General features: G+C 54.0%; 1 protein-coding gene and 1 long non-coding RNA gene across 2 annotated transcripts in view; one reads left to right on the forward strand and one right to left on the reverse strand.

Moving 5' to 3' along the window:
• Positions 1–6222, reverse strand: part of LOC306650548 — a 7143-nt gene extending 921 nt beyond the window's left edge. The window contains exon 1 of the long non-coding RNA XR_013760957.1: positions 4682–6222. This is a non-coding gene — a long non-coding RNA (uncharacterized lncRNA). The remainder of the gene's footprint in view (positions 1–4681) is intronic.
• A 25048-nt stretch (positions 6223–31270) lies between these two features.
• Positions 31271–101997, forward strand: RYBP (RING1 and YY1 binding protein). Its single transcript, XM_079122584.1, has 5 exons — positions 31271–31426; positions 31919–32044; positions 97535–97711; positions 97793–97891; positions 98164–101997. Exons 1-5 carry the CDS (start codon positions 31401–31403, stop codon positions 98414–98416), a joined length of 681 nt encoding a protein of 226 aa, XP_078978710.1. The 5' UTR covers positions 31271–31400; the 3' UTR covers positions 98417–101997.
• Positions 101998–140211: the final 38214 nt, after the last annotated feature.

Raw genomic sequence — 140211 nt, forward strand, 5'->3', positions numbered from 1 at the left:
GCGAAGGCGTCCCGTGGCCGGGCAGCACCCAGTTCTGGGTTACCTGCCCCTCTGTGGTCTCCCGGCCTGGGTAGCCCGTGAGTCCTGACCACAGGCCGCAGCTCTTTTGGCATCTCCCTGGTCCTGCGTCAGCCCCATAGGAGTTCTGGGTACCTCACAAGCTGTGCAGAGGCCGGGGAGGGCTGGGCATCTCCCTCAGACTCCCTGTGCCCGCCTCCCACCACCCACGCGCCACTGGACGGCAACCAAGGAGACACCCGCCTGCCAGCCACGAGGGCCCCTGGGCTGGAGGACTCCCCCAGATTGCCTGGGGAGGTGATTCCGAGTCTCTCCCACCCGACCTGGCCTGGAGAGGTTCTGATTTCCAGTTCCCGACCCGCAGGAGAGTGCCTGGGCCATCCCTGCAGATGCCGAGACCCACCACCTGCACGGGCACTTTTACGCCTTTTTCATGGGAGAGCCGCTACAGAAAATGCCACCTGTAAGACAGCTGTCTGGCCTGGAGGGATCTGGAATCCAGAGGAGGGGCCCCTGCTGCTTGGCCTTGCCAGGCCACCCCGAGGGCACGGGGGACAGACTCTTGGTGTCGGGAGGGGGTCACTAGAAACACCTTTTCTGCCTCACAAAGCCTGCTTTCAAGGTCCTTGTCCCTCTGCAGAGGTCAAGAGCTGCAGTGTGGCTGCTCAATGGCCTCTTTATTCTCTGCTCTTTCTCCTTCCGGGGACAATAAGCCTCCTGGCTCAGCCAGGAGCTGGAGAGAGCAGGACAGTCTGAAGTGGGAAGGGAGGCCCACAGGCACGGCCTGGTGCAAGGGACAATCCTGCAATTGCGAAGAGGAGGAGCCTGCCCCCAGGGTGGGCTTGCAGGATTGCCCCAGGACCAGCACACGAGGCCCAACCGCCCTCCACAAACGCAGGCTCCCGTTACCTCCAGGCTTTGTGTTGCTGAGTGGCTTATGCAAATGTGGGGCCAGCCCAGTGGCTCTGGGCAGGAAGGGGCGAGGGCACCGCCCACCCCTCCAACTACCCCAGAAGGCTCCCCGCTAATCTCCAGGGATTACCTCTGCCTGTTCTTGAACTGGATGTAAATACACTAATGCAGCGTGTACCTTACCAGCATCAGGTCCCTGGCGCTCACCTGTGGTGTCACAGGTAGCAAAATGCCTGTGACTGATGGGCACTCATTTTCGGTCCTGGGGATTGAGTCCAAGGCCTTGTGCAAGACAGGCCAGCGCTCTGAGCCACTGAGCCGAATCCACAGTCCTTTTTCTCTTCTTTTTTGCTGTGGTGCTGGGGATCAAATGGTGACACCCCCAGTCCTTTTCTTTCCTTCCTTTCTTTTTAATTTTTTTTGTAGATGGACAGCATGTCTTTATTTGTTTACTTAATTTTTTTATGTAGTGCAAAGGATGGAACCCAGTGCCTCCCGTGTGCTAGGCCAGCACTCTGCCACCGAGCTACAGGCCCAGCCCTTTGGATTTTTTATTTCAAGGTGGGGTCTCCCTAAATTGCCCAGGCTGGCTTTGAACTTCTGGGATGCGGGTGTGCTCCCCGATCCGGGTTCACCTGAACCTTCTGTAGCCCAACCAGGCTCACCTGGATCATTTCCATTGCAGCTGTTGGTACACAAGGAAGCTGCTCTAAGCTCTCTACCCAAGCCTGTTTGCAGACATCCTTCCTGTCCCTTGCCATGCGGGGATTTTTCTCTTTTGGTCTCCTGTGTTTAAGTATCATTTGCTTCTGATGGACGGTGTACGTGTTCACTTGGAAAATGGGAAGTCTAAAGGTGCAGTTTCTAGAGACCCGTCGTGATGGACACCCAGTTTTGCACTTGGCTCTTTCTCTTGGAACATCACAAGCATTTTTTTCTCTGAGTCACCTGGAGGGGGTCTCAGCCTCCTGTTCGCTGTTGGCCTCCCTCCTTGTCTGGGCTCATGGTTAGGAGAGACCTGGAGGCCGCTGGCCCCCTGTCCCCTCTGCCACCCCACGCAGATGCAGCCTGCCTTGTGTGAGGAAGTGTCGTTGGCCAGACATCACAAATGGACCTAGCAGGGTGATGGACCACTGCAAATTGAGTAGTACGGGGGTGAAACTAGAAGGCAGAGACAGGGAGGGGAAGGAAGCGGCATGGCGGAAAGCAGCCTCACGACAGCCTGCGAATGCAGGGCCTCCGCGGTGCCACTGCACAGGACGCACAGACCAGGCTGCCCCAACGCAGGAGAAAGAGAAAGCCAGTCCTTCCCTTCCTGTTCTACCTTCAGTACAAACACGGGCCTGCTCATGCTCATTTTGGCTGAGGACGTTTGATCATGAACCTAGGGGCTTGCTCACCGCTCTGAACTTCGGGTTCCTCGTCTGTGAAGTGGGGTGGTAGCGATCCCTATCTCCAAGAGCAGGGTCTCTCAGGCCGCGCACTGATGACAGCTCGATCAATCTTGGCTTGTCCTGAGCATCTCAGAAAATTCAGTAGAATCCCAGCTTCCACCCACCGGAAGCCAGCGCATCCGCCACCCCAGCTGGGACAGAAATATCACCATACATTACCAAACGTCCCCAGGAAGGGGCAAAATAACCCCCAGTTAAAAATCACAGCTCTAGCGCTCTAGCCTGGCATGTGGCACACACCTGTAATCCCACCAGCTCGGGAGGCTGACACAGGAGGATCGTGAGTTCAAAGACAGGCTCGCGATGTAGCGAGGGCCTTAAGCAACTTAGTAAGGCCTGTGTTTACTAAATAAAATATAAAAAGGACTGAGGAGGTGGCTCAGGGGTTATGCACTCCTGGGTTCAGTAGCTAGTACCCCCCCAAAAAACAAACAGTGGTCTGGAGGCACTAGGGTGTCCCATGAGATGACATAGGCAAGGTGCTTCAAAGTGTACCTGACACAGAGTAAGTGCTCAGTAAACCTCTGCCATCCGAGTTTAGAGGCGGTCCCCATGAAGGAAATGGGGACTTACAAACCCTCAGGGAAAAGGGAGTCATGACTCACCTGTTGCCACTCCCTCTCTGCCAAAGCCCCTGCCCACCGAAAGCCAGTCCGCCCAAAGTCTCTGACCAACTCCTCCCACGACCTGGCCCTGCTGCAGCCCACCGCCGTTTCCATTCTTGAAAATGTGCCCCTCCACCACCTCACAGAGCTTCTCTGCTCTGTCTTCATTTCTTTCTTTCTTTTTTAAATTTACTTTCACCCAGACGCTGTGGACTAGTGGCCAGGGCTCCTTCATACACCCGTTTGCTAGTTTATTATTTCATCATTATTTCCTTTGCACCTTATGCTCACCTTTCAAAGTGCCTAGTTGAAAAAGGCTTGGGCTGGGGAAGTAGCTCAGCTGGTGGAGTGCTTGCCTCGCAAGCACAAGGCCCTGAGTTCGATCCCCAGTAAAAAAAAAAAAAAGGCTTTGAGCATGTCAGAGATGTGTAAATCATACTCTCCCGCTGGTCTTTCTAAAGCTCTTGCAACCAGAGCTCACTGGCTGCTGACCAAGTGTTCCAGCAGCGCCCAGACCCAGTTCCGACTTTTGCTGTTTGCAGAAAGGCTAGATTGGTGAGCCCAGGCAGTTGGGATGCAGGGGTGTTACCGTTTGGATATGTGGTGTCCCCCAAAAGCTCATGTGTGGGACCATGTAACAATGCTCAGAGGTGAGATGTTAGATTATGAGAGTTGAAGTTTAGTCAGTGGATTAATCCACTGATATGGATTAACTGCGTGGTAACTGTAGTCAGGTGGGGAGTGGCGTGAGGAGGTGGGTCACTGGGGTTTATATTTTGTCCCTGACTAGTGGAGAGCTCTCTGCTTCCTGGTAGCCGTGTCCTGAGCTGCTTTCCTCTGCCACGCCCTTCTGCCATGATGCTCTGCCCCATCTTGGGCCCAGAGCTACAGAATTGGCTGACCACGGACTGAACCTCTGAAACCATAAGCAGAAACAAACTTTTCTTCCTCTTCTTGCTCTTGTCAGGTCCGCCGGTCACAGCAAGGCAAAAGCGGACCAAAACAGCGGTGTTTTGCTCCTTTCTGGTTGATGGAAGGAAGGAGACTATTCTGAACAGGCAGCCTGCTGGGGGCGGCGGGACGTCACTTTGCAAGAGGGCCCTGCTGCAAGGCCAGGGGAGCTGAGGGGCGCTCCTCACGTCCCCTCCTGTCCTCTGCAGACACAGGCAGCTGGCTCCCTGAGCCCAGGTCTCTGCTAGACAAAAGGGTGCAGGCGGTTTCAGGTCCCCCTCATGCCAGAGCCCCCCAGCCACCAGAGCCACAGAAAACACCAGTGTGTGTGACCGGGACCTCTCCCTGATTTCTGGGCCCAGGTAGGTGCTGTGGCTGTCTTTGGCTCATTCTGCCCTGACTCTACCTGAAGGTCTACCCGTGCTGGGGAACAGGGACCACAGTCTGAGTGCTGTCCTGTGGTCGCTGAGATGAAGCCAGTCACAGTTCATCCTGGGGTTAGCACTGCAGAGGTGAGGCTCGCGGCCACGCCCACCACTCTTAACCACGCCCACACGCCTGGCCACAGCCGCGCCCATTCTTAGCCACGCCCACAGTCCTAGAGGCAGCCGCTCCCTCCACGCCGCCAAGGCCACTGTCTGCAGGGCCACACCCCTTGCTGCTGCCACCAGGCAGGGACATTCCTTCTCACAGCTGCCCTCCGCCAAGGGGCTGCCACCACGTTCCTGAGAAGTGACTCACCGAGGCGGCTCACTTTGGGGGAAATCGACCGCTCGTTTGTTTGGATGTCCCCAAGGCCGGTGTGGCGAGAGGCCAGCAGATAGGTACCTGGACTCCCGAGCTCTCCAAACTACCTTCAAGCCGGGCAGGGCGGCCACTGCCTGTCATCCCAGCCACGTGGGGAGCAGGCCTGGGGCAGGAGGATCACAAGTCCCAGAGGCCAGCCTCAGCAACCTGAGACCCTGTCTCAAGATGGAAAGGGCTGGGGAGGCAGGTAGCCCAGGGGCAAAGCAGCCCTGGGTTCAATTCGGGTACCGCCACAAGGAAAAGGGAAAAGAAAGGCTGCACTCGAAACTGCACCCTCCTGGACTCGGAGGGCCCACTGCACGATCCTCTGGGCCTGGCCCCGTCACTGGCCTGAGGAGGGAGAACCAGCTGAGCCGCCTGGCACCGCGTCCCACCTCAGCAGGGCATCTGGAGTGGCACGCAAAGTTCCCGGCCCTCCACCTTTCTCTGTGCAGCCTAATAGAGCGTCATTTCTCTTGCGCTCCCCGGGTTCTTCACTCAGGCTCACTGTGCTGGGCCAGTGAGCCCTGAGGACCGCGCGCCATGCCCCTCGGATGCCTTCAGTGTCCATTTGGACTGCCCGTCCGGCTCCTCCCTCTAACATGGGCTGGCCGAGGTCACAGCCTGCGTCTGCCCCTTCCCTGTTTACAGGACAAACATCCTTAGTCTGGCAATGGCCTCATTTCTTCTCTCTGGCCCCACCAGTCAGCCTGGTAATTGACAGCCGGCCCTCCCTCCGGCTGCAGGGAGAAGAGGTGGGTCTGTGTAAGGAAGAGGTGGAGGAGGGGGAGCGAGGGAACTGGATCGAGTGAGTCTTCAACTTCAAGTGCATGGAACCACCTGGGATCTCTTTGAAATGTAGATTGATTGGGTGGGTCCGGGCCGAAGCCTGAGGCCCTGCATTTCTAAGGAGTTCCGCGGTGATGCTGGCACCGCAGGTCCTCCTGGTCCTCCACGTTTTGCTCAGCAGGGGTGTAAAGGACTTACGGGGAGCCCGGAGATCAGTTCCGTGGAGCAGCTGCAGCCTGTTGGAAGAACAGAAGCGGGAAAGTGGCATTTTGGATCAGCGTTGTCACAGTCTTGGTATTTGAGTCTCCTCCTCCAGAACGTGAGTGAGGCGGCCGCCGGTCAGCCCCAACCGCCAGTCTTCTGCTACCTGCGCTCCACTCTTTGGGAGAATGTGAGCGGAGTCCCCGGCATGTGACTACTGCAAGGCCAGGGGTAGCGTCCTCCCTGAGAGCTAGGTCATGCACTCCGTCCACCACGGAGCAGCTGGGGCCTCCTCCTTCCAGCCCAGCAGCCCGGGGAGACTGTTCACCATGTTCTGCTGCCAAGAACCTTCTGGAGATTCTGGGTGCCTCGTTGCTTCCAGCCTGACTGTCCAGCCTTGTCTTTGCTCTGCTGTGCTCTCCAGGAGCCTTCCAGGAATTCCCTTCTTGCCTAGATGGGCCAGAGTCAATTTCTGATGCTTGTAATCAAATCAACCATCGGAGCATCTTGACCTATTTTGCAACAATGTTTCATTTCCAGATTGTGTGTGTGTTTGTGTGTGTGTGTGTGTGTGTGTGTGGGATAGAGAGAGAGAGAGAGAATGAGAGAGAATCCTGTCACACTCCCACACTACTCTGAAGATGGGACTGGCTGAGAGATTGCACTTGGAGTCACTGCCGAGCACTGTGCCTGAGAGACAGATAGTAGGTGCTCAATTAATGGCCACAGAAAGAACGAGCAGTCAGAGCATCTATATTTGACCGCTAGCATCTGTCAGCTGCCCCTGTGCCTAGGGACATATTAGTTGGCCTATAGCAACAGCTTACAGGCAAATGGAGACAGGCTTGGAGTAGGCTGCCTACTCACACAATTTTCACCTTTTCTTCTGGCTTCCTTTATACACACATGGACACACACACACACAGAATTGAACTCAGAGACTCTACCACTGACTTGCATCCCCCGCCCTTTTTATTTTGAGACAAAGTCTCACGAAGTTGTGTCGGGCCTCATTAAGTGTGGAGACTGGCCTCAAGCTTGCAGTCTTCCTGCCTCAGCCTCCTGAGTCTCTGGCTCTCTCCCTATATTTCTAAAGTGCGAATGTTGCACAAGGGTCAGAATGGAGCAGAACGAAGTTTGTTCCGTGAGAATATTCTAGTTCAATTACTATGCCCACGCAGCCTACGGGGCCACTCATGCCTGTAGTGCCAGCTGTTTAGAAGGCTGAGAAGGACAATCACGTGAACCTAGAAGTTCAGGATCAGCCTGGGCAATGTAGCAAGACCCAGCTTTAAAATAAATCCCATGTAAGCATTGTTGCTTTTCCAGATGAGGCACTAGCCCTAAGCGAAAGCAAATTCTGTGTATACTACAGAGATTAATACCCCAAACTGTGGAGGCAAGAAGATCTTAGTTCAAATCCCTCTTAGCGGCCCTGTGAGCTCACTGTCCTTGGCCATGTCATGTAACTCCTCAGAGCCTTGGTTTCCACATCTGTAAAATAGGCGTGCTATCAATACCTCCCTCAATAGGCTGTGTGCAGTTTCAATAAGACAGTGCAAATGAACGGCTCATCCCACCCCGGCACTTACCAGTGTGCCTAGGACTTTTCCAGCAGCTGACAAAGCCAGAACATATCAGTTCTTCCTCCTACCCTCAAACCGAAGATGTTTAGAAAGCATCTGCTCTAATGGTGATGAAAAATAGATATACACGGGAAAAAGAAACATACTACCGTCTTTGACGTTGGTCTACTTGGGGCTCTCTTTGTTTTCCGGACTCTTTTGCAGTGACATTGTATCTCACTTTTAGTCCAGAAGATAGCCCTGACAAGTGCTATCTTTAAAGAGATGGGAGACTGGACGTGGTGGTGCATGCCTATAATCCCAGCGGCTCGGGAGGCTGAGGCAGGAGGATTGCAAATTCAAAACCAGCCTCAGCGACTTAGCCTGGCCCTGTCTCGAAACAAAATATAAAAAGGGCCGAGGATGTGGCTCAGTGGTTTAGTACCCTGGGTTCAATTCCTTATACCCAAAAAAAAAAAAAAAAAAAAATTAAAAATATCAAAACAAACTACAAAACTGCAGCATAATTTTATAGTAACTGAATGAAAAAAAATCCCAGTGAGATGCAGAAGTAGATGTTTTCTGGTCAAGAGCGTGTGGGGAGGGAAATGACATCAATCAGGGTTCGCATCAGCTCGGGTGACGAATCATAATGAGAAACGAAAGTCTACTGGGGTGGGTGGGGCTGACCCCATGCTGGCATTTGCCTGGTGAATCACCAAGTTGGAAAGAACCTCAGGAGGGCATGTGCCTGCTCAGGACAGTCGCCCTGCGACTTTGCAGGATGGATGAGCACCGGCTATTTCCCAGCCCTCTAGGAACTTGGTCACCAGCGTGGCCTTCCTCCCAGGCTCCTGGAATCCCTGAACCTCTGCAGATGCCCTCTGCTGACCACCTTCTGCCTAGAGGAGCTGGGAGTTGTCCCCGATGGTGCCCTCTCACCCTGGGTCCTTGGACAAAACCGGATGTATCTGGACAAAACCGGATGTATCTGGAAGTCAGTTTTGTCAATTGCAAAATACGGGTGGAAAGGACTGAGAGAGCCTGGGAGGGCTGGGACTTAACAGGGGGCCGTCCAGCCCAGCGGCAGGGCCAAGGGCCACCCTGCACATAGCACCCCGGTGTGAAAGCAAGGAACAGACAGAGGGGGCCTCTCTATTTGGAGTTAGAGGAGCCTGGGAATGGGAGGCAGGGAGGCGGCCTCATAGCAAACCCAGGAGCCAGGACCCGGGAGCCTTGGAGCCACACCGAGTTTCCATTTACCTGCTCTGTAGGACTGGCTGGTCCTTCAGGGGACAAGCCTGGTGCTCGCATGCTGCGGGGCACGGAAGCAAGGGCGGGGAGGACAGCAGCAAAGAGCCACCAGGGCCTCAGCCCCCGCTGACCGGGAGAAGGGGCCGCTTTCTGGAAATCAGTGCAGGCTTCGAAGCTGCTGTGTTCTCTTTGTTTATTAAAGGAAGGCTGCTGACTGAATTCTGGAGGACTCGGGGCTCCCCGAGGCCGCTGCCGAGATGTGCGAGGTGGTGTCAGGAGCCACGTTGCTCCTGCAGTTACACTGGTTGGTGCAACACCGGTGGTGGCGTTTGGTGGTGCATTTGTGTGGCTGTGGCATCTACGGGGGACTCGTAATTAAGAGAGCTTCATTTCTCACACTCCTCAATTCTGAGCAGCCCGACATGCAGGTGCCCACAGGGTCCGTGTCTGCTGAAGACCAGGTCTCTGCTTCCAACATGGCAGAAGCCCGTTTCCACTGGCGGAAGGGACAGAAGGGCCAGAGTGACAGCTCCCTCCGTCCCAGGGCAGAGCCTTCCCCACCTACACAGCTGCCAGAAAGCTCCCCGCCCCACGCCTGTGCACTGGGGATCGCATGTCCAACAGGATGTTGGGGGACGTGGTCAGAGCCCTGGGTGTCCTACTCCTGCCCCTGGCTCAGGTCCTGGCTGAGCGCCTGCAGCCGCCTGGGGGCCGATCCAGGCTCCAGGCTCGGCCCCGCCTCCCCTCCCGGAGTGGCATGTGGTATCAAATTAAAAGCCCTCCCGGGGCGTGGAGACTCTTATTGCTTCCTCACCCGCATGCCAGGCCACTTCATCACGAGAGGAAATTAAACTGGCTCAGAGAGAATTGTTCCCTCCGACGCCTGCGGTCCCTAAGCCTTCCTAGGTGGCTGCAAAGCCCAGGGGCTCATTCCGCCCGCGTGACAGTCTGCCTTGCATGGAGCAGCAGCACGGTTTCTGCAGGTGGGGCCCCGGAGTTGCCCTGAGGTCACCGTCAGGTGCCACGGGAGCCGCTGTGCCCTGGAGGTTTGGAGCCCGGAGAGTTGGCCTCCAGGTGGCTCGCTCACACGGCTGGCACGCTGGCAGGAAGCCTGGTTCCTGGCTCCAAGGACCGCTCTGCAAGGCCACTGGAGTGTCCCCTGACATGGTAGCTGGCTTCCCCGAGTGATTGGAGAGGCAGAGGGTGCGCCATGACCCGCCTCAGGGGACACGCTGTCCCTTCTGTAATGCCTGCTGGTCACACAGGCCAGCCTCGCTCGCTGTGGAGAGGGCCTCCCAAGGGCATGAACACCTTGGAGGTGACGATTTCCTGGGGCCCCCTGAGGATGGCCATAGGGACCAAACCGAGACCGGCTATGTTTTTTCAGTCCCTTCTTCTTTCTACCTGAGTCTGAAATTGACCCGTTTTCGGTCATCTCGAGAGCTGCAGCTGCCCAGGCCGCCGATGAGAGAACGGAGATGCAGAGACATCAACCGATTTGCCCTGTGTCCCCAAACGAGAAGGCTCTGCATGGCTGGGAACAGATCCCATGAGCCTGGGTGCTTCCTGGATCGGGGCCCCTTCCATCCAACCACCCAGCCGCCACCAAGCCTCCAGGACGTCCTGTGCCCCTCGCTGAGCGGATCTGTATTCGGAAGCCGCCCTGGGGAAATCTCTGTTTTTACCATCTTTAAATTTTTTTGTTCCACAGGTGGCCCATGCTCATTAAAGAAAAGCTACAAAGTAGAAATAATTCAGAGGCAGGAAAAAAAGGACGCAGAGGAGCGTTCCTTCTCAAGCCTCCCACCTCGGTCTGCACAGTGTCCTCCCCTGGGTGCCAGGGAAATGGACTCAGGGAACCTGCAGGGCGGGCTCTCCTGCAGGGAGGGAGGGTGCCAAGGGGGTCTCGGGAGTGCAGGCGTGTGCAGGTGAGCGCAGGGCACGCTGGACGCCTCTGGTGCTTCTCTGCCCAGATGCAGAGTCCGGCAGGCCAGCCGTCGGCCATGTTGGCAGGGAATTTATTCCAAGCTGGGTGGATGATTCCCCAGGTCAGAGGCTGCTCTAGCTCCAGGTGACAGAAATGGCCGCCCTCTGGTTTGGCTCCAGTTCTTTGCCGGCCGGGGAAGGCTGAGCGAGTTTGATTCCGTCCATCTGGCATCCTGAGTGCCGGCAGGCCCCGAGTGCTCCAGCGCACCCCAGGGTCCCCTGTCTTCGTGTCCTGACCCGTGAAATGTCGTACCTGGGACTGTCTCCCACGCTGCCCACTCTTGACCAGAAGCTCAGCCCCAGAGACGGGCTCCCCTGCTCGCTCACCTGAGCCAGCTTCTTAGACTGGTCCCTGTGTCTGGAAGGCTGTTTGTCAAAACGTATTTCAAACGAACTAACTGCAGGTTCACAAAAGGTGTTCTGATCTGGAAGGGACCAGACCCCCACCGAAGCAGGCAAGTCAGAGTCCCAGGCACCTTTGCCCATAGCTACCTGGGTCAGGGTGCCGCACCCAGAGACCTAACAGCCACGTTTGTGCTTTCTTCCAAGAACTGCAAACCTCTTCTACGGGGTGGGCACCCTCTGTCCTGAACTAGAGAGAGTGAAGTTCACCGTTTCCCCGTTCTCAGCTTCGGCTTGTTCCAAGGGCAGCGTCTGAGGGGCAGAGAGTCACCACCCTCAGACTTGGAGTCAGACGAAATGAGAGTCATGCGCCAGGTCTTCTGCGGCCCAGCTGTGTGCGCTGGAGCCTCTGAGCCTCAGTTTCCTCATCTGCAAAATGGGAATAAGGACAGGACCCTTGCAGAATGGTGGTGTTTAAGTGAGACCAGAGTGTCTTCGCACATCACCTGAGCATCTACGTCCTTCCCCCTGTGAAGAGCATCTCGTTTCCCCTTGGAAATCAGAAAGCAGTGCCCCAAGGTCTTTGTATGGAGGGCTTGATCAGTTCTGCCTAGGAACAGCTCTCGCAGACCCGCCTCCCTATTCAGAGACCCGCGACACACCTAGAGACACACCTCCAGGCGCTGGGCCCCCTGCCAGAGAGACGTCCACACTCCGCCCATCAGGGTCTCCTTTCTTCTTTGGTTGGGTGGGGCAGGGGTCCTTCCATGGTTGGGGCCCATGTCTGGGGCCGAGCTGGCGCTTCGGGAAAGCGGAGGCTTACTGAGGACCGGGCTGCATGTGTGCCTTGGCTGGCGGCTCCTGCCCCGGGTGGTTTCTTCCTCGTGCAAGAGGCTCGCGGTGCTTGGGGCTGTCCTGACCAGGGACTTCTTTCCTGCCATGCTTTGGCCTCTGACTGCCGGAGCCCTAGTTGTTTGGACAGTCAGACCCACGTGAATCCTTACTGGACACCCCATGCAACACGCAACAGCTGACGGCCATTTGGGGTGCTTTCTGAAGGCACCACCTGCGTTTTCTTGGCTGAAGGACTAGGAACCGTTCCCATCCCCGCTCTGGGACCTTGTGTCCTCCTGCAGAACACTCGCGAGGGGTCAGGAGACACCGCCTCTGATCTGCACCCATCTCCCGGGGGCCCCTTTAATGGGTGAGAAATCTAAAGCTCTAAGGGGAGAAGCAACTTGTTCAAGGTCTTATGGCGACTAGGAGGCAGAACCTGTCAGTGGGGAGAAAAAACTGATACTCTGTCCTCCTTCCTATTGCCTGACCCTGATTCCAGAAGCTCGGGAGGCTGAGGCAGGAGGATCCCGAGTTCAAAGCCAGCCTCAGCAACTCGGCGAGACCCTGTCTCTAAATAAAATACGAGAGGGCTGGGGATGGGGCTCCGTGGTTCAGTGACCCTGGGTTCAATCCCGGGTATCAAAAAATAAATGAATGAATAAATAAACAACCCGCGGAGCCCGTGGGACTTGGAGCTGAGCTGTCTTCAGGCGCGGAGTTTGGGGCGACCTGTGATGGCAGCAATAGCGACCCCTCCAGGGTCTGCTGCCCTCAGACCCTCCTCGCTCGACCACGGCCTCGCCGTCTTTCGCAGGCCCATCGCCTTGGCGGGCTGAGGCCTCCGGGCGCTGCTCCCAGCACTGTGGGACAGGCAGGCAGCCCTCCCGGGAGCCTGGCCTCTGGTGGAGGCCTGAGCCTCAGCCGTGGGGACACATGGCTAAGCTCCGCGCCCAGCTGGCCTGGACCCGGGGCCCCGCAGGAGCCCCCAGACGCCGGCGACGCACAGGCAGCGTGCGGACTCCGCGCACGCAGTCCCCCTTCCGTGGACTCCCCAGCTGAGGCGCAGAGGCCTTGGCCACAGCCGCACGGTGCTGCTCAGGCGCCTGGGAAGGCCACCCGGCCATGCTGCCCCCGAAGGTGGAGTGGACGTCCCTGCTGCCTTCGCGCTGACGCAGGGTCCCTTAAGCCACCCTGAAGTAAGCACCTGGCTGTGGGGCCCCCGAAGCAAGCAGGTGGGCTGTGGGACCGCATCCCCTCGGAGGGGGGACTCTCAGGGAGCCCCGTCCTCCTGGTCCAGCTTCACGTGACAGGGCGGCACTCCCAGGAAAAGGGGATGATGCGCCTGTTGTCCAGGACGGGATCACATGGGATCCAGCGCCAAACTACCATCTGCACCAAACCCAAATGGGTGATCCAGCCAGGCTTTGGAGAGGCGGTCATTTTGATTCAAGGGGCCTCATCTAAATGGCCTTTGGTGGTTTCTTAGATCCAATCAGAGTGGCCCACACTCTGGGCCTTGGTGGATCAGGGGCTATTGATGGTTCAGGGAAGAAGGGGTTTAGCAGAAGAGAAGATGCATGAAACCCACTGAAGAAAGAACTGAATAGCCACTGGGTAGGCAGGCACGGTGGGACGTGCCTGTGGGCCCAGCTGCTTGGGAGGCTGAGGCAGGAGGACTGCAAGTTGAGGCCAGCCTCAGCAACTTAGTGAGACCCAGACTCAAATAAAAAATAAAAAGGTCTGGGACATAGCTCAGTGGTGAAGGTGAAGCACTCCTGGCTTCTATCCCAGGACCCAGAAGAAAAAGAAATCTAAGCAGGCAGAGTGAGCAGCCATTCGGACTCAAAGATGCATTTCCCTCGGTCTCCGTGGCCTCTCAGCTGGAACCGTCCGCTTACTAATTATCGGCAGGTCCAGGGCTGCAAACTCTGTCACCTGGAGTCCACATAGCTGTGGGACCGGCTCCTCCACCAGACTCCATCCTGAACGCCAATCCAGGCAGCTTTAAGTTTGCAGGAGAGAGTCCGATTGGCTTGGTGTGATCCTGTGTCTGCCTCTGGTCCCGTCAGCTGTATGGAGGCCGGGTCAGGTCACATGATACGGCCGCCGGCTCTTCCAGGTGACAGATGGAGCCGGAAGGCCATGATAGAAACCTCCAGAACAGAGCGCTGGTGACAGCAGATGTCTCAGCAGCTCCTCTCCTTAGCAGTCTGCAGACTCGTTAAGGGTGGAGGACATCTTTCATCTTCAGCATCATGCATGGAAGCCACTCGATGTAGTGTGTGTGTGCGTGTGCGTGTGCACGAGTGAGTGTGCACCGTGTCCACTTCTACCCATTCCCGAGGGGTGGAGCCAGGACCTCGCACGTGCCAGGCAAGTGCTCTGCCACTGAGCCACTTCCCGGCCCCTCTTCATTTTAATCGAGACAGGGTCTCACCAAGTTGTCCAGGCTGGCCTCAAACTCGGGATCCTCTTGCGTCAGCCTCCTGAAGGGCTGGGATGACAGGCGTGTGCCACCACACCTGGCAATCATAGGACTTTGGGCATTGTTGACCACAACCCATCTGGGCGGGTGCTGAGGCAATAGAAACGGGCTCAGAGAGGCTAGCCACTCTTGAGTTATTTATTCCAGCACTGCGGGGGTTAATAATAGCTCTCATTTATTGCACACTTTCCACTCAGCAGGCATTGTGCAAAGTGATTTATGCATTATTAACCCATGTCTCCATTACACTGATCCTGTGAGGAAACGAGTTCAGAGAGGTAAAGGAACACGCCCAAGGACACACAGCTCCGAAGCACTGCGGCCAGTCCTACAGCAGCTTTGTGAAGCCGTCTGCTGTCCTCTCCCTGGTACCACGAGGAGCTGTGAGCAAGCCTAAGAGGGAAGGCGCGGCTGGGTCGGGGCCAGTGTTGTGGAACTAAACGAAATGGTTCTGTGCAAACCGTTTCTGAACGCGTTCGAACGTGGCCTTGGGCCTGCCTGGCTCTGAGGCCCGCCCCTTGATCACGTCCTTCCAGCTGAGCTGCAGGACTTAGCCACGCACCCCAGAGCTCCCAGAGTGGCCCTTCCCCTGTTCACCAGGCGAGCGTGTCCCGGCTTTCTGGGGAGGGGGCTGAAACCTGGCCAGGCCAGTGGCCTCTGTGCCTTTGCAGCGGGGGAGGCCAGCTGCCTCCAACAGGGCCACGCGCCCGCCCAGGCAGGGGGCCTGCTCCCATGCGCACCTGGCTTCCCCGTGTGGATGGCTGGCAGTCATCCCTCTCTGGATCACAGCTGCGAGCTCTGGAAGTCGCCGTCCGGGTCGTGGATCCCAGGACGGGGCCTCCCTGTGCCACCTCCCAGCTGGCGCCCACCCCAGCCCAGGCCTCAGTCCCCCTGCAGGCGCCATCTTGGAAATGGGCAGGCGAGTCCCGGGGTGCTGGTGGTGCTAGCGCCTCTGGGGTGACGAAGCAAGGCCCCCGCCCGGGCCAGCTGTATTCATGGCCCCCTTCCCATGACTTCGCAGCATGCTACCATGGTTTTAAGGATGGACGTGTGAAATGCACTTGCGACGTATTTGGAATTAGGATTTTAAAGAGAGAGAGGGATTGTGAGTTTCCGAATCTCCTCCCTCCTGCTTCTCCAGGGACTGGGTGAACACGGGGGCTCATTTGATCCCTGGAGAAACTGGCGGGTGTTGGCACCTAGTGGCACCTGGGTGGTAGAGGGTCCTGTTCAGAAGCGATCTTTCTGGAGGGACTGCTCTGGGTGGGCTCAGGTCTCACCTTGCCCCTCACCGACGGTGACCTGAAGCAAACTGCTTAAACACTCCTGAGCCTCCTTTTCCCTTCTTCCTGGTACTGGGAGCTGAGTCCAGAAGCACTTAACCACTGGGCCACATCTCCAGCGCTTTTTATTTTTTATTTTGAGACAGGGTCTTGCTCAGTTGCTGACGCTGGCCTTCAACTCACAATCCTCCTGCCTCAGCCTCCTGGGTTTCTGCGATCACAGGTGTGGCCACTGTGCCCGGCTTAAGGCCTGTCTTTTCTCATCTGTGAAACAGAAATTACATTTCTTTGTCATTTCCGTGTGAGGGTCCGTGAGCTGATGCACCCGGATCTCAGCACAGAGGCCAGAACATAGTCAGCACCCAGGAAAGCAGCTCCCGTCAGGACGTGGACCTGAACTCCTGCTGGGAGCTGACACGCAGGTGATTTGGGGCATCTTGGTTGGAGCCCTGCTCTTTCCTCTGAGTGAGTCTCACCGTCCAGGCCCCCATCCACGTTGCCGCCCAGCCAGGGAGGGCTGGTTGCCACAGCCCACGATACGCGTGGCAGGCCCAGCGATCCCTCCTCCAGGTCCTGGGACACAGAGTTCGAGTCGCCGGGCGGTGAACAGGGTGCAGAGCCGCGAGGAAGGGGCTTTACAGGCCCGCTTGTGTGGGAGCTGGGACGCTGGGAGGCGGGTTGGGACCTCCAGCCGGAGAGGAATGCAGCCGCCAGGTCCACGGACGCCGGGGTAGCCACCGGGCTGGGCGCTGCCCAGGAGGCCAGGCTCGGCCCTGAACCTCCGCACCTTGATCTCCTACGTGGAGTGGGAACGTCCTCCTCGTGTTCTGAGGGTGAGACGAGGAGGGCGAAGCGCCTGGCACGCTGTAAGCCGTGCCAGCCTCCTGTTGACTCCTGGGCGTGAGACAGAAGGCCTGCAGCCAGCTGCTGCTGGGCGCTGCGGGGCTTCGCGCCACTCCACTCTGGACGCCGGTCCTTCTCTTCCCAGACCCCCTGTGGTCTCCTGTTCCGTGAGGCCTCTGCTTTCCCACAGAGGCCGCTACTCACAGGTTTGGTTCTGACAGCACTGTGCCTAGCCCCAGGGCAGGCGGTGTGATTGGTGCCAGCCACTAAGGTCTGTCTCACTTTCCTCTTCCTGAATGGGTCTTGCGGAAGGCAAGTGGACTAGTCATGCCCAGGGCGGCAGAGGGAAAGTGCCATGATGAAAGAAGGGAGGAGCCTGAGCCTCATTTCAGTGGTTTCCCTCTTCCTTCTGGCTTTAGGTACTGTTGTGTGAGGACGTGATGCATGGAGCTGTGGCTGCTGTTTTGTGATCATGAGGATGTACGTTTGAGGACAGACTCCCACATATTTAAGATGGCCAAACAGAGAAATAAGAACAAGTCCGGGTTCTTAAAGATACTGCTAAGCTACCAAACCAGCCCCGAGGCTGCTTGTGTCCAGACTTTTCGTTTTAGTACGCCACGACTATTCTCTGGCTTTGAACTATTGTTCATCAGTTTTTCTGCTACTTAATTGGCACTCTTTTTCTTTTTGCCAAGCTTGGAAAATGAAGGCTACTCAGATTCTGCCTCGTTATAAAGACATCCCTTTCCCATTTTCTCCCTCTACATTTGGGTAATCAAGTGTCTTTGAATAAATTCCACCCTCACCATTACAGTGAAACTGCTCTTGAAAAGGTCACCGACCACCTCTTGACCGACGTGTCCAGCAGCTTCGTCTACTTTCCCATCCTGCTGAACCTCTGCTCCAAGGGCAGCTTGACCACCTTCTTGTGCTCCCTCCGCAAGAATGCCGGCTTCCTTCCTGTGTCCCTGGCCCCTGCCCTGCGTTCCCTCCTCCTCCTGTGCCCTGTGCCTTCCCGTCTCTGGCTGGATGCTTCCTGTGACGGCTGCCTGCACGTCCAAGCCAGGCCACCCTCCTGGGCCCCCGTGACCTCCCGTCCTCGACCTTGTTCCCAAGGCAGACCTCAGCAGGACGCAGGTTCCGTGAGGCTCCTCCCGGCCAGGGGCACCGCGGCCGTGGCTCCCCCGCGCCCTCTCTCCACCCTTCCCCAGGCCCCGCCCAGCTAGAGCCTCTCATGCCCACGATCCTTCTCCCAAAGTGCCATCCATCCCGAGGGCGACACTCCATTCTCAGGACGGGCCGCGGCCTCCCGGGTCCCGACGCCTCACTCTGGCTTGCGAAGGCCCAACCTGGTCCAGCTCCACGCTCGCCGTGGCCGGCTCTGCTAACGCGCCTGGATGTTTATCCAAGGGCAGGAGCGGGCCGAGGGGGAGACGTGTGGGGACAGGTGCCCTCAAACCCTCCACGTGAAGCCCCCCGCTTGCTGGCACAGCGTCGAGACCCTCCCCTCTGCCTCCTCCCTGCTCACGGTCCATCCCTGCGTTCGGCTCAGGGGCCTGAGCACCCAGCTCCTCCTGAAGTGGCACTGGGGGCCACCGACTCGGATCCGATGGCGCGTCTTTCCCAATGCGCTCTGACCCTCTGACCGGCCTGAGTTTCTTGACCTGGACCCCGTCGGCCTCTAGGTCGGGGAGACTGTGAGGCTGACCCGCGCCCTGCAGAGGCCAGCAGCTCCTGCCTCCCCGAGCCGTGGCAGGCACAGTGTCCCCACTGCCACGTCCCCTGGGAGCAGAGCTGGCCCAGCTGAGAACCTCGGGACTAGACCAAGCCCTCCTCTTCCCCCCTTGTAGCTCCCTGTCTGTTTCAGAAGCGTCATGGTTTAGGTGTGAGGCGTCCCCAGAAGCTCATGTGTGACAATTCAAGAAGTCTGAGGAGACGGGATTGGGTGAGGACAGCCTCAGGCTGATCAGTGTGTGGATTACCCGGGTGGCACCGTAGGCAGGCAGGGTGGGTGGAGGTGCCAGGGCCCTGGGGGTGTCTTTGGGGTGCTCTGCTTCCTGGTGGCCGTGTCCTGAGCGGCCTTCCTCCTCCAGGCCCTGCCGCCATGAGGTTCTGCTCCTCCAGGGCCCTCTGCACAGAGACCTCTGAAACTGAGAGCCAAAATGAGCTCTCCTCCTCTGGTTGCTTCTGTCAGGTCTTCTGGTCACAGAAAGGAAAGAACCGATGACCCAAGAAGTGGCCGGCGGGGTGGCCCCTCCCACCACGACAACCTGTTATCTCTAGGAGGGACTCTCCGGCCCGGCTGCCGGGGGCACGCGGCACAGCTCCATCGAGTGGGCTCCGGGGTGGCGGCACCTCGTCCGTCATCTCTGCTGTCTTCTCAGGACCCAGCGCGGTGCTGGGACAGAACCTGAGCGGGGAGGAGACGTCGGATGAAGGAACGGGCGAACGTTCCACCTGGACACCGCTTTCTCCATGACACTTTGGTTACGCGTCTAGTCTTGGGTCCTGTGTCCTCTTTAGCCCCCGATACTGTGCACAGGACCCCGTCCCCCAGCACCTGGCACATCGTCCATCAACGGCCATGGAGAGGACGTGTTAACAGGCCTCTGTGCCATCAAATCACGCTCCCCCTGAGGCCTCCTTCCGGAAGCAGAGGAGTCAGGGTCAGTGCCGTGCGCAGGAATCTCAGGGTCTGACTGTCCCTGTGCCACCACACCTGCTGTGTCCTGGCTGCTGCATGCTGCACCCACCACGCTCACCCCAAGAGCAGGGGTCGCCCTGAGCTGAGGAGCTGAGGGGCCGCGTCTGCTCCAAGGCCCGGCTCTCCCGACTGCCCTGGCCCAGCATGGGATCCTGAGAGGTGCCGACGACAGGGCACTTTGTCACAAGCCTGTCCTGGTGACAGATATGCCACCACCAGATGACCAAAAGTGCAAGAGGCCACACACCCTGAGCCTGGTGGGTGGAAAGGAGACCGGCCTGCCTGGGAAGAGCCGCCAGTGCGCGGGAGGGCGGGCAGCGTCCTCTGCACAGGTGGTTAATGTGCACCCTTTAGCCACAGAGGGGCGGAGACACTGAGGTTAATGTTTACATCTGGCAGCGGACCCTCTGCATAAGTAAGAGCAGAGGCTCTGGTGTTCGGTTTGAGGTCAGCTCCGTTTAAATAGCTAGCCAGGTGCGGACGCACGCTGTGGACCTCTGAACTCTGTGTGTTGCAATCCAGATGTTGGGCAAAGGGGACGCGCTCGGGTCTTTGCGGGTGAGAGTGTGCGCTGCTGTCTTCTAGCATCTTCCATGGGGAGTCCTGGACGGGAGGGCTGGCCCCGAGCCCACTGTCCTTGCCAGAGTCAAGCCGCAGTAGCAGCTGCGTGGTCGTTGCTAGGGGTGAGGGATAATCCACTGGGAGCTGGGAGCCTCAGGAGGGGGAGGCGGGAGGGGAAGGAGGTGGCAGAACTGACCGGGCTGAGCGGCCGCCCACGCGGGGATTACCAGGAGACATTCCCCACGGAGAAATATCAGGCTTTTAATGACAGTCCTGACCAAGCCGACCCGTGGGGCCGACTCAATCTCAAGTCAGCTGCGCTCATCTGCTAAGGGAGGGTCTGCCAAACCGCACGGGCCTTCTAGAGTCTTCCTAGCCCACAGGTTTCCTGCAACCCGCACGCGGGGTGAGGGGTTCCGATACTTTTTTTTGCATTGAGTGCCAAATGCATATGTTGTTTGGGTTTTGTTTTGTTGGTTTGTTTTGCATCTTTGCAAAATATGTTAAAAATATGGAAAAAGAACCACACAGCCATGAAATGGTACCGTAAGCAGAAAGCCGACCAGGAAAAGGGGCGACGCTTTCTGACCCAGAAACAGCCACCTTGGCTTCAAGCGCAGGAAAGTGAGAGCCGACGAGGGGCCTTCCGTGCTCCGGGCGGGGTCCTCCTCGGCCGGCTGCAGATGAGCGTCTGGGGCACGCCTGGGGGAGCCTGGTGGAGAGGACTCGGCTGGAGCTGGCGGCCGGGCCGCTTGGCCCGCGTCCTGACTGCTGACCCTGCTGCTGCTGAGGGCGCCAGTGACCTCCCAACGCAGAGGGCGTCCTCCAGTCCCACCCGCCCACCTCCCTCGCGAGACGACGCTTGCCCACTCTTCCTCCCGACTCTCCCCCCGGCTGTGAGTGCGCCACCATGCAGGCCACCTCCAGCATTCCCGCGGCTCCTCCTGGGCCCTCTGGGGCTGTCCTTTGTCCTTCCAGAGCTCTGCGGCCACCGTCAGGCTGTGTGGCCGGTCCTCACGCCTTCTCTGGTCAGGTCTGCACAGCGACGCGGAGGTTGGGCTGACTGGGTGCATCTGACAGAGCAGGACTCTGAGTGAGGGGCAGATGCTCAGGCCAGGACCTGCGGCCATGCATGGCCGACCTGGAACCTGTGGGCAGGCAGAGTCACGTTCTCAGCCACTCCTCTCAGACCTCACCTCTCAGGAGGCAGCTGCCAGGAACAGAGGCGTCCTCCGGGGTTCCCTGTGGTCCCTCTCCCTTCCCGGTGGTGGTCCCCGTAGGAGCTTATCCACGCTGCTCGTCATCCTCCAACCCAAATCTGCCCTTGGGTCCTTCTGTCCAGCTGTTCTCAAGATCTTTCCACTTACTGGGGGTGGTGGCCGCGCCCTGTCATTCCAGCAGCTCTGGAGGCTGAGGCAGGAGGACCGCAGGTTTGAGGCCAGCCTCGGCAAATTAGCAAGGCCCTAAACAACTGTCTCAGAAGGAAAAAGAAAAAAGGGCTGGGGTTATGACCCAGTGCCCCGGGTTCAATCCTCTGTACCAAATAAATACACAGAAAAGTCCTCTCCGTTGGCCTGGGCCAGTGGCCTTGTAGGGGTGGGGTGGGGGTGTCCCCACGGCCGTTCCTGTTCCCGGGGACGGGCCAACCCGTCATTATTTAAGGAGTGGTGTGGGACCCAATTCTGCAGGAGGGCTAGTCACAGTCCTCTCCCCGCTGAAGAGACAGGGGAGCAGTCTTCCCATCAGATTTGGCCTGGGCGGGCGAGAGGACGGAGGTGGGGTCCTGACCATCGCCCTCGCGGGGAGGGGCTCTCAAGCCTGCTAAGCACCTTGCCTGCCACCCCTGCGGTTACTCGGCTCCGTCGCTTGCAGCCACAAGCATCCTAAGCCACGCGTGCAGGGTGGGAATCGGGGCTCGTCCTGACTCCTTCCTCCGCCCGCCCTAGCCCAGCCTGAGCCAGTCCAGGAGCGTCTGCTGCTGACCGTCCCTGCCCTTTCCACCCACCCTCTCCACGTCCCTCTCGCATTCTTTTCTAAGCTGGCCTCTGTCCCCTTTCCTACCCAGACCCCGAGTCACTGCCACCGCGTTAGTCCCAGAGAGCTCCAGAGTCCATCGCGAGGCCCCTTGCCCCATGGTCTGTGCCGGGCCCGCCACTGTCTTCCAGATGCCACCCTCGCGGCCCGCCTGCTTTGGGCGATCACGGAGGGCTGGGTGCCCACACGCTGCCTGGCATGCCCCCAAGCGCCGTCCCCTGCCCTGGGAAGGCCTCTGGCAGGTCTGCAAGTTCTCGCGCGCTGGCTTTGCCCCTTCATGACCCAACAGGCCCGGATCTCAGGCACCCAGGAGTCTCTCCCCGGCCTCTTACTGATTTCATTTTGACCCTGATCCCAACTCACTCTCAGCGTCAGGCGGGCGTCGACCTGGTGCCAGGGCATCTGCTCCCCACCAGTTGCCATGGAGACGTGCCTGGCTTTCCTCTTGGCCCCCCTGCGTCCCACAGTGGCTCTGGCAGTGCCCACACCAGGCCAGAGCCCCTGGGGTGGCCTTCGGCATTGCCTGCACGGGTGCCAGGCTGGTGCTGGGCAGCCGCTCTCTGGCCTGCAGCCGTCCTCCTCCCCTGCTCCTGGGAATCCCTTCCTGGCCTGGGAGAGCCCGGCCCGCCCCTTCCTCTGCCGTCCCCCTCCTGGCCCTTCGCCTGGGGACCTGGGGTTCAGCTCCAGCTTAGGAGAGAGCCAGGCCGACAGGTGGTTTGCCGGTCACACTATCTGCTCCACAGTCTGCCGGGAGGGAAGCACCGGGGTCAGAGGGGCCGAGCGCAGGGGAGCACTCACCCGGCCGCCCTGCTCGCCTCAGCTGCTCACGTGCCTGCTTCTCCCGCAGCCAGGCCCGCAGCGTCCTTTACCCCAGTACTGTCGGCACCTGGCCTCTGGCACACAGTAGGGACCTCACGCATGCCTGTCGAAACAGAAAATGGAAGTTGGAAGGGAACGGGCTCTGGGGTCAGGACACTGAAGGAATCCTGCCATTGCCCCAGGCTGTGTGACTGCGGGCAGAGTCTTGCCCTCTCTGTGAGCAGCGGGTGGAGAGGGCCCTGAAGAGGGGGTGAGGGCCAGGATGCTCTTCAGGCTCCGGAATCGCACTTTCTCCTCCGTCTTCCCAGTCCAGGCCCTGTCTGACCAGGCCCTCTCACCCTTCAGTGGCCCAAGCTTCCCCGGCAGGGCAGGGACTTCTGCTCCTGCAAACCCAATGTGGACGATAGGTTTTGGCTCTGGTTTCTCCAGGTGGGTTCCTTCCCTTCCTCCCGCACAGCAGGAGCCTCAGGTTCCAGGGATTTGGTTTGTGAAGTTCAGAGAACCTGAAATTCTGGTTCTGCTACACCTGGCTGTGGATATGGGGCAGGCTGTGGGTCCTCCTTTCCCGTCTGGACGCTGGACATGGTGATATGCACTGAGCTCACTTCGACCCTTGGGACATGGCTACAGGGCCCACGCTGCCAGGTTCAAGTCCTGGCCCAGCGGCTTTCCAAATGCGTGACTCGGGGCAAGTGACTTACCTTTCTTTTTGTCTTAATTTTTTAATTTATACTACGTGCACCCGAGTAGAATCTACCTCACAAGGTAATTCACTCAGTTGAAACCCTCAGGTGCTCAGCACCTGGCCTGAGCAAACAGACCTGGGGGTCATTATTACCCCGGGCAGCCTCCCTTTAGCTCCGACAGACTCATGACACTGTGTTGGTCTGCTAGGGCTGCTTTAACCAAATGCCAGCCGGGGAAGCTTAAAGAGCAGAAGTGTCTTTCCCCACCCTGGGGCTGAACACCCAAGGCCGCGGCGTGGGCAGGCTGGGTTTCTCCTCAGCCTCTGCTCGGCCGCCGAAGGCTGCCTCTTGCCGTGTACCTTGGCGCATTCGATGTCTCTGTGTAGGGGCGAATTTCTTCTTAAAGGGACACTGACATTGGGAGGGTCTGGCCCCCAGGGGCTGATTTCACGTGAGTCGTCTCTTGACATTTGCTTGTTATTTGGCACTGGCATTGAACCCAGGGGCACTTAACCACTGAGCCATTTAGAGACGGGGTCTCGCTGAGTTGTTTCAGGCCTTGCTGAGGCTGGCTTTGAACTTTTGACCCTCCTGCCTCAGCCTCCCGAGCTGCTGGGACATTGATCACCTCTTTAAAGACCACCGTCTCCAAACACAGTCACTTGTTGAAGTAGCAGGGACTCTGTCTTCAGCAGATGGATCTGGGGGGACACCATTCAGCCCATGATCTGTCAACAGACCCCAACATTAGATGTCCCTGTGGGTGAGTCTCAGCAGGTAGGCCGCCACCAGGAGGGGTCAGACCTGGCAGGAAACAGCAGGGGCCACGTGCTAGAGCTGAGTTGGGGGCCAAGAAGCCGGAAGTGGGTGAAGTCGGGGGCCCTGGGGGCCAGGGTCGTGATTCCAGCTTGCCCTGTACGTATCCTGAGAAGCGTGGAGAACTGTGAGAGGAGAGTGAGCTGGTCTAGGCATTCAGAAAGGATCCCTCTGACCACTGTTTGCAAAAGAGACTTTGAAGAATCCTGGTCATCACAGGCTAAGGGCCGACTATTTCCCGCTCTGCACCTTGGGGTGGGTGAGCTACCCATCAGTCAGTCGTTGACCGTGACTGAGCCGCGCACTGCCCCACTGAGGCCCTCCTGAGCGCCTTCTCACTGCGGTGGACGCAGCTCGCGCGCCCCATGAAACCTCCGAAGAACAGAACTTGGTCTCTCATGGTCCAGGAGGCTGGGAAGCCCAGGGTCCGGGCGCCGGCGTCTGGGGAGGGCTGCTCTCTGCATCCTCCCAGGGCAGAGGCTGGGAGGTGAGAGGACCGTGTCCTCCACTGAGGAGGGTGGAGCCTGACGGACAGCTCCCTCCAGCTCCCACCTCCCAGCACAGCTGGCTGGCAGCTTGCAGCGGGGGACACACTCCCACCAAGCACTCGGAGTTCCAGGGTGAGGAGATTAGGGGCAGAGCCACAGCACCCTGCAGCGTGTCTGCTCAGACAGAGGGCAAGCAGAAAGTTCTGGAAGCTGTTACCATGGTATATCCTAACTGGCAAGAAGGGATGGAGGGCGGCCACTCTGGGGTCTGCGAGGTGAGCCCAGTGCGGGAAGGAGGGACCGCAGCGGAGGTCAGGAAAGGGGCCAGGTTCAGGATGCGCATTGAGGGTCCAGTGCAGGAGATGTGCTGGTGGACTGGGCAGGGTGTGGAGGAGGGAGTGGCCTGGATAATGGCCTGCATGGCCCTTGGGACAGCACAGGGCAGCACAGGGCCAGGCACTCAGCAAGACCAGGGAATGCTAGTTCTTGGGGTCCCAGCTGAAGAGGGAAAGTGATACGGAATGCACAGGTTTGGGGAACTTTTCGACCCAGATCGATCAGAATTAGGTTTCCTGAGGTATGATTTGCATCCTTTAGAACTTATCCTTCTTAGCACACGGGATTCCATTCTGACTGACACATTTCCTTTTGTAAGAAATTCCACAATCAAGTCTGGCACACACGTCTGTGATCCCAGAGGCTCTGGAGGCTGAGGCAGGAGGATCGCGAGTTCAAGGCCGGCCTCAGCAACTCAGTGAGGACTTAAGCAACTCAGCGAGACCCTGTCTCTAAATAAAATATAAAAAAAGGGCTGGGGAGGTGGCTCAGTGGTTCAGCGCCCCTGGGCTCCATCCCCAGTACCACAGACCCACGAAAGCTCCCAACCCTCCTTCCACACCCTGCCCTGGAAAGCACTGACCTGTGCACCATCTCCCTCGCTTTGCCTATTCCAGAAAGTCCCGACAACGGGATCCCTGAGTTCATAGTCTTCTGAGTCTGGCTTCCTTCATTTCGAAGGACGCATTTGGGATTTGTCCATGTCTCCCGGGGCCAGTAGCCGGTTCCTTTTAATTGCTCAGTAGTATTCCACGGCATGGATGTACCACGATGTGTTGTCGTTCACCAGCTGAAGGGCATCTGGGTTGCTTCCAGATTTCGGCGCCCACGAGTATAGCTGCTGGAAGCGCCTGCGGCGGGGTTCTGCGTGAGCATATGCCTGTGCTTCTCTTGGTAAATCCCTAGGAGTGGGATTGCTGGCTCATATGGTTAGTGTATGTTTAACTTGATAAGAAACTGCCAAAGTGCTCTTCCAGAGGAAGCGTGCCATATTGCACTCCCACTGGTACCGTGGGACAGGCGTCCCACTGCCTCCCCAGCACTTGGCACAGGCAGACTTCTTGATTTCAGCCACTCTAATGCGCACAGACACCTCGCCCTGGGTTGACGTGCTGTTCCTTGAACAGGGCGCCGAGCATCTTTCCACGGGACCGGGAGCCAGACCTCTATCTTCGGGGGAAATGTCCGGGCACATCCTGGGCCCGTTTCCCGGGGCTGCTGGTCTTCCTGTCCAGTACCAGTTCTTCTGCACCTTGGGCACAAGTCCTCGATGGGGTACGTGATGTGTGAACACTCTGCCCCTCCCCTCAGTCTCCGACCGAGCTCTTCATTTTCCTAACGTTTGTCTTTTGAAGAGAAGCAGCTTTCAGTTTTGATGAAAACTCAACTTTTTCTTTCATGGGGTTTGTTATGTCATCCCTAAGAAACCTTTTTTTTTTCTTGTTTGGCCCTGGATATTGAACCCAGGGGCGCTTAACCACTGAGCCCTTTTTAAGTTTTATTTTGAGACAGGGTCTCACTGAGTTGCTTCAGGCCTTGCTAAGTTGCTGAGGCTGACTTTGAACTCACTGATCCTCCTGCCTCAGCCTCCTGGGCTGCTGGGATGACAGGTGTGTGTCGCCATGTCTGCTCCACAGAAACCTTTGCCCACCCAGGCCCATGAAGATTTTCCCTCCCGTTTTCTTCTGGAAATTTTAAGTTCTACACTTAGGTCTACGGTGTGGTTTAATTTTTGTAATTCTTGTAAATGGTCCGATGCTTCCTGCTGTGGAGAGGCGGGCGACGCTGTGACTGCTTCCCTGACATCCCGGTCAGGGACGCGCCTCTGCTCCCCGAGGAATCCGCCCTGCCTGCAGGATCCTCCTCCAGAGGTCCACGGCGGGCAGCAGTGCCCGAGGGAAGCCAGTGGGACTCTCCGGGGCAGGCGGTGGCTCTAGGAAGCAATTTTCTCTCTTAAACCACCAAAGCAACGTTCACGCCAGGTAGTTGGGGTGGAACGCCTAGCTTTCCCAGCCTCTGCCCTTCCCGGGTGGCCTCTCCGGTCAGTCTGCGACCTGGCGTCCTCTTCAGTCACCCTAGGTCTGAGAGTCCCATTGATCTGGGTCCCTGGAAACATGGAGGAAGGAATCAGTGAGGGAAGAGGGCTGGGAAACCCGGCAGCACTGTCGACTGGTGATGTGGCTGATGGAGGACATTTGACGTAAGGCACGTGGACTGTGGGGGACACATTCGGACCACAGCAGTGAGTAAGGCCACGCTCCATAAAGACAGGATACTGAAAATTGGAAGAAGGTGACCTTAGAAGGAAAAACACTCTTTCCCTTGGTCACTTCCTCGGACAAAGCAGATTCCTATGTTTACCCCTGGTTTTCCTCATTTCACCACAAGTTAGTGACCGCCTCGGCCTTGACCATGGCTGGGGGCTCAGACCGTCTGGGTAGCGGGTGGGGAAGGGGTGAGCCCTCAAGTGCTGGAAGAAAGGCTCCTTTCTCTCCCTTGTCGATGACGTCTTCGGTGGGTGTTCCTGAGGACAAAGTCCCAGGCTTGGTGGGTCACCGGGGGTCCCACCTGGGGGTGGCATTGTTGATTTTGAGGCGGCTGACTTGGACACTTCCCAAACCCTTCCTTTGGCAAGCACAGGGCTCTCTCTTGAGCCAAAGGAAGGAAGGAAACACGAACGCTGCCCACGCTGCCCACCTGCTAGCCCAGCCATTTCAAAGGACCGGCCCCTCCCTCCCCTTCCCCCGGGGGTCCCCCTCCGCAGCTCTGCAGGCAATCCAGGTGGATGAGACTCTTGGTAAATTCTCCAGGGCACTCAGGGTACAGTCCTCACGCCCAGCTCAGCCTCCCTGCCAGGGCCCAGCCTGCTCCTCCCGAGCCTCAGCTCCCAGGCTGCCTTCCCTCTCCAGGGAACGGACCCAGCACCATCCTCCCGTCCTCAGCAGCCTCTCACCTGGCATCTCGTTGGCCTTTGCAGCCATTATTGCACCTGCAGTCCATCGCTTTTATAATGTCTGTCTTTCCACCAGCAGTGAATGCTGCAAGAGGAACCAAGCCTCTCGTCCATCTTGTCCTCCCGCCCCAGGCAGGGCCACGACATTCTCTCCAACTCACGTCGACTGGGACTGTGCTGCACGTGAGCAGGGGGGACCCACGGCCGCAAATCCCTCCATCACGGAGGTTGGGGTCTGGGCGGCCATCTGCCCAATGAGGCAAGTGCACTTCCAGGCTCACGGATGGCGAGGGGCGCCAAGGAGAAAAGGGGGCCACCGGAGGCCTCGGCCGCGGAGCGCTGGTGTGCATCCTTCAGCTTAGGTGCCAGGGAAGACCCACAGAGAACATGACCCAGAGGAGGCCAGGCAGCCGATGTGGCTCTCTGGGGAAAGGGCACTCCGGGCGGAGGGACGGTGGGTGCAAGGCCCTGAGGCCCTGAAGGTGAGAAGCTGATACGCCCTTCCAGGATTCGCGAGGGGGCCAGCGGCAGGGTGAGTGGAGTCACTTAGGGGAGGGTGACCAAAGTGTGTCTGTCCACCTGGCCTAGATGCCGGCGGGATCGTTCACAGCAGACCTTTCTTGGGGTGTGCTTCTAACCATCGCCTCCTCTGAAATCATGGGTTTCACACCATTTTTAAAGCAGGAGATCTGTTCCTTCAAATGAAACATGAAATGAGCCAGTGTGGTGGTGCCTGCCTGCCTGTAATCTCAGCAACTCGGGAGGCTGAGGCAGGAGGATTGCAGGTTTGAGGCCAGCCTTGGCAAATTAGCAAGGCCCTAAGCAACTTACTGAGACTCTGTCCCAGAATTTAAAAAAATAAATAAATAAATAAAATAAATAAAATAAAGGGCTGGGACCTGGCTTAGTGGTTAAGTGCCCCTGGGTTCGATCCCCAGAGTGCCCTCTCCACCAAATAGCCTGAAGCAAGTGAAAGGTGACATGTGGCAAGATAGGAGCCAGGAGGGGCCATCGCCTGTCACTTCTCACTTGTCCCCCCCACCCCCCCAGCTCAGCGTGACGTTATCCACTGTGGCGCCACAGGGCACTCTGCCTAGGGCCGTCCCTGGTGGCACCAAACTGCAGAAGAGTTCATGGGCCCTTAAGGAGAAGGAGACCATCGATATTCACCTCCAAACCCTGAACCAAATTATGGCCTCTGCAGTTCCAACTGGTAAGTTCCTAGTGATGACAGTGATGAGCTCTTGATTCTGGAAACCCCCTTTCCTTAAGTAGATATGTATACATTTTTAAAGATGATTTCTGTTTTGGAAAGGTAACACAAAGGAGGGGCACTGAAAAAAGTCAGGGTCCCATGGACAAGTTATGGCGTAAGTGCAAAGGGTTTCTACGCACTTAACTAAGCAATCAAAGAAGAAAGAACACTGATGCAGGCAGCAACCAGGACGGATACCAAGCCGCCGCACCAGCCAGATTGGGGAGTGGGGCCGCGCGGCAGGTAGGGGCTGGAGCAGTGGCCTCCTGGGGTGGGGCGGCTCCCCGAGATGAAAACGGCCCGTCTTCACCTGGACGGTGGGTTCAGGGGTCTCTACTCACTCAGCCACAACATGATTCGTGCATTTTACTTTTTTTGGTAGTGGCACTTTACCCCAGTCCTTTTTATTTTTCATTTTGAAACACGCTAAGTGGCTGAATCTATCCTGGAACCTGCCATTTTCCAGGCTCAGCCTCCTGATTTGCTGGGATCATGGGCCTGCACCTGGCTTGTGTATTTTACTTTACAAATGATAAAAAAGGTCAGTTTTCTTTCCACAAAGGGATGACTCCCAGCTACCCTACCCTCTTCTCCGAGCCACTTCTCCAGTGCCCTCATGCCTCCTGGGTAAGCCTCTGCCCAATGAACTGCCTCCCCTCCTCCAGTGGGGTTTCTTAATGCCTAGTACCTTCACACCAGGGGCAGAGTCCTGGGAGCCTGCCAGGCAGCGGCCAGGGCCAAGGCTGCAGGCACTGGGCCACGACTAGGTTCCTTGGCTCCTCTGGCCCCTCTGCCCCAAGGGATCCAGCCTCCCTCTTCCTCCTCTCCTCCTGAGGAGGCATCTGAGCGGGAGGCCTGGGAGGCTGCTGACCCTTGTTGAACAGGCTGCTCCTCCTGGCCCTCCTGGGTGTGCCTGCCTGGAGAGCACATCGAGTGCTGATCAAGCTTATCGTTGTCACACTGCCTCCCTCTTATTCTCTCGCTCCTGATCCCTGGACCGATCCTAGGACTTCCTGCTCCAGGGTTCTCGGCCTGAGGGAGCTTCCGCCGTCCCACGGCGTACCTTCCAGGGGCCAGTCCTGATAGCAACCTACTTCGCGTTCGTGCGTTACCCTAGGCCGCCTTATCTTCCCTCCACACCGCACCCACCCCACCCCCAGCACATCCTGTGGTCCTTCCCTCCCCCACCTGGGGCTTCAGCGCAGCCTGCACGTGCCTTTTTAATCTGGGGTCTTTCCCCTACCGGCTCACCAGTGCCCGAGGGCAGAGCGTCCAGAGTCACGTTCAAGTCAATCAGGCTAGCGCCATCCTGAGCGGCGCCAAAGTGAGGGGCGCTGCTCGTTCCCCACCTTCGGGCTCCCTAAGGCGGGGGACATGGTGCACCAGCCAGGCCTAGGCGCTTCCTAAGTGCCAGGCACGGGTCTGCGTGTTTTCCATCCATTGTGTCTCTGAATTTTGAAAACAACCGGAGGAGGAGGGTTATCAGCCTCATTTTGGAGATGAGGAGCTGCGGCACAAGGTTAGAATGCTGGCATGTGGTCGCCAGGATCTGAATAGCAACTTCTCCAGGGAAACGCCCTATTTAGGCTCCCGGGGAGTCCGGAGGAGTCGCGGCAGCAGCCCGGGGTCTGGCCTCCGGGGCAGCAGTTACACCACACCCTTTCTGCGAGTTCCCCCCGCCACGGCCTGGGCGGGGGCTCTGGGCCGGCGTCTCCGCCCGGGGCAGGGACTTTGGGGGCGGCGGCCACGGAGCTCCGCGTGGCAGAGGGCACAAGTGCGCCGGGGCACGCGGGCCGCAGGAGGCCCCGCCGGCTCCCGGCGCGCTGCAAGCCTCGAGGCGCTGCGAGCGGCGCGGCTGTTGCGAGCCCTCGCGGCGCGCGCAAACTGCGCGGAACTACTTCTCCCGCGCCGCGGTGGGGCCGGGCGCCGGGCGGCAGCCCCGCGGGACGGCCGTGCCGGACCCCGCCGCCGGTTGCCCGCCCCCGGGCGCGGCCACGTGCGCCCCGCCGGGCTCGCACGCTCCACCGCGCCGGGCCGCTGGGGCCCCCGGCAGGCACGCGCGCCCCCCGCGCGCACACGCTCCCGGGCACGCACGCCGCCGGCCGGCCCACGTCCGCCACGCCCCGCCTCCCCCGCGCCCCGCCCCCGCCCCCGCGGCGCCGGCCGCCGCGCTCCCATTGGCCGCCCGGCGCGTGACGCGCGGCGCCGGCCCCGCCCCTCGTCAGTCACTCGGCGGAGGCGGCGCTGGCGGGGACTAGTCTCGTCCGGAGACTGGCGGCGGCGGCGGCGGCGGCCGAGCTCGAGCCCCGGCGGCTGAGGGCGGGCGGGCGGGCGCGGGGGAGGGAGGGGGGCCGGTCCGCGACGACTCCCGGGCGGCGTTTCTCCTGCGGGCGGCGGCGGCGGCGGGGGGGCTGGGCGCAGCCCGTCCGTGACCATGGGCGACAAGAAGAGCCCGACCAGGTACCTGCTCGGCGCCGCGGGCGGAAGGGAGGCCGGGGCGGCGGGGCCGGCGGCGACTAGGCCCGAGCGGCGCGCGCGGGGAGGCGCGGCTAAGATGGAGACCGGCGGGCGGCGGCGGCGGGCGGCGGCGCTCCGCGCGGGCCGGGGCCGTGCGCGCCGCAGCCATGGCGGCTCCTCCTCAGCCGCCCTCCGCCGCCGCCGCTCCTCCCAGACAAAGGAGATTTGCCCAGGTGGGGAGGAGGCGGCGCGGGCGGGCGGGCGGCGGCGGCGGCCCGCGCCCCGCCGCGCAGCCCCGCGCCCCCCGGACGCGCCGCCCGCCCGCCGCGGCCTCCGGCTGGGCCGCGGGTGCGCGGGGCCCCCGGCCGGGCGGGCGGGCGGGCGGCCGCGCGGGGTGGGCGGGGGGCGCCGGCGAAGTTTGCGGCGCCGGATTCCTGCGGAATCGCGAGGCTCACGCGCGCTGTTTGCTGTGCCCCTCTCCCCGCTCCCGCGAAGGCCGAAGAGGCAAGCCAAGCCCGCCGCGGACGAGGGCTTTTGGGATTGCAGCGTGTGCACCTTCAGGAACAGCGCCGAAGCCTTCAAATGCAGCATCTGCGACGTGCGGAAAGGCACCTCCACCAGGTACCGCGGCGCCGGCCCTTGGTCGGGGGCTCTTCCCCGGGTGGGGGAGAGGGCGGCCGGCCGCACTTTCTGCCCCGGCTCCAACTTGTTGATCGCGGCTTCTGCTGCGCCCGGGGGTGGGCGACGGGCTCGGGGTCGCGTGTCTCTGGCGTTGGGTGCAGCGCCTCGTGTTCCCGGGAAGATTTATGGGGAGGAATTTCCCCAGGTTTTCGTCTTATTTCATGCAGACGCTGGGTTTGACACTTGTATCCTTTGGCTTATTGGTGTTGGCTGGGAAAGAGAGGAAGCAGGGCTCTTGCTATGGATTGTAGGACATGAGACCTTTTTATTTCTGCCATGTGCAGAATGGTTTTAATTTGCCTGTCCTGAGTTATTTTTCTCTTCTCTGGGAAATTTAATGGTGGTAGTGCAGAAAGGCTGGTTGTGCTTTTCTGTTTCGAGCTGCAAATGTCTGTTATTTTCCTGCACTTGAAAATAGATGTTGGGGGTTTGATAAAGTGCATATTTTGGAAGGCTGAGTTGTCAGGGTTTTTTTGTTTTTTTGTTTTTTTTTTTTCTTTTTTTTTTTTCTCCCTTCTTTATTTGCTTTTGCAGAGTGGTGATGGAGGACGATTTTGCAAAATGGTGAAGTCAGTGGAGTGACTATTTTGAAGTTTGTGTTTTAAGCTACATTATGATGAAAAGAATGTTGAAAGAATTCCTTTTCATTTAAATGGAGGTGGTAAATGTGTGGTGTGGGAGCGAGTTGAACTACTCCAGATTTCACATACAGTGGGATGAAATGTCAGGACTGACGTTGTGGTCTGCCGGTCATCTCTAAACTTTTACCTGGAATGTCAGTAGTGTTCGAAATGAAGCTGTTGTTGGTATCATTTAATGGACAGGCATTGGGGTGAGTTCTTGACAGTTGATGGCCAAAAGTCTCATTTCATCAGGTACTTGTTTTTGAACTGGTGGCGTCCCGTGTGACTGTAGTCGCGCTCCAGTGCTCCAGCTGGATGTGCTTCTCTGGATGTATCCTGTTAGGGCTTCCTTGCTGTTTATACCTGGGATTAAATAGGATACTGGACACCCTAAAAGCGTATAACCGGGATTGTTTGGCCTAATTACTGGTAGAACTATTCTGTGAATTCCACCAACTAATGAGACCTCTGAATAAAAATACTTTAGAACTTGAGGAAGATATTTTCCCATAAGTAATTCATGTCACCTTTTAGTGTCATCATAGATTTACTTAAAATTAGAGAAAAAACACACATAGGTGGTTTCATAGAATTTGTTTTGCCATCTAAAATAGGGGCTTCCATGAGATGGCGTGAAAGTTTAGAAATATGTTACTTAAAGCAATAGTGATTGTGTATTTATGAGTGATGTTTTTTACATGTAGAATCCCTCAGAGGCCACACCTCTTTATTGTGGTTTTGCTTTGAGTGTTACTGTAGATGGTGTTCAAGTAAATGACTAGGAAACTCCTGAGAACTTGAACCTCACTGGTGAAGAGACTTGAGCCAGACTCAAAAGTTTATATCTGATTATTGCTGGGAATAATTATCTCATAATGAAATGCATTTCGGTTTCTATAAGTATTTTTAAAAACCTGACTCATCAACTTTTTGGAAGCACGGGGAAGGTTTTGACTTTAAAGAATAAAGTTTTTTTTCAAGACCAGAGATGACGACAGAGTAATTCAGCTTTTAAACAAATGAAATATTTCAGAGTAAGTTTAGGGAAACTTGCTTACAAGTATCTTTGTGGGTCATCATGCAGGTTTTTTGATGTCTTGTCATTGAGTAGAATTTGAACGTACATTTCACATGTCTGAGAACTTAAACTCTCACCAAGTCGTGATACTCTCACTTGGCTGAGATTTCTTTGATTTTGGTTAGATCTTTGCAGAAGTTGTTATTAATCGGAATTCAGTTAACACCTTGCCTTTCCTCAATTACAGATGGGCGTCATGTGGGCAGTGAGCTTTTGACAGGTTTCATCCTGTTCTCTAGTGCCTTAGCTTGGTTAATTGCTCCGTGATACTTGCCACTGTAGTGTTTTTTCTTGAGTCTTTTTCATGCGGTTTTTGTATCTCAAAGGTTTGATATGAACTTGATATTTTCTGTCTTGCCTGGTATGAATCAGGCTTGGTATTGATGGCAGTACAAAACTTGTTATTTTTTTGGCTTTTGTTTTCCCAGTTCTGGGGGGATTGAAGCCAGGACCTTGCACAGACTAGACAAGTACCCTGCCACTGAGCTACAACCCAGCCCTGTTTTTGGGTTTTGGAAGCTGGGTAATTGGCAAAATTTGGGGCTTTTAGAACAATTCGTTGACTGACATAGAGATTGTTTGGTCTGTTTTTGTATTTTAACAGCCTAGTTACCTAGCCTATGGTTATTTTTAAGTTTTTGATTATTCTTGTCTTTATTGTTATTGTCATGTACCAGTCAGTCCAGGAGTACAGCTTTGAATTAGTGGTAGCCCAGTGGGGCACAGAACTATATTTGCCCTGTGAGGACAGAGTTGGTATTCCTAAATATGATTAGGAAAATATTGCCACTCATCCAAAGAAAACTTACTAAATTCCTAGGATGGTGTGGAAGATATTCCTGAAGGCATTGGGGAGGAAAGGGAAATGTTTAAAATATGGTAAGATGTGTATCCAGATGACTATAATTCAAGTTGTAAAGACTCTGAGAGGCAATAAAAAATGGGATTGGAGCAGTCTGGCTTGGGGAATCAATTACATGGTTTCCCTCCCCCCATTTCTTTTGGAAAACTAGAATTGATTTCTCCAAATTCACCTGCCATATTACACTATTATTGTCATGTCATGTTATTTTTAATTCTGCAGGTATAATCATGAAGGTGATTCAGAGTGAGGATTTACTTCTTTTCTTGAGCAGCATAGAGCAGAATGAAAGGGAGATCAGAGGGTCCTAAGGAATATGCTAAGGTTCTAAGGAATTTGTGATAGTCTACTTGGAAGGCTTGGGGCAATGGAGATCTATATTTTAGATGTATTATTAAGTGTGTGTTGAATCTCTGGTTCTTTTCTGCAGTTCTTTTTCAAGCACACTATCCTACTCTCTAGCCCTTGGTCATTATTTGTTTTAAAATCTTTTTTGAGGTCCTGCAAGGTGGTGCACACCTATCATCCTAGTAACTCAGAAGGCTGAGGCAGATGGAACCCAAGTTTGAGGCCAACCTCAGCAGCTTAGCTGGGTGCTGTCTCATAATAAAAATGGGCGGGGATGTAGCTCAGTGGTAAAGCACTCCTCAGTCCCCAGTACAAAACAACAATCCTGACTTTTGTTGAGGTATAATTTACATATAAGATTCATCCATTCTTAATGCTGCAATTACTTTTTTTTTTTTTGGTCTTTTTAAAGAGTTGCGATGCCATCACTACAGTATGGTTTAGAATATTTCCATCTTCTAAGAGGACACCTTCTGCCTGTTCTTTGATACAAAGCCTCTGACCCAGGAGCACGGAGGAGTCATGGGCACCTGAGAGGGTTGCTTCCTACCACCTACTGGTGTACTCTAAGCCTTGCCACCTTGCAAGATGGAGAATAAAGGGGGAGTGCAGGGTTAGAGAGAGATGGCAGGTGGGCAGGAAAAAGTCCTGTCCCTTCCTGTGTGGTCGCTGCAGTATGTTTCCTCCTGCTTTGACAGACACAAAAAGGAAGACGCCTCTTTAAGAGAGGAAGGAATGCAAAGCCCAGAGTGGGGGACTCACCTGACTGTTGTCTTAAGTTCCAAGTGTCTGGCAGTCGCTTCCTAGACCAGGGAAGAAGCTGCATTGCTTCTGGGGTCTTGTGTCTGTGACTGCAGTGTGTGTCTGAAGTAAGCATTGCCAGTGCTGCATGCTCTTGCTAATGGATGTTTCTTTGCTAGGAGGGCTGCATTTTTACCTTCAGCGACTGTTTACATTGCATTACTTGAAAAATGAGAAAAGTTCTGCTTTGGATAATTGCCACAGATTTAGAACTTTCCTCTTATGATGTTGAGTTGAAGTCATGCTTTACTTAATCCCTGATGATTTGACTACTGCACCTCTGAAAAGTTTACTGTTTTTGGAGCTTTTCTAGACAAGTAGAAGTGAGGAAGTTAACTTTGGCTAATGCTATTGTGTGGAAACAACTTGATTTTAAAAAAGTTGGTACTCAGGATATTGGAGTTCAGGGAGAAGCAGCAACTGTTTTGTGGTAAGTTTTCCTTATTCAAGACTCCCTGATTCTTTGCAGTTGTAACTTTGGAATCTTTCCCCTTAAAGGCGGATACCGTGTCACCTCAGAATGCTCTAGGAACTATTGTAGACATTTTGCGGGGAAACACAACTTAGTTATGGCCTTTGCTGGAAGCTCCATATGGGTGCCTGGTGATTCTTTTCAGAAAGGAAAACCCCCACAAGAAGGAAAAGGTACCTGCATTGGGGCAGAGGCAGGTTGTGGGACAGTGCTTCCTGAGAGTCCTCAACAGTGGCTTTACGCCTTAGGGTACTTGGCTTTGTTGTGTTTGTCTTTTACAGAAATAACTCGATAAAGTACATCGAAAAATTGCCCCTGTCTTCCAAATCGTCAAACCTTATCAAACCTTTCAACCTCAGAGCTGGTACAGAAGCTGGTACAGTTTCAAAGATTACTCCTAACCCAGGAGTGGAGTAATAATTTATTTCGTGTTTGCTGTTGCATTGGACTTAACTGATTTATTGGCACTGACTTGATCCTATGTGTACTTGACGACCTTAAAGTAAATTACCTGGGTAGTTGTGGTCATTTGACATTTTTTTATTGAGCATGCAGCCATCTGGGCTCTGGGTATACAATGGTGTAAAGACAGACAAGTCCCTATTCTCATGGGATTTGAAATACTGTGGAGAGGAATAGAAGAGAAACAAGTGAACAGAAAAATGAGGTAACTTCTGCTAACCACAAGAGCCGGGAAGAAATTGGTAGGGTAAGAAACTGTAGCCTGATGAGGACCAAGCAGAAGCTTCCTTTGGGTAGTGTTGAGGTGTGCATTTGCCCTGTTAGAAGTGGGCTGCTTGTTTTTGATGCTAGGGGACAGTTAAGGCGTGACTTTACCTGTGCAGGCTAGCTCTTTGGGTAGAGCTGGAGCGTTGGTGCAGAAGCTGCTGAACTCAGTTGTGAGTTTAGGCTGACCTCGGGCTCACCAGCTTCCCAGTGTAATCTGTTAGTCCTTGAGATGGGAGGGCTTGAGTGGTTCACTTACGTGTTGTTTATGTGGCATACGTTAATTGTGTGCTTCAGTAGGTGTGAAGAAACTCCAAGGTTTAGAAAATTGTCAAGCAGCTGTAGTTTACCAGGTTAGTTGTCAGGACTAACTCAGTTTCTTAGTACCCGACACTTGGAAGCCTTCTCATGACCTGAGCTGGTATGTTCCCTAGTCCTTGTGGCTCTGGTTTTCGCTTTTCCCTGTCACCAGTGCCTTTTCTCTTTGTGGTAGTCCCTTTTAGATTCACCAAAAGTAGTGACCCTTTGTCTGCGTGTTGGTTTTTAAAGAGTTACTGAACTGAAGGTGCATGGATCATGAGTTTAAAGATGTGTTGTGCTTTCACAAGGCGAATATGTGTTCGTAACTGGTACCCAGATTGTGCCTCAGACTTTTAAAGAGAACGTTCCCAGGAGCCCTTCCTTGTACACCGCCCCCTGTGCCTGCTGTCCTGACTTCTAGCACAGAAGGTTAGTTCTGGCTTGCTTTTGAATTGTTTGAATGGAGTCTTAGAGTATATGCACTGTGGCTCTGGCTTCTTCCAGGCATAGTCGTGTTTGCAAGACTGATCTGTGTTGTGTGCAGTGCTGATTTTACCAGTTTTTTTGGTCCCTAGTAATGTCTTAGAGCTCAGTTCTTTGTCCGCAGACCCTTCCTTAAACATTCTAGAGAGAGGACCCTTCTCCACCCTCTTTGCTTACGTACCTGAGCTGCTGCAGCACACCATGAGTGTAAGACTTTATAGTGGTCATAAAGGAGTCAGTTTCAGCCTCTCATCAGTAGTATGCTCATCAGTCATTTTGTTTCAAGGTATTGGTTAAATAAGTGGAGAACTCCTGCTTTCAAGGACCTTAACAAATTTGTTGAAAACTTAGAGAATAAGAAGATAGCCAGTGATGGAAAGCAGCCCTTGATGTGAACGGCCGTGGGTGTGGAATGAGTTGAATCCAAGGTAGAAGACAGTAAGTGCTTTTTAAAAGAGGTTAGAGAGAAACTGATTCTTGGATGTCAGATTTATTCTGTAGGCAGATAGAGGTTATTCTGTTAATTCTTTGCCCCACCCCCCATCCTGTACCTTCATCTGTTTGGATGATATCATCCACACTTTTTGTTTTCCTCCCGCCTCTTATTTCCCAGGTAATATTTACTCTCCACCCATCACTACCCTTGGCCTGCATACACAGGGCAAGCAAAGCCAACTGCGTCCTGGGTTTCTTCCTCGGGCTGTTGGGACAGTTCATACTCCACAGGTTGAAGGTGGAATTAATGTAATATACAAGTATTTTCTCAAATGCCAATGAGATCATTCCAGTTCCCGGTTAGCATTTCATCCTGGTTCTCATTGCCTTTAGTATAGAATCCAAATCATGAGTATCACAGAAAGCTTTGAGGTTTGGGTCCTTTCCTTTGTCTCTCTTTAGATTTTCTGGGAGCAGCCCACGCGCCCTCCCATCTGTCCCCCGTGCTTCGTGTGGTGTTTCCTGAGCGTGGACTGTGGAGTCTCACTTGTGTGTCTCCACACGCTCTTCTGTTTCCTTTGAAATGCTTTTCCTCTCTCTATCCTGACTGGCTACTCGTGTCCTCTCTCGGTCTCAGGAAGCCTTTCTCTCCCTGCAGCCATGCACACCTCTGTCATGACACTCACTCTACTTTATGTGGTTTCTCAGGCCGCCTGTGCTATGGAGTCTCCTCTTAAGGGCGAGGCCTTTCTTCCATAGCTTTATTTTCCTGTGTCTCTTACAGTGCCTGGCGTTTGGTAGCGGTTCAGTAAATGTTTACTGCACAGAATAAATGAAGACTAGAAGAAAAGAGTTCCAGAAAGAATTCTGTTGCTGTGGGGGCCTGAACCTCTAATCCTAGCTGTTGGGGAGGTTGGAGTGAGACCTTGTCTCCCCCTGCCCAACAGAGTTCTAGTAAATGTTCTTCTGTATGTTATGTATTAGGGCTCTCATCTTGTGTGTCTAATGTGACTGGGTTAGAAGTTTGCCTTTATGAAGTCTGGGTAGTATTCCTGTTTTTCTGGTTTTGTTTTCTAAATAGGTACTTGAACTTAAAACAGGATTGCAGCCTTGGGGGCTGTAGACAGTACATTCAACTTACTTCCTGGAGTGGTTGTTTTGAACTTAGGATCTTTGGTATGCTTACCTAAGTAATATTTGTTGTGATAATCCTTCTTTCTGGTTGTCCAGTCTGTGGTGTCAGTAGCCAGAAGTCATGTTAGAAGTCTGATTGGTGATAATAAAGGAGGGCATTGATCATGTGGTATAAAACCTATTGGGGGGTGTTAAGAACTGAAGTTTTATGTAGGCTGACACCTTAAGAGTGCTTAAAAATGGTTACAAAACATACTGAACAGTGTTGGAAATGTTTTGCTCTTGTTCTGTCCTCTGAAGATAACTCGACTTGATAGCCGGACTGCTTGTGCTTGATAGGTGGACCTTGGACGCTGTGCACACTACCATCCTGTTGAGTAATTTGGATTATTTCTGTTAAATTGAAGTCTTGACTCATGCACTTCATTCATTTATTTAGCTATATTTTCATTTCCATGCAGTTATTGACAAAAAACACTAAATGGTGCTAAAAACGAATTCTGAGTAAAGGCAGCGCAGAAGTACTACTGAATTACTCAGAAACGAGGAATGGTTGAAGTCTCAAGATTACCAGATGAAAATTTATTTTTAAGCAGGGGTGGATACTACTGTCTCCCTCTTCCCCTCCCTCTGTTTAAATTATCCTGTGGTTGGGGAGAGAAACTAGCAGAAGGGATATGTTAAAAAAAAAAAATAGTAAAACTTTTCAAAGTATTTTTCTCTGAAGTTCAAGAGTACTAGCAGTACAAATGATAGAAACTTTACAGATCTTAGGAAGGGCGAGAAACGAAGGGTGAGGTGGTGCTGCCAGGGCCGTCAGCACGTTGGGTCTTTTCACGGCGAGGTGGTCAGTCACTGGTCTAAAACAGACTGGTGGCTGCTTTCTAAGAACAGATGAGATGTCACATGTGAGTGTTTATAGTTACTCTGTCCATTCTTCTACAAAAGTAAACTTCATTTAATATCATAAATGCGGCAATAATGGTCAAAGTTGTAAGAAGTAGGAATCCACCTCAAGCTCCTTTAATCAAAAAACAAAAGAAAACCATTTACTGGTGTACATAGCCAGTCATGAGGAGGATACACTTCGTTTGGACTCGGAATCAAAGGAAGAGTTAAAAGAATCAGGTCTCCTGCCACTTGCCCAATCCGTGGATCATCCTTTGTTGCCTGGAGGTGGGGATTCTGTGACTGGACCAGCTTAACTCATCTTCAAGGGTCTGTTACTTGGAAGGGGAACCGGGACACTTGCTAGGTGGATAGAAAGTTTCCACCACAACTTGGCGCCCCACATTTGCTACTGTGGGAATACTTATTGATAGGTTCCTTCCTGATTGTCAAGATAATAAGCTCTTCGAAGATGGGAGCTGAATTTCATTTATTTGTTATCAATCCAGCATCTCATAAATTATTTATGTATTTTTGTATGGGTAAAAGAAGAAAGAATATCAGTGAAGGTTGTTAAAACCTAAGAGTAATGTTCTTCTGTAGGTTATTTTATAGTTATATTTGGTAAATGATTCCTCATCCTTTATTTTGGTTATGAAAGTAATTCATATTTATTATAGGAAATATGGGGACAAAACAAAAAAATAAACATCACTCAATCCTGCCATCAAGGATTATTTTTGTTTATTGAGCAATTTATTTATTCACTGGACCACAAATAACTGAATGGGTGAATGAGACTCTGTGTGATGTGAAACACATTAAGTCTGATTTAAAGAGATCTGATATAGTTCATTTTGGATTCTCTGAGGGAGAAGTTTTGTGAACATTTCATGATTTTAGAATTTCTTATTTGTAGAGAGCAAAGCAGAAACTGTTTTTTTCTGGATTGTTTTCATTTGGGGGAAGAACTACATATTGAATTCTTAACATCAAAGGCTTAACTAACTTTGCCCAAACCCTTCTTTAAAGAACAGTTTCGTATACAAGGGTACGCTGCCTTAATGTTTTCTAAATTTGTTTAGAGTGGTAATTCTCAGACCGTAGTGTGCTCCACGGTCACCTGAAAGCCTTTGGCGCGTTATGATAGTGGGATTCGTTGTTAGGTATTTGTACGTGCCCGGTGCCCGCCAGCGTCAGTCCCTGGAACCTCTCCTTCCCTTCCCTCCGCTCCCCCTCCTTCCCCTGCTCCTTTCTTCTTCTGGTCCTCCCTTCTGTTTCAGAAGGACATTCCCCTCCCCTTCCTTGTTTCTCTAGCTTCCACATATGAGAGAAAACATCCACAGCCCTTGACCTTCCAAGTTTGGCTTATTTTGCTTAGTGTAATGCTTTCTGATTTCCATCCATTTCCTTGTGAGTGACATGATTTCATTCTTTATGGCTACATAAAACTCCACTCTGTATATGTACCACGTTTTCTTTATCCGTTCTTTCGTTGACAGAAATCTAGACTGGTTCTGTAGTTCGGCTCTTGTGACTTGTGCTGCTCTAAACATGGTTGTGTGTGTGTTGCTATATGTATGTGTATGCCGACTTCAGGGCTTCAGAATGAAATACAGAGCAGTGGTGTCGCTGGCTCCTGTGGGGTTCCATCCCTTGTCTTTTGAGCAGAGATGCTCTGTACTGATTTTCATAGTGGTTGTGCTAATTTACGGTCCCACCATCAGCTTAGCGTTCTTTTTTGCCCATGTTCTCTCCAGTATTATTATTTGTAGTCTCCATTCTAACTGGAGTGAGAAGAAATCTCAGTTGTTTTGGGCACTTTGTATTTGCTTTCTTTCTTTTTTTTTTTTTGAGGTGTGTGTCTAGTTCATTGGCCCATTTGTTGGATTTTTTTTCTCCCCTTGGTGTAAGTTTTTTGAATTATATTTTGGGTATTAATTTACTGTTGGAAGAGTAGCTGGCACATATTTTTTCCCTTGTTTTCGTTTGTTTTTCCTTTGCTGTGCAGAAGCTTTTTAATTTGACACCATCCCATTTGTTAATTCTTGGTATTTCGGAGTCCTGTTGAGGAAGTCTCTGCCTCTGCCTGTCTGTATGTTGAAGTGTTGACGCAGTTGTGAAGTTTCTAGTCTAATTTTTAGGTCCTTGAGTCATTTTGAGTTGACTTTTGTGCAGAATGAGAGGGATCTACTTTCATTCTTCTGCATATGAATATCCATTTTTGCCAGCGCCATTTGCTAAAGACTCATTTTGAAGTCTTGTTAAACACACATTGCTGAATCTCAACCCTGGAGTTTTTGATGAGCTAGTTCTGGTGTAGGGTCTGAGAAATTCCATTTCTAGTAAGTTTGCAGGTAGTGTTGATGCTGTGGATCTGGGTAGCACACTTTGGAAACTATGGTTTACGTGACTTCAGGTTCTCCTAAAGAGCAGCCAGGTTTCCCAGGGAAGCTGAGGTTTTTATTTTATTTTTTTACTGGGGATTGACCCACGGGCGCTTAATCACTGAGCCACACCCTCCCACCCCTTTTAATATTTTATTTAGAGACAAGGTCTCTTGATGAGTTGCTTAACTAAGCCCTGCGAAGTTACTGAGGCTGGCTTTGAACTTGGAATCCTCCTGCCTCAGTCTCCCTAGCTACTGGGATTCAGGCGTATGCCACCCAGCCTGGGTGATTGATCTTTTGATTGTGTGTTGGCATTTCAAAGTGAACTTAACTAAGTGTTCAATATTTTAGGACCTATATTTTTGACTTAGGTTTGGCATTGGAGGTGATACCTTAATGAATATATTCTGCAGAGTATAGGAATATTTATAAATTGAGGGACCATATCACTTATACTCTGGTGTCTTTTCTACATTGTAGAATCAGCTATTGTCTTACTTTGATTTCAGATAAAATATTTTTTAAAAATCCTGTTTCTGCATGGAACCAGGTTTTTTATTTATTTATTTTTTACAGGCTGCATTTTGATTCATTGTGAACATATGAGGTACAACTTTTCATTTCTATGATTGTACACAATGTGGATTCACACCATTCATGTAATATACGTGTATGTAGGATAATGATGTCTGTCTCAGTCCACTATCTTTCCTGCCCTCACCCCCTCCCGCACCATTTCCCTCTACACAATCCAGAGTTCCTCCCCCCCCCCCCCCCCATTATGTATCATCATCTACTTATCAGAGAAAACATTCGGCCTCTGTTTTTTTGGGCTTGGCTCATTTCACATAGCATGACATTCTCCATCTCTGTCCATTTACCAGCAAATGCCATAATTCTATTCTTTGTGGCTGAGTAATATTCCATTGTGTATCTATCCCACAGTTTCTTTTCCGTTTGTCAGTTGAAGGGCATCTAGGTTGTTTCCACAATCTGGCTATTGTGCATTGAGCAGCTGTGAACATTGATGTGGCTGCGTCACTGTAGTATGCTGATTTTAAGTCCTCTGGATATAAACCAAGGAGAGGGATAGCTGGGTCAAATGGTGGGTCCATTCCAAGGTTTCTGAGGAATCTCCACACTGCTTTCCAGAGTGGCTGCACCAATTTGCAGCCCCACCAGCAATGTATGACTATGCCTTTTCCCCCACATCCCCACTAACACTATTGCTCGTGTTCTTTTTTTTAAATTTATTTTAATTAAAAATCATAAATTTACATAGGGAATGTTGTTGGATTCATTCTGTTATTTTTTTTCCTCCCCACCCCCACCCCTAAAGTTGAGCCCAGAGAGGGAGGGCGGGCTCAGGGCTCAGTCCTTCATCTGACAGGTGCACCCAGGACTCGAACCCAGGTCCCTGCACACGCCAGGCGAGCGCTCTACTGGACGAGCTATTCGCCCGCTTCCTCGTGTTCTTGATAATAGCCATTCTGATTGGAGTTGTATGAAATCTTTGGGTGGTTTTAATTGCATTTCTCTAATTACTAGGGATGATCAGCACTTTTTCATGTGTTTGTTGATCACCTGTATATCTTCCATGAAGTGTCTGCCCAGTTCCTTAGCCCATTTATTGATTGGGTTCTTTGTATTTTTTGGTGTAAAGTTTAAGTTCTTTGTAAATTTTGGAGATGAGCGCTCTGTCTGAAGTGCATGTGGAAAAGATTTTCTCCCACTCTGAGGCTCTCTTTTCACATTATTGCTTGTTTCCTTTGCTGGGAAAAAGTTTTTTAGTTTGAATCCATTCCATTTATTGATTTTTTTTCTTTCATTTCTTACGCTCTGGGGGTCTTGTTAAGGAAGTCTGGTCCTAAGCCAGCGTGATGGAGATTCGGGCCTACTTTTTCTTCTTTTGGTGAAAGGTCTCAGGTCCAATTCCTAGGTCCTTGGTCCATTTTCAGTTGAGTTTTGTGCAGGGCGAGAGGGAGGGGTTTAATTTCATTTTACTGCATATGGATTTCCAGTTTTCCCAGCACCATTTGTTGAAGAGGCAGTCTTTTCTCTGTTTGTTTTTGGCACCTTTTGTCAAGTATAAGATAACTATACTCTGTGTGTCTTCTATTCTGTACCATTGGTCTACCTGTCTATTTTGGTGCCAGTACCAAGCCATTTTTGTTACTATCGGTCTGTAGTACAGTTTAAGGTCTGGTATTGTGAGACCTTCTGCATCACTCTTCTACCCAGGATTGCTTTGACTTTTCTGGCTCTTTTGTTCTTCCAGATGAATTTCTTGATTGCTTTCTCTATTTCTGTGAGGAATGTCATTGGGATTTTAATTGGAATTGAAATATATCTGTATAGCACCTTTGGAAATATGACTATTTTGATAATATTAATTCTGCCTATCCAAGAACATGGGAGATCTTTCCATCTTCTATGGTTTTCTTTAATTTCTTTCTTTAGTGTTCTGTAGTTGTCATTGTAGAGGCCTTTAGATGGATTCCCAAGTATTTTATTTTACCTTTTTTTTTTTTTTGAGGCTCTTGTAAATGGATTAGTTTCCCTAATTTCTCTTTCAGAGAATTCATCACTTATGAATAGAAACGTATTAGATTTATGTGTGTTGATTTTATATCCTGTTATTTTGCTGAATTCATTTATTAGTTCTAGAAGTTTTCTGGTGGAGTTGGAACCAGGTTTTAAAATAATCAGTAAACCAACATTCCAGTAAAAATCGGGCACATAATTTGAACAAGTAATTCATTAAGGAACACAAACTTGAGGAAAGTATAACTTTCCCCCATTGTTCAGAGAGATACAAAATAAGACAACATTTTTTTGGCCAGATTGAAAAGACTAAAAATAATTTTAGTGAGGTTTGGAAATGGGCATTCTTACCTTCCATGTTTACGTAAATTGGTTTAAGTTTTTGGAGGCCAGTATGGCAATTGGTATCAAATGCTTTTAAAATATTTGTACCCTGTGACCCAACAAAATATGATTTCTAGGAATTTGTGTGACCACATAAAATTTTCTCAGTATGTGACAAAAAACTGAAAATTACCTAAGTAAAGATCGGTACAGAGTTGTTAAAAATATGGAATACTCATGATAGAATATTCTGCAGCTGTTAAAAAAATGTTATAAGATGTGTCATACATGGCTGATGAGAATGTAGAACAGTATACGTTCTGCTCTAGAAAATAGCCTGGCAGTGCCTTACAGAACTAAACGTTACCTACCATGTGACCTCGTGGTTGCACCCCTGGATATTTATCCCAGAGAAATGGAAGCTTCTGTTCGCACAAAATCTGGTACCGTGTTTTGTCGTAGCCTCAATAAGAGGTAGCCTAGGTGTTCTTCAGTAGGTGAATGGAACATCTGTACTGTGGAATACTATAGAGCAATACAAAGGAACAAGTATTGATTCCTGGTATAATTTGAGTGGATCTCAAGGGCCTTGTGCAGAGTGAAAAGAGCCAGTAGCACAGATTCTCATACTGTAGGGCCCAACAGCCTCTTGAAATGACAATTGGCAATGCTTGGGGCTGGTGGAGGGACTAGGAGTGATGGGTGGAGTGAAAAGGCCAGGAAGGGGGAGCTCTTTGTGGTGATCATGTGGATGTGTGTCTTGTTACCTGTATATACAGGTGTGAAAAAGTGACTTGGGTTGGTGGGGAGGATTGAGAGGTTGGACGCTGGTAGCAGAGTAAAGTTGGGAGGAGTGAGCTCTGGTGGTCCAGCATGGTAGGCGACTGGTGTTGACCACTGTTATTTCCAGAGAAGTGGAAGAGAGTTCAGAAGGTTCTCAGTAAAGAAACGACATCATTTGAGGCGACCGAAGTAGTATAGCTGCACTGACTTGGTTATTGTACATTCATACGGGTGTCAAATTATCATTGTACCTGTAAGTTTGTAAAGATATTGAGTCTAAAGTAAATTGTTCTTGAAATTGTAAAGCACACAAAAAATGGCATAGAACTGTTGACACACACATACCACTGTCAGTTTCCCGGTTTTGACATTTTACTATAATCTAGAAGGTGCACATCGTGAAGAAACAGGATTAAGATTACGGGCAATTTCACTGTATTATTCTTGCGACTTCCTGTGAGTCTACAGTTATTTCAAAGTAAGTTAAAATGTTTAGAAAGAATATGTAAGGATGGAGGAAAATATTTATAGTGAAATGATTAGAAAACAGCAAGTTACAGAATGACAAAGTTATGTGATCCTACTTTAATGTTTCATACTGTCCAACCTATACAAGCCTAGAAGGAATGATTGATCGAAATATTAACTGTCACAAGATGATTGGTGTTTTTTTCCCCCTGTAGTTTCTATTGGTGTGTCTTTATCACTTTTGTAGTTGGGAAGAAAGCAGATATCAGATTTTTAAGAAAATTATTTTGGGACGTTGAAATTTAAGTGGAACTGTTTTTGCCTTAAGACTAAAATTGTTTTTATTGTTTATACTGAATTAAACTGTTAAACTGGGTGTGGTGGCACACTTGTAATCCCAGCTATTTGGAAGGCGGAGGTGGGAGGATCACAAGTTTGAGGCCACTCTTAGAAATCTAGCAAGACCCTGTCTCAAAATAAAAAATTAAAAAGAAAAATAAGGCTGGGCTTGGTGACACACACCTGGCAATCCTAGCGACTTGGGGGAGGAGGTAGGAGCTTTGCGAGTTCAAAGCCAGCCTCAGCAACCTAGTGAGAACCAGTCCTTAAATAAAGTAGAAGAAAGGGCTAGGGGATGTGGTGCTTAGTGGTTAAGTGCCCTTGGGTTCAATCCCCAGTACATACAACCCCCCCAACCCCCCAATAAAAAGTAAAAAGAGCTGGAGATTTATAGTATATATAGTTAAGTGGTAGAGCACTGCTGACTTTAACCAACCCAGGACCACAGAAATAAACCATTAAGATTAGGAAATATCTGTAGAACACTGCTGGGTTTAACCCCATACCACAGAAATAAACCATTAAGATTGGGAAGTATCTAAATACATTCTTCAAAATATGTTGTATTTGAAATTGTATTACAAGATATCCTGTGTGAAGTTCTGAATCAGTGCTGTCCAAGTAAACATAATGCAAACCACACACACATGATTCAGAACTTTCTAGTAGCTGTATGCAGGACGTAAAAAGGTGAGATTTAAGAGTGTTTTATTTAGTCAATTATTTTCAGAATGTTACTGTTTCAGCATGTAACCAATAAAAATTATGTTTTATATTTTCATACAAAATCTTCATAATCTGGTGCATGTTTTATAACTGTGGCGCTTAATTCAGACTGGCTGCATTTGAGTGTCGACTGGTGGCCGCCCTGTTGGAGAGGAAAAGAACCAGGGTTTTGGTGTTGACCTCAGCTTGAGTGACGGGAGTGCTGCCCTTTGCCACCCCTACTGACCTTGGTTAGGTTACTCTAACCTTTTGTTTTCCATTTATTAAATATGGGGGTATTAACTTGTGTAGTGATTCTGTAAAGATTAAATAAGGCTGGGCACAGTGACACACCTATGATCCCAGAGACTTGAGAAGCTGAGGCAGGAGGATCACAGGTGTGAGGTCCGAAGCAACTTAGTGAGACCTTGTTTCAGTATAAAATAAAAAAAGGGCTGGGGATGTGGCTCAGTGGTTAAGCACCTCTGGCCTCAATTCCCCGTACAAAGAAAAAAAGAAAGATTAAATGAATATATGTAGTGTACTTATTAGCACAGGACGTGGCACAGAATACATACTGTAAACAATATGAAGGGTGACTTTTCTTTCTTTCTTTCTCTCTCTCTTTTTCTTCCCCCTGTGCTGGGGACTGAATTGAGGGCCTCCTGCATGATGCTAGGCAAGTACTCCATCATTAAGCTGCTACTCCAGTCTTTTTAAAATTTATTTTGGGATACGGTCTTGTTAAGTTGCTGAGGCTGGCCTGGAATTTGAGATCCTTCTGCCTCATCTCTTGAATCTCTTGGGGTCACAGGTGTGTGCCACTGCCCAGCTTTGATTTATTAGTATTAGTAGTGATTAAATGAATGTGTGGTGCATGGACTAATTCTCATGTTCCAGACATAAAGCTTGGGGCCTTAACTCGTAAATCATGACTTGACTGAATGGACAGAGTGCACCAGGTCTGTCAGCATTGAGATGTTCTTAGACCCTTCTGAGGTTCTTTGTTTGCATAGTGCTTTACATTTTGCATGTCATCTGTATGTATGCTCCCAGTATAGTATCAAAGCCACCTGAGAGGTAGTTGTTAATAATTTTAAGTGGAAGAAGCAGAGGCTCAGAAACCTTAACTTGATTTCTTCCTAGATAGAATAGGAAAAAAGTGACTTAATTGAATGGACAAATGAACTTGTTACAGTGTTCTCTCATCGGTCTTCTTTTCTTTCCCTTCCCCCTTTGTCATCTTGAGAGAGAACTTACCACTCTCTTCCAGGTCCATTTGAATTAGAGGAGGGCAATAATATAATGCCAGTTGAGTAGTTACTTTCTCAGAGTTTTAGCCTCATCACATCACCTGTGATAAACCAACTGAATGAAGGCTGTAGAGATTGATTTGTTTTGCTCGTTGCTGTGTTTCTTTTCATAAAGTTCAGTGTTCCTCATCCTATCTTCTTAGAGAAATAAACCCATAAAAACAGACTGAGAATATGTAATATATCCTCACTATCTTAAAATTAGATTCCTTCAAGTGCTGTTCAACTCTTGACAACTTTTAAAATTACACAACTTTTTGAAAGAACATTACAAGCCATTGAATTCCTGGGTGAGAAGTCGTGAGTTTGAATAATTGACTCTCCCAAGGCAGTGGTGCTGTTTGCCCGGTGGAGTCAGATGGACCAGGTGTCACTGGACTTTCAGACTGTTCTAGGAGGTAGGTTCTGTGGTCCTTGTATGCAGGACTTGGCTTTATTTCTAAGTCCTCCAGTTAAAATATTGAGCGAGCCATAGCATGTCTACTTTGTTTTGGGGTACTGTGGAGCAGAATGCATGACAATAAATAACTCATCTTGGCAGTCCCGGTATGCACCCTAGAAGCATATGTGTAAGAAGGGGAATAATATTTTGATGCTCAGGATGAGAGTGGTAATAGGGAAGGTAGGAGGGTGGAGTGCTATTTGATGCTTGGTTTTCAGATATGCCCTCTTTGGATCTTTGATTTGCCTGGTAATGCCCCCCTTCCTGCCTGTCTGTCTATTCTATAGTTTGAGAACTAGAAAACTTACACATAGCATCCAGCAGATCCTATACAAAGAATTCATAATTTCTGATCTTTTTGAATCTTAGTAATTGAAATTCTGCATTAGGTTTTTGTGTTTCTTGTTCTTGTTCCTCTTCTTTTTTAAATTAAAGGATGTAAGAACTGTGAAACAATATCCTGATTGACTTTGGGGGAGAAATTTGATATAATGGAATCATGTTTCAAAGATTTCTGTTTTGGAAGGGGAATCTCAGTGGCCAAGATTTCATCACAGTTTCACCATATACAGTTTCTGTTACCACAGTCAAATATGAATAAAAGCTTTAAAATACTTTATTATTGTAAGATGTAAGTTTTATATGCACAGAAGTGTATGCTAGGTTGGGATTTAAATTTGAAATTAACGGAACTGGTTGATTTCATGTCTTTACCAGTTTTAAAATACTGAGATTTGTCAGTTTTGGCAATTTGTAATAAAATGACTCTTAAATAACCTCATGCTAAATTACTTGTGTAAAAAATATATATAAAACAATTTATTTGTCATGTATCCCACCCAGTGATGTATAAATAGATATTTATTTACACATATTAGGATCTCTGAGTAGGAAAGTCCCATCTGTTGAAAAGTTTTGGTTGTGTTCAGTTTATATGCACCTGAACATTGTAGGTAGTGTTTTTATTTTGAAATTCTTGGCCTTGATGTTCCCACATTAAACTGATTGTAGACTGACCCCAAACTGAATTCAGTCTTTCAGGATCTCAGAGGTAGGGAGTCACAGCAGAATGAAAATCTAGTGTGGAAGACAAGTGTGTTTTTAAGTGTTAACTGGTGGATTGCAGCCCTAAGGCAATTCGTGTATAGAACTTTGTTACATTATTTAATTAAAAGAATGAGGCTGATAAATCTTTCTTTGAAAAGAATTTTTATTACTGAAATAGTTAATACCGAATTATGCCCCACAGCAAAACTTGGTTCTAGTAGAACAGGTGCACATTACACGTTTCTCTTGCTTAGCGTTTATCTAACCAGTTTGTTGGGTGTCCTAGGTGCTGAGCATAACAGACTGGGAAGGGGGCTGCTCTTTAAGAACAGTGGGGCGCAGCTCATAGAGGCTTCAGCAGTGATCTTGCAGCCTGCCCCGTGCTAATGAGGGCCACCATTTAAGGGGCATTTAGTGTAGGGTAGGGACTGTGATAAGCTCGTTTCATGCATTTTCTCATTTAATTGTTAGAAGGCTGAGGTATACATGACTCTCCCCATTTTACGGATAAAAAAACGAGACTTAGAGCTTGCATTCCTAACCTCAGATGAGTAGAGTTGTAGTTGTCTTTTCCAGCTTCACAGGATCACTTGTGTCCTTTAGTCCTTTTATCTGATAATGGCATTGCCATCCACAGAGCGGCACCATCCGTAGACGTTAATTTAGAATACCCATTCATAGCAGAAACTACATTTCACTGGTTTTTATTCCTCTGATATGCTGGCTGCTACTACCTTATTTTAAGTCCTCATTATTTCACTCTTTTTTTCCAGTACAGCCTAGTTGATTTTAAGCCTGTTTCCCAGACCTGGACCTGTACTATTGCAGTAACCCCGAGCCTGGTCTGCCAGGGCGAGTCTTTTGTGTTACCCGGAGATAACTGTAGAGAACATGTCAGTCATGCCACCTGACTGCGCAGCCACCTTGGGGGCCTCCTCACTGCTCAGTGAGGTCCTGCCCTTGTTTGCATGCACTTTTTGGTTAAGCCATGAGTATTCTTGGAACACATGCTTTCCTGCCATCATGCTGCTTGCCACCTAGGCTTCTAACTGTGTGAAAACTCCCGGGTGGACCCCAGCATCGTCTTCAAAACCCACCTCTTATTCTTCTGCCTTTAGATTCTTTTCTCTCATTATCGACATTTTGAGGGGGGGAGGGGGGCGGCGGGAATGTGTGCTCTGTCTCTGTCTCCAGCATGGCCCGAGAGTCATTCCTTCTTGGAATTTCTTGCTTACATTGGCTGCTCTGGAAGCCCTTAGCAACAGAGACAGTGACCTATTATTGTTAAGTCTCCGGTGCTTACTGAAGTGCTGCCTTTTGTATTCTTCATTGCAGTGGGCAATCTGTTCCTCTGATCTCTTGTTTAAATGCTCTCTTTTAAGGAATTTAAAAGTAAGACAGATGTTGATCAGCCACTTTTGCAGATGGGTTGCGGTCACTTAGAAAACCTGATTGCCTTGGGCATATTGCCACTAGTTCCTTGCTCACTCAAGTTTCTCATTTTACTCTTTGACTCTGAAGATGGTTCCTTTGATCTCTTTTCCTTCCACATTCATACCTGCTTCTCTGCTTACAGTGGAGATGGGCCTGTTGGCTGCAAAAGAGGGAGGACTCAAGCGGTGAAGGAGATCTCTCAGGAGGACTCAGCATGTGCTCCTGAAGTTCTCATCTCTGCCTTTTGGCTGAAGGTTTTAGAAACTGACTCCAGTGGTCTAGATTCAGAAAATGGCTTAAGGAGGCAAAGGTAGACTCAAATCAATAAAGTCATGAGGTCTGTGTTTTTTCATAGAGGTCTTGCAGCTGACTAGGACTCAGAATAGTTGTAATTCTCTTAGGAAGAAGTTTTCAAGCAATAGTCTACAGAATTTTTTTGAACTGTATAATAATTTATGCACTCTCATTTTGTGATTTTTCAGGGGCAAACTCCTACCTAGATGATGACTTTTCCTCTGGTACTGTTTTATAAATGAAACCTCAGAATGGTTTACTAATATTTTCAGAACTCTTTGACCTAATGTGAGTTTCATGAGAAAAGACGTTTCTTCTAATGAATTGGAATGTTTCAGCAAAAAGAGTATGTTGCATTGTAAGATAATTTATTAGGAATTATTAATAAGCACTACTGATTAATGCACAGTAATCAGTGAAAGCAGGAGCTGATGCTGAAGTACAAAGTTGGCTTCTGTGTAGATGTGACATAGAAATTTTGTAATCTGAATATTTTTTAGTTTAAAACACATCGACCAACAGAAACTGTCCTGTGCACAGTGTGTTTTCAGCACAGTGTGTCTGCATGGACCTTTCGGTGGGGCACTTGACTTGTGGGTAGATGAACGGATGGGAGCCCATGAATCATTTTGATTTTCTTGAGGTTCTGAAAGATGCGTTTTCAGAATTAGTTGTGTTATTCTCATAAAATGCTCAGAGGATGCTGGTAAGAATGGCTTGTTTTTCTTGAGGACCAGTGTCATCTTTTAAAGTACACTTTTTAGTTTAGGTGTTCCTCGAAGGTTTGTTTTCAGTGTGATGACCTTGTTGTCAGGTTCGTAGAGTCTGGTGATCTGTTCCTGTTCCCCTGTCCATTATCCAGGCTACATAGTTCTATGTGAAATGATGCTCTAGAAGTGGGATTTTCATTTATAACTCTTCTTACTCATTTGTCTCCAAAGTTACCTTCATGTTCACTTTCTTCTATTCTCCATAGTAGCGTGGTAGAAAATGATGTCAGACTCTAATAACATAATGCATATATACCTTGAATTTTTTTTTTTTTTTGTCATTTTGACTTTTATCCTTCAGTGCTAATGAATCAGACTTCAGAGGAAAGAGGTGAGAACTGACCTTCAAACTTTGAATTTATGAAGAAGGTGTTTGCTACTCAGTCTTGTATTTTAAAAAACTTCCACCTAACTGGTTTGTAAATTGAGGAACCCTCTGGAATCTAGATTTCAGTTTTAAGAGAGTAACACACTGTGCTGTTTGTATTTTCTTTAAGGAATGGGAGGCCTTTGGACTGGTGAATGGTTTTTCTTTGGAGTCAGCTGTTTTAGATGAATCAACATTTTTCTGTAGTTTTGTGGTTGAGGTTGTGATTTTTGCCTTCAGTTTAGCAGGATCTTTGCCCTAAGTTCAGTGTATGCAAGGCTTCTTGGCCTCTGCCTTACGGCGGGACATGGCTGCAGCTGGGATGAGTGCGGCAACAGCAGCCAGCTTCCACTAGCCTTGGATGGTTTGGAATTTCCTTATCTCAACCTGATTCGCTTCAGTCGTTTTCGTCACCTCCTGCCCAATCTTTCAGACCCCCAAGCCCTAGAATTAATTAGACTTCTGGCAAAGAAAGTTGATTTCCTTCCTTACCACTGGCATTTCAAGACCAGACTTGAGTGTAGTGAAAGAAGTTCTGCACGTGAGAGGCCAAGGCAAGAGGATTGTAAGTTCCTGGCTGGCCTCAGCTACTGAGCAAGACCCTGCCTGCCCCCCCCCCCCTAAAAAAATAGTAATGGAAGAAGTCACAGCTCCCTGTGCACTGGCCTTGAGAGCTCAGAGGGTACGAAGCAGGACACAACTAACTGCGCAGTTGACTTGAGTACACTGAGGCTGGCTCTGTTTCTTTTCTTTCATCCATTTTCTTGTCATAGATAGAAAAAAAAGTCTGAGCCAGATATTGGGGTGATGGTAAGGAACAGTATAGTAGAGTTATTGTACTGGTGGGAATATGAGTAAAAGCATGGGGACCCCAAAATTCGTGAAGCTGCTTCAGTATTGACAGCCAGATTGATGATGGCTTCTGTCCGTCAGTCAGGACTTCATACTTTGGTGAAATTCTGGCAGTGTGAGTTGCTTCTGAGAAGACGGGCGTGGCGTTTGTTGGTGTGTGTGTGTGTGTGTGTGTGTGTAAGTAAGGGTGATGATGGTACTGATGGCTGAACTTGGGCCGAAATGGTGGACTCCACTGCCAGGGCATCATGAGGACACAGGTAGTGGGGAAACTCGCTGTACAGGAATGATCCGTAGTGCTTTTAGAGTACATTCTTGAGTAGGACTAAGTGACTAGGTTCAATCAGCTTTTGAAAGATGACAAATAATAAAACTTGACTAAGGCAAATTTTGTAGACTGATGTACAATTTCAGTATTGCTTAATCTCTAACTGAAATCAAGAAGTATTATACTGCAGTCAGGAGTAAAAGTGCTGCATTTACCATCCTTTGTTAATTATTTTCAGCCTCATTAAAGTATAATTAGCATATTAAGAAGCTTCACATATAAATGTAATATGGAAAACCACCACAGTGAATCCAATGATCACATGCATCACCCCTAAACATTTTCTTTTCCTGTTCCTTTCTATCCCCAGGTAACTGTTTAATCTGCTTTCTCTCACCGTAGATTAGTTGGCCTTTTCTTGAATTCTTTTTTTTGGTATGGGATCCCAGGCCCTCACGCGTGCTAGGCAAGAGCTCTGTCACTGAGCGGCATCCCAGCCTTTCATGAATTCTGTGTAAATGTGTGTATTCATTGGGGGATGGGATGCCTGCTTCCTTCAGTCAGCACGCTTAATTTTAGATTCATCATTGTTTATTCTTTCTTATCAAATGGTATTCCATTGTGTGGATAACTGCAGATTTGTCCCACCAGTCACTGGACGATGGCCATTTGAATTGTTGGCAGTTTCTGGCTCTTAGAAACAAAGCTGCAGAGTATATTCCTGAACAAGTTTTTGTGTAGACATACGTTTTTCTTTCTCTTGAGTAAATACCTGAGAATGGGCCCTACATAGGTTTTGCTTTTTAAGAAATTTCCAAACTGTTTCTTAAAGTGGTTCTGTCATTTTAAAGTCCCACTAGTATTGTAGGAGAGTTGTAGTTTTTCCACATCCTAAGTTCATACAGTCAGTGTTTTTAATTTTAGGCTTCTACTGGGTTATGGTTTTAACTTGTACCTTCCTAATAACTGAGGACGTCAAGCCTGTATCCCATGCTTATTTCCCATCTGTGTTTTTTAAGTATCTGTTCATATTACTCATTTTTAAAGTTGATTGTTTGACCTGGTGAATTGTGAGATTGTGGGGTTTTCTCTTTTGGGTGGTGGGGTGGGACTGGTATTGAACCAAGTACTTGGACATTTGCTCTGTCTACTTCCGAGCTCTACCCTCAGAGCATTTTTATTTTTTATTTTGAGACAGTATTTTATTAAGTTTAAGTTGCTCAGGCTGCCCTCAAACTTGGATTCCTGCCTCACCTTCAACAGTACCTGAGATTAAGGGCATGCTCCACCCTGCCTGGCAAGAAGATCATCCTTTCTTTAATTGGTTGGCATCTTGGATGGAAATTAATTAACTATATATGTGTGAGTCTGTTTCTAGACTCTGTTGTGTTCCATTGGTTTTGGTCTTTCTTTACATCCATATTGTGGTCTTAAGTAGCTTTATAGTAAGTCTTGCAATTAGATTGTTTTTTGACTATTCTAGATCCTTTGTTATTCTTTAAAAATGGATCAGTGTCTACATAAAAGTCATGCAAGTGTTTGTATTAGTGGCATTGACTTTAGATAGAATGGAGGGAAACTGATGATCCAAACCATTAGATTCAATATTCCAGTCCATGAACATGGTATATCTCTATTTATTTAGGTCTTTTCTCAGCAGTGTTTTATGGTTTTCAGTCTTCCACAGGCTTTACTTTTGTCAAATTTGTCACTAGATATTTATATTTTTAAAAATTTGTTTCTAGTTGATTGTGGCTAGTTGATGGAAATACAAGTCATTTTTGTTAATCATGAACCCTGTAACATTATACTTGCCTATCGATTTCAGTAGCTGTTTGGGTAGATTCCAGAGTTTGCCCCATAGACAAATCATATGTGTGAGTTAAGACAGTTTTGCTTCTTCTTTTCCATTCTAGATGCCCTAGATTTCTTTTAACATACTGGAAGGACTCCAGTGCAGTGTTAATTTTGAATGGATATTCATGCATTATTTTCAATTTTAAGGGGGAATAAAGCATTCAGTGTTTTTTAATTGTGCTGTTTGCTGTAGCCTCCCACTTCCAGGTTTAGGAAGTTTCTTTATATATTAGTTTCCTGAGAGTTTTTATTAAAGAATAGAAATTGCATTTAGTGCCAAATTGCTTGATTTTGAAATTTCAAACCAATTTGACATTCCAGTGATGAAGCGCACTTCGTCAGTACATTCTCATGGTGATTGTTCATGTTTCCCCGCATTTTGCCGTTCCCTCTGCTCTTCGTGCCTTTGCGTAGGTGTATGTTTCTACCTGGTAATACTTCACTTCTGCCTGAGGGGCCTCCCCACACTTCTTACAGTACAGATCTGCTGGTGATCCTTCCATGTTTTTACTGTATCCAGGTTTAATTTGGCCCCTTCCTGGTCACAGCTTTCTTGGGATGTGATTCACATAGTCATACACTTCATCTACTTTGGGTATGCCTTTCATTGGTGGTTAATATGTTCAGAGTTATAAACCTGGTCACATTTCATCCCCCACCCAGCACACTCAAGAAATCCCATACCTTTTAGCTACCTGCAAGCCTTCCCTGCCCCAACCCTGCAGGGAGTCTCTGATATACTTTCCATCTCTGAAAATTGGCCTAATTGGGGTTTTTCATATAAATGGAATCCTGCAGTATGTATTCAGCCTTTGGAGGAGCTGTGTTCCAGTTCTAGTTTTGCAAAATAACTGCACCATTTTATTTTCCAACAGGGTATGAGGCTTCCAGTTTCTTGTGCTTGTTCAAAAGATTTTTTAATGGGTGTAAAATTCTAGCTTCAGGTTTTCACATCATGTCACAGAGCTTGACGCGTTGTCTTTTGGGGCATGTCATTTCTTTTTCATGTTCTCGCCCTCTCTTCCCCTCCCTGCTGGTCCCCCTCCCCTCTCCACTCCCCTCTCCTCCTTTCCTCTCCCCTTTGGCAGTGATGTGCGAGCACCCTATTACTGAGCTACGTCCATGTCCTTTCTGTTTTGAGGCAGGGTCTTGCTAAGTTGCCCAGGCAGACTTTGAACCTGGAATCCTGCTGCCTCACCCTCCCACCCAAGTAAGGAGCTGGGATTGCAGATGTGTGCCACCGTGCCTGACAGGGTGCAGGGTGGCATCATTTCAGCACTGTGTTACAAAACGTCTTTTGTTTTCTCTGCTTTAAAAGACTTTTCCTTATCACTGGTTCTCAGCAGTTTGATTATAATGAGCCTCAGTGTAGCCCCCCCCCCCCCCCCCCCCCCCCCGTGCTTGGGGTTTGTTGAGCAGCATTTTACTTAAAGCTTGCTTGCATCCTATTGCAAAGTAACTAGGAGTTTTATAACATGAGTGTTAAATCCTCTTTTATGGTAAGAAATATGCTGTAGCATATCTAGCCAAGAAGAGCGAGAATCCTTTAAATTTTCCTTGGTTACGCTAGTGTTTCTTCCTCCTTGGAAGAATCTCCTTATAAACAAACAGGCCTTGGAGATGCTTTTGTCTAGACATTTTATGAAACGGTGGGCTTCACCCACCCTGCCAGGCTTTCAGAACTGTGGCAGATACGGGTGTTTCATAATAAAGTAGGAGCATCTCCTCTCCATTTCCAGCGTGCCCACTTCTCCAGGTGGGACCTGCTGTAAGGTGCTTCCTGTTAAAATCAGTACCTGCACAGTGATGCCTGTCTCAGACTTAGTTCTTCTGTGTTGTTCTAGGAAGTCCATCACTTGGCCTGGCTTGTTACTCAGACGCCAGTGAGTTTGGTAGGTGAGCTTTGTGTTTGATACAAGGTACTTCGCGGTCAAGAGAGCTTCGTTTCTCCTGATGTATGTTTCTGTTTTCTGCCCACCTCATTTCTCCCAGTGGGAAGTGTGCAGGAATGTACGTTGGTGGGGTTTTTAAGTTACCCTCTAGCCCAGCCATAGTGCCTTTCCCTTGGTGAAGTTTGCTTTGAGTTCAGAAGCCTTTTACCTTGATGATTCTTTCTGATGCCTCTCTGTAGGTGATCGAGGAGCACCTGGCGCATCTTGGCAGAGGTAGAGGACCTGACATGTCAGTGTCCTTTTTGAGGTTTAACTGGTTGACTGTACCTTCCCAGATAAGGAGCAGGTTGCCTTGGGAGGGAGCGGCAGCATCCTCTCCCTGTCTCGCAGGGTCCAGGGTTAATGCAGTGGCTATGTGAGGTTCTCAGAAGGCCATTTGGAGTTACATGAGGAGTTTTTGAATGAAAAACTGAAAATTTTTTCCCTTGTCTTTCCCCCCCAACCCATTCATTCTTCTCCTTTTTTCCCCCCTGCTATCTTTTGATTTACCTGAATTTATTTTCTTTTTAAGTTAGGCTTATTGAGCTATTTCTGTATGTAAGATGAGCCCTTTCAGGTGTACAGGTCTATAAATTTTGATGAGCTTAAACATGAAAATATCCATCAAGAAATAGTTGTTTCTGTCCTCCTGGAAAGTCCCATTTTATATTGTCACCAGCGATGTCTGAATTCCAATTTCTTTGCATCTGCCTTCGTATTTGGTACTTCCGGAATGTTTTTTAGATTGTAGTAGCCATCATAGTGACTCTGCAGTGGTAACTGGTTGTAGTTTTTTCCATTTCCCTAACAATGAGCCTCTTCTCATGTGGTGAGGTGAAGTAATGTTGTTTTACCCATTTTTAAATCATGTTAATTCATTATTGTTGAGATTCTCAGATACACTGGATAACCGTTCTTAATTGGGCTTATGTTTTGTAAATACTTTCTGTCCGTGGCTTTTCATTTTCTTAGTAGTGTCTTTGAGGAGCAGAAATGTTAACTGTGTATGAAATCCAGTATTAATCAGTGTTTTTCCCAGTGCATGCTTTTAATAACGTTTTATCCAAGAAAGCTTTCCTTAAACTAGGGTCATAAAGATTTCCCTTGAGTTTTCTGTGAACCTTTATAAGTTGGAGGTTTTACATTTAGTTCTGTGATCCTTCTGGGTTAATGGAGAGAGGTATGGATAGATGTTCTTCATGTTTTAAAAGACTTTCCTCCCTCAGATTATGTTGACATCTGTCAAAAACCAGATGACCACGTGTGAATATATTTCTGGACTTTGTTTTGTTCATTTATTCTTGGCACCTGAGTTTCTGTTAGTACTACACTATCTTGAATATTGTAAATAATCAAGGTAAGTCATGGCATTAAGTATCTTTAGTACTTCACCTTGGTTCAGTTTTTTAAAGTTGTTTTGAGTATTTTAAGTCCTCATTTGTCATTTAAATTTTCATTAGCTTGTCAGTTTCTGTGAAACTTTCTGGAGTTTTGACAGATTTGCACTGAACCTGTAAATCAGCCCTGTCCAAAAGATCTTTCTGTTTTGTTTTTGTGGTTCTGGGTGTTGAACCCAGGGCCTTGGGCATGTTGGGTGTGCACTCTACCACTAAGGTACCCACCTCCCCCAAAGGAATGGTTGGCATGTTTTCTGTATTTACACTGTCCACTGTTTCCTAATCACTTGCTGTACATAACTGTTAACTACTTAAAATGTGGCTAGTGAGATTAAGGAAATGAATTTTAAAGTTTATTTGATTTTAATTAAGTTCAGATATAATGATGTCACTAGTGGTTACTGTGTTGGATAGTGCAGTAAAAGATGGCAGATTGACTTCTTCCTAATGAGTCTTCCAGCTCACAGGTGTGGTGTGAGTATAGGTCTGAGTGTGCTATCTAGTAATAGGTCGAGTATCCCTTGTCTAGAGTACCTGGGACCACAAACTTTTCAGAATTCCGGTAGATTATGTAGTGTTTCTTACTCATAATGAGGTGACTGGGGGATGGTGGCCAAGCATAAGAACAGTAAACACCTGAAGGCATTTGTACAGTACTTTAAACAGGTCTCCCTTTTGATGGGTGGCTTGTCACATGAGGGTTAGGTGAGGAATTGTTCACTTGCGACATTATGTTGGTGCATTTTGGAACTTTTCAAATTAGGGGTGCTCAGCCTATAATTTGGATCCATCTTACTGAGAAAGATTGCTTTGTAGTTATCTTTGTCTCATTTTGGTATTGTGGTAATTTTGGTCTTTTAACATCGAGGCCATAAGTTCAGGTCCTCCCTGGAGCCTTCCTTTCCTTTTGGAGAGCCTGTAGAATTCTTTCTTCCTTAAAAGCAAGTCATCTGGCATAGGGGTGGGGTCCCATGTTTTCTTCTGTTCTAAGTGCTGAGGATTTTGGAGTGCTGGTTGGTTTGTTGGGGAGGCTTCTTTATCTGCTCTTAGTGAGCTGTGGTGGTCTGAAAGAACCTGAGGGATGCTTGCTTGTTTTTGCAGCCTTTGAACTAGGGTCTCTCCCGGGCTAGGCGAGTTCTTTACCTCTCAGCTGCATCCCAGCTGAGAGACACATTTAGTCCAGCCTTCCATCTTAGTAAATATGGAATTGTTCATAATTTCTTATCTCCAAATGTCTGTAAGGGTTGGTATCTTTTTTCTTGATTTTAACATGCTACCCTTTTTAGAAACGTGAAAAAAGCACAATGCTTCAAACTACTCGGAAAGCATAAAAAAGCAACATGAGATAGCCTTTGTTCACACCTAACATTAATAAATGTTAACATTGCCCATACTTACTTTTTGATAGTTTAATTAAAATTTCCGAAACAGTGCACATGGTCTGCCGTTTTCAGGGAACGCCTCTTTCCCTCCTCAGTTCCTGTCCTGACCAGTCATTGCCGTAGGTACGCTGCACTCCTGTGAATAGCTTCCTGTTTTTCACACCTGTTGATCTGAACCCACTCTCAGTGTGCACGTGTGGTGTGTTTGGAAAGTCTGGTGAAATGGTATGCTGTATGCACCCCTTGGCATCTTGTGTTTGTTCTGCATTGTTTGATATGTAACCATATTGGCAGTTGATCAGGTTTGCACGTTTTACCTGTTGTGTAGTGTACCATTGGGTAAAACAGCGTGCCCATTTTACAGCTAGATAATCGTTTGTTTCTGCTTTCTGTTACATATAGTGTTGTTGTGTACGCCTTTGTAAATCTGTCCATTTGGCAGTTGGCAGTTTTCTTCAGCTGAGGTACTTCTGAGTAGTGGTGCTGGTTGCTGGCTGTGGGCTTCTTCCATTTGTCGGATGGCTCAGCATGTCTGGTCAGCAGCAGGAGTCCCTTTTTCCTACATGGTACCAACATTGCAGCCGTCAGATTGCATAGGGGTGGGTCGAGAAAGGGTGGGAGATGGTCCTTCATTGTCCTGATGTATCTTCCCTTCCAAGAAGGCTAAACGTCTTTTCATGCCCGTTACCTGTTGGAAACACTCCTGAGTTGAGCTGCGGGGTTGGAATGTCGAGGGGTGCTCGAAGAGCATGCTTCCTGAGGTCTAACGTGCACTTCAGCAGCTCCCTGCCCCTATTCCATCGAATCTCCTCTTTGTCCTCCATCTTTGTATTCAGTCATCTGCTGATTGAGGGGAGGGACAGAGGAACAGCAGTGTGTGCTGGCATGCTTTCTTTCTGCTGTTCTAGTTGTCAGGTAGTGTTGCAGTTTCTCAGAGGGCTCCTTTACAGCAGCTCCTGTCTCAGAATAGAAAGGCGGGCTGCCCCACTCTCAATTTCCTTGTTCTGGTAACTGTCCTTTCCATGTGAAGACCAGCTGGGTGTCACATTAGGTCGCCAGGTTCAAGAGGCTGAGCTTTTGCAGTATTTGGGAATAATAAACCAAGATTAAATCAGGCTCCCAACAGTCTGAATTATAAGCAGAATGCTCAGGTTATCCTATCGGATCCCCTTTGTTAGATGTGAAGTCTTAAGAAGCCTGTTGGGTAATGAGCTTGATAAATCTGGAATTCAGAAGGAAAGGTGTGTTTGTGTATGGACTTGAAGGTATGGCTTCATCTGTGCCACACTGGAAAACACCTTTCTGATGGATGGGGATTGTTGCTGTCCTCTACATTTTTTTAAAATTTATTTTTATTGTAAACAAATGGGATACATCTTGTTTCTCTGTCCTCTACATTTTGCGGGTTTTTTTTTTTTTTTTTTTCTTCTCATTTGAGCGGCCTGGGATTCGAACCACGGTCCTTCCGCATGCTAGGCGAACGCTCTCCAAAAGGAGCTATTTCTTCAGCTCCTGTCCTCTACATTTTATAAATGCAGTGTGCTGACCAGTTGTACCACTGGAGCTCCCCTCTGAACATTTTAAGTCCAGTTCCAGAGGCTGTTAATGCAGCTTGGTGTGAAAATTTTAAGGTTTAAATTTCTTGCCCAGACTCCCCGCCGCACCCCCCCCCCCCCCCGTTTTAAGGAATCAATAGTTAATGATTGATTTTCATCACAGCATTTCTTAGGTCTGCTTCAATTCAGGAAAAGGTTTCTGCTTACTAAAAATAGAAGAAGAAAAAGAATAAGCTATTCCAGCTATCCCACTCCTTGTTTTATACCCAAAGGACTTAAACTCTGCATACTGCACTGATGCAGCCACATCAATGTTTATAGCAGCTCAACTCACAATAGCTAAGCTATAGAACCAACTTAGGTGCTCTTTAATAGATGAATGGATAAAGAAACTGTGGTATATATACACGATAGAATATTACTCAGCCTTAAAGAATGAAATACTGGCATTTGCAGGTAAATGGATAGAGTTGGAGAATATCATGCTAAGTGAAATGAGCCAAACCTCAAAAAACAAAGGCTGAATATTTTCTCTGATATGTGGATGCTGATCCATAATGGAGGGGGGCAAGGAAAGAATGGAGGAGCTTTGGATGGAGCAGAGGGGAGGGGGCATGGGAGTGGGAAAGATGGTGGAATGAGATTGACATCATTACCGTAGGTAGGTAGATGTATGATGGCACAAATGGTGTGAATCTGTGTCACGTACAACCAGAGAGATGAAAAGTCATGCTCCATTCGTGTCCAATGAATCAAAATGCATTCTGCTGTCATGTATAACTAATTACAGCAAATCTTAAAAAAGGAAAAAAATAGTTACTTCACCTCTTAGAAAAGATATTGCAGATCTTAAACATAATCCAACTCGGGATTTATCATGGATTGGTTTTCCATAGAGGTGCAAATTTATTGCATTATTCTGTTTTGTTTCTTTTAAATAAAAAAAGGTGGGGGGCGGGGGAATCAGTGGTGCTTGCCTATAATCCCAGCAGCTGGGGTGCTGAGGCAGGAGAATCAAATTCAAAGCCAGCCTAAGCAGTTTATCGAGGCCCTCTCTCAAAAATAAAGGGCTGGGGTTGTGGCTCAGTGGTTAAGCTCCAGTCCCTGTGTTTAAACCCTGGTACCTAAGTAAATAAATTAATCAAATCTTGAGATGATTGTGGATCCACGTGTGGTCATGAGAAATACTACGGCAACTTCTTGTGTCCTCTTGCCCGTTTTTCTCATCCACGCTGTCTTGCACAACTGTAGTACAGCATGCCATCCAGGAAATTGACGTGATGCGATTCATAGACATTTTTCAGCTTCCCTCGTTTGACCTGTGCGCACTCATTTCTGTGTGGTGCTGTGGTGTGTAGTTTGTCACAATACAACAGAGTCTTCTCAGAAGACTTCATGCCGCTCTTCTAGTCACCCGGTAGTGCATGGATTCCCCACCCCTTGGACCCTATTGATAAGAATGGAATGTGTCAGAAATTTCTGAACATTATGTCCTGAGAAACTTACGCTCTTGATTTTCACGAATCTTACCTACAGTGCATGCTTGGGAATGAAACTTGTACAGAACAAAATGGGAGAATATTTTGAAAATTAAACTAGCTTATATATTAATTTAAGATTGAATTTAAAATTTTCATTTAATAGCTTTATTCCAGTGTAATTTATATTCCATACAAATTGCCTACCACACAGTTTAGTGGTTTTTAGTGATTTTATATTGCTGTGCAGCACTTCAGCTCCCCAGAAGGTTCCCTGGTGTCTGTCAGCAGCCAGTCCTTTTCTCCCTGTGCAGCCAGGGACCTGCGTTTAGTCTCTGTGGGAGCCACACGGTATGTAGTCTGTTTTGGTCTGGCTCCTTTAACTTAGCGTGTTTTCAGTACTTGTCTGTCTTATATTACTAATACCGCATTCCTTTTTGTTGCTGGGTAGCATTTTCTTGTATGGGTAAAAGCCACATTTCATGCATCATCTGGTTGTTGGCTATTACTGTTCTTTCGCATTTATTGCTATTGCTGTTATTTAACATTTGTGTGGACACGTGTCTTTGTTTCTCTTAAGTAGATGCCTAGGAGTAGGTAGCCGAGATTTATAATTGTATGTTTAACTTTTAAGGAAACTTTTTAACCTTTAAGAAAACAGTTTTCCAAAATGGTGTTTCTATTTTGTATGAGGACCAGCAACACCTGAAGGTTCCCGTTTCCATTTCCTCACCCATGCCTGGCGGTGGTGTCTTTAGCGCAGTCTTTCTAGTGGGTGTATTGTGAAACTTCCTGTGGTTTTAATATACATTTTTCAAATGACGAGGATATTTAGCATCTTTTCTTGTGCTTAGTAGACACTTGTAGATGTTTTTGGTCAAATTCATATTCAAGTCTTTTGGCTTGTATTTTTGTTGTCTATTTTCTGGATGGATATACCTCCTTTATCGACAAACAGACCTTTTCATTTTCCTTTTGGTGTCTTTTGAAGAGTAAAAGGTTAATTTTGGCAGGGTCTGTTGTGATCTGAGTGTGTCCTCCAGAATTGCACGTGTTGAGCTCCTCAGTGTGTTGACGTGGCCCTTGACGGGGTTAGGTCCTGGGGCCCACTCTGGTGAGTGGCAGGAATGCCTTCACCAAGGGCCCAGGCAGGTTTTGCCGCTTCCCTCCTGTGGACACACAGAAGGCCCCATCTACCAGGAACTGCCCTCCCCAGTCCCCAGCCTGCTCGAGCCCAGCTCAATCTTGGCCTTCCAGGCTCCAGAAGCAAGAGCCGTCCATTTTTGTTGTTAATGACCCAGTCTAAGGTATTGTTAAAATAGCCTGAACGGTCTAAGACAGAGTCCAGTTTATAATTTCTCCCCCTCATGTAGGAGTACATCTTTTTAAGAAAGAAATTTAGGTAGGAAAGAATGATATATACCTTATATGCCTTTTTTTAGTCTGTTTCTAAAACCATGTTGGAATATTATCTTTACTCTTCTTGGTTTTTAGTTTTCTTGTCCACCAATAAAGAAAGAATTTGCAAGCTCTACTTTTGCTCCAGGACCTTTCTAGATATATTATAAATTTGTGTGAAAAGTTTGGTTTTCATTGTCTTACTTTAAAGCGAAAAGGTAATATTCTTAGCCTTGGACTGCTATGGATATTTTTATGAAGAGTAAATAATTAAGCTTGAGTGAGATACACTAAGTGTATTTATTATCATATAGTATTTAATGTTTGTAATACCTGTTTATTCTGATGCCAGATGAAGTCTGATTATTTAGAAACGTAGGCTTACCAGTGTCTCCTTGAGGTCTGTTTTCTGTCATTACTTGTATGGACACTAGTAGCAAAGGAAATCTTTAACACTCTGTAATTTCTCCATTAAAAACTTGTAAGTAGGGGCTGGGGTTGTGGCTCAGTGGTAGAGCGCTTGCCTCGTGTGTGTGAGGCACTAGGTTCGATCCTCAGCACCACATTAAAGAAAAAAAAAAGAATAAAACTTGTAAGTAAAGACTGTATTGTTGCTGAATTACTGTCTAGAGATCAAGTACAGCAGAGCAGATCTAACGTGGGATTTGCCAGGTTTTCGTCACCTTTTTCTCCCTTCATAGTGAATATCTCAGTGTTGTCTGGGTTTGATGTTAGCTCACTGGTACTAATTATCAAAATGAGAAGTAGATCTTGAGTACACGCTGTTCAAAAACAAGGAGAGAGGCCGGTGAGGAAGGATCACGGAATCTGCACTTGGGATGGCAGGGGAACTGGACTCCTCACCCTCCCAGCAGCTGCACTTGCTGGGCCAGCACCACTGGATTTAAAATGAGCCTCTGGTGGGTTTCAGAACAGGCACAAGCTAAAGAGGCAGTGGATTCGTTTTCCTGAACCCTCGGCCTTTTTGTGCATCAGCCACCTTGCAGTCCTCCAGCCTGCCCTTTGCAGAATGTCCTAGTCTCATGAGCACTGTGTAGGCATGCGGGGACTGCATGCCATGTTGGTGGTTCTGATCCCGAAGATGAGACTCTGTGGGTCTGAAATCGCCTTCCAGAGGGGACGGGTCGTGTGGACTGTGGAGCTGTCATAGTCTGTGCTGCGTAGCAGTCCCTGAGGGGGTGATTTATAAAGAACAGATTGGGGTGGTGGTGCACACCCACAGTCCAGCTATGTGGGAGGCTGAGGCAGGAGGACAGAGAGTTCAAGACCAGCCTTAATAATTTAGCAAGACTGTCCACAAAATAAAGAAAAAGGGCCGGTGATGTAGCTTAGTGTTTGAACCCAGGGTGTCCCTGGATTCAGTCCCTTGTACAGCCCAAAGTAGAGAAAACTTCAGATTTTGTTTTTTCTGGCTAAAAAGTATAATTCATCTAAACTTGGTGGTGATATGGGGGAAAATAATATGAATTTCACTGACACTTCACTGAGAAACTACTTAAATGAGGTGATTCTGTGAGGGGAGGGGAGACACCTGGAGAGCTGGTGAAAGATCGCCTTTGCCTTGTTCCGTTATAGATGAAGCATCTGGTTCTTGCAGTCATTTCACTTTTCCCAGCACAGATTTGTTAATATGGAAGTATTTTAATGTGCATGTTGTGATTTTTTTTTTTTTTTTTTTTTACACCCATTGTCATGGGCTCGCTTGAAACACATTTTGAGTTTGGTGCATTCAAGTCTTAGGCGGGGGCGGGGGGGCAGCATGGGGCTGGTGAGGTAGTAGTCTGACCCTGCCCTCTTCTCCCACACTCTCACAAAGGGAGTGGACCAGCCGTCTACCCGCAAGACAAGTTGGTTGCTTTTCCTCAGTTACAAACCAGGAAGCCTGTGTCGCAGACTTGAGGCGTTACCTAGCAGGTGACTGGACTTTCTGCCTTTTCCCCAAGGGTGAAGGTCTGGCTCCTGTTGGTTACTTTTCACCATACAGTTTAATCGGGTTTTCTCCATGGTGCTAGTGTAATGCATTTTGTTTTTCTGTTACTGCACATATTCTCTGGAACACCTGTTCGTAGTGTCTTGGAGAGCGTTTTTGAAAGGAATGCTGATTGATCAGGGGGCTTGTGCTACCACTTTATCTCTAGGCTTTTCTGCTTAGAAAAAGATCTGCTAAGAGATCATAGAATCCCATTTGGTGCATATGGAGGCAAATTTGGATTACTTAATTGTTCTTATTTGCACAATTAGTATAGCTTTCAAAGATTGGTTGACACCCTTCTGAATCTTTGCAGAGTGAGGAGCAGCCAACCTCACTGTAGCCTCTGCAGACATATATGACTTCTCAGGGGCATTTGCGGTCCTGGTCACCTGGGAGGTGGTTTCAGTGGGATATGGGATATACTTCTTTTCTGTTACTTTCCAGAGATTAACACTGGGATGACTTCTTGCCATGGATTTATAAATTGGTGAATCAGTAATCTTTGCTATCAAGTTAAAATTTTGTCGTCCTTGCTAAGGGTGAGCACTCACTTTATTTGTATAATGTGCTTAGATTTGTGATCTGTATTGTCCACAATAAACTTTAAGATTCCCAGGTAGCTCACGGCAAAATAGAAGTTAAAACCTGTAGCATAGTGAAAATATGCCTTTTTTTTTTTTTTTTTTTTTTTTTTTGAGCCATGTAAATTCAAACTTTACTTATTCCCTTTGGTAAAGCAAAGGGAATGCTATTAAGAAAGGAAAAAAAGCGAGAGGGAATTTCATTAAAATAAAGGGAAGATGGTAGAGTGGGGGAAGGGAATCGAGGAGGAGGAAGAAAGGGTGGGAAAGGAAGGGCAGTGGAATGACCTGGCCCAGACCTGTGCATGTGCACACATGGACGTGGCACGCTGGGCACTGACGCTGCTGTCTGCAGCACACTCATTTGGAACAAAAACAGAAAAGTCCCTAAAAGGATTGAGGGGAGTCAGTGGAGTGGAAGGAGCGGGCAGCAGGGGCGTGCTGGGGGTGCTGGGACTGAGTTGGAGCTGGCGTGTGACACGGTTTTGTGATTACGTCAGGGCGTATCCTGATGTTGTGTATGACCAACAAGAATTTTTAAAGTGCTGTTGAAGGTGAGTTTACAGGGCTGGGGTTGTGGCCCGTCAGCAGAGTGCTCGCCTGGCAGGTGTGAGGCGCTGGGTTCGATCCTCAGCAGCACATAACCGTAAATAAATAAAGGTGTTGTGTCCATCTACAACTAAAGGAAGTTTTTAAAGAGTTGAGAAAATACTTTCTTACTCACGGCTTAAAGATTAGAGTCATATTTCATTTAACTTTAGTTCTTAAAGAAATTCCTACACACACACACTTGGGCGCTTCTGCATTAGATGTCGTTTCTCCCGACAGTAAGCAGGGTCCCCCGCTGACCAAGGCAGGGCCATTGACACGGTAAACAAACTCGAATGTAGTTCCAGCCTTTAGAAGCAGACTCTGAAATGCAGCCAGAGCGCTGCTGAGTTTGGGAAGCACTGTAAAGTGACGCCCCTTCACACCCGTTGTCACCGTCATCACTGCTGCCAGTCATCACGGAAGTTTTTTTGAAGGTGGGTTTAGTGGATCGAGAGGACAGGTGGTGTCTGGCGTGGGAGTGTGGGGATCCTTGGGCTCTCTGAGGGTGCTGCCCTAAGTGCCCTGTATCCACCTGCAAGTTGCCTGTACTTCCCTGGCTTTTTTCTACCTGTAAAACAAAAGGCTCAACTCCTGTCATTTGTTTGGCGTTGTGTGGTTTAGACTGAGAAAGGCTGTGGACCTCCATAAACATGCCCTGATGTAGTCAGTGCTCGTGTGAGTTTGCAAGCACCGAGCTGGAGATGCTACCTGCCATCTGCTTTCCATTTTCTAGCGACCCACACAGTGAGTGAACACCACAGCCCTTTCTTCCGTGGGTGATAATGTGCTTTAGCTGCCCAAATTATTGCAGTTTTTCACATTCTTAACGGTCCTTCACTTATACATACATGTAATACTCGTTATTTACATACTACATAGAATATGTCCATAATTTTTAAAGAAGAAGTCTACCTGTTCTGTACAGATATGATTTTATTTTTAAAAAATTTTTGATCTGCAAGTAGCGAATTCATGAATTTAGAACAGTTCTATTTATGACATAGGAAGGGCCAACTGGATTTTGAGGGCAGGTACTGGGGATTGGACTCAGGGGCACTCGACCACCGAGCCACATCCCCAGCCTTATTTTGTATTTAATTTAGAGACAGGGTCTCACTGAGTTGCTTAGCGCCTTGCTTTTGCTGAGACTGGCTTTGAACTTGTGATCTCCCTGCCTCAGCCTCCTGTGCCTCTGGGATTACAGGCATGTGCCACCGTGCCTGGCCAATTGGATGTATTTATAAGAAAGCTTTTTTTATGTCATGTGAAAAAAAAAAATAGAGGTTTTAAAGCTGAAATATATATGAAAGTTCCCTTATGCTGGTGAAATTCCACTGAACTTGACTTCCTGATCAGTTCCTTTGTGAAGCCCTTTCCCATTTGCCAGCACCAAGTTAGTAGTTCCTCTTATGACACCTAGACTCGTAACACTGTCTTCCGACCTTAAAACTGTCTCACTCCTGCCTCATACTCCTGGCCCCTCCACCCCAGGACACAGTCGTTAGGTCTGTCAACTCCTAACATACGGGAGAAAGTGAATGGTTCACAGGCACACTTGCCACCTAGCAGTGGACGTTTACAGTGAGGCTGTGCGGGGGGAACGTCAGCTTGGTATCTGGGCCCCCAAAACCTGGACCTCCACAGAGAGGGGAACACAGGTGTGGCCTCATTAGTCTGCCTAAGCCAGCTGAACCCAGGACCACAGAAACACTACAGTGTGCTCTGAGTGGCAGAAGACCGGGTGTGTAATTGCAGAGAATGCCAAGATAGTATTTAAAAAATAAATAGATGGCGCTCTGAAGGAGGCACAAAGCTTTCGGAAGACCTAATTGAGATTGCTTGCATTTCCACTAGCTAATGTCTTAAAAGGTCACCGCCATCTCTGGGCCTCTCATGCCATTTTCTCTTTTGTGACATTATCGTTTTGAAAGAATTTCTTGAAAATAAATGGGAGAGTGTTGAAAGTGAGAAAACAACAAAGTGGAGGTGTGAAGTATAGAGAAGCCTCACCCATGCTGTTTGACTTGTTGAGAGGTGCACAGGGGCTCGTAAAGCCTGGCACAGTGGTGTTAGGTAAAATCAGTAAAAGAGGCTTCAGGATGTAATTAACAAGAGTGATGGAAGGAGGTGTGGTCTAGGCAGACGTGCCCTGGTAGTGCTGTGGGACACCGCATTGTGAAATCTGAAGACCTTAGATCTGGTTCACAGTGCATTGTGGGAACCCTTTCTTTTGAAGGGGTTAGAGTCTGATGAGTGACCATGGAAGAATGAACTTTGCCCCTCTTTGTGATAGCTAAGCTCAGGTGAGCTGCACTTTGATCTATCGCAGGAGGTGGGATAATGCTCATTTATCGCGTGACCTCTTTAAGAGCCACGCCCAGTGCAAGGCATTTGAGGGGTATTCTTTAACTTTACAGCAGCCACCAAGACGCTTGTTGTGACCCCATTTAAAGATGAGGATGGAAGCAGCCCATCCAGAAACACGCGTGGCAGCCCCCATGCTTGTTGCCCAGGAGGCAGCTCCAGAAGCAAGCAGGGCGGGCAGCTGCTTGCTCTTTGCAGAGGCTTGCACCTTGCAACAGAGACAGAGCTGGTCTTGCTTGCTCTTGTACTGGTATCTTGTTTTTGTTGTGATTGTTACTGAAGGAGTAAGGCGACCTTGTTCTGTGGGTCAGTGATCTGAAGGGCCGCTCTGACTAATACACATTACCTGTTTGAAAAAGAGCTCCTGAATGGTGCGGTGGTGGTACTGTATTGGGAGAGCTGGATTTTTGGAGTAAAATAGTAATTATATGCTTTTGAAAGTAAAATGAGCAAGTACTCTATCCAGTAATTTAACTTCCCACTTCATTGAACAACTTGATATTAACTACCCAAATGAAATGAAAATAAACTTTTCATCACACACGTATGTGACTTTCCCCAGTGTATCTCTTGTTTTCCTGCGTAGATAAAGGTTCTGCTCTGTGTCCTCAATTCTCTACTTACATTTTGGCGATGCTAATCGTTTGTTGACCTGTATTCGACTTGCTTTTGAATTCTTGTAACTGTGCTGAGGTTGTAGCTTAAGCAATCTGGAATACCTTCCCCACCCTGATTCTTGGGACCCTGTGTCTGTCAGTCTCAAGAATGTTCTGCCTGGGACAAAAGGAGCACATGCAGATCCAGTGCTTTCCTTTCTCTTGTTCTTGTTTTAGATGGTGATGGGGCTTTAAAAAGATGCTGCTTCTGGACAGACATCACTCATTTTATTTCAGGCCAGTTTCGGGGATTTTACCCAAAAGCTGGGGTCTTGGCTGGGAGTGAGCAGGGCCAGACTGCTGGCTCTCGGGGTAGTTAGTGTTCCATCTCAGCACGGCCGACCCTCTTGTTTTGACACACGCTTCCTCATCTGAAAGGATATCAAGAAGGTATGTGTGGCTCGCATGTGGGAACCCGGCAGTAGGCAGAGTCCAGGAAGAAGAGGACACCCTGGTGTTCGGGGAGTGGCTGTGAGCAAGAGGCAGTTGCCGAGGTGCTGCCGAGGAGGGCTGTGCCAGGTCCCGGCCTTCACCAGGCGCGCGCGCCCCCGGGGGCTCTTCAGAAAGCCAGTCCTAGGGGAGCCCTCTCACCCTGGTAAGCCGGAACCTGTTTGTGGGCAGGAGGCTCACAGCCCTTCCCAAGGCTCCCCGCTGATCTGCTCTGTAAGGGCGAGCGTGCTTGCGCGTGGTGGGATCCCGCAGGATTGCCTGCTGGTCTGCTTATTTCTTCAGGACCTTCTTTCAAGTTTTGTGCCATCACTCATAATGATTTTCCTTCCTCCCAGACCCCGTTGCCATATTTCCCTTGCCTGAGATCTCCTGTCCTGGACACTTCCCTCCCCTTAAACCTGGTTTATTCCTTTGGCTTGATGGTCTCTGAATGTTGGCTGGTGTTTCTGGCTTCCTCAGAACGCTCCTTCGTTGAGGACTTCTGTGGACTTGTGACTACTGGCTTCCTTGGCTCCCTTATCAGACCAGCTCTTTTAAGAGCTGGGTTCTGCCAATTCTATTTCTGGCAGCTACACAGTGCTTGAGTCAGAGCATATGTTGAATGGATGATTAGAAGTGCAAGGTAACTGGACCAGAACTCCACGTGTCTGTAGAACAAAGCACGTGCCAGCTCCTACACAGCCACAGTGCAGAGGCCTGGGCGGGGACGGGGGCAGCACGCTGCCAGGCTTAGAAGGAAGAGCTCCTAGGAAAAGGGTCCAGCAGCCTGTTTGTTCAGGGGAAAGGGGTCCTTGTGGGAAGGCAGGTATTAGTTAGGTGGGCACCTGAGGATCAGTTTAGGCTTGAATTAAAAGATGCACCTGTGGGATGAAGGATGCGGCGTCCAGGTGGAAAGACTGGAGAGGGAGTAACTAGGCAGTGTTTGATGGAGAGTGATTTTTTCCAGAGGAATAGTTATCAAGTGATAGACAGTGCTCGCCATCACAAAATTTATTGACTTAAATAAGCTAGTTAGGAAAAGGAAAGGGCTAAGCCAAACCTTTAAAGTTCTAAATGGCAGACAAGTCACTTGTTCATTAATGTTTGATGTTGCTTATTGATGACAGACTAGTCTTAAGACAAATTTTTGATACTTTAGCACTTACCAGTGACCATACTGTCAAGATATACATGAATGCTATAAGAAAGGCAGTATTATGGAATTTAAAAGCGAGTCCAGGGTTTTGGTACCCACTAAGTAAATATCCGCTAACCCTCTGTTGAATCACTGAGTGTGTGGATTTCTTCTCTGTGTAGAATGCACTGAATATGTTCCAGCAGGAAGAGGCAAGTGAACATGGTCACCTATTGACCTATTGTCTTGCCATTGTCTGGACTGACCTCACAGCTTCAAGAAGATGATCACGTGGCTGCCAGTTTTAATCATTGATTACCCGGGATTAGAATGCTTGGGGATTGTCTAAGCCTATGTAGTGGGCCGGTCTCTCATGGCTTTTCCGTGATGCTGATGGGCACCTGCTCTGAATATTTGCCAGGCAGAATTTTAAGTGGCCAGGTTGTAGTTTTCATCCATATGTCAAGGTGGACTCTCCAAATTACCAAAAAAAAAAAAAGTTTTGCCTGCAGCTGCCTCAGCAGTCCGTGTGGTGGGTGGCGGGTGATGCGGCCTGATTGAAGTGCCTTCATGCACCTGCCTCTCTGTCTGGTTTCCCTTCTCTAGGATCTCCGAAACTCCCTCTTCCAGCTGATTTTTCTATCCAGTTTCTCCAAAATTGTAAAAAATTGATAATTAAGAAAGATCACAGCCTACATAGCACGTTTGCCCCGAGGATCTCTTTCTTTGGGCTCCCTGCAATGCTCTGTGGAAGCCGTTTAAACCTGCGGATTTCCGAGCAGCCTGCGAGGACCAGAGCTGTTCTTAGGTTACGGAATGTGCCCCCACTGCACCCCAGTCCTTCCTTCTCTTTTCCATCAGAGCTGCCTGGAGCCAAAATGTGAAGTTCAACTGCATTGAACACAAGTGTCTAGCCCTAGTTTCTTGTTTTTGGCTTTCATTGGGATTGTTTGTTTTTGGGTTAACCTCTTCATCCTTTGTGAAACAAAATGGATAGGGAATACTGGTTGGATTACATGCTAAGTCCCATGCTAAGCTCATTTAAATATTAGTTTCATTTCTACTCTTGGAAACATTCACATTTGTTTCTTTCCCTCAGCTTCATTAAAATAATATATAGAATAAATTTATTGGAGGAGAGGTGATTGCCCTTGTTGAAATACTAAATTTATTTTCACATTAAGAAAATGGGAATTTTCTTAAAGTGTTGTTTTCGTAAGGTCTTCATAATTGTTTTTAAAATCTTTTACTTCAGTGTAGACTCCTAAATACATTCACCACTTCATGCTAAGTATGTCTGAAATACTGAAGACTTTGAACAGTTTGAGTGGATATTACACTATATAAGGATCCGTCCTGATCCCTTGCTCGTTACCAAGTGCTGCACTATAGGAAAATGTGATCTTCCCCAAGTGCTCTCAGCCACCAAGCAGGAGACTGCAGCCGAGTGAGTGTGAGACTTGATATATGATTTCACAACAAGCACCTGGTTCTCCATTTGTGCTAGATGTAGCTGATCTTGTTATTTTTCCTGTGGGGGTCTTCATGGTCATTGATTGGCCCTCCAGACTGATTTCAAGGGCCTTCAGTGATATTTTCACCTGAAAAGGGACATCTCATGGGAAGCTTTTATTGAAGGGAAAGAGAGTTCTACCAAGAAGATTAATGGGTCTATAATTTTAGAGACAGAGACAAAATACTGTCTAAGGCAAATTAAACAAGGAGCCTGGTGTTCTCTTTGGAAATAACCTCACTGACTTCTTAGAATCATCCTAATGGGAGAACCGAAGCACACTGGTATTTCCCAGACTTTAATTCTTTTCATTTTCTTCCTCCTTTTTAGTATAAGAACACCTGCTCACCACACAGTATACCTGGTATATAGACAAAATTATTTTAGGCTTCTCTGTAGGATTGAGATGTAGTAAACTACAGCTCCATCCTGAAGCCTCTGGATCCCAGAGAAATCTGATGAGTAGGCCAAAGGTCACCCAGCTAGTCACAGAGGGAGGGCTAGCTGCTGGCCATCATTCCTGACTTTTCCTGCTGCAAGGACTCATTTAATCTGATTAACCTCATTCTAGACATCCATTGGTTCAGATATGTTAAGTTTACAGGGCTCGGTGCTCTTTGAAGCAAACCAGAGGAAAAACAAATGAAAAAAAAAAAAAAAAAAAGAACTCAACCCAAAGGAATTTTCAAGCCAGAGGATGTGGCAATGGAGGTTAGCCGCCTTGGGTGGCAGCAGGCCTGGCCTTGCTCTCTCGCTTGGTGCCATGTTCGTGCCTGCAGAGTGTGTCGCCTCCGCTCCTGTCTCGGCCATTTGAGGGGCTCTAACAGACTGCCTTGGCTTGGTGACTGGCAAACACAGACCCATCTCTCAGAGTTCTGGAGGCTGGAGTCCAAGGTCAGGGTGCCAACAGTTGATTCATTGCCCGGCGAGGGCCCATTCCTTGCCTCGTGGTGCCTTGTTTCCTGCCATGGTGGAAGGGGAGAGCACTGGCCCCGTTCCTGAGGGTCTGCCCTCATGACTTAGGCACCTCCCAAAGGTCACACCTCCTGCTCTGTCTCCTAAGGGCTAGGTTTCACCACAAGGGCTTGGAGGGATGGAAACAGACCAGAGCGGTCCCCTTGACCCCAGTGTCCTGCCTGAAGGAAATGTGCATTTCTTCTCGTTTGACAGCACTGCGTGTCTAAGAGAACACATTCTTGTAGTCTCCACTCTGGTAGGCAAACTATGGCCCGCAACCTAAGAATGCAGACTTTTGATTTTTTTTTTTTTTTTTTTCATAACATTTTTTAAGTGCTTGTTATGCAAGTGTATACATGATAGTCTGGATTTTGCCTCTTGGCCTATAGAGCCTAAAAGAGTTCTGTCTAGCCTGTTGCAGAGAAAGTTTCTGATCCCTGATCAGGAGTACAGGACATTTTGGTGACAAAGTGATCCATTTTCTGAAGTTCGTGAGGTCACAGCTGGGTTACTCACACAGTCATGTGCTGCCTGATGACATTTTGGTCAGCCATGGGCCCAAATGTACAATGAGAGCCACATAATGTTATAACAGTGGAAAAGCTGCTGTTGCCTGGTGACATGTAGGTGTCAGCTGTGGAAGCAGTGTGCTGTGCGTTTGGAGTGTCCGAGTAAGCAGACCCGCGGACAGCCAGGCATGTCAAGCAGAGCACGCAGTTATGTCCAGGTCACAGCGCTGGGCACCTTGATAGGGAGGCCAGGCTGTTCTGGTTTACACGTGTAAGTATGCGCCTCCTTTTTATCAAGAGCAGAGTGCCGTGTTCGGTCAGCTGCAGCACATCTCAGGCCTGGTCCAGTCCTGCCGGCTGTTGGCTGTGCCCTAGGAGCATGGTGTGCGATACACGCCCAGCCTGTGCAGCAGACGAGGCTGTAGTGTCTGTGTCACTGTATGTTGACGTTCACACACTGATGAAATTACCTGGTGGTGGGTTTCTCCGGATGTGGTGGTGCAGGAATATTAAGATTCACTTGTGGGTTTCTCAAATTAACCAGAATAGACACAGTCAGAGCATATAACTTTCAATAAAGGGTTGGGGCGAAATAGATGGGTCATAATCTGGACCCTGTAGCCTCCTTTCTGGCATTCTTCTTGATAAAATGAGTGCATATTGTGGGAATGTGCGGGCATTTTTCTGTACGTAAGTTGCCTGTGGCTGTGTAATAAATTACCTCCTAATTAGCAATGGAAAAAAAAAATACTACTTGACATTTTTGAAGTGTTGGGAGATCTGAAAGTGTCTTAAGTGGGTGGTTCTGACTCAGGCTAGTGACATGTAGCAGTCATTTGAAGGCTTGACCGTGGCTTCAGGACCTCTCCGGATGACTGACTTAGATGTAAGGCTTTGCCGAAGTCCTCAGAGCCTTCCTGGCTGTTGGAGGATCTTGTTGCTCACCATGTGACCTCTGCGTAGGTGGTGTGAGTGTTCTCACCGTGAGACCACTGGCCCCCCAGTGGTCCACGAGAGAGCAAGGGGGAGCCAGAGTTTCTTTTTAAGTCTAGTCTCCAAAGTCACTGACTCCTATTCGATTAGATCAGTCACTAAGTGTATGTAGCCCACAGCAAAGGAGAGATTTGGCTCCTTAAACACCCCCCCCACCCCCAGAGGAATATCAAAGAGTTTATGGGCAAACTTAAAAGCCATGCAGTCTGCTTCGCAGGGCAGCAGTGGAGTTGGAGAATTGGCTGGAAGGTGTGCAGAGCGGATTAAAGGATGGGGCTGTGTTGCATGCTGTGTTGTAAGCGTGTGAGGGCAGACATTGGACGATTGCCTTTTAGGTGACATTAGGGACACTGGTTTATCAAATGGTGGATTGTGTGTATTTTGTTGGTCTTGGTGTGTATGCCTGAGGGCAGGCATCTTTGAGGGGTGTGCCTGTGTGGGGTGCATTTGGGGCTTGGGCAGGGGCATGTGTGTGAAGGAGTGTGTGCGGGTGTGTCTGAGATTGGGGCAAAGGAACGCTGGATGCTGTGTCATCCGGGAGGAAGGCTGGTTGGTGGGGAGGGGAAGGCTCCCCACTGTTGCCAGGTTGTTGGAGGCCACACCTCTGCCTTTGGGGACTTCTTTACTTTGCCATAACTGGAATTAATTCATTACCCTCATGTGTATATGCCAGCACACATCTATGAATTTTACGTGGACTTTGCTACACGAACCTATGGAATTAGTGTTACCCAAGCCATGTCATTTTAGTCTGTTTCCATCAACTCAAGGGTGTGCTTGAGATATCTCCAGACTTCCTTAAGCGCCACGTTTTCAAGGTGGGCCTGATCAATTCAGCTGAGGAGGATAGCAGTTGGCATACCCAGAGTTACTCTTTCCTGTTGGAGCACATTCCCCGGAGCATGTGTGTCCTGGGAAGCCTTTGCAGTGTGGGCTTTCCATTTACCAGTGTTGTTCAAGGTGCTCTGGGAGGAAAGACAGACAGCTGTCCACCTTTAATATGGGGTGTGGGTATCTTCCTTGTCCTCAAGGGCGCAGGTCTTCATGGAAAAAAGTGAGAACTATCGTCCTTGATCACCATGTATGTAAAATCTAGAGAAATCAAATGCCCAAGCACAAACTCGATTCAGGAGTGTATGAACAAGCTAGAAAACATACCCCGTGAATGCCTCTGTAATGAAGAGCAGTGGTGGGCCAGGGGCTGAGAGGGAGGTTGGAGTGATTCCTGGACGTGCGTGTTGAGTTGGTCCAGGGTCGTGAACGTCAGAGGTGGAGGCTGCAGGAAGGAGGTCGGGTGGCATCTGTGTGTGGCCATCTTCAGCCCTTTCAATTCCGCCATGTTCTGTGGTTCTCACAGCTGAAAAATTGAGAAGGATCAAGACAACCTGAGTGTGACATAGTGAGATTCTGCAAGTCCATGTGGAGTCTTAACCTGTTGTTCTTGCTCGTCATGGAAACTGGCTTCTGCTGGACCTGAGGTGCATGACCTGGAACCCACAGAGCCCGAGAAGGCTGCTGTGGTGCACCTTTTTCTGCGTCAGTCACTTTCATCCTGTTTGCTAAGGCTGCCTGAAGAGGCCTCACCCCACCCTCCCTCAAGACTAGTGCAGATGTCATTTGTGATGCAGGTTTGTGTTCATCTGTTTTCTCGGCACTTAGCACAACGAATACACGTGTCCCAGGAACACAAGCCTGGTATTTTTCTCGAAAGATAACTAAATGCCCCATATTTCCCTCCACAAACCTGTATTTTTGCTTCCCGTTTCTACTTGTGTAGGCCTGGAGCTTCAGAATTAAATGCAGCACATATGAAGGGACTTATTTTTAAAAAACACTTTTAGTTATAGACGGACAAAAGCACATTTTTTTTTAAATCATTTTTTTTTTTCAATGTGGTTCTGAGAATCAAACCCAGTGCCTCACATGTGGTAGGCATGTGCTCTAGTGAGCCACAACCCCAGCCCAGGAGTTATTTTTCTAGGATCATTGAAGAAGTTTTTTTTTTATTTTGTGATAGACATGGTGACTTCAGCCACCTTCCTGAAGGTTTAGGTTAAGTAGTACTAAAAGTGGACTATTTTAAACACAGAAATCTGACTCAAATACATTATTGGTCCCCCATATCTTTAAAGGACATGTTCCACAATCATTGTTTCAGGTATTATTCATGCCTGAAAGCATGAATAATATCAGACCTCACGTACATACTGTGTTTTTTCCTGCACATGCATACCCATAAGAAAGTTTGATAAATTAGGCACAGTTACAGGTTAATAATAACTAAGAAGAAAGTAGAAAAATTGTTTCAGCATGCTGGAATAAAAAAAATTTTAAACTTAAGAATTGCTTATTTCTGGAACTTTCTATATCATATTTTCAGGTCATGACTGACTGGTTAACTAAAACCATACGCTTTTTAAAAATTAATTTGACATATTTTGTAGTGGTAGCTGTTCTAGACAAGTGTTAAGTGATCCACAGAAGTAAAGCGTGCCCTTCCCCCTGATTTGAAATGTCAAGTGTTCCACATTTCACCTATCTGAAATTGTGATATGTTAAGATTGTTGGCACCACAGAATTAGAAAGTAGGAGTGTGAAGTAATTGTGTAAAAAACCTCCCTTCCACACTTGGGAAATTTAGAAGAGGTGGTATCACTTGTGGCTTAGAATTCCCTTTAGGCTCTGGCCCTTCTGTTCCAAACTGGCAAGAAGGTGGAGGAGTCCTGCTCAGGGCTCAGCCTGTTGGTTGGTAGTGTGTAGTAGGTAGAGCGCAAGTTCTTGTGAAAACTGCCGGTTCCTTACGAGCCTGTCCACTCGGCTGTAGAGTGGGGTGAGAAAGTGACAGCAAAGGAGGGAAGCATCCCATGCCCTGAAGGTTTCTCTGCAGGTGCTCTCCGCCTGTGTCAGAGAGGGTTCCTGAGTGGCAGCAGTAAGGCTCTCCTGGGAGGTGCGGGTAGTGGAACTGCACCACCCTGCCAACCACTCAGACCCTTGGCACCTTCGAATGAACTAAAGGTTATTTGGGGCTCACAGTTTTCAAAAGTCTCAGTTTGTGGACAGCTGACTCCATAGCTCTGGGCGTGAGGTGAAGCAGCACATCAAGCTGGAAGGGCCTGGAGGAGGAGAGCAGCCCAGGACATGGCAACCAGGAAGCAGAGCTCCATGCACCAGGAACAAAATCCAGACCCCAAAGGCACAGTCCAGTGACCCACCTCCTCCAGCCACTCCCTCCCTGCCTGTAGGTACCACCCAGTTAACCCGTATCGGTGGATCCGTGCACTGATAAGACCCCCATCTCATAACCTCATCACTCCACCCCTGAGCATTCTTGCGGTCTCACACTTGAGCTGCTGGGGAACACCTCAGACCCATAACTCCAAGAGATGGGCTTTTTAGGAGCTGTGCACGTTGGGTAGCTTCTTGTCAGCTTGCTTGTCAGCTTCCCTGTCTGGTCTCGTCTTTGCAGCTTGTGGATCACAACCCAAAAAATTTCGGTGCAAGGTGCTTTTGTGTGCTGATATCTCTCCCACAACTAAACTGCTTGCTCTCCTTATCATTACTTGTGTTTTAAACGTGTTCGTATGTTTTTCCCCTAAGTCTGGCGCAGTGTGTGCAATTTTACGAAAACCTCACCAGGGGTTTTTCTGTATTCTCCAATGCTTGAGACTAAACTAGCCACAGCCATGTTATCTGAGCATGTATCCACATCCCAAATTAAAATCTATTAAGAAAGTTAAGAAGATGCGTATACATCAAGTCCTGTTCCTCTGTACGTGTGAAATATTATCGTATTATCTCATGAAACCCACAGTCACAGTGGGCCCAGTTCTGTTGTTAAAGCAAATAGAGAAGTTTAAATTGGCCATTAATGTGCATTTTTTCTATTTCTATGGGAACGTGAATTTTGTGCTTTTGTAAAAGTCAGGAATGTGAATTTTCTAGTTCTTTGGGTAGGCACCACCTCTTCTATGGGTAAGGGTTTTTGTTTGTTGAGATGGGGTCTGGCCTGGCCTCGCCTCAAGACACCCTGGGCCCCCAGCCCAGCCTGTCTAGTAGCTGGGATTGCAGGCAGGCACCACTGTGCCCTGCTTGTGGTTGAGATGTAGTAGTCTGAGCAGCCCTGACCTGCACCCCTGTGAGCCAGACACTTTTTTCTTAGCTGCTGTTTGATGGAAAGGGTTTGGGCCCATTGTCTGTGATTGTGGGTTTCATGAAATAGTACTTCACGTTTGTAGATGAATAGGACTAGTTGTGTATGCATCTTCTCGACTTCCTTAATTGATTTTAATTCAGGATGTGGATATATGCTCAGATAACATGGCTGTGGCTAGTTTATTAGTAAGTATAAGAAAGTTTTGACTGTAGTTTCCTGACCCATAGATGAATGCAATAATATATAAGAGGGTAAGTTTCTTTGAAAGACACTTGGAGAAAATGCTGAGTTAGTGGTCCAAAATGGAACAAAATTGTGGTCTGCTTCTGAAGGAATTCTGTTCTCAACTCCAGTGTGTTGTTTTAAATGCATTCCAGTCTCCCAGAACGAAGGCCGGGTGCCAGTGTGGAAGACTTAAAATAGCAGCAGGGACCATGGACAGCTGCTGGTGTAACAGAGGTGGCACAGCTGTGTGCGCCTCTTGCAGGGCCCTGTGAAAGCAGCGGTGTGGACTGTGTGGCTGGATAGCAGCCTAGGCAGCCGGAAGGGGCCGGCTGGATTCCCTGTGGCGTTGAAACACCACGTGGATGAACTGGACCGGCTGGTGGTGCTCAGTAAATGCAGCCTGGCCGGGAGGCTCCGCGTGCCTTTTTTCCCTTTCCCCTCTCCTATAAAATTTATTATGTAGCATCAACCCTTGGAGCTTATTTGTCTGAAGTGTGGCAGAAAATATTCATCTGGTTTCACTAAAATCAGAGGCAGGGTTGGGGATAGTTAGGTTGCAGAGCCCAGGGGCACTCTACTTCCGAACTCTGTCCCCTGCCACCCCTGTCCCCAGCAGGTTCTCACTGAGTCTCTGAGGCTGGCCTGGGACTCGAAATCCTCCCGTCTCGGCCTCCCTAGTTGCTGGGATTACAGGTGTGTGCCACTAGGCCCAGCAAAAGCAAAGGTTTTTCAACTTGAATTTGTTTTATTGACTGTATACAAAAATGGGGGAAACAAAATAGTCCTCCTGTATTCCCCCAAGGATTTCCTTCATGGGTTCCAACATTTTATCCTCAGCCCTATTGTAAGAGTAATGTAGGGCTCCTGTTTTCTTTTTAACAGTTAGGAAAACAAAGACTAAAAAGCTGTGGTTCCTTGTTGTAATTCATGTGCAGATTGATAAAAGACCAGGGCTGAACTTCCATTTTCTTAACATCTTATTACTCTTTGCAGTAGACCATTTACATTCAGATTGGGAATTACAGCAAGCAGATTATCTCCATAAATATTGCTATCCTCTGAAATCTCATCATCTGATCGCAATCCATTATTCCAGTTCACTGAGCCCCTTCAGGTTTGCCTCTCTTATCTAAGTGCTAGTGTCCCTCCAGCCACCCTTTTTGCAGTCTTGTCACTAGTCTGCCGAGCCCACATCTAACTCACTGATTTGCAAACCTTTATACAGCATACATATTCGCACTCAGCTGGGCGGGCAGGGTGGTGGTATTGGGGTTTGACCCGTGAGTGCTCTAGTTCTGAGCTCCACCCAGTCCTCCTTTGATTTTCTTTTTAAATTTTATTCTGAGACAGGCCCTTGCTAAATTGCTGAGGTTGGCCTTGAACTTGTGGTTTGCCCAGCTCAGGGCGTTAATTTTGAAGACATTATTTGTAGGGTGGTGGTGGTGATGGTTGTGATTGTTTTTGCGTACTGGAGATTGAAGGCAGAGCCTCAGGCTAAGCAAGTGCTCCGTTACCGAGTCACATTCCAGCCTGATCCTAGATTCTTATAAAGCTGTTCAGCTTAAGTCAAAAAAACTCTCTGCCTACCTTAGACGAGTGTCATTTTAACTTTCATTCTCTTCTCTGAGTCCTGAGTAAGACATTGAAATCTCTAGGCCTGTAGCTGAGCAGGATTCTTCAGGGTGGTTCACTAAGAATGAATTTAAGTGAGCACGACCGTGGCAGTAACAGTCTCCTGGCCTGACCGAACCATTGGGTAGTTGTCTTGAGCTTTGTACGTGATGCCCAGGCTCGGTGCTCTGTCGGGCTGTCAACCGTATTTGTACAGAGTACAGCCATACTGTTTGCATCGAGGCAACGAAATGGCACGATATCATCAGTCATCCGAGAACTGCAAATTAAACTATCTCGAGATGCTGCTGCACACCCACTCGAGTGGCTCAAATTAAAAAGACTGACAGTACCCAGTGTTGTTGAGGGAGTGCAGCCTTTGGGATGCTCCTGCTTCACTGCAGGGAATGTGACTGGCACAAGCACTTTGGAAGAGTTTGGCAGTTTCTTGTAAGTTGAATATAGACTTGCCATAGATCTTTTAGCCAAGAGAAATGAAAACATATGTCCACACAAAGATTTATACTTGAATGTTCATCTCAGCTTTATTCATGATCACTTAAAATTGGAAAAAGCCTTACTGTCTATCATTAGGAGACTGGATGAACAACACACACAACACAAATGGATCTTGCCATCACAAGATGCGGGGGTGCAAATGCAATTGCATATTTGAGGTTGGAGGAAACAAACCTGATTCTCAGGGACAGGAAACGACTGCTGGCCTCCTGGAGCTGGAGTGGGATTGTCTGGGATGGGGCACACGGGAGGATTGGGGTGGTGATCACACTGTGTACTCGTTTGTTATGACTTCTTAGAGTGTAGACATACAGTGTATATGCATGATCCATAGTTCCCGCTGCTCAGAAGGCAGAGGGGAGAGGCGTTCAAGGCCAACATAGCAAGTCCCTGCCACCCTCCACCCCACCACCCCCAAAACAAAACCCAAAAAATCCCTGCACATGTAAATTGGACCCCACTAAAATTTATCCTAGATAAAAGTGGGCCAAGTCAAGCAGGTTAACAAACTGCAGCACCTCTTGTTCTTGTCCTCGGTTTTTGTTTGGAGGCACCTCTAAGTGAGGAGAGAGGGGCGTTTGGAGCAGCCTTGAGCCTTGGGTTGAGCGCCGAGAGGCCCCGGGTGAAGAGCATGACTTCTGCCACTTCCCTCAGGCAGGCTACGAATTCCCCCTTGCCTCGTGCACCTTGTTCCTGGCAGACTGGCTGCAGTTTCTTGAAGTTTGAGACCTTTTCCCTTTTCCCTCCCGAGTGCCTTAATTGTATTTTATGTTTTAGAGAAGACGCATGTACTGGAATCCGCCCTTGATTCTCAGCATTTCTACTTCTGGCCTCGTCTTGTTTGATGATCAAGTGTCTTTGGAACACAGCAGTTTTTTACTAGTAGAGGCATTAAATTAGTGCTGTGCCTTAGAGTAAAACTCAGAAAGTGTGACCTGGCTATTCCAAGTCTGAGTGAGTCACATAGACATCTGCCTGCTTTTGATGACTGTTCTGTTGTCAGGAACGTAAGGCTTGTGGAGTTTGATGACTTACCACCGTGCAGGATTGACCAGCTTAAAAATACTTTATTTCTTCTCAAGATGGTCTGCATTGGTTCTCAAATACAGTACTTATGAATGGATCACAGTCCAAGGATCATTTGGTCCCAAAAAACTTAACAGACTCCTAAGACCGCAAATAAGGATGGGGGTTTTCTCAAACGAACACAGGCAGGGATCAGCCCAAGAAAGGAGCTCCTCATAGCCGAAGCTGCAACAGTTTGAGGGGAAAAACACATAATGATAATATTGGATTTTGGCCCATAGAGTAAAATAAATACATGGGAAAGAAAAAAGGCTCTTAAGAAAAATTCCTGTTAATGAATGTGAAAGGAAAGAGGAAACTAGAGGATCACCAGTGGACCACGGAAGAAAGTAAGAAGGGAAACCCACCGACTTAAAAGTAGGAGTCACAGTGCACATTGGAATGCTTAAAATTAATGGTTGAGAGTTTAAGGAGAAAGTGTTTTTGTATAGCCTTAAATGTTTCTCCACCAAGATGTTTATTTGAAAGAAACTTTAAGGTGGAGAAGTAAGACACAGTAGTGCCAGGAACGCTGGAAATGTGACCTCATCCCATCCCGAGCGAACATGAGGCCCCCAGTAAGGGGCCTTCATACAGAATGACCAGCAGTCCTCAGAGGCATCAGGGCCAGGAGGACTGAGGAGCCGTCAGTTGGCAGAATAGAAGAATGAAGTAGGAGCAGGTGATGTGACAGCCAGGTAGGACCCTGCAGCAGGCAGGGCGTCAGGGAGAGACTGGAGACATTCTCAAAGGTGTGAGAGTCTGGGACAGGTGTTCTCTGTGGACCGTGTGCTGCGTTTCTGTAAGCCCTTAATGTTAAAGGACCTTGGGGAGGGCTGTATGGGAACTTTGCTGTAAGTCTAGAATAAGTTTTAAAGTACAACATTTCAAATTTCTACTTCTAAAAAAGCATTTGTAAAAGATCTATTTTGTCTCCAAATTCGTAGATTAAAATTTTGGCAAATCTTAGCAGACAGTGTACTTGCAGAAATTAAAGAAGGAGAAAAATTCTTCTCAGACAGGCGTTCAGTCATTTATGGAACGTAGACTCTGACATTGTTAGAGACGTCACAAGAATGGAAGTGGAATCGCTTTGATGCCAAAGACAGACACTTAATTTGAAGTGGATGCCAAATTGAAAAGGTTTTTGTTTGTTTGTTCTTGTGGTACTGGGGTGGAACCCAGATATGCTCTCCACTGAGCTACATCCCAACCCTTTTTTGTTTTTATTTTGAGACAGGATCTTGCTGTTACCCAGGCTGGCCTTGAACTTGCCATCATCCTGCCTCAGCCTCCCAAGTTTCCAGAATTATAGGCGTGTCAACCCTGCCTGGCTGAAAAGTCCGTGTCAGAATGTGTACACCCATCGGATACTTTGATGCATACACTCTAAGATCATCCAGTTGATCTGTACATTCCTTTTCGTAAGCCAAGGATTCAGAGACATCTGTGATTGGGGACCTAGCTTAGCTGGCTTAGTGGGAATCCCAGCTGATGTCTTAGTTCTTGCACTTGCGTTGACAGCGTTAGCAGGTTTATTTGTTGTGCTCGGGCTTTGGGGACTCTGTTTTTACTGTACGCATAGATCTTTCTTACTTGCGTAGAGACACAGAAAAGACTTGAGAACACTCCCAAAGGACTCCCATCCTGAGTTTTCTCCTGGTTCCTTGGCCCTGTGTACTCAGGTTGCAGACACTGCGAGCAGATTGTGGATGTTCGGCTTCTTCAGACCTAATCGTAGTATAAGGGAGGATGTTTGGTCTGGGTATTTGAGATGGGACCAAAGGGGCATGTACTTCATCTAGTGCAGGGATCAGAAAAGAGCTGGTGTAGAAGATCTCTGCCTCGAGGTCACATTCAGAGCCTGCTCTCCGTCCTCTGCTGCACCTCGAGTATTCCCATTCTACCTTTCTGAAGTGGTGTTCCATCTTGCTGTGCTTCCTTTCACTGGTGACTAGATAGTTCCCTTCTCAAGGCACAGTTTGCTGGGTGGGCAGAGTGGTTTAGTGGAAAGAGCAGAGCTTGGGTTCAGGTCTGCTTTCACTAGTCTGGTCCTGTGTTTCCGGTTGGGAACTTCAGCCTTTGGTTCCTCTGGTACCTTCAGAGTGGGATGTGTGTAGTCACTGGGCACGGCGCCTCCTCCCTGACGTGACCTGTTGACCTTCCTCGCCTGTGGATTGAGACCCTACTGTGTCCCGGGGAGTAGCAGTACAGAAGATGAGTCAGCTGTATAAAATCCCCGAGGAGCTCTGTTCTGAGGCCCAGCCAGACAGTTAAGCACAGCATTATATTGCAATGTTATGCCACATGCCGGCACAGCATCTGCTGTCTGAACCACAGTATACGGAGGACACATATACTTGCAGCCAGCATTAACTGAACTACTACTGTCAGGAAACAATCATTTTAAAGCAGATTTATGGAGTACAGTGTAGCATTGGAAGGGTCAGTACTGCCTTGGAATTGTGAGGTGTTCACAGTCCAGAAGGGAGAGACAGATACATAGGGTGGTGAACTATCATGTGAAATGTGAAGTGGTAGACAGATAGGATGGTTTGGAAACTCTGAAAGCCTGGCCATAGTCTGCTCCTTGCCAGGAGAGTTTAGGAAAGAAGTGGCATTTGCGCTTGGTCTTCTGGGAGGTGAGGGCTTTGCGGGAGAAGTGTGGAGATGGTGTCTACGAAGTTAAGGGTAACGGTGCCTTGGGAGGCAGAGGCAAGAGGACTGCGGTGTGAGGCCAGCCTGGGCAGTGCAGGAAGGCACTGCAGACAAGCTCATGTGGCAGGGGGTGAGAGATGTCTGCGAAAGAGGTGAAGTGGCTGCAGTGAGGGTGCACAAGCGCTGGGGAGCCAGTGGACTGAGCAGAACCCAAGGAGCCCAGCACTCGGGCTGGGGGTGGGGTTCTACTCTGAGCAGAGGCTTTCGTCACAGGGCCAGGCAGTCAGAGCGCCTTTTCTCTTCAGCACCTCTGGTGTCCTAGCATGAAAGACAGATGGAAGACCAAAAGGGACCCGATGGGACCTTGCGGAAGAAACCGGATGGAGGAGGATCCCAAGGATGGGGTGCATCAGAGTCTTCCATGGTCCCCTCGTATGCACAGAATGAGGAAGAAGGCAAGGATGGGTGCCAGAACACACACCCGGCCAGCTCCCTGGAAACCATCACATCAGCTGCCAGTTGAGAATTTTGCTTAGGCAGGAAAAATACTTGGGGGTACAGACAGTTCACTTCTGTATAGATTTTTTGTTTGTTTTGTTTTGTTAAAACACTGGGACTTGAACCCAGGGCCTGGCACATGCTATCAAGTGCTCTACCATGGCATTATTTCCTTGCCCTTTTTATTAATTTATTTTTAAATTTTATTTTGAGAGAAGGTCCCATGCAGTTACCCAGACTGGCCTTGATCTTGGGCTCCTTCTGCCTTAGCCTCCGATAGAAATACTTGTTAATGTTAAACACTACTTCTGTCCATCTGTCAGAATCAGTATTTCTAGAAAGAGTTGGCTGCAAGAGTTTCTGAAATGTGTCCTTAGCTGCAGTGGGCTTGACACTGGCGTGACTTTCTTAGGCACTCATGTGGGGATGAGTGCCTGGCATGCGGGGATGGATGCAGGACGAGCACGCTGAGACTGTTTCTTCTCGACTTGAGTTTCTGTACTTTGGCAAATGAATCATTTTCGTTGTTCGGATAAGTGACTCGTCCTTGTGTGATAAGTATGCTGGACGTTTAATCAGAGATCCCGTCTGAATGGACAGGAGTTCCCATGGTCTGCCCGGCCACAGTGTGGGTCGCCCCCAGGCTAGTGTCTGTGCGTGCTCACCTTTATTCCCTTGTAATTCTTCACCCATTCCAGGTGAAGATGCCTTGAGAGTTTCCTTTCTTACTGGAATTGAGGACTGTGGCCGACCAGGAGTGTCCGCGGCGCAGCTGGTTGTAACTGTGGAGACACTGGAGTTAGCCCACCAGGCCCGCCCCCTCCAGTGCACCCAGCGCAGTGGCAGGTTTGCGGCAGGTGTCTGACGAGAGGGCGAGTCCTGGCCTCTGGCTGTAGTCCTCTCCTTCACGGTGCCTTCTAGTCAGAGGAGATGGCGACTCACCTGGGTGTGGGTGTGTGTCCGCCCCCACTTTGTCTCCGCCCGAGGTGCAGCGTGGCACAGCACCTGCCACTCAGCACACGGGCCCCAGTGTCCGTACTGTGGCTGAGACTCCACGCGTGCAGGCCGCGCAGGCCATGAGCGGGAGTTAGTTCCTTCCCAGGCTGCAGCGGGGGAACCCTCAGCCTGAGCATTGGTCAGGAGTTAGCTTGTTTCTGGCAACTGTTGTTTTCTGTATGGAGGGTTTCCTTTTCTTTAAAGAGGGAGACCTTAAGTTACCTTTTATCTCATAGCTTTTTTTTTTTTTTTTTTTTTTAAGAATTGCTATTTTTTTTTTGTTGATTTACGAATACATTTGTAGCATGAGCTGTAATTTCACATGGTTCATACATTTTACTTGGGGACACTGACAACTGGGAGGTAATTTGCAGAGCATATCAGATTGCTTTGATGTAGTATTTTGTGGAGAAAGAATTGATTCACCAACTCTCCAACATCTGAAACTGTAGTTAGTGTAGTAGAGATTTGTAGTTTTGTAGGACTGGTCTTGGTCACTAACCTGGTTCCTAAGGTGATTTTGTGTATCATTTGGAGGAAGGAGGAGTCTTCATGTCCAAATAATTGTAACAGCACATAGTTTGCAGAATGTAACATCTGACTATTGTGTTTGACTTGAAAACAGGCAAAATGAATTACTAGCAATGTGAACAACAAACCTTATAACTGGGCACAGTGGCCATGCCTGCACTCCCAGCAGCTTGGGAGGTTGAGGCTCCAGCCCTATTTTATTTTATTTGGAGACAGGATCTTACCGAGTTGCTTAGTGCAACTGAATAAGTTGCTGAGGCTCCTGAGCTGCTGGGATTGCACGTGTGCACTACTGTGTCCAGCTAGTTGTCTTTCTTAAATATTGAATGCAAGCGTCTGAGCTAAAGGAACCTTAGAGCTCACTTATTTTTATCAATGAGGAAACAAGTTTGAAGAGTTTTTGTCATTTATTCAAAGTCAAAGTTAGGGTTCCAAAATAAATACAGAAAGCAGAAGAGTGGACTGAAGCATCTTACCTCGTTGAATCCTGTGACCCAGTTTGTGTACCTGGGAAGGCTCCCTAAAAGACAGAGGACCCTCACCCCAGGCATGGGCATTCATATCCAGTCGAGCCCTCAGAAAACAAGCATGTAACCCCAGCATCCAGAATGCATGGTAGCCTGCCTTGGCACATAGTATGCTGGCATCCGGAAAACCTGGTTAATCAGTCTGAAAACAGGCACAGTGCCGCAGCGGAGACTGAGGTGGGAGAGAGCAAGTGAATGGGTTTATGACTGGCCCTCCCCTCAACCGGAACTTCACAAGCATGGGGCCCAGCATGGTGTGGTGCACGGGGTGCCTGCAGGCCCTGCCCTTTCGTAGGAGGCAGACTGGACAGGTGGCCAAGCGCCCAGCACCAGGACCAGCACTTCTGTAGTGCTCAGGCTGCCTCAAGCTTGCCAGTGATCCCAGCACCACTCAGGCCGAGTCTCGTACTGTGGAAGAACATTCACGTTGTAGGTGTGGAATGGAGGTATTAAGAAATTTCTCCATCTTTGAAGAAGTCCACTTGTCTTTACATGAAACATTGAGCTAGTACTGTGATTGTGGTGGGCTTGCATTTTGGAGAAATGCTGGTGGAGACCTACGTGTTTATCCTGGGACACTTAAAATACTGGGATGACCACAGAATGCTCCTGGTATTATAGGCGTGCGCCGCAGGGGAGGGGGTGGAAGGTGGTCAGATTCGTAGTGATGGCCGACACAGTCATGCTCACTTTTGGAAAGTTGCGCTGGTGTTGACAGGATATAGAATGTTTAGATTTTCAAAATGTTTCTTGCCTCCAACTGGAGGTGATGCTGCTTTTCGCGATGCGTTTGTGAAGTTTTGTGAGGACCCCTTGATCTCAGTTGTCGCAGAGCTGCCTCCTGTGCACAGGAACACGCCTGTCCAGGGGCTGGGCAGCAGTCCTCCCGGGCCGAGTTCAGGAGCTCTCACACCCTCTTCGGAATCGGGGACCCCAGGAGGTCTTGCCCTCCTGTCCATGTCAGAATCAGACTGAGGGCGTCTAGCACCAGTGTCTGCAGGCCGTCAGCCAGGATGTCATCACGTGTCGCTGAGTCTTTGAGAGGCTTCCTGTGGACTTGTGAGAGAAAGAAAGGGAGAAGACATGACTTCGGGATTCTGTGGAAGTAGTTGGTACTCGATAGCCCTTCTGAAAAGGCCCTGGGGACCCAGCAGACAGAGACCAAGGTTCTTGGGAGCCGCTACACTGAGGCATTGCGAGTGGCTTCAGAGTGCCTTATGAAGCAGGCCAGACCCCTCGTCGTACTTCCTGTTGGAGCGTGTGTTTCTGAGCCACAGGAAAGTCACAATGCCTTCGCTTACTGGTATGTTTTCAGGGCGTCGAGAGATTTCAGTGTTCACGAGGACAGCTTTGAATGCAGACCCCGCGGTTCTGTTGGAGCCAGGTGTTCCTGAGCTGCCTGAGTCTGCAGCACTCGTGTGTTGCTGAGGTGGCCTCCTGCAGGCTCTGACTTCTCAGAGTGCCCTGCAAACCAGGGTTCCCTCTGGACACATACCGGGAGCTCCTGCTGCGCTGCGGAGGCTCCCTCGGCGCGGCCCTTGCAGTGGCATGGTCACTGACATTAGGGTATTGCCACGTGCAAAAGGCGTGTGTCCCCATGTGCCTCCCAGGACCTGAGCATGGGCAGCAGGCACATCTTCAGCTGGAAACGTAGTGCTTGAAATGTTCATTTCATTGTCACCGGGATCTCTCTGTTGAATAGCTCCATGTGCTCTGACAGGAGCGCAGGGCACTTGACCCCAGCCCTGTGAAGTGAGGTGTGGCCCCCCGTTCCCATTCCAAGTACCTGGCTGTGCGCAGTAGCAGAGCCTGGGTCGTCCAGAGCCCACACTTTCCCTTTCCGCTGCACTCTCCGCAACACAAGGAAAGGCACGGGGGAGAAAGAAAGGGGAGAAAGGGGACGATGGCCTGGGCTTCTGAATTTGGTAGTTGGAGGTGGTGGGGGGCGTGTTTTTCTAATACAGAGCACAGGCAGGGATATGTACTTGGGGGAAGGAATGACCTAGAGTGGACCAAGTTCCCTTCGGGTCACCCGTGGCTTCTTAAAGATGAGCCCCAGGAGTAGTGGGATGGGAGACAAGTGTGTCCTTGCAAGAGGAACGTCGTAGGAGAGAGAGCCCTGAAGAAGAGGCGCTATCGGGAACCTGGACATTAATACTGTCCCAGAGTGTGGCCTCAGTCAGGTTAAGTGACGGCTGAGGGTTCAGATAATGACAGTCGGACTTGAATGAACTCACCAGGTCATACAGCTCCCTGGATACTTAAGATGTGCAGTGGCTCAGGAACCTGGTGGGCTCAACTGGCAGAGGAGTTGTTCTGGTCCTGGGAGCGGGGGTGGTTGGTGTTCAGTGGTCAGTGCTGTTGGGGATGGGCAGACTCATTAACACCTGATTTCCTTAGAGTCAGCATGAGAATGCCCAGTTTAAAAATGATTTATAGTCCAAAATGTATTTGTAATTTGGTCACTTATAACTTAGGACACATTTTATTTTATAAGCTAGTCCAACAATGATCAGATTTATTTAGCTCCAGACACTTTGGCAAAAAACAAAACAAAACACTGTATGCAGTTTATGAAGCCTGTTTCCCGCTTGGCCTACCAGTTCCCTGAGTCTCATGTATTACTATTCCTTTTTTGAAAGATATTTTAGTCAGTGGCGTCACCAGGTAATGGTTGTACACAGAATGCTTTGGGAAGTTCCTTGCTGGGATGTAATAGATTTTGGGGTGTCAGTAATACAAAGATCACTTAGTATTGGTGGTCACACGCATCCTAGTCAAACCGTGTGTGTATGTGTGAGTGTGTGTGATCTGAACTTGCGAGCGCGGGGAAGAGGCCCTGCGGGGGCTCTTTGCAGTGCGCGCTGGCGGGCCGCGAACAGGGTCTGCTCCCAACCGATCGCTCTTGATTTCAAGTTGCCAGAGCCAGGGAGGGTGCAGAGAACGCCAGGCCAGCATCGGCGATCGGTGGCAAGGATGTAAGGTTTCAGGTACCATGTTTATGGTGGAGCTTCCCCCACCTTGCACCCCATTTTTAGGGGCATTTTTTGAAAGGTGGCATTCCGTAAAGGATGCACTGAAGAGCATTGGTGAAGAGACAGTTCATTGAAAAGGTTCTCCCTCTTTGTGTGGCCAGCTCCAGAAGATGGCCTTGCGCTTGTCACTTCTGTGGCGGCTGAGCTGTGGAGGGTGCACGGAAGAAAAGGAGAGGCGCCTGGGGTGGATCCAGGCCATCCTGAAAGGCCTGTGGTCACGTGCACTCTCTGGGCTGCTGCTGCTTCAGAAATCATGGATGTCCCCAAATAGAGATTCACTTCAGTTTTTATGGAATGGACTTTTTTTCCAAAATAAAACTTGTTGTCTAAATGCAAACAGATAGACGTGTTTTCTTTATGATGTCCTCATTGAAGTTTCACAGCACATTTTAATTCCAAGAAGATGGTTGTTTTTTCATAAGAAGTTGTAGTCTTGAAGAAGATTCCGGAAACTTGCCTGTGCCACACTTCATGCGGGAAACGCGTGGTTTTGGTTTTGGCCAGTGGTGGTTGTGGTTGCTGTGTTTGGTTTCAGTTTGAGGCTTAGGTACCAGGAGCGGCAGTCACGTCGATGGCTGCTCGTGGCTGGCTTCAGGCCCGGGGCTGGGAGCCCTGTCCTGCAGCAGTCAGCTCTGATGTGATGGCGCTCTGCCTGTGCACAGGAGCTCCTTGGTTTGTCACTTGACACGCGGGAGACTCCCTGAAGCAGCGTGGGTTTGTGGGAAGTCATTTCTCAGGTCAGAAGTGTTGGCGGTCGTACTAGGGATTGGTTTCTCATGGGGACTGCTGCAGGTGCGGTGGGAGCCCAGGTCCACACCCTTGCCACTCACCACAGCCTTTTATCTCCCTCAGGGACAACCGTGCAGTCCCCTCTTGCCAGGGTCTGGGGTGTGGAGGCTGATGAGGGCCGGGGGCTCTCAGAGGTGTCAGTTGGCTGTGCCTTGACCTGGGTCTCTTCAGCCCTAGGACTTTGTGCCCATGTCACCCACGTCACCCTCATCCCCCCCACCCCCCCTTCTGCTGGGATGTCATAGGTTCCAGGCCAGTTTGAGGACACCTTTTTGAGGGCAGTCGCTGGAGAGTCCAGGAGGACCTGGGGTTGAGAGCCATGCACCTGAACCTCGGACAAGTTGAACTCTGCTCCTGCATTCTGAATCTGTCAGGGGGAGGGGGCGGCCCTGATCTGGAGGGCGGCTGTGTTCAGTCTTGTTCATGGTGTGCCTGAAGGGCCCGAGGGCTGAGGCTCCCTCCAGGGGCTGCTCGTCCAGCTCTCCTGGCAGCGGGGAGCCTTGTCCTGGAAGGAAGGAAGAAAGGGGCAGTGGGCTCATGCCCACGGGGGCACCTTTCCTGGGAGAGTGCCCACTGGAGGCTTTCTCTCCTTCCAGAAGGCAGGTTCACCCGTCTCATGGAAGTGCCCCTGAACCTAGAAGTACTGCCACATTTGCTGAGAGACATGGACTGAAAAAGTCAAATTGGTCAAGGGTAGCGAATGCCTGCTGCCCAGGGCTTTCGTGCCAACAGGACATCACGTCTCCTGAGGATGTTTACACAGCACAGACGGCACAGGGTCAGCAGCTGCCGCGTTCCTCTTGGTGAGGGCCAGATCCCGCAGAGCCTCGGGCCCTTCTCGTTGGAGCACCTGTGTGCGCAGAGGGAGGCACACGTCCTCACTTCTGGTCAGACGGCCCAGGAGTGGGAGCAGTTGGCGGGCCGTACCCTGCCGCACGTCCGGGCTGCGCCCTCTGTTTCCCTTTGGTGCCTGCAGGTCGGGCTCTGCAGCTGACTGGAGAGCTTCCTGGCTGCCCGCGGCAGAAGCACTCTCCACGCGCCTCCCTGCCCGGCATGCTGGCCTGGGGAGCTGAGAGCAGGCCGTCAAGGGCGCCTTGTGAGGCGGGCAGCCCCCTGTTGCGCCAGCCTGCTCTTTGCACAGGACGGGTGGTGTGTGCAACTCAGCACACCAGGGACACTTCGGGGCTCCTTGGTTTCCAAGTCTCTTCTTCATGGCTCCAGATTCCACCCCAGCTGTCTTACCACCACTTCCCTGGACAGGAACAGCCAGCTGAGAAGCTCTTCCAAGCAGAATGACCCCTGACCTTCCTCAGAGCCCTGGGACTCTGGAAAGGAACAGCCCTTTCCCCAGGACGCACTCCCCTCCTCTGCCCCAGGCCACCCTCTCACCTGGCCCCGTCCTTGTCGCTCTCCGCAGCTCGTGATTCAGGACTGGCACTCACAGTGCTCCTCGGCCACCGAGCCCTCCTCAGCCCCTGGCATCGCACCGTCAGCAGCAGCTCAGTGACCGCTCTGCTCTCCCTGGCGGTCCCCAGGGCCTGACTCTCCTCCCCGCCCAGAGCTGCACCTCGCCCCAGCCTGCACCCCACATTGCCTTTCTTTTCTGCGCTCACGTCCCTCCTAATTCTGCTGAGCACCTGGCACAGTGCTGAACGTGTGGTGACGAAGAGGAGGTGGACTCCCTGGCATCGGGGTGCGTGCTGGATGGGCAGTGGTTGCACAGCTGGTGCGTGGCATCAGGAAGCCACCCTGTGGGGCAGGCTCTCAGGCTCAGGCTGGGTGGGCCTGGTGACTGCGGGTGCGCCTGCAGGCCCTTGGCTTGGATTCTCTTGTCTGGGGAGCTCTTGCACGAGGGTCCAGCCATCCTCTCTCGTCCTTGGGCCACATTTCTTTTGAGGAAACTAGGCGTTGTGGCTTGAAAGTCTCCCTCAAGGGGTCCTTTTGGTAAAGTCCAAGTGGCTGTTCACACGATTACCTGGCTGGGGTCCTTGGTTTCGGCACCTGAGTGTTGCTTACCACCTGGCGGTTTGTTCTGACCCTGCGTTCTGTGCCTGTTGCTGGAGTGTTGCTGGTGGTCAGTGTCTTCCGTAAGTCTTAGCACGGCCACCTCCTCTGAAGATGGTGGTGTGAGCCAGAATAGCTGCGACTTCGGTTGGGGACTGGGCTGGGCCTGGCTGGGTGGGTCCCCTCCTCCAGGTCCATGACCTCGTGTGTCCACTGCAGTGGTCCACGTGGGCTCCAGGGTGCTTCCCAGCTGGCACTGCCGCGGCTGGTGGAAGCCAGCCGTGGGACCCCAGTTTGTGTGCTTACCTGACCAGTACGGAAGCGTCCAAGTGCCCCTGAGGGGCAGCTGTCCCTCTCCTCCTGCACCCTGGCTGGTTTTTTCCTCCCAGACCAGCTCTGTCTGGGTCTGGCGTGCCCTCCTGTTCGCAGGCCGGCCATTCATGGAACCTCGCTGTTCTTTTCCTCTGGTCAGCGTGTCTGTACGGAGCGGGAGTTCGGTCTGAAGTTGGCCTCTGCCTCTGGGCCCCAGCCGCCTCAGCTTGTTAACGGTGTGTACCTGTTGGTACCCGCGAAGTCCATTCTTTGCCGAACGTCTGCGTGGATGGAGATCTCTTTGGGAATTAGTATTACAATAGTCCTCTGATCCCAGGTTTCACTTTTCAGTCAACCGCAGTTTTAAAAAAAATTCAAGTGGAAAATTCCAGAAGTAAACAATTCATGGGTTTTAGTTGCACACTTCCTGAGTCGCACAGAGAAATTGCGCTGCAGCACTCTGTCCTGACCCGGACACAAGTCGTCCTGGTCCAGCATCCACACACTGTGAGCGTCAGATCTGCCGCCACAGCGACTCTGGATCCAGGCACCCCTGGGTAGGGGGTTTGGAACATAGCATGGCAGGGGAGGAGGGCGGCCGTGGGAGAAAGTGCACAGGTGTTTCTCCCCTCTCTGGGTCCCAGTGGTCACTCGTGGGGACAGTGCTTAGCGCCACGTGGAATCTGTAAACAACAGTGCTGGGTGCCAGTGTCAGTTGGAGATTGGCACAGACGTAGTGGCTGACGGCACAGTGAATGTGTCCCTGTCTGACTTTCCCACAGTGGCTCAGTCTTCGCCCCGGGAGCTGGTGTGGGCCGCAGCTACTGGTCGTGGCTGCTGTAGGTCGTCCCTCCCCAGAGCTGCGGGGAGCGACCTCCGTCGAACAGTTAGATTGAGGAGTGGATGTGACACTCTGGCTTCATTCTTCTCAGGGGATCACCCATGTCCATTTAATAGAGCTTAACCTTCTGCAGCAGGAGTGTTTGAAAGCTGTCAGTCAGTGTAATCTTGACAGCTCAAAAGAAGCAGTGTTCCCGGTACTCTGAGGACACCGTCTTCTTTTATTGGCCACACAGCAGCGCGACTTTGTGTCAACACATGCAAGTGTATCACGTCCTTTGAAAAAGGAGAAGTTCTGTGCCTGATCTATGTGGAAATGATAATGTAGAGGCAGCACCACGTAATTGAGCTTTGAGTTGCCAGATGTCAGTAATAAAGTACCTAACAAGGCAGGAAAGCAGAAGTCGGAAAACTACTTAGAAAGCAACTAAATGATGCCTTTTCTTGCATGTTTCAGAAAACCCCGGATCAATTCTCAGCTGGTGGCACAGCAGGTGGCTCAGCAGTATGCCACTCCACCGCCCCCGAAAAAGGAGAAGAAGGAGAAGGTGGAAAAGCAGGACAAGGAGAAGCCCGAGAAGGACAAGGAGATCAGTCCTGGGGTCACCAAGAAGAGCACCAGCAAGAAGACCAAGTAAGTCCTCGGTGGCTTGCGAGGCGTGGCCTCCCGCGGGCCAGTCACGGCTGACCTCACCCTTCTTTTCTCCCCACCCAGACCAAAGTCTGATATTCTGAAAGATCCTCCTAGCGAAGCCAACAGTATACAGTCTGCGAACGCCACGGCGAAGACCAGCGAAACGAATCACACCTCAAGGTACGCGGACGCTAGGACCAAGCGCTGGAAGGCCGCTCTGGCTTGGCCGTCCCAGTCCAGAGCCCTGTGGCCCAGGGAGGGGCTGGGGAGCAGGCGGGGCGGGTGAGCTCGCAGTGGATCTGCGGGCGCTGAGCTGTCAGCCGCGCGTCACGCTGAAGTGGGCACATGAGGCGTGCGGATCTGGGGCCACGACGCCGCGAGTCTTGGCGAGGATCTGCCGTGAGTGGCTTTTAGAGGCGCCTTCCTTAACTGCCCCTCCCCCGGTGTTGCAGGCCCCGGCTGAAAAACGTGGACAGGAGCACCGCACAGCAGTTGGCAGTGACTGTGGGCAACGTCACCGTCATTATCACAGACTTTAAGGAAAAGACTCGCTCCTCCTCCACGTCATCCTCCACGGTGACCTCCAGTGCAGGGTCGGAGCAGCAGAACCAGAGCAGCTCGGGCTCGGAGAGCACAGACAAGGGCTCCTCCCGCTCCTCCACGCCCAAGGGCGACATGTCGGCCGCCAACGACGAGTCCTTCTGAGGTTGCACATGGGCCGAGGACTGCCAGCCAGGGTGTGGAGTCCAGAGCCGCGGCCCGCTGCGGGCGCCCGGAGCCTTCTGCGGACGGCCACCGCCTCCTGCCGCGCTGCAGGATGCTTCCTGCTCGCCACGGGCATCTGGCCACCCAGGAATTTCGCACCCTGACGGTTACTCGTGACACTTTTATGTATTCCATTGTTTTATATGATTTTCCTAACAATCATTTATAATTGGATGTGCTCCTGAATCTACTTTTTATATAAAAAAATCTGCTGTGCACAATTTTCCATGTACATTACAACTGGTTTTTGTTTTTGTTTTGTTGAGGGGGCGTTGGGAGGGGGGAGGGAACTTTTATTTATTGTGTTCACAAACTCCATCCTTCCAGCCTATCCTTTTAAGTTTAGTTCTTTCTTCCAGTTATACTATGTACTATCAGTTTTGATATGACTATATATATATAAATATAAAATTATATATAAAGGGTTATTTGAAACCAATCCATGGCAGCGCTGGTGCTTGATACACTGTGAAGTGGATACAACATTGGACAGTTGCAGATCTGGGACAGTCTCTTCCATGAAAGTGCTGAGACCGAGTCAGAGTCGGTCTCAGGTGAAGTGCGTCCCACCCACGTGGGAACTTGACTCTCTCATCTGTCTGACGAGTACTGGACGATATAAAAATATATATTTTTTAAACAATGTGATCTCAAATTTAAAGACTGCTCCAGATCGCCTGCATTTGCTATGGGGTAACTGACAAATCACACCTGGGGTGTCGGGGAGGCCCTGGTCATTCAGAAGTAACCGAGCTAGCTCCAGAATGCCGAGTGTCCCTGTTGGCGGCGGCGACACGCTGCCGCTGCTCTTCTGCACACGCGCCGCGACGCCGCGGTGTTCTCTCCCTGGTTCCACCCGTCTTGCAGACCCCCTTGTGTCTGAGGCGTTGAGTCTGCGTCTTTGTCCACCGGGCCGCTGCCTCCACGGGGCCCTGTGGTGGCGGTTTCACAGTTGGACTTGGTCGCCTCACGTCCTGTGTCACTCAGACCCTCGCCCCGCCGCTGCAGACCGAGGCTCCTCTGTTGTTCTTAAAACCTACCGTGGTTCATTCTCTTGGCAAAGGTTACAGCCGCACGAGCGGCCCCCCGGGGCTCTTGAGTGCTGGAGACCCGGCCGGTCTCCCGAGGGAAGGGACCGGCCCAGAGTGGCCTGGGCGCAGGGAAGGCCGTGGTGCCGCCTCGGCCTCCCTTGCCTCCCTCGCCTCCCTCGGCAGAGACCACTTCCGGAGCTCGCCCTCGAGAGTCTCTCCTCGCTCTCTTGACCTTCTTGGGGGATAAGAAGCCACTACCTGATCTAACCCGGCCCTGCCCTCCTCAGTCGGAGGCCTTTGCTTGCTGCGCCCTGCTTTCGTTTGGGTTCGGGGTCTCTTCTCTCTGCCTTGCACATTCACGTCGCGCATTTCGAGCGTGGGAGCTTGAGGTCCACCTTCCTTGTCCGATCTCCCTTTAAGGACCCAAGAGGGCATTCGATGTAGTGAAGCATCACACCGTGGTGCTAGAACCTGGTTTCCCTGATGATAGAACTGATTTCTGTCTGGAGGCAACAAGTAAAAGAAAAAAATTAACAGCTTGAATTGAGTAGCCCGTGGGAAAGGTCCCTTTCACGTTTACATTAAAACATGCTGTAGCCACCATGCACCATGATTTGGACTTCGTCCTCCAAGGCCTAGATTACAAAGCAGTGCCACTCGTCGCTGTGGTCCTATTCTCAGATGCACGGACAATGTTCCCCTTTTTAAAATAACGCTTGTGTCTGGGATGCAAGCTGTGCTTATCTTTTTAAATACCTTTTTAAAGTATTTATTAATGAACCAAAGGAAATCAGGTGCTTTCTATAAGCATCCGAATATATAATACATAGTGATTTGACTATGAATTTTAAATCCACGTTTTAATATTAGTGGGATATTGCAAAGACATTCCTTCTAAAAAGTTTTAATATTCCTTTTATTACGGGTCTCAGGGAGGGTAAATTAGTCAGCCATATTTATTTTCCAGAGGTGTAAGGAATTGCTAAGTTTTTTAATTAACTTTTTAAAAAAAAATTAAATGCCACCAAACTCGTGGGTTGCACTGCTTTTTGAACCAGTAAGTGTTGGCATGCACTTTGTTCAGAAACACTGTGTGCTTTCTCAAAATCAGTTTCATGTAAAGTGATCGGACCCCTAGATTAGTGGAAAGCTGACGAACCAGCTACTCAGCGGCTGCTAATTGCTTCTTGGCCAGTGTCTTGGTTTTTCGGTTTTGCCTCCGTGATAAATTGAAGAAGAGGAGAGGTGAAGGAAGGGGAGCTTGGCTTGAGGGTGAGTGGGCTGGCTCGCCATCTGGCCAGATGGACGGTGGGCAATGTCCCCGCACCAGATGCCCCGGGGCCAGCCGGTGGCTGCTGTGGCGTCTGGGGTGGCGAGGCAGCGGGCACCTGAGACCTTGAGTTCCCCAGCTCGATGGCATCCCTCAGGCATGTCCTCTGGAAGTGGAATTCCTGCAGCTTCCTGCGCCTGCGTTCCGCCCGGGGTTCTGGCCACGCGTGAGAACACTAGCGTAGGTGACGGGGGTGTCCCTGGAAGGACCGGACGCTCGGCGTTCAGTGGCACAGAAAGCAGGTGAAGGCAGAAGGAGAAGCACAGTGTTGAGGCGAGTGTCCACGCGCGGTAACACCTCGCGCTCGGTGTGACTGACCCGCCCGCGCTGCTCGGGAAGCGCAGTTAAAACAGGTCAAGGCATCTGACTCCACAGATTCGAACCCAAACCTTTCAGTGTCAATCGGGCTGTTCAAACACGTCGGCAGGAGCTTCTGTGAGTTTCCTTCCATAAGATGTTCCACCTGCCTTACCAAGACCATTCTCAGTCTACTTTTTTAAGCTACCGTATCTTAAATTATTGAAAATTTATTAATTGCTGAATATATAATAACCTTTGCTTGTATGTAACCGAAAATGGTTTAAGAGCCAACATTTAGAGTTTGACAATGGAGCTGAACAGTTTTTAATGCGCAAGCAGTTCTGTTCTTGTGTATGACCTGTAACCTTAATTTACTGTGTAAAGATGGTTACATTATTTCCTTAGCTTTGTTTGTTGGAGACAAATAGAGAATGCTTGTTAAGTATGTCAAAACATAATCTTACCTTGTGAATTTTTGTTAATGTATTATACGAGCTCTATTTTCCATTTGCCCAGAAAGACAGCTTGTATAACGCTTTTGGGAGTTTCTGCTCTGTAAGGTCTCTAGAGCTGACGGTCTGTTAGGTTTGTTTTCTCTTCATGCTAAAGTGTCAGTTGGTGGTTTTGTGAACTGGTCAGAAATTCACAGGTCTTAAATGTTTTGGGGAAATTTATATTGGACACTGCTCTTTGTCTAGCAAATAAAAGATGTTAATATATTCCTGTTACTGGCATGTGCACGACTATGTTATTAGAAGCCACTTTATCATTTTCCTGCTTTAAATAGAAATGTCTATTTATGAATTCTGCTTGTAGTTTTTTCACAAATAAAATAGTAAAATCTACACTGGGAATCTTTATTTCCGGGCTGCCCAGCTTTGGACCTCAGGAAGGCGGCTCCTTGCGGCACCGCTGCGGTGAGCTTGGGCGGGGTCCCCAGGGCGCAGAGGGTGCCGGGGTCGATGGTGGGAAGCTGCTGTTCCGGGGGCGTCGGTGCCTCAGGGTCGCGGGTGAAAGTACAGGGAGCAGGATGTGGAAGGGTCGGTCGGTCATGCTGGGCTGGGAGGCTCCTCAGCCTGGCCAGGCACACGGGTCAGCGTGACAGGGACACATCTCCCAGCCAATGCCAGCCACGCCTCCTTGGCATACAGAACCCGCAGGCCCCGGGCGATCCGCGCAGTCCTGGTGTCTGCACCCAGCACTGCGCAGCGGGAGCGCAGTGAGCAGAGGGGCCTTCCGCTTGGTTCTAACGTGGATTGAGGCTGGGGGCGCTGACCACTGCGCCACACCTAGCCCTTCTTATCCAGGTGGCTTCTGAGTCGGCTTGAGTGCCCTGGGCCTGGCCCAGCCGCCCCACCTCCTGGTTGGGACTTGGGGTGTGTGCCACCACGCCCTGATGGGGACCCTGAGGCCGGGTCCTGTCGGGAGGAGCTCTGGCCCGCACTGCCTGCGTTTTCAGACAGCTGGGCGGTCCGCTGTGACCCTCCCTCGGCTTTGTTCTTTTTTGTATCCAAGGCGCCCTCAGGGGGGTCCCCACTGCTGGTGGGGCTGAGCCCCCGCGAACCTCTTAGGAGAGTGCGGTTCCTTGCAGCCCTGGGTGGGAGAGGAGGCGTCGGCTGCTGGTCTGGCGTGCTTGCTCCAGAGTTGAGGGCAAGTGTCGGGACCCTGCTGCGGGGAGAAGCCCGGCTGGAGCCCTCACTGAAGGTGACCCTCCGTTAGGCTGCCGTGTGCCTGACCTGTGCTGTCCACCTGCCCTCACGGCTGTGTGGCAGGGCTGAGCCAGCCGCCTCGGCCGGGGCAGGAGGCGGGGTCAGCGTCAGGTGGAAAGCCACTCGCCTCGAGTCACGTCCAGAGGTGGGGATGGAGTCACCCTGTGGCACCGAAGCTCTGAAGCAAGGTCCTGGCCACTAGTCAAGGAAGGGGGCTTGCCTTGCCCCACTGGGCACTGCAGGGAAGGCCCTGCCCTTTCTAGAAAGGACGCAGGATGTATCTAGAAACATCTAGGGCGGGGCCGGGCAGATGGGCCGTCGGTGTGGGGCCTTGCTGTGGGCAGTCACCACGGGCCTGGCTGGGGCTCACGAAGGCCCCTGGCCCCAGGCACGCCCCAGGGCTGTGCCACACCAGCGCGTAAGGGGTGGATGTGCACAGGCAGAACAGATGGCCACCTGCAGGCGCTGTCCAGCTGGACCTGCAAGGCCCGTAAGTGGCGTAGGATGTCGTCCCGACGCGGGCAGGGTCTAGCCTCGGGTTCGTGCCAGGGTCAGCGAGCAGAGTGCTCCCTTGCAGCCGAATCCAGACTCGCTCCCCCGGCCGTGGGTCAGCCACGCCTGCCCTGGATCCTGGACGGCTGCTGGACCCTGGGAGGAGTTCTGCATGCATTCTTCAGCCCGGAAGTAGGATCAGGCCAGCGGGGCTCGGGGGTCAGGAAGTCCCGCTTGGAAGGGCTCGGCTTCCTGTCCAGAGCACAGCCGGGGTGGAGGGGCCTCGCCCAGCACGGCTGGAAGGGCAGCCCGAAGCCCAACCCCCAAAGCTGCCGACCAGGGCGCACCTGGCCCTATGGACAAGGTCCTGCCCAGGCTGTCCCACCGTGTCTATCAGCCCCAGACCCCTGTCAGGGCAGGACGCAGAGGGCTGCTCAGGCGGTGAGAGCGGATGCTGCCCGGGGCCCCCAGGGCGTGATCCTGGCCTCTGCTCAGGGCCCAGCACTGGGTGGCGTTTCAACACCTGTGCAGCAAATTCTGCCCGTTTTTTCCCTGCCCTGCCCTTCGATTCTGTGCTTCACCGATAACTCCAGGAACGCCAAGGGCTTGTGACTACCGGTCACGCCTTCGAATGTCACTATTCTGCGTGGCCCCGAGAGGGCCACGGTCACACGTGAGGTGAGGCCCCGCGTCTTCTTTGACAGGTGCGGAGGCTTCTGCGCTTACGAGCTTTCCTTGCGTCACAGAGTCCGACTGTTTTTGGTGAGGCTCACTGTCCTCTCTGTTTCCAGCAGTTTGTGGTCAGTGGGCAGATGCGCAGCCCCCAGTGGAAGCCTGGCAGCTGGTGCTGGCACGTGGTGGCACATGTGAGCGTGTTGGTAACGGAACGCAGGCCCTTTTTCATGCCTGCGTGGGTCCTCAAGCTGCTGGGATGGAGGTGTGAGCTGCAGCCCTCTGGGTGAGCCACCAGCAGCCCTGCAGCCTGGACTCCGGACGAGGGTCGCCCGTCAGCCTGCCCTTCAGCCTTCGCAGCGGCCCAGTGTGAGCAGCGGCGGGCGTGCCAATGGGGGATCCGTGCCGGCCTTCAGAGGAGTTCGCACCCATGGGGAGGAGCCTGCGGGCCGCAGCGCGAACAGCCTGCCAAACGTGTGAATCGGAGGCCTCCCCACGGGGCAGACCTGCTAACGAACGGTGCCGTGATGTCCAGGCGACTCCTGCTGCAGAGATCACGGGGACAGCGTGGACCGAGTGCAAGCAAGTCAGGTGACCAGAGGAGAGCCGCCCGCCGGCGTCTCCGTTCATCCCGAGGCATCAGCTGTGACATCAGCCAGGCCCTGCCATCGCTCCTCTGCAGGCAGAAAGGTCCCTGCGGGGACGAGGTCCCTTGAGGTGCGCCGGGCGGGTGGTGGAAGTCCCCCTCCCGGGACCGCGTACCGTCCCAGCCCTGTGACGGTTCCTGGTCGGGCTGCAGACGCGGTTCACAGAAGGCAGATGGCATCCCCAGAGCTGGTCGAAATTGAGCCACAAGGAAGCGCCATTTATGGATTCCATCTCAGTCCCTGCGTGCAGCGCCTCGTCTGACCCCCAGTGACCAGGGAACCCAGCAGGATGGACAGCCAAGCCCCTTTGCCACCTGCTCTGTGAGACGGGCTACATTTGCACGTGGTTGAAGTTGTTTACGTTTGTGAATGTTTGGTGCTGGGGATGCACCCTGGGGCGCTCCACCACCGGCTGCATCTCCGGCCCTTTTGATTTCGAGACAGCTTCCCGCTAGCGCTAGCGGTTGCTTGGGCCCTGCTGAGTGGCTGAGGCTGGCCTCGAACTTGCAGTTCTCCTGCCTCTGCCACGCTGTAGGGATTACGGGTGTGCGCCACTGTGCCCAGCGTAAGTGGCTGGAAATATTTTTAAAGAAATAATATGCATGATTTATGAAAATTATGAAATTCGAATTTTAATGCCGACAAATAAAGTTTTATTGGAATAATGATCATTAGCATATGGAAAGCTCTGGGACGTCTTTGGCAAGAGACTCACTTGACTTTCTCTACTACGATATTAACACGCAAGTACCTTCTACCAGCAATTATCGCTTGGAACAAGGCTTGATGAGCAGAGCCAGGGGCTTGTAATGGAAGCATAGTAGGTATGAATTGTTTCTCTGATTTTGAGCTCATCACTGAGCCTCTCTGAACCTTGGTCTCTTTCTCTGCAGAATGGGAAGGGAAGTTGTAAGGCTTTCAACGGATACATTCCTGCCTCCTGGTAGGTGCTCAGAGATTAGTTCCTGCCTTGCCCTGGGCAGCTGGTTTCCTGCAACCTGCGTTTCCCACTGGAGGGCCCTGGGGAACCGTTGCAGCTTTGCAGAACGATCCTTCATTTCACATCCTAGGGCCTCACGGTGACTCCTGGGGGTCATACCCGCCTTCGGGCACCAGCCCGGCTGCAGAAGAGGGCGGTCGCGGCACCCTGACGGCAGACGTGTGTCCTCTGCCCTCCTGCTCGTGTCCAGGAGACCGACTGCACCGCTGGCTGCTGGCCGTGTCCCTCTGGGATGACTCCGCCTCGGCCACACTCCCTCTCAGGGAGTCAGGACTCCTGGGCACCACGGGCCTCTCTTCCTGCCTGGAGGACAGGTGTGGCCTGCCGCAGTGCCGCTGAGAACCCCGGCCGCCCCAGGGCTCAGACTCCGCTGGAGGGGCGAGGGGGCCGTGTCCCGCCGGGTGGTTCTGCCCAGCCTCCCGGGCCTCACCGGGAGTGGGGGCCGCGGGCACGTGGCAGGAGCCCGGGACGGCTTGGTTTGGTCTGGGATCCTTGGGAAGCCAGAGGCCTCCCCGCCGTGGGGGCCCGGGTGCTGATGCCCACAGCTGTGCTTCGGATGCCGGGAGCTGCTGGCTGCCTCCCCAGGGGAGCTTCTTCCTGGCGCTCCCGTTAGTCAGATGATGTCTGCCCTCGGATTTCCTTAGGGTTGTGCCTCCGTCTCCGTCTGCTGGTGGCTTTGTTCTTCTTGGAGTTCCTCGTGTTAGGCCTGGAGTTGTGCCCCGGAGATGCTGGCATCCTCACGTGGGCCTGTGAACCTGGCCTCTTCCAGAAACAGGCTCTTCAGCCAGGCAGGGTGGTGCACGGTAATCGCAGTGGCTCGGGAGGCTGAGGCAGGAGGATTTCGAGTTCAAGGCCAGCCTCAGCAACTTGGTGAGACCCTGTCTAAATAAAATGCAAAACAGGGCTGGGATGTGGCTCAGGGGTCGAGTGCCCCTGAGTTCAATTCCCCATCCCCCCCAAAAAGAGCTAGGCTCTTGGCAGATGACCAGTTGAGGTTGTCACCCAGTGTGACTATGTCCTTGCAGTAGGGACGCAGGACACAGGGAGGCTTCTGCACGGAGGCAAAGGCAGAGGTCTGGGCGGCGCTCCAGAAATCACCAGCCGGCACCGGTGCCAGGAGGACGGCGTGGCCTAGACGCCCCCGCGGAGCCCGCAGGAGGAGCGGCGTGGCGTGGACCTGGGGCGGCCCCAGGCTTCTGAGCACAGGGCCACAGCGCGTCCAGAGGTGGGGCCATGGGAAGCGAGGGGGCCTCGGGTTCCGACCTCCTCGTGGACTCGGCCTCTGGGGCGGTGGGCACGCCCTGGAAGGGTGCCTCCCCGCCGCCTCTGCGTCCCGGCTGCCGCCAGCTGAGTGGGACTCTTCCTGTTGGCTTCCGCCGTGACGTTCCGCCTGACCTCAGCCCCAGACGCTGGCGCCGGCCACCGTGGACCAAGCCTTGAGCCTGGTGGGCCTGCCCGGGCACCTCGCCGGCCACGGAAGCTCACTCACCGGGACCCGCCCTGCGAGCCCTGGCCTGGCCGCGGCCGTTGTTGAGCCACCGTGGTGGCGGCTGCGGGCACCAGGCCTGCGCCCCACCTTCCAGCCCAAGCGTTCCTGTCCCGGCCACGTTCCCGAGGCCGCCGTGCTTCTCTGTCCTGAGTGGCGCGCTCTGCTCGCCTCCACCTGCAACCCGTGCCCTTCCTCCTTCTCCGGGAAGGTGGGGCTGGGTCTGCCGGAGCCGTGGTCCAGCTGCGCCTCTCTGGTCTGTGCTGAGCCTCGGGTCTGGTTCCTGCTGGAGGCTTTTCTAGGCCGCTCCTGGGGGACAAGGGCAGCCTGGAAACCAGGCCCCGAGCGGAGAGCCCTGACCCGGAGAGTTTGGGGGGCCGGGCTGGGGAACCCAAATGTGAAGGTTGGTGGGATCTGGCCTCCACGTGCAGAGCCTCCTGGCCTCCCCCGGTGGCCTCCCCAGCACGAGGCTGCACTGCGGAGTGGGCTGGAGGGCAGGCCGGGCAGGAGTGGATCTGGAGAGCCGCCTCCTTCAGCGCTTCCAGCCAGTCCTGGGCTCCTGCCAGCCTCCCTGCCTCCACTTGGGGAATCACACGAGGACTGGGCTTCTCCTCGGTGTGGCGGGCTGGCGCAGGCTGGGCTCTCGCGGCGGTGGCCGCCTGCCGTCTGCCCTCTAGCGCCTTCTTTCTATCTCCGCTCATCTGCGGCGGGAGCTCCGTCTTCCTCTGAAGGGTCAGCTCTGCTCCCCTCCAGGACAAGCCGGGAGGACTCGAGACCCGCAGGCCTCGGCTGTCCACTGCCGCTCACCTGGGTCCCGGGCCTCCAGCCGGGAGTGAGTCAAGAGCAGCCGTGAGAGGCGGGCGGCTCGGGTAGAGAAGCAGCGCCATCCGTTTATAGACGGCGCGGTCTCGCATAGGGTCCTGCTCAGGACACCCTCAGGCCAGTGGCCAGGTCGGGCGCTGAGGTGGGCACACAGCATCGACTGGCCCTTGCACTGAGCCATGGGTAACAGCCGCCGGAGGCCCCGACGGGCGCAGCCTAACGAGAGAACCGCCATACCCACGCCCTGGAAGTAAAACAGCAGGACGGCCACGTCCTCGGGGCAGACTTCCTGCCGGCAAGACGGCAGCCGTCCCGGGATCCCCGCCTGGCGCCCCGTCACAATCCCAGGTGGCGTGTGTGCAGAAACGGACACGCCGCCTGGTGTTCAGATGGAGACCTAGGGGCCCGGGAGAGCCGCAGGCACCTTGGTGAAGGACACGGTCAGAGTCCCGTTTCCTGACGTGGGAACGTGGTGCGGAACATCAGGAACCAGGCCGCCCGGGGCACCGTCACCGTAAGGGTGGACGTGTGGGTCAGTGCAGCGGAACGCGGAGTCCAGGACACACCTGCACATTCACTGTCGATGGGTTTCTGGAGGACGAGGTTCCAGGGATTGAGCTCAGGGTCACTCGACACCTGAGCCACCTCCCCAGCCCCGTTTTGTGTTTTATTTAGAGACAGGGTCGTGCTGAGTTGCTTAGGGGTCACTAAGTGGTTGAGGCTGGCTTTGAACTCGAGATCCTCCTGCCTCAGCCTCCCCAGCCTCTGGGATGACAGGCGTGCACTACCGTGCCCTGCAGTTATCATCTTTTTAAAGCCCCGTCTTAGCTGCGCCGGCTCCTGGGCTTCCACGGCGATCCTGGTGCTGATTTTTGGAGTGGCGGGCTGTGCCTGGCAAATCAGCATCATGACACTGGGTTCGATGGAGGACGTCATGGTCATGGACGTTTGCACAGGCAGGTCTGAGTGGGCCCTGGCCCACCTGCCCCTGCTTCGCTGTGTAGTCTTGGATGAGAAGCTTAGTCTTTGAGCCTCAGTTTTACAGGGTGAGGTTAGTGGGAAGGGATGTGGTGTTCATGGACGGAGCCCTGTTAGGTGACTCTAGGAGGCACTGAGATGCTCTTCTCCCATCTTCTGCCCGACCATGATGTGTGGGAGGGATGCATTAAGCAGGGCTCCTTTGCCTTCAAGAGACAGTGAAATGAAGCAGCTGAAGCAAATGCGGGCAATGGATCGGCTTGTGTTTACTGGGAAATCTGGGGCAGCTTCAGGCATGGCTGGATCCAGCGGCTTAGCTGATGTCATCTCTTCCCGTTTCCTTTGCTTGCTCCGTGTTTGTGGTCAGAAGTCCCTGAACCAACTGCCTGTCACGTGGTGTCGGGAAGTTCCTTAGCCTTTCCTCGCTCCACTTTCTGCATCTGTGTAAAACGGGATGGCACCTTAGAGGAGCTCAGCTCTGAGAAGTGTCTTGGGGATCCAGCGAGGTGACGTGCTTTGAGGGGCCGCGGGTTGGTGCGTTTTGTGGTGACCGCTGCTAGTCAATATTACCCACCTGCAGTTAGGATGCTCCATCAGGGAAAAACGGGATCCTTAGAATCCACAGTGCACAGAGATTAAAAAGGAAAAAGCATTTTGTTGACCCATCAGGCCTAAGTCCAGGGACCTGGGGCCATGTCCTGACCATGTCATGGTCAGGACCATGACCATGTCCTGAACTCTGACCCGGCCACCTGGGTCAAGGACCTGGTAACTGGCCACCAAAATGACAGTGTGGAGTTGAGGATGCCGCCAGGAGCCGGCGGGGCCAGGCAGACAGACCCCAGCCACGGCTGCAGGTGGGGCCTGGGAGCAGGAGGCAGCTGGCCTCTGCTGGAGGCCTGTGAGGCTGGGCCTCTCCGCCTCCTGAGGCTGAGGGATACCGCAGCCCACAGCCCCGGATCCTTCCCCAGAGCTGGCGCGGGCAGCGTGCACACGGGAACGGCTGGTGGAGCCAGCGCCCGGGGCCCTTGCCTTCTGCCGTCGGGACACCACGTTAGAAGGACGGCGGGCGGTCTTTGGTCTGGAAGGCGGGCAGCGGCAACAGGCCCACTGGTGGTCAGGCAGGTTGAAGTGGCTCCGGCCAGCGCAGCTCTGCTGGAATGGGAGGCTCCTGCCCTCCTGGTCTGCACCCACACGGAGCTCGGGGCCGCCCAATGTGTCCCCACAGGCTGCGGGACCTCGCCTGTCACCAAGCTCCACGTGGAACTCGGGCCTCCCCGCCAACGGGCCGGTGGGGACGGTTCCGACGTGGTCACCAGCAGGGCCCCGTGCAGAGGTCCAGCGTCTCCCGGTGCCGGCGGCCCTGTCAGGACTGGTAGAAGCCGGGGGAGGCCGACCAGCATCCCTTTGAACCTCCCTGCTCCCCGTGCCAGCTGCCGGCGGGTCCAGCTCCCTCTGTGCCGCAGCCTCTCAGGGCCCGCGTCCCGGCTCCAGGCCTGTCCTCGCTGACTCTGTGACCTCGCAGGCCCGTCTCCGAGCCGTCGCCGAAGGCCCGGTGGTCCAGGGCTTCCCGGGAGCATGCCCTGGGGACGCCGCGGGCCTGGGGACCTCGCAGGGTTGCAGGCGTGCTGTGTCCAGGCAGGAGGCTGCCCGCAGGCGAGGCCCGCTCGGTCCGTCCGGTGGGAGTGCTGGGGACACAGGAGCTGCTGGGCCCTGGGAGGCTGGACAGTGGAAGCCGGGCCTCGGGAACTGGAGCTGGGCAGCAGGGTCAGCGTGCAGGCTGCGCTCCCTGCTGGGCTGTGCCTCTGGGCAGGACGCTGACCGTGGCCGCTCTGCTCTGAGGCCTACCCCCTCTTCCTGTCGGGCGTCCCTGTAAGGACCTTGGGCTCCCGGATGACCTCTCGTTGAGCACCTGCGGGGAGCCCCTCCCAGCAAGACTGGCGGGGCGCTGGACGGGGGCCCCACCAGAGCGCAGGTCACTTTTGCTCCCCGCGGCCCCAGCGCCTCCAGGTCCTCCCGGCCTCCTGGCCTCTGTGCTGGGGGACCCGGGAGTCCCAGAGCCCGTGTGAGACGGCTAAGCAGGTGCAAAGAGCCGGTGCCAGCAGGCTTCAGCCCAGTCTGGCGTCTGGCCGAGAGGAAAGGGACGCTTCTGAGTCCCTGGGTGCCCGCAGCGGGCTCAGCTGCGGTGGAGAGGCCAGTGCCAGAGGGCGTCTTGGCGCTGGCGGCCCCGGGGAGGGCACAGGACAGGTGTGTGCAGTGTGCGCAGCGCGCGTGTGGACACCAGAGCCGGGCGTGAGCGGGGGTCCCGTGCCCAGGGGGTGGGGGGGTGGGCGAGGCATGGCTGGACTCAGGGGCGGGTGGGGCGGCCAGCCTGCAGCCCAGGGTGACCAAGGCACCGGCTCAGAGCTGCCCCCAGGCCTCCAGGAAGTCCCACAGGGCCCAGGTAGCCGGAGCTTGGTGTGCAGTGGGCCGAGGGGATGGTGGGGGCTTGAGGACAGAGGGGACCTGGGGGCTCGCTGGTGGCAGGGAGAGCAGGGACAGCCCGGCTGCGGAGCGCTGGGCGGCGTGGCTTCATGGAGAGACGCTTGCGCGGTGGACGTGCAGAGCGTGAGGGGGTGCCCAGGCTGGGAGTGGGGTCCTTGCCAGCCATCCGTCCTCACCTTCCGCTGCTACTTCGGGGCACTTGCCCTTGGCAAGCCCTGTGAAGGACAGGCTGCAGGGAACACTTGGAGTGCCCTGCCCAACGGCCCTTCACACGGGGAGGCCACAGCCTGTGCAGAGGCCCGGGGGCAGAGACAGGGCTCTTGGTGAGGCTGGGTGACATTGGCGGCTGGGGCACGTGGACATTTACAGGTGAAACTGGGGCACCCCGTCTCCCAGGTGCGAAGCCCTGGGGCCCGTGGGCAAGGGGTGCAGGGACCTCATGCTGGAAGCCGGCCCGGCTTGAGAAGGGCCAGCGGGTTGCTCGGGCCTTGCCTGCGCCGCCCTCCCTTGCTCAGCCTGCTTGGCGCGCGTGGCTGTCTGACGCCCGAGCAACTCGTTCTGCACATTTGGGGAGAAAGGCTTTCCTGGGCGCCCGTGCCCAGCTTTCCGGATCCCAGGTAGAGCCAGGCAGGGCTCGGGTGACCTAGGCCGTGGGGACCGGCTCAGGGCCTGGCGCCCGCCGCCTCTGGCCGCAGCAGCTGACTCCGTCTTCCCCGAGCTCGGTTCCCGGGCACAGCTGGTCTCCTTGCTTAAAGACCTTGGGAGCCACCGAGCCAGGTTTGCCTCTCTCATAGCGGGGGACGCGGGGGCCCTGGAGAGGCCACACGGCTGGGACGGTGGTGCTGGTGGTGGGCTGTGGCTTTGTAGCTCCTTGCCCGGAACCTGGGGCCGGGGAGGTGGACACCCGCTGCCCAGGGCCGGGCTGGGAGTCTGCTGGGAGGGCAGGTGCCTTGCCTCCCGGGTGTGATCAGAGGCCCCTCTGGAGACGGAGTCGCGGCCCGGTGATCCCCCCAGGCCCAGGAGCGTCAGGCTGAGCAGGTCTCAGGCAGGCGCAGGTGCAGAGGAGAGCTGGGGAGGGGAGCGGCCTGGCGTCCTCCAGGCCACAGGCCCAGGGCTCAGGGCCATCTCGGTGGGGATGGGGCTCAGGCTGGAATCGGGGCCAAGCTTCAGTCCCGCTTCCCCAGTCGGCAGCGGGCCGTGGTGCGTCACTGAGGATCCCCGAGTGTGGCGTCCCCAGCTGCCACTTGGCAGTTGAGAGTCCAGCGGTACATCTTTTCCAGCCAAGTGCCCCTCTGCACAGGTGGCACCGGAGGCCAGGAAGGGCGGTGCCCACTGTCCTCTCCTGGCGACAGAGTGTGAGAACCCAGTGCCACTGCACAGGGGGCCTGCGGCCTCTCTTCCAGCCGCCGACCCTCCCAGGAGCCGCGGATGCGGCAGGGACGGTCACTCGTACGATGAGCAGTTGAGAGGTGGACTCTGCGTTGACCCTGAATGCAAACTGAAAACGAACAGAAAAGAGATCCAAGGCCGCACGAAATGCCACCCGTTGCCTCTGAACGGACCCTGGCCCTCTGCTCCCAGGGCAGCGTGGGCACGCTAACCGCGTGGGGACCCAGAGCCCACAGAGCAGGCTGGCCAGGCCGACAGCTCAATGCCCGGGGCCTGCGTGGCGCTGCACATGGGGCAGGCACATCCCTGGCCCTCACTGCCCCTCTCCAGCCCCCAGAGGGTGAAGAGCCCTGTCTCTGTTTGCAGGAGGAGGGACAGAGGCCGGCCGAGGGCCAGCGCCTAGCCTGGGGTCACGCCGCTCCCAGGTCCCGCCAGACAGCAGGAGGGCGCGAATCCCAGGGCTCCGGAAGGGGACCCCGCTGTCGGGTTGAGATGTGACCCTGTGTTCAGACGGGGCTCTTGTGCCTGTGTGGCAGGGACAGGCCACAGGTTGCGCTGACCAACTGCCCAAGGGTCACCTGGCTTGGCCTAGGAGCCCCTGGCGGCACGGGATCTGCCTTGCTCGGACTTCGGGCGCTGGGTGGTAGGAGGACGTCTCCTGGGGCCGCACGGAGGTACCAAGGCCCACGCCCACTCCACGGACACAGCAAGGCCTCTGCAGCACCCATGCAGCTCCACTCTGGCCAGCGGGGCCCAACGGCCATGGCCAGGCCAGGGCAAGTACAGGTGGTGCCCTCCCTGCCACACGCAGGCCACCGGCCTACAGGGCTTCTCCTATCCTCTCCAGGACGAGGAGGCTGGACGCCTCCCAGGAAACCTTCCTGGAGACCCAGAGGCCCTGGGGAGCGTGGTGGGCCCGGCCTGCAGGACTCTTCTGCTGGCGGGTTGCCCACTTCCCCTGGCAGACCCTCCTCCTTCTCCGTCCTGTGACCTGGAGGCAGGAGCTTGCGGTGCCCTGGCGTACTCAGCCTGGACACCTGATCCGTTCCTGGACAGTGCGACACTGCAGCTCTGGGCTGCTCATGTGACCCAAGCTGGCCGATGAAGCAATGCTCGGGACTTGCCCGCGGGAGCTTCCCGATGCCAGGGAATCAGGAGGCTCGACGTGCAGCCCGGGGGCTCGGCAGCCAGTGCTGGCACCTCTGGCCATAAAGTGAAGCCGAGACAGAGGCCAGCAGGCCATGAGATGAGACACTAACGACAGAACATCGTCCTTGAGCATCTGGATCCAGCTGTGCCTGAAACCCCTAAAGGCCACAATCGATTCTTTGCGGTGAGGATGAGCTTAAGCCACTTTGAATCAGATGTTTTTCCCTTGCAAACATCAAACACCCTCATCATTCGGAAACAACCACACGCCAGAGAGAAGTGACAGGAGCCAGACCCGGGTTCAGACCCTGGCCCTGCCCCTAGGGCACCCGGGAACCGCTGCCGCTGTCCCGGCCCCACGGCGTGGCCAGCCGCTCTCCGTCCACCGAGCCCCACTCCTGGACGCAGGAGGCCAGCCCTGGTCTTCGCGACCCCTGGCTCCCACCCCCGCCCTCCTGGGGCGCCGTCCTGTCTGGGGACATCCCAGGGAGCAGTAATCCTGGGTCCTGTGCACAGAAGGCCAGCCCCAGAGAGACAGGGGGCTTCTCCGCCGGTCCCCCCTGATCCGCGGAGCCCGAGCGCGTGTGCAGGTGCTCAGCCGGCTTGATAAGTGCATGCACTGGGCGCAGGTGCGGTCCTCCCTGGCCTGCCACACGTAGGAAGGCGTCCACCCAGAGGGAAGCAAGAGCAGAGGTAGGCGAGGTCCGGGGACTCGGGCTGCTGTCCCGTCCAGAAGGAGAGTCCATGATTCTGGGAAGCACGTTCTTAGGGGGCTGGAGCAGAAAGGTAAGCTCCCCCTTCCCTGGCCGGTCAGTTCCCTGGCTGACCCACACGGGTTGGTTGACCGCCAGGGAGATGTCCTCTCCCCAGTCCTGGGGACATCGCAGGGTCAGCTTGGCCTGCACCCCCAGCGGCGCTAGAGGAGGACCCTCGTCCAGCTTCTGCAGGCTCCAGGCTGTCCAGGGCCTGGGGCTGTGTGACTCCAGCCCTGCCCTGTCTGACACCTCTGGCCTCCACGCGCCTTGCTGCCTTCCTTGTTGGTGCTGGGATTGAACCCAGGTCGCTTAACCACTGAGCCACATCCCCAGACCCATTTGTTTTATCTTTAGAGACAGGTCTTGCTAGATTGCTTACAGCCTTGCTACATTGCTGAGGCTGGCCTCGAACCTGTGATCCTCCTGCCTCAGCCTCCCGAGTCGCTGGGATTAAAGGCGTGTGCCACCATGCCCAGCCAGCCCTCTTCTGTCTTTTAACAGGACACTCACTACTGGGTTTAATTGGCCCACTCACTACTGGGCCAATCCAGGTCATCTTACCCGAGATCCTTAATTTAACGACATCTTGTAAAGACCTTTTTCCAACTGGAGCCACACACACAGGCCCTGGAGGTCAGGACTTAGACACTGGAGAGACAGCACTCCAGAGGACCCAGCGAAGAGGGATCATCAGGGAACCCACAGGAGAAAGGAAACTGGCAAGGAAAGGGAGCGGACGGGGTGGAGACCCTCGGCAAGACCTCTCGGAGGGAGTGCGTGTGAGCCAAGACTCCAGCTGGGGAAAGCAGTGCAGATCCGAACAGCGTGTGTGAAGGCCCTGAGGTTAGCAAGAGCCCAGCAGGCCAGACAGGTGGCAGAGTGCGGGTGTTGCAGGGAAGAGCGCAGGGAAGGGCGAGGCGGGCAGGACCCCGCCCTGTGCCCTCTGGGCTGCGGGAGCCGGGTAGGTAAAAGGATTGCCAACAGGCTTCTTAAAGACTGCGGGGCGGGCAGGGGATGGGTGGCAAGACAGGGTGGCGAGCCTTCTGTCCAGGGGGAGGTCCCGTCCCTGGGTTCACGTATCTGAGTGCCTGGGGCAGTAGGAGATGTTGTAGGAGCAGGTAGCGGCTGTGGCCTGCTGACCCCTGTTATGGGGAACAGAAGTGGACAGGGGAGTCCTGGAGCCCTGAGCAGGGGGTGGAGCTGCCTGGCCAGGTGTCCTGCAAGCCCGCAGCTGTCCCCACGGAGGGCCAGGTCCAGGTGTGGGGTGCGGAGTGCAGGGCCTGCCCGTGGGCACCCGACACTCTCGGCCTGGACAGCAGGGCTGCTCTGATGGGCCCCACGTCCGGCAGGATGGTCTCACCTCGAGAGCAGGCGGCTCCTCTGGAATGGAGGGCAGGTCCCCAAGACTGCCTTCCTCCTGAGTCTCGCACGGACTCCTTCCTTCCCTGCGCCACCAGGCCTCGGCCATGGCCAGCCCAGTGACCCTGGTGCCTTTCACCCTTGGCATGGCTTTGCAGGGGCTGCTGCGGAGGGCAAGGGCTCCTGCCAGCCTCCCGTGGCCTTCCCCCCCCCCCAAGGCAGGACCCCCCTTTCTCCAGCGTGGTCGGAGGAGGCCAGAGGAGCCCACGGGGCCAGCTCGGCCTGCCCAGGTGGGGCGCATCCACGCTGATGGGCACAGCACCCGTGTGGCTGGGCGGGCGGGCCCCGCGTGTGCCCAGCACCCAGGCCGGGCCCCGCCCCCTTTGGGGACGAGGCGGGAGCTCTGGAGCGGAGGCCTGGTAACCCTGCTTCTCCAACCCCGTCCGGCCCTTTGGTCCTGGGAGGTGGGCGAGCCCCGCGGTGCAGATGAAGAAGCTGGGCGGGTCTGGTCGTGGCTGGGGCCGTCCTGGACCCCCACCGGAGGATGCCGGGAGGGATGAGTGGCCCTGACCGTGGGCACGCGTGGCTGCAGCTCCCCCTGCAGTGAGCCTGAAGGGCTCACCCCTGGCAGCCCTGGGAGGTGGGAGGGCTCTTCCCGGCCCTTGCCCAGCCTCCCAGCCTCCCTGCCTCCCTTGGCTCCAGAGAGGAGCCTGGCCTTACTCTGCCCCGCAGGGACGGGGACCCTGCCCCTGCCGTCACTAGAGGCGACCCTGGAGAACGTCCTCCTGGCCTCCCTCTCTGCCTGGGGAGGGGCCGGCCCGCAGCTGTGTGGCAGGAGCAGCCGGTGCCCCCAGGGTCTGTGGGATCTGGTGGGGGCGGTGGCATCGCTGCCCTGCTGGCTGGCGGAGGTGGGCAGGCCACGGGGCTGAGGGCCGGGGCTTCCGGCGTGTCCAGAGGCAGCTCCCGAGGGGCGCCCGGGGGTCACGGCCCGCCTCCTGCTGTCCTGGCCTCAGCCGATCTCAGGCCTCACCTGGGACCTGTGAGCTGGCCACACAGGGAGCTTGCGGGGAGGTGCACTGACCGGTCTCCCTGTTGGAGCCTGCCCATCAGCGTGCCTGTCCCTGGACCACGTCCCTGCAGCAGGTGAGGCGGCTCAGAGGCCCGGCCCCGACCGAGGCGGTCCCTGCAGAGGGAGAGGGGTGGCCATGCCGGCCCAGGAGGCTGGGTGCAGGCAGCCCTCCAGCCCCTGGGGGGCTGCGGGCCTCGCTCCCTGGGCGTGGCCGGGCGGTGACCAGGTGGCCCCGAGGTGTCTGCTCCTCCCCGTCTCCCCGCCTGCTCTACAGGGTTTTCCAGGGCGGCGCTGGCCCCGTCCAGCCCCGTAAGCACAGCCCAGCGGCTCCCCTCCCTCCTCTGCCCCGTAACTGCCTCGGGGTTTGTAGGACCCGCTCCCCTCTCCGCTTTGCCCCCAGACAAAGGCCCCGTGAGACGGGCCAGAACTCACGCCAGCCCTGCGGCCGGCGGACAGCTTTCCGTGGACCCAGCCCTGGGCAGGGCCCGGTCCTGTTCCCCTCGGGCTCCGACCTCCTGCTTCCTGCCCTGCCCCTGCCCAGAATCGGCTCTGTCCCCTGGGGCTGGGCCAGTGCGCACTCGGGCACCGTGATGCTTCTGGGAAGGAGAGGGACCGTGTCTACAGGCTGACCCGGAGGCGGTCAGTCAGGAAGGCCAGTCCGTCTGCCCTTGTCTCCGTCAGACTCCGAGACACAGGCAGGGCCACACAGGTGGTGTGGCCACAGGCACGAGTCTTGGCCACGGTCCGCATGCCCGGCCAGTCAGGCAAGTAGCCGCTCCTACAGCCAGCCGGGGCTGCCGTCCCCTGGGTCAGCAGGTCACAGGCGCCTGGGCAGCCACTGTCCTGGAGGGTCAGCCAGACGCCCTGCCCATCAGTCGGCTAATCGGTGGTCAGCCAGCCACAGCCTCTGGCCAGATGCTGTCGCAGTCTGCCTTAGTGACCAGAGGAGCCGACCAGCACCGTCTTAGGACAGTTCTGGTGCCCACGTCTCGGAGGTGCACCCTACACACGGCCAACGCCGTCGCTCTCCACCCGAGGCGAGGCTTCTGACGGGCCACGGCCAGCTGAGGACGTGGCCATCAGGAAGCAGAGAGCACCCTGCTCCCCAGCGACAGAGTACAAGCCCAGGTCACGCCCCAGCGACCTACTCCTAACCCACACGCCACCCCGCTAGTCCACCCAAGTGGCCGAGTCCACCGCGGAGCCGAGGCTTGCCCCGCGTCCCCCGCTTCCCGCACACGCAAACTTCACAACCATGGCTAGCAGGTCTCCTGCCACTGGTCACCTCAGACCATCCACCATCAATCCATGAGTCAAGGCAGGGGCAGGCAGCCATTCCCAAAGGCCAGCCAGCCAGCCAGTGACCCCAGTCCCTCAAAGGCCAATCAAAGCTGGCCGCCCAGGGGAGGTTCCCGCTGCAGAGTCTCGGTCAGCTGCCCAGGCGGACAGCACTGCTCACACCAAGGGACACCAGTCGTCCCAGCCGCCAGGGCCCCTGGCAGGGGACAGCCAGTTGGAGTGACTAAGGCAGTGGCCAGGCCGCCCAGTGGGGCCGTTGGTCCCAGGCAGCCTCAGGCCGTGGCCCTGCAGGTCAGCCACCAGGGAGTACCAGCCGGTTGGCCACTCGCCCGTCCCCAAGAGCAGGGGGTGCCGTCCAGGCTGCCGTGGCTCCTGGTCAGTCAGACACGAAGCCGTGCAGGCTGCAGCCCTCCAGCTGTCGGTCAGCACAGTGAACTACGGTCAGGGACACGTCCCTCAGTGCTGGCAGAGCTCTGTGGGTCACCAGGCGTCCAGCCGGCCTGTCCACCAGCCCCGCACATGGCCCTCGTCACGGGGCACTGAAGCAGTCCTCCCAGGGCGTGGCCTGGCCCAGCCAGGCTGAAGAGCTGGGCAGCCGGCCAGCCCTGTGCGGCAGCCGGTCCTCTGGGTCACGGGTCACCTGGCCAGCCAGGCTCAGTCCCCGAGCAGCCGTGGCCAGCCCAGGTGACCCAATCAGGGTGCCCGGGCCAGCGGCTCATGGGTGACAGTCACTGGAAGGGAAGGTCACTGAGAGGTGGCGGAGCCTGTGGGGACCAGGGACAGTAGGGCTGGGGAGACCGGGGCGTGGTGAGGCGGCCTGCTGACCCCCTGCTGACCCTCCATGCTCGCTCTTCCTGGACACGGCCGCAGGAAGTGGTGGTGGCCAAGTGCCCCAGAGTCACAGTGTCACCACGGGGACTGTGCGGGCACCAGGGCCAGCCAGGGGCAGCAGTCCGAGTTGCCCCATGTCCCTGGAAAACCACGGAGGCTCCCTGGCCATCCTGCCCCGGGTCAGAGGTGGCACCTCAGCACGGCCAGTGGAGCCCACTGCCCAGCTGCCTGGCCTCTGGCTGCTGAGACAGGAAGTCTCCAACAGCAGAGAGCAGCTGGGTTGGCCCGGGCGCCCTCCTGTGCTGGCCTGGTCAGTCCCACCCACAGCCGCCCCTGGGAGCCCCGTCTGTGACCATCAGCCAGTGTCGTCCCTCCCCGTCCGCAGCCCAGGGCACTCGCCTAGCAGCCTGCCCACCCGGCGGCCTCGAGGGTCCCCTGCTGCCCCTGATTCATCAGGCAGGAGGTGGCCGGACGGTGAGGGGCCTGCAGGCCAGTTCAGGGAGTCCATGGTCAGCTGTGCCAGAAGGCAGGGGACAGCCGCCCACCTGGGCGCCCCCCAGCCAGGACACACAGGGCAGGCTGCCCGCCCACCTGGGCGCCCCCTACCCAGGAGACACGGGGCAGGCTGCCCGCCCACCTGGGCGCCCCCCAGCCAGGACACACGGGGCAGGCTGCCCGCCCACCTGGGCGCCCCCTACCCAGGAGACACGGGGCAGGCTGCCCGCCCACCTGGGCGCCCCCTACCCAGGAGACACGGGGCAGGCTGCCCGCCCACCTGGGCACCCCCCAGCCAGGACACACGGGGCAGGCTGCCCGCCCACCTGGGTAGTGGGGCTGGGTCAGTGGCCTGCTTCCTCCTCGCTCCTCCTCCCTCTGCCTGGAGGAAGACCTGGCTGCTCCCCCTCCTGGCCCTGCCCGGGCACCTGCCCTGCCCGCCCCGCCTCCACCACACAGGCTCACACGCTCGCCAGCCACGGCCACACCCACCCAGTGCTGCCAGACACGTGCCCGCTCCCGGCCTGCCCGCTGGCTTCAGGATGTCCTGTCCCCCGCCCTCCCGAGCCTGCTCTCAGGCTTCCGCCCGAGGCCTGGCTAGCTCCTTCCAGCAGCCTGTGTCCTGGACGCGGCCTGCCCTGTGCCGGCCGCTCCTGCCAGCTCTGCTGGGGAGGCCGGGAGGGCGGGGGCGTGTCTCACTCTGCAGTCCCGGGCGGGGCTCCCAGGGGCTCCGGGAATCACCAACACTGGCTGCAGTGCAGCTGGGGGAGAGCCCCTTCCTGAGCCTGGAGGACTGTCCATCCCAGGGGGACGGGCTGCTTTCTGCTGGAGGGTCTGCTCTTGGCAGTCAGGCCCGGGGCTGACGTGGGCACAAGGCCCGTTACTGAGGGCTTGGGCCCCCTGCCCTCCTCTAAGGTGGGCCTGATTGCAGGCCCCAGCAGCCCGTGTCTGGGTGCAGAGGAGAGGAGGCCGCTGTGGTGAACACCCTCCTCTGGCAGGTGCAGCAGGGGAGGGCAGCTCCGTGGTCATTAGGGAATGGAGGCCTGCAGAGGAGGTCTGCCCGGGCCTGGACAGCCTGGGAAGGCGTGTGACCTCCTGGGTCTCCATCTTCCCGCAGAGACCAGGCTTGGTGCTGGGGAGGTGGGTCCACCCTCAGGTGCAGTGCTGCGCTGCATCCCTGCCTGGGCTCCACTGGGACCCTCCGCCCCTCTCTCCAGCCCCTCAGTTCATTCCCTCCCCTCCTCTCCCCTCCTTCTCCTCCCTCCCCCTTCCACGCCTTCCTCTCCTTTCTGAGTCCCTTTCTGGTTTTGTACCTCTGTCCGGCCTGGGCTCCCTCCCTCCCCGCTCAGCCTCTGTGTCTGTTTGTCCATCTGGCTGTCTGTTTCTCCCTCGGCCCTTCACCTCCTCCACTCTCCTCTTTCTTTTCTTCCTGGCACTGTGGCACATGCCTGTAATCCCAGTGACACAGGAGGCTGAGGCAGGAGGATTGGAGGCAAGTTGGAGACCAGCCTCAGCAACTTAGCGAGCCCCTGTCTCAACATCAAAAGGCCTGGGGGGACGTAGCTTCGCGGTGAAGTGCTTGCCTAGCACGTGTGACAATCAACCAATCAATCGAAGTCCACAAGGGCTGCTATGATAAGCATGGTGGGGCTGAGTGTGTCTCATGGTCCTTAGGGACACCCAGGGCAGAGGCTCCTCTACCCCCAGGCCTGGCCACTCCCTGGGGTGCCCTAAGCATCTTCAGGCTCCAGAGCAACCCTCCCAGCCCTGGAGCCACACCAACACAGTACATCAGCTGAACCTCCTGCTTCCTCCGCAGCAGCAGGGACACACTCATGGAGAAAGGGCTCAGTTCACCCTTCTCCCTCTGCCTGCCTTGTAAGTCCCCACCTGACTCCCCAAGTCCCGGATCCAGTCCCAGGGCGGGGCTGGGGTGGAAACAGGCCTCGTGGGGGCCTCCACGCAGGCCAGGGTCACCCTGTGGGTGAGCCCGGGCTCTTCATGACAGCCTCCTCTGGCAGCCTGGGTTAAGCCCACTTAAGCTCCTCCGGAAGGCCTGGGGTCCAGGGTAGGGCCTGACCACAGCCCCTCCTGGCCCTGGCCTGCCCTGTCCTGTGGCGGTCACCCGGCACACACACACCGGAGCTGGGGTGGGGAGCCCAGCTGGGGGAAGCCGCGGGCACTCCGGGGTCTGGTGTGGCCCAGGGATTTCCTCTAGGAGGAAGGCCGGGAGTCGAGGAGGAAGGGGTGGCCGAGGGCAGCCTGCCCTAGAAGCCGGCCCGTGACGGCCGTCACTCCGGGAGGTGGGGCGAGGGCACCTGTAAACCTTCCTGTGAGCCTCGGGGAGGGCCGCACCCAGTGCCCGGGGAGCCCGCAGCCCGGGCCTCTGTGGAAACGCTGGGCAGTGGACGCCCTGAGGCCTGCGCGGTGGCCGTGGGGGCAGCAGCCCTTGATTTCCGTGCCCCGGGGCCTGAAGCTCTTCCTCTCCTGCTGGGCACAGAGCTGGCTCCAGGGTGCAGGGCCAGGCCCTGCGGAGCTCCCACAGCCTCCTGCCAGGGACAGCCTGGAAGAAGGGGGCAGCTCCCACTGCCCCGGGCCCGCCCGCCCCAGCCACCCCTCCTCAGAGTGTCTCCTGGTAGCGCCCAGGCCAGCAGAAGCCAGCAGCATGCACTGCAGGCCCAAGGTAGCCCCAGGACTGGAGCGGGCAGGCCCCTTCCCCAGGCCTGGGGTCTCCTGGACCTGGGCGCTGGGCGAGAGGACCCCAGACTGCCTCTTGTGTGGGGGACACAGTTCAGCCACAGCACTGGCCCTGGGGCTTCAGGGTGTTACTCGGTGCTCTGGGTCCTGCTTTCCTCTCTGTGGCCCCAGGGTCCTGAGACTTTGCCCCAGGGCCTGGCTCTGCAGACCAGCTGTGTGACCTCAGGCCAGTGCCTTAGTCTCTCTGAGTTTGCTCTCTTGGGCTGCAGACAAACCAGCCTGAGCTTAGTGGCTGGAACATAGACAACCCCACGTGCTGCTCGTGAACCTGTGACTCGGGCAGGACGAGACGGAGAGAGTGTTTCTCAGCTCCATGTGACAAAGCCGAGGTGACTGGACGGGGCTGAGGTCAGTCTCTCCAGAGGGCTCAACTCCGGCTGGCAGGCAGGTGCTGGCCGTGGCCATGGCCCTGGGCCCTTCTGCGTGGGAGGTCTCCACGGGGCTGCTTGGCTTCCTCCCAACATGGCGGCTGGGGTACTAGGTGGGTGGCCCGGGCGGGGACGGCAGAAGTTGTCACTTTCCCCAGAGCCGCAAGGCGGCCTGGATCTCAGGGAGGGGACACGGCCCCACGCGAAGTCCCCCACCAGAGGCCGTCGGGGTCCACGTGGCTGTCCCGACAGTGGAGGCCAGCTGAGGGGGCTCTCCAGAGGCCCAGGCATGGTAGGATGGCGGAAGGGGGCCGCGGCCCGGGCAGGTGCCCGCCGTGTGAGACGCCCGTCTCCGGAATCCGGGTCGTGGCGGCCATTGCCATGTGAAGGAAGCCCTGCTCGGTTCTGAGAGGAGGAAGGAATTCCTTCTTCCTGGAGCCGCGGGTGGAACTGCGGATCGCAGCGTCTGCCAGACCCCGGTCCCCGCGCAGGACCCCGCGCAGGACCCTGCGCACGGCAGCCAGGGCCCCCACGTGAGATCGAGCCCGCGATGACTGGGCCGGGCACCCCAGTGACTGGGGGGACTGAGGCAAGTTTGAGACCCCGGCAACAGGGTGAGACCCTGTCTCAGAAAGCAGGGAGGCAGGGAGGCAGCTGGGGCCAGGCGCCACGGAGCAGCCGCCCACGCTGGGGGTCCTCTGCCTGTGCCATCGCTAGGCCCTGCTCCCCGTCTTGAGCAGCGGGGGACACGGGTTCCCAGCAGTGGGAGGGGAGAGTGAGCTTCTGGGTCCGAGGCCTGGGTTCCCGCCCCCCGACCTCCAGCCGCTGCCTCAGCCCCTGGGGCCCTCGGTCTCCTCATCTGCAAGATGGAGTGGGGTGGGCGGCTGGTTACAGGCCATGTCTCGGGGCCCTGTGGTGACAGGCGTCGGAGTGGGTCCCACCGTGCGCCTCTGCGGGCAGAGGGCCAGGTGCAGCCTGGAGCCTCTGCACCCAGCGTTGGAGGCTGCAGCCTGCGCGGCACGCCTCCCCGCCCCCTCCCCGCCCCCTCCCCGGCTTTTAATGAGTTTAGTATTTTCATCAAGTTCTTCCTGCAACACAGGCCGCGCTAAAAATAGCTCCGAGCCACGTGACCGCCCCAAATGCGGAGGCTCCCGGGAAGGTGCGCGCGAGGCCCGTTTCCTAGGAAATGAGAGTCATTGCGGGCCTGCAGCCAGCCTGCCGCCAGCGGCTCCGGAGCCACCGCTTCCTGCCGCCGGCGACGGCCTGGGGGAGGACTGTGTCCCCAGAGCGCCCAGAGACACATCCCACCCCTCACCTGGGGAGTCCTGGGGAGTAAGGGGTCGGGGGTCCCAGCCCTCTGTCCTGGGGAGGAGGGTCCTCAGGTGAGGGGGTCCCAGCCCTCTGTCCTGGGGAGGGAGGGTCCCCAGGTGAGGGGGTCCCAGCCCTCTGTCCTGGGGAGGGAGGGTCCCCAGGTGAGGGGGTCCCAGCCCTCTGTCCTGGGGAGGAGGGTCCCCAGGTGAGGCCGCCCAGCCCTCTGTCCTGGGGAGGAGGGTCCCCAGGTGAGGCCGCCCAGCCCTCTGTCCTGGGGAGGAGGGTCCCCAGGTGAGGCCGCCCAGCCCTCTGTCCTGGGGAGGAGGGTCCCCAGGTGAGGCTGCCCAGCCCTCTGTCTTGGGGAGAGAGGGTCCCCAGGTGAGGGGTTCCCAGCCCTCTGTCCTGGGGAGGAGGGTCCCCAGGTGGGGGGGGGTCCCAGCCCTCTGTCCTTGGAAGGAGGGTCGCCAGGAGAGGCCACCCAGCGCTGCCCCAGGAGCAGCAACTGGCTGCGCTGGACTCCCAGCCCGGCCTCCTGCGGCTTGGGCGTGAACATGAGTCTGTTGGTGGACACGCCCTGGCACCTGCCTGGCTGCTCTCTGCGCTCAGGGTCCACCCCACACAGCACCCTTGGCTGGGCTCAGGCCACCTGGACGCAGGCCATCAAGACCAGTGGGGCGGTGGGTGCGGTGCAGTGGCCAGCCCGTGTCCCGTGACCTGCCTCCCCAGGCGCGCGCTGCCTCTGGCCCTAACAGCTGGATGTGAGGCGGCTGGAACGTCAGCCCAGGTGCAGCCGGCCCCTGCCCTGCCCGAAGGCCCTCTGGACCGGACTGCACACATCCGGGCCACCCTGACAGCGTGGGGCAGGGGTCTGTGGTGGACTCTGTGTGAGGGCGGGGCTTTGCCTAAGCCCCACACGCCTGGAACGGGCTGCGGCCCCAGGTGGCCCACGGCGCTGCGGATGTGGTCGGCGTTTGCGGAGCGAGCGTCTAACAGCGTGGCCTGGCCACCGCTGGGTGTGAGCAGCCGGTGGGCACCCGTCACTTGATGGACGGGCCCTTGGAGGAGCTGGCTCCTGGGAGCCCGCGTTGATGGAGCGTGTGGGGGTCTTGAGCAGGAGTCAGTGACACCGTGTGGCTCGCAGGCACTCAGTAGGTGCTGGTGGCCAGGCTGGCGAGCTTCTGGGTGGACGGGGAGGTGGATGGGTGGGTGTGTAGATGGGAGGGTGGATGGACACATGGGGTGGGTGGGTGCTGGGTGGGTGGATGGGCGGATGGGTGAGCAGGTGGACGGGGCGAGGGGTGGGTGTATGGGTTCCTGGCCATCCAGGTGGAGGCTGGGTTGGCGGTTGGTGTGTGGGCACCTGGGTGGGGGGTGGGTGACCAGGTGGAGGGATGTGGGGCACCTAGCTTTTGGGCTGGTTGTTGGGTGGGTGGCGGTTGGTGGGTGGGGTGGGTGATTAGAGGGATGGATGGGCGAGAGGGTGGGTGGCGGGCGGCACCATGGCCTGTAGACGGGCAGATGGGCTGGCGGGTGGGTGGGTGACCGGGTGGCGTGTTAGCACGGGATGGTCTCTGCTGCCACTTACAGAAAGCCTGCAGGTCCCTGGGGCAGCAGCCTGGGCTGGGGCCACCAGCCGGCTGCCGCGTGGACATCAGGGGGGTTGGCACGCGCTGTGAGATGGCAGGATGTGGCCGGCCCGAGCCTGATGCTCCGTCTGAGGACTGATCACCGTCCCTCCCTGAATGGCCCCTCGGGAGGGAGAGGACGGGCCGGCTGAAGCCACACCTGGGGCCAGCTCCAGAGCGGCCAGTGCTGCCAGCTGGGAGTCCCCTCCAGGGCTGGCTGGCTCCTGCTGAGAGTCCAGAGCAAGGGGCAGAGGCCAGGAGGATGTGCGGAGGTCTGGGCAGGGCAGGCTGCGGCTCGCGAGCGGCTGGGTTTTGATCTCCATGAAGTGGTTCGTAGTTCCTAAAAGCACTTATGGTGTCTGGGACATCACGGCAACGCGTCACCTAATTAGGTCATCCAGCAGCGGCCCTTGAGGTCGACTGGTATTATGTTGTTCTCCATTTCACAGATGAGGACACCGAGGGACGGTGTCAAGCCCGATTTGCTCTCCCTAGGACCCGTGCCAAGATTCGTGACTCCATTCCAGCAATTACCAAGAGGTAGCGCTGGCCAGTCAGAATGGTGATACAGCTTCCATCTGGCTCTGTCCCCTGATCCCACCCTGAGCCTCCATGGTAGAGGCTGCAGGATCTGAGGACAAGCACTCGGCTGAGTGTGAGGGGTGGGTTGCGTCTTTTGCATCCTCGGCTGGAAGAATGGTGGAATTGACTGCCCTGCTTGTGCCCTGGCCGGCACTCGGGCCAGGGAGCCATGGCCCTGCCCGTCGGGTCTCGGTGGGTGGGGGTCTGCACCGCGCCTGGCCCCCTGGGGGCTGTGGAGGGGAGTGAGCACGTGCTCACGTATGTGGAGCATACGTGCTCAGGGCTGGGACACAGGCAGGCCCCCGTTGGGAGGCGGGAACTTTCAGGGGGTGACGGCCTCGGCTCTGCCCCAGGAGCAGGTGGGCTCTCTGTGGCCAGGAGGGGTCTGTGAGAGGAGGGAGTCTGGCCCCCTGCTGCTCTCCGCGGGCGCCGTCTGCCCTTCTGCCTTCCGCCATGGATGACAGAGCGCCAAGTCCCTTTCGGGAGGTCGGCTCCTTGGTCCTGGACCTCCCAGCCTTCAAAACTGCCGAAGCAACGTCTGTTCTGCATCCGTTACCCAGCCTCTGGCAGCCCGTGACAGCCGCAGAAAACGGACCCAGACACCATCTTGGTTATTGGCGACTCTGCCTCTGCACGTGCTTGGTCATCGGCCTGGGTATTGTCCTCGAATCCGTCCCTTTCTCTCACGTCCAGCATAGGCTGTGGCTGGGGCCACTTTCTCGTGGGTCCCGAAAGCCCGACGGACTCCCTCCTTTCCACTGTGCCTCTGCAGAGCTAGCAGTGCCTCCCTGCCTCCCTGCCGCAGCTTCTAGGCGGTCTCCCGCTTCAGCCCCTGCGGCCCCCCAGCAGCCAGACGGACGCTTTCCACCCAGACCCTCTAGTGACCTCGAAGTCCCCTGAGCATGAGATCCAAGTCCTTCGGATGCCAGGCCCGCCGCGCCCGGCAGCTCCCTCCCCTGTCACCCTTGGTCCCCTCCTGTCCCTCTGCTCTGGGGGCTCCCAGCTCTTCACGGAGCCAGAGGCACGGGCCACCCGGGGTGTCCCTGCGGCTCCCGTGACCTGGCCTGCTTTCCCGCCTCTGCCTGAATGCGTCAGGTCTTCACCCCTTCCAGGCCGCGCCTCAGGTGTCCCCTGCTCATGGAGGCCTGTCCTTGCCGACTGCCTGTTTAAAATGACACCTGTTCCCATCACCCGTCTGGCCTCAGCCCCACCCCGTGCCCCCTCCGCCCTTGCGCATCCTGGCGCCCGCTGCCCCTCCCGACAGGCCCAGGCCCCAGAGGACACAGATTTTGGCCTGTTGTGCTCGCTGTCCCAGGACGTTGCCTGGCAATAGTATGTGCTCAATAAATAGTCGCGTCAGGTGTCAGTCGCTGTGATGGGGGTCAGGGACGCTCCGGGGCGGGGCAGGGGCAGCCTGGGGAAGAGCAATGGGCGGGGTCCGTGGAGCCCGGAGGCCTGGAGAAGCTCAGAGTCCAGGGAAGGGGAAGGTGGCCGCCGCTGTGGGAGGCCGGTCTGCGATGGGGGCGGCGCTGGCGGTGGGCGGGAAGAGCGGGTGCTGCGGAGGGGGCGAGGGCGGCCAGGTGGCTCACACCAGGGCGCAGCGGGGCCTGCGGGGAAGGAAGGAAGCGGCCTCCCGGGCCTGCGGCTTGGGCGGCAGGCCCCGGCTTGCCAGGGACGCAGGACGCTGGCTGGAGTCCCAGATCAGCTTCTGGGTTCCGCCAGCAGAGCCTTCAAACTGCAGAAGACGGCCGTGCAGCCGGGGCGCCAGGGGGAGGCCGCGGGGCCGGGCCCGGGACGGGCGACCCTGGAGGGCCAACGCCGCGAGAAGGCCCGGGTCTGAGAGGGGATTGGCCGCTTGGCGGAGCCTGCTGCAGCGGCCCGCCTGCCGGGACCAGGCCCTTTCCTGGTGCCCTGCCTGTGAGGACTCAGCAAACCAGCCAGCCATGCCCAGCAGGGGCCCCGCCAAGCCCCAGAGCCGCCGTCGGCCGGGGTCTGGACTCTGCAGCCTCCAGAACTGTGGAGGTCACTTTGTGCTGCTCGCCAGCCACCCAGTCGGTGGCCTTTAGATGTCACTGTCCAGAGGGACTCGACTCAGTGTGGGGTGGACACGAGGCCTCTGGCCCAGGGGGTTCCTGCCTCTCTGGCCGGGGAGCTGCAGGGAGCCGGCAGCGGCACTGCCCAGCGGGATGTCCCTGTGGTGGCTGTGTCCCCAGCGGTGGCCCCTGGCCGCTGGCCATCCAGCCTGTGAACTGTCCCAGTGTGACTGAGGAACGGCGCCCATCATTCCACTGAATCTAAGCAGCCTGGGCTGGCGGCTTCCAGCCGGGACGGTGCACCTGAGACCAGGAGACACCGTGAAGGAGCGTGACACCTGGCCCCTCCCCGTCCCCAGAGCAGGCCGCCCGAGGGTCCTGCAGCCCGAGGCCCCCATGTGGCTCGCCTGCTCCCTTTCCCTCTGCCTCCCTGGGGCTGCAGGGCTAAGAGAGGCTCTGCCAGGCTCTTGGGGGCCCTGTGGCCATGCTGGCTTCTCCTGCTCTCAGGGGCCACTCTGACATTCTGGTCCTGTCAGGGGCTCAGTGGACCGGGGACGCTGCCATGGGTCACAGGCCTGTGCCAGGGCTTCAACTTGGCACCCCCGAGGACACAGACACACTTATGAGGGTTCTTTCCACCCACCCCTGGCAAAGGTCACTCTGCACCTGTTCCGTGACTTGATTTCTCACCTGCGTGGCCTTGTGGACTCTTTCCATATCACTGAAGGCAGTAGGTCCTCCTTTATAATTGCTGCATAGTATTCCACTGTGCACACGTGGCGAGGCTCGTCCGTCACTGCCAGGGGATGGGTGTTTGGTTTCCTCCTGGTTTTCTCAACACCACAGTCTGCTTCCAGTGTTCTCGTATTTGCTTCTTTGCACACGTGTGTGAGCGGACTCCCTTGTGCTTGTGATGGGGAGGTGTGTGGTCTCCACTCTTCCCTGCTCCAGCTCTACCCTGGTGGGGCTGGTTCGGGCAGTAGGGCCCATGGGAAGGAATGAGGTCACCCCGGGTGCTGCCCTGGAGCAGGTTCATTCTTGGGACGGCTACCTCTGCCTCTAGCCGTGCTGCCCGCAGTGCAGCTCAGTCAGATCCTCACAGGAGCTGGGACTGCTTTTGTCCGGCTTGCAGAACCCTGAGCCAAGCGAGCCCCTTTTCTTCCCACCTCACCTGCCTCGGGTGCTTCATTACGTCACAGATAACGGACTCACATGGGGGCAGGAAGGCCCGGGAAGGCCCTCGTTGCTGGGTGCACGCAGCCCTTGGCCGAGCACGCAGCTCAGGGGTAAAGCAGCCACGTTTGTGGACCCCATCTGGCCTTTCTGCAGCCACGGGACAGCGACTGGAGGGCCTTCTAGTCCTGCCACCTCAGCAGCATCCCCGCAGTCCCGTGGCCCCGCAGCCCGTTCCAAAGCTGGAGGGCTCTGGAGCTGGAGGCAGACGCCGGGAGGAGTGACCCTGTGGCCTTGAAGTCCACGGCTTTCCACTGTCCGCACCGTCAAGCCCCTCCAGGAGCTGGACGCCACCCCCCATCCTCCTGTGGCAGCTTGGATGGGGGTGTGGGGGCTGGCCGGGCAGGCGCTGGGCTGTGGCAGGGACGTGGCCCGCTGAGAGCTGAGTGGTGAGGACTCGGGCACAGGCCCGGTGGACACCTCCGCAGGGAAGTCCAGCGTCTGTGGGGGAAGCCCAGATGGCTCCCGGGCAGGATGTGGGTATATTTGCTTGCTGTTCCCGAGAGCTCAGTGCGGATGCTGCTGTCAAGCTGGGCCCTGGCCGGTCTGCAGTGAGCCGAGCTGAGGAGGAGCTACTGTGCCGCGGATATTTGTGGTGGGTGCTGTCGTTGGAGTCGGGCTGGGGATGGCTTCACGCAGGGGCTCAGGGCCACGGGGTCTTGGCTGCCTGACCAAGATGAGCCCCAGTGTCTGCTGACCTGCAGGGAAGAGCTGCACGTCCACCACCCCTGTGCATGGAAACGTCCATATGGGTTCTTGGAGGTGACTCAGTCCTTTTTAACTGCTGTGTAATATTCTCCTGTGGCCACTCTGATGGGAAGGAGGTGGTCACTGATCGAGCCAGTATGGGAACAGGACAGACGGTCTGTGGGCTGGTCACCTACAGAGCCCCACCCAGTGGCAGAGCGGCCTTCGCCTCTGGGAGGACGCAGTCTTCTCTACGCTGGGGAAAGGGTGGCATCTCGTTCCCTCCTCCACGCAACCCTGTGAGGGGTGCAGTTTGGTGGCTAAAGAAACTGAAGAACAGAGAGGTTAAGGAGCTTGCCCTGAATCACAGAGTAGGTAAGCGGCAAGGTTGGTGGCAAATCGGGTCTTACTGAGCCCTGTCCCCGTCCCTCCCTCCAGGAGGTGCAGGGAAGGAACAGCTGCTGAGTCACACCAGGGCCAGCTCGGGAGGCTGAGAGGTCTCTGCTGCCCCTCTGTCCCTGGCTCTCAGAATCCCCTCTGTCCACATTAAACTGCTTCAGTAACTGGAATGGGTCTCTGGTGGCTGCCAGTGACAAACGCCAGGGCCTCGGCAGCTGCCTTCGAAGGCTTTTCTTCCCCAGTGCCGGGGGCTGGACCCAAGGCCATCGCTCCACCCCAGGCTACATCCCAGCCCTTTTGATTCTGAGACAGGGCCTTACCACGTTGTCCGGGCTGGCCTCAAGCTTCAATCCTCTTGCCCCAGCCTCCGGAGTGGCTGGGATTACGGGTGTGCACCACGTGCTCGGCTTCTGGCTTCTGTTTTTTGCTTCTGGTTGAAATAAGCAGACAATTCTAGCTGCAGCGGGTCCCTGGGCTCCTGTTGCCAAGGCCAATGTCCCTCCTGGCCTTGGTCTTCCTGGAGGAACGCCTGGCTCGACTTGGCCCTGGAATACTCTTGGCAAAGCCAGCGTCCCGAGCTCTGTCGTCCGGGCCTTGGCTGGGGGCCCGGGGCGCGCTCCCCACTCAGGGCCGGGTGGGGTCAAAGCATTGCCAGCCAGTTTCCTGCCGGCTGCAGCCTGGAGGGCGGGCCGGGCAGCTCCTGCTCCCGCGCCTGGCCGGGCCAACACTGACGTTTACACTCGAAGGCAAGGCTGCGGCGCGGGCTGCTGCCCGTCCCTGTGGCTCTCAGGTGGCTTTGCCGGGGGCTGTTGGTAGAAGGTTGAGCAGGGACCCCAGGAGAGGGTGGGCGGGAACAAGGCCCGAGGCCCGGAAGAGCAAAGAGCTGCGGTGACCGCAGGCCGTTATTCATTCCTGAAGTGCCGGAGGACTTCCCTCCGCCCCTTCTTCACCGGGCTCTCACCAGCGCTCCAGCGCGGGGCTGGCTCGGCTTGGCAGGTGAGATCAGAGAGGCAGAGAGAGGCTCAAGGTCACACAGCGGCTAGGAGGGACCAACGGAGCCCCGCTGCCTTGGAGACGCTCAGGCAGAGGGCTGCGCGGGCAGGTTCCTGCAGTGCGCGGGCCGCTGAGTTTAGGGCAGAAGGGTGTGGGGGCTGGGGCGCGTGGCCGGGTTCCCCCTCCGCGTCCGGCCCCCAGCGGTCACCCTGACTGGAGAGCCGGGCTTCGCTTGCTTCTGCCGTGGGGATCCGGCTGCAGAGTCCCAGGTCCAAACAGCAGGCCCGAGCAGAGCAGGGCAGGTGGCAGTGCTAGGCCGCCCGTCCAAAAGGCCAGCGTGAGCCTGGGCCGGTCCGCAAACTGAACCCACCCTGACCTGCACTGCAGTGCCCGGCGGTGCTGCCTCAGGCCCAGCGGGTCCCTCAGCGGAGCTGTCTGCGGGGCCTGGGGACCAGGTCCTGCCACAAAGGCCTGAGCAGCCGGGGACCATGGTCAGTCACTGTCCCCTCTGCCCGGGGCCTGTAGGGGACGTGGCCGCCGGAGTCCCGGGAACCTGCGCTCTGCTGTCTGGTGCGGCCGAGCGCCTGCCTGTGGCCTCGGGAGCCCGGCCTCCACACCCAGGGGAGTCCCCACACGACCCGGCCCTGGAGCCCCTGGCCATGCGCTGCCCTCGGTCCTGGGCCTGGGCAGTCCCAGAGCATCCCCAGGATGGAGGCAGGGTCCCCCGGGGGTGAAGGACAGGCCACAGCCGAAGAGCCCTTGGACGGAGGGCCCGTCTAGCGAGTCCCTGGAAGACGGTCCGCAGCCCGCAGGCTCCTGGGCCCCGGGGCCTCCCAGGATGGGCCTCCCGGGCCTGCAGTGCACGGGCCAGGGCAGGCCGGCCATTCTGCTGCCCAGGCCCTCTGACCGTCAGGTCTGCCCTGGGGAGTCCCTGCCGAGAGCCACGTGGGGACAGGACGGGCTGGCTCCTGGGGGGCGGGGGTCAGGCATGGCTGCTGCTGAGAAGGAAGTGGGCGCAGGGGGAGGGAGGACGGGCCGCGTGCCCTTGACTGTTGTCCCCGCCAGGCTGGCCGGGTACCGGGTGGGTCCTCCCTGCCCCTTCTTTTCCAGGCCTGGGGCTTCAACCACACACGCCGGTCACCCAGCAGAGGTGCTTGTGGGTGCAGGTGGATGTCAGGGCCCCGCGGACGGCCGTGCGGTCTGTCACCCTGGGCAGGGGCCAGCCACTGCCGGGCCCTGCCTGTCCAGCTCGCTGTGTGACCGGCTCCTCGTGGCCACGTGTGGGGACTTTCAAAAGCTCCCCGGTGACTCCATCTGGCAGCCGGATTTGAGATCCAGAGTCAGCGGGGAGAGCCGGAGGGGAGAGCAGGACAGAGGCCCGTCCAGCTGGCCGCAGCGGAGCCAGGGCTGGGGGCATGCTGCAGGGCGACACTGGGGGCGGGGCTGCGGGAGGCGCGGGTCCACCAGCTGGTGCTGGTGGCCAGTAGAACTGGCCGTGAGCAGCTCCCTAACCCGGCGCCACCTGCTTCTCAGATCATCCAGGGGATCCCTGGGGGTGCTGGACCCCACTGTCCAGCTGGGGAGCCCCAGGCTCCCGCAGACTCTGATGGCCTTCGGCTCACCTGGGGCTCGACTTGAGCCCCTTGCTCTCCAGTTCTGGAAGGGACACACGGGGGCCTTTGGGGCCAACCTGGGGACTTGGCCTGGAGGTGACAGGGAAGCGTTGTGAACTGGGTTCAAGGTAGTGTTGTGTTGGAGCAGGAGCCTGGGGGGCCTGGGGGGTGAGGAGGGAGGGGACGGGGGATGGGGCAGGCGAGAGAGAGAAAGAGAGAGAGAGGGGGGAGGAGGAGGGGGAGGGGAGGAGGGGGGAGAGAGGGGGGAGGGAGAGAGGAGAAGAAAGAGGGAGGGGAGGGGGAGGGGGAGAGAGAAGGGGAAGGGGGAGGGGGATGGAGGGGAGAGACAGAGAGAAGAGAGAGAGGGAGGGGGAGGGGAGGATGGAGGGTGAGAGATTGGGGGAGGGGGAGAGAGAGGGAAAGAGAAGGGGGAGGGGGAGGGGGATGGAGGGGGGAGCGAGAGAAGGGGAGGGGGAGGGGAGGATGGGGGAGAGGGAGGAAGGAGAGAGGAAAAGAGAGAGGGAGGGGGAGGGGAGAAGGGAGGGGGAGAGAGGGAGGGAAAGAGGGAGGCAGAGGGAAGGAGGGGGAGAGGGGGAGAGGGGGGCGGGAGGAGCAGCTCCTGGTTCCACCCTGCATGGCCCCTTTAACCTGGAGGGGGCTCCTGGTCCGTTGGGGCACTTGGAGGGGCCTGAGCAGCCCCTCTAGCCGCAGGGCTCAGTGCCCGCCGGGCTTGGGCTGTCCCTCCTCCCTGCCTCCCTTGCCTGGGCCGCTCCTGCTCCCACACAGTGAGAGCCGCCTCCGCCGAGTTGGCCAGGCGTTCAGGGTGCGCACTCAGAGGTAGGCGCCCGTGGGGGCAAATCCCTCAACTCCCTGACCTTCTGTTTCTTCATCTGTAGTTTGAACATCTTGAGGTACCCTGGCCTTGGGGTCCTGAACCTGCATCCCGCACTGTGCACAGATGCCTGCCTGTCTGCTCGAGGGCCGGGCCTGCCTGGTCAGCACTGCAGCCCTGTGTCCGGACTGGCACGGGCCTGGTAGCAATGCTGGACACTGGCCCGCACCACTCCCTGGCCTCCCACAGAGCCCAGGTGTCCACGGGTGCAGCTGCCCTCTTCCAGCCAGGGCTGGAGGCCGCGTGGCCTGAGCAGCCAGGTGGCCCTGGGAGCGGCCCCTAAGGCCAAGAGTCCAGAGCAAGAACAGCGGCCCCTGGTCTGTGTGGTCCCCGTCCTGGGCCCCTGCGGACGCCGAGGCGTGTGCCCGCTCCACGCAGGCCCGCTGCACTCTGCCAGGCGCCTGCAGAGCTGGCCCTCGGGAGGCAGAGCCATGCCCTGGACCAGCAGGCTGAGGTGGAAGCGCCCAGGGACGGCGGGTGGGAGAGGAGCCAGGTGCAGAGCGTGAGCAGGTTGCTCCTGGGCAGCAGGCCTGCACCTGTCCCTAGCCAGCGAGGGGCGCCAGCAAGCTCCCCGGAAGGCCAGGCAGCGCGTCTGCGATCCAGCTGCTGACTCTTCCAGGTGGCTTTGCATGCCGACCTGCGCCAGCTGCTGGGGCCCAGGGAAGGCGTTTGCAGAAGCAGAATTCTGTGGTGGCTGAATGAGGAGTGCCAAGGGACTCTCTTGTGGACACGCAATGAAGTCGCCCAAAGGACTCCCAGAAAAACCCACCCAGGATTGGCTGGCGCAGCAGATGGGCTTTTGACTTGTGGTTTTCCCCACTTTCCTCTTTCTCAGGGTGCAGATTTAATGGCAGGAGCTGTGGCAGCTTTCTTACGTTCATGAAGCAAAGGCCAAGAGACCAACGTAGGCTTTTAGCTCTTAAACCATGGGATGTCGTGTCCTCAGAGACAAGCACCCCTCTTCTTAGAGCTTTAAGGCACCCATTTGCACGTGCGTTTCCGGTCACTTGCAGCGTGACCGACTCTTCTTCAGTAAGCCAGAGAAGTCGGAGACTACGTGAGAAAAACGTAGGAGGGTGGGAAGACATCACGTGCGCGGGTTTGACTGTGTTCCAGGCTGGGAGCCTCCGGGGCTGGATCCGGTTATTTCTGCCGGTTATTTTCTCTCCCACGTTTGGACCGATGCTGGGCAGAGGAAATCTGAAATCCTTGTTTTGTGACGAAATGACCAGTTATTCGGGAGCAGGAGAGCGTCCAGCACAAATGACCTGATGGCTTCACATACCAGGTCCTGCCTTCTTCTTTTTTTTTTTTTTTTTGCTGGAGGGTGAAGGGCTGAGAGCAGGGAGATGGGAGGAAACGAGCCAGGGTTGAGGGTTGAAGGTCGAGGAGGTGAGACCCCCGATGGCCTTGGGGTCTTCGTCTGTCCCCTGGGAACAGAGACCACAGTCTGGAGCTTGTGAGGATTAAATGGCATCGCGTCTGGCCGCGACCGGCCCAGCTCCTGGCACACGCCGGGTCCCAGGGAGGAGTGGTGTGTTTCTGTGGCTCTTCTTCTTCCTAGAGGGGCCTCTGCTGGGCCCCCTGGAAGATGAGTCAGACCCACCCCTGCCCTCGGAGAGCCTGCGGGTCTGCAGGGAGGGACTCCATGATCGGGGAGGGTGACAGTTTTTGCCCCTGCCCTATGACTGGTAACTCAGACCCTGGGGGCTCGGAGCTGTCCCCGGGGTCAGCGTCTGGCTCCTGGTGAGACCTGCAGCGGCACTGGCCAGGCCCCCGGGGGGATTATCGGCTCTGTGCACAAGTTCAGCAGAGAAGGTCAGCTCGTTCTTGCACGACAGCGGTTGACAAGGGCCAGCGGCTCTGGGACGGAGGCTGCAGGCTCAGTGGCTCCTCGTCCTGCCCCCGGGGCCCCCAGGCCTCGGACAGGCCCAGCTGGAGGTGAACTGGCAGGAGCTGAGGGGCGGGAGGCCGCTGGGCAGAGGGACTGGCAGCGTCTCCCAGGTGAGGAGGGCGCCTGACTTTCCAGATGTCCGGCCAGCCGACTGCGCCTGGTCCACCTACGGAGAGAGATGTTCCCCTCGGATCCTGGCTGGAGCCTTTCCCAGGTGGGAGAGGATTTTCCAAGATATTTCTATGTTAATTGACAGAAATCGACAAGAGATGCCCACGTTCAACGAGGCTTGAGCATGGAGCGGAAAGAACTCCGTAAGCCCTTCATGCCAGGCCCTGACTGCCTCCACGCCCCTGTGGCTCCGTCAGAGGCTCCCTGGCGACCACCCTCTGGCTCGTGGGTACGCGACTTCGCAAAGGGCTAAGGCCTCAGACAGCCGCCCTCAGCAGGACAGGGCCCCGGGCTGAGACTTGGTCTCTCCTCCCAGAAGTCGGAACCATGGGCAAATCTGGGCTTCGGGTCTCTGCCGACGCCTCTGTTGGTGGTTTGGTGTCCTGGTGTGCGAAGGTCAGCTTTGCAGGACTGTAACAAAACACCCGAGGTAACTTAAGAAGAAAGGTTGACACAGGTCCATTCACAGTTTTGGAATTTCAGTTCATGGTGGGTTTTGCTTTGGGGGTTGTGACAAGGCAGCACATCCTGGCAGGAGGGTGTGGCCGAGGGAGCCGTCACCTCCTGTCAGTCTGGAAGCAAAAGAGAGGAGGAGGAGTGTGGGGACCCGACCTTCCCGCCAAGGTCAATGTGCCCAGCCACCTGACTTCCCCCCTCGGCCCCTCCCAGGGTCCCGCCTCCTTCACTGCCAGGGCCTGGGACCAAGGCCTGGGGACCCAGCCTCCTACTAGGGCTCTGGGGATGCTCCGAGTCTGATGCAGCAGGACACAGGCAGGGCCACCCCTGGGCTCTGGTCACCCAGGGCCCATGTCCCCCACGGGGCCATCCCACAGGCCTGTCTCAGCTGCGGCAGGACAGTTGTCGTTTGGGTCTCGGCTGCGTCCTGGAGGTGGGTGGGACGTGGCTTCGACGTGTGCGCACTGTGGCTTCTGTCCTGGGAGCTCTGCTTCCCGGGTCCCCTCCTCGGCCTCTGGGTCGGGATGACTCAGCACAGTGCCCAGGGCCCGCGGGCGGAGGGACGAGGGCCTACACACCAGGCAGGGGCCCAAGCTGGGGACCAGCACAGGGAGGACCTAGCTGGGGGAGGCAGTGCGGGAGGGAGGTCCAGGGCCCTGTGGGCAGAGTGGACTCGGCACAGGGAGCACACTGGGGTCACCAGCCCAGGATGCCCAGGGGCCGTTGGCACCTCCAGACGGGGTCACCCCTGGCCACCCCACTGTCAGTGCCCAGGAGCTGCATGGCCTGTCCGTCCTGCGGACGCTGGTGGGGACTGGCTTTGGGGTGGGTGGGGCTGGTCAGGGTGCCCTGAGCTCTGGGCTGGCCCCTTCTCCTGGTCCCAGGGGGACACCTGCTCCAGTGTCTGAGGACATGTGAGGACCCCAGCCGTGGGTGAAGCCTGTCCCCCTGGCCCCCGTGGTGGCAGTGACGGGGTGGACAGGCCCTGGTGTCCCTGCCTGGCCTGGTGGTCCTTACCCTGCCTGTCCATCTGTAATGGAGGCCCTGTGCCTGCAGGCGGGCGGGTGGGGTGGGTGCAGGTCCTGAGAACCAGCTGGAAACCCGCCTGCAGAGGCAGAGCGGCCCGGGGACCCCCGCCCAGCCTGCTGCCCCTGCCCCGTCCCCTCCCAGGTCCACGGCCCTGTCATTTGGGCAGAGTCTTCGCCACAGGAAACAGATGGAGCCACCAGAATAACACACACCGGGTTTCAAAGGTCCCGGAAGCTTCCGCCACAGCCTCGGGCCTGTCGAGGGCTTCCTCCTGAGGTGGGCCCAGTGCCTGGGCCTGCTGACCTCGGCTCCAGGGGGGCCCGGCAGGTCCCGCGGTGCAGGTTGGTCCCGTGTGACCCTCTCTGGGGAGCTGTTGCGGGTGGTGCCACTGCCCCGGGACAGGGATAAGAGTGGCCGGGACAAGGGGTAAGAGTGGCCCCGAGCGCAGGAAGCGGCAAGTTCAAGCAGCGGCACAGCAGGGCCACAGGGCCCCGAAGCCACCGTCCCGGGTGAGACAGCTCACTCCAGGTGGCCATCTGGGGAGGCCAAGCGAGGTCGCATCACCTAAGGGAGGTGCCCACCCAGCTGGCCAGCACCTCCTCTTGGTGACCAGGAGCAAAGAGGGGAGCACCCCCCAGGTCAGGCCACCTCACGGCCTGAAGTGGCTCTGGATGCCTTGGGCTCTTGGGAGAGAGGACACAAGAGCCCACTGGGCCCGGCCCCTCCGCTGTGTCCAGTGGGCCCGAGCAGGAGAGGCTTCTGAGAGGGACGGGCCTCATTTCAGTGCAGCTGGACTCGGGCAGGAGGACTGTGGCGTGGCTGAGCTGGGGAGCTGGCGTCTCTGCTGGGGTCTCTGGGCTCCCAGGGGACCTGGCTGGCCCAGCCCACGGGCACTTCCCCAGGGACGCCTCTGACGCAGCCCTGATTCGCGCTGGTGAGAACACACGTTGGCGTTTTGTTCTGCTATCTCCTGGCCCTTCCGGGACGAGGGACTGCCCTCCCCGGGGACGTCAGGCAAGGTCCCAGAGGCATCTGTGATGTCACGCGGGTCAGCTGCTGCCAGCTCCCAGAGGGCAGGGCCTGGGGACCTGCAGCCGCCCCCAAGGCACGGGCAGCCCCGCCAGCAGGGCAGAGGCAGAGGCGCCCAGGGGAGCCACATGGACACGTGGACAGAACAGGGCAGGCTCACGTTGTGTTGGCTTCCGATCCTGTGACTGCGGCCGGGTCCCCTCACCTGCGAGAACCCACAGCCACGCCCGGTCATTCCCATTACCATCCCCATTCGGCCGCCGAGGACCCCGAGGCTGGGAGCGGACCCCCTGGACGCCGTTCCCCTGAGCACGGCGGGCAGGATGGGGACTTCCCCTCGAGAGATCTGCCTACCTGCAGGGCCACCTGCCAGCTGAGGGCCCCGCATGTCTCCCCGCAGCCAGAGCTCTGCGCGTTTCAGAACCTGCCTTGTCCCAGGAGCTGGAGGCGCGCCCACCAGGCTCAGGGGCCAGAGCCGCGGCAGGACGCGCTGGCCTCTGCCCCGTGGGTGCGGCTCCCGGCCACACCTGGCTTGGCGCGGTGCCGGACCCCAGGGCGCCCAGCCCAAATGGAGCCGGGCCCGCCCCACAGCGGAGGCCAGCCAGCCGGCGCTTCAGGGAGGCCCCGCCGCCTCGTCTGGGGTGAGCGCGGGAGGCTGGTGGATGTGTGGGAAGGTGTGCGGGCGGCTGCGGGCCCTCCCGAGCCTGGGCTGCAGGCCGGCAGGCGGTCTCCCGCTTCTGCGCCCGCCCTGGCCCCGCGCGGCCTCTCTTCTGGGGCCTCCGCTCCCCGCAGTCCCAGCGTTGGGGTCTGACCCAGTCACCGCCACCCTCCAGATCCTTAGGGAGGGACCGCGAGGAGCTGGGTCGGCGGGCGAGCCCCAGCGGGGAGGGAGACGCAGAGGCCGCGGCCTCAGCTCCTGCTCTGCAGCACAGGCCACCTCTCTGTGCCCACACCCTGCCCCCTGCCTGCCCCGCAGGAGCCGGTGTTGTCCAGGACCCCGACCGGGCCCAGCCCTGCCCGCCTCTGCCGTGAAGCAGGCGGCCACACATCTGGCAGCCCAGGAGGCCGTCCCTGGACAACCTCTGATTTGGAGGCTCGCGGACATTGCTGGGCCCACTGCCGTGACGTGAGAGCCAGGACAGGCCTCCTGAGACCCGACGGGCGGCCGCATCTGCTTCCGATTACCGGGAGGGCCGGGCGGCAGGAGCCCCGGCGCTGCCTGAGGGCCGGCTTGGAAGGAGGTCCTGGACAGTTCCGCCCTGGGGTCCGGGCGGGAGGCTGCGCGCAGCCAGCGCCCACCGCTTCAGGGGCCCTTGCCCCCCGGGGACCAGGCCCTATTCTAAGGGCTTTAGCCTCCCCACGAATG

Source organism: Sciurus vulgaris, assembly GCF_902686455.1.
Source record: "Sciurus vulgaris genome assembly, chromosome: 19".
NCBI classification, from domain to species: domain Eukaryota; kingdom Metazoa; phylum Chordata; class Mammalia; order Rodentia; family Sciuridae; genus Sciurus; species Sciurus vulgaris.

Bases quoted from the DNA above. Each gene is read 5' to 3' on its own strand.
- RYBP (XM_079122584.1), top strand. From the start codon at position 31,401: ATGGGCGACAAGAAGAGCCCGACCAG. The intron at 32,045-97,534 runs GTACCGCGGCGC...TGCATGTTTCAG, and splicing joins CGGAAAGGCACCTCCACCAG to AAAACCCCGGATCAATTCTC. The intron at 97,892-98,163 runs GTACGCGGACGC...CCGGTGTTGCAG, and splicing joins GAAACGAATCACACCTCAAG to GCCCCGGCTGAAAAACGTGG.